A 141975-nucleotide genomic window follows, 5' to 3' on the forward strand; every position below is an offset into this window, starting at 1 on the left:
TCCTCATCGATCCCAATTCCGGCAATATACGATCCGTCACTCCGACTCAGTTCGAGTCGGCAACTCACAACACTGTGACATTATCGGAATCGGCACAGTAGAGCTCAACCTTGCAGGTGGCTCTACACTTGTACTCCACAATGTCCGACATGTACCCGAGCTCTCAAGGCCATTGATCTCAGTCGGACAACTAGATGAAGACGGCATTCGTGCCGGTTTTTCTTCGGGAGGGTGGACACTCCACAGGGGGAACCTCCTGCTTGCTAGAGGACCCAAGATACACTCCCTGTATCCGTTACATGTTACGCTCAGAGAGGGTAACCTGTTTTTGGTGGATATTCCTGTGTCATCACTATGGCACCGAAGATTAGGACACCTCAGCAAGGCCGGCATCACGCACCTATCTAGAGCCGGATACATCCCCAAACTCTCCTTCTCCGACCATCAATTTTGCGAGCATTGCCAGTATGGCAAACAAGCAGCCGCATCACACTCGACATCAGCACCAAGAGAAACGAGACCTCTCGATTTGGTCCACTCGGACGTCTGTGGCCCAATGCCGCATCAGTCTCTAGGCGGTGCCTCTTACTTCGTCACTTTTATTGACGATTCGACTCGAAAGGTGTGGGCTTATCCAATTCGCACCAAAGATCGGGTCTTCTCGATCTTCTCCGATTGGCTCGCTATGGTAGAAAATCAAACCGACCGAAAACTGAAATGCTTTCGGACCGACAATGGGGGAGAGTTCAAATCAGAAGAATTCGTCAAATTCTGCCGACAACGCGGCATCCGACGTGAATTTACGGCACCACACAGCCCGGAGCAAAACGGGATTGCCGAACGCATGAATCGGACAATCCAAGAACGGATAGTTTCCATGCTCCAACACTCCGGACTGTCGGATGGCTTCTGGGCAGAGGCTCTACTCACGGCAGTACACATAATCAATATGTCGCCAAGTAGACCTCTAGGACTTCAAATTCCTCAGGAACTCTGGAACGGCAGTAAGCCGAATTACGACAAGCTGAGGATCTTCGGATGCGAGGCGTACGCCCTTATTCCGAAAGATGATCGCCGAAAACTTGCACCTCGGTCCAGGAAATGCATTTTCCTTGGATATGGATCCGACGGCGAAATGGGATACCGACTCTGGGACCCCGAACGCAGGCAAATCGTTCGAAGTTCGGACGTTGTGTTCAACGAGTCGGCTATGAATCCATCAGTCGAAAAACCGATCGAAGTCCGAAGGGTAACGTTTTCCGATGTGCCGACCCTTCAAGAAGGCCCCGCTCTCAACACACGGTCAGCTTCACGGGTAGCTGAACCTTACACTACCGACTCGGACAACCCCGACTCGGCACAGCAGAACAATCCGCTTTCGGACCATCCGACCTTGATACCCGATGCGACCAGTCCAATCTTACCTCGCCGATCCGAGAGACTGTTGCAACCTCCGGAGAGGTATTCTCCTGGAATTTTCTTCACCGACGCCGGCGAACCGACGTCTTACGAAGAAGCATCGACATCTGTCGATTCAGCCACCTGGCATCTGGCGATGGAGTCGGAAATGCACTCCATTCGGGCAAACAAGACTTGGGATCTGGTCGAATTACCTAGGAACCGACGTGCTCTTCCTTGCAAGTGGGTTTATCGACTAAAAGAGACGTCTGATTCGACCACCCCAAAGTACAAGGCCAGATTAGTTGCGAAGGGCTTCCGACAAGAATATGGCGTCGACTTCGACGAGATTTTTTCACCAGTGGTGAAAATGACAACCCTTCGTTTTCTGCTCGGCGTCGTGGCAGCCGACAACTTGGAGCTGATTCAGCTAGATGTCAAAACAGCCTTCCTCCATGGTGATCTCGAGGAGGAAATTTATATGGAGCAGCCAAAAGGCTTCGTGGCAACTGGCCAAGAACATCTAGTCTGCCGACTCAGGAAGAGTCTATACGGCCTCAAACAGGCACCGCGACAATGGTACAAGAAGTTCGACGACTTCATCCAATCGATCGGCTTCTCAAAAAGCGATGAGGACCATTGTCTCTTTACCAACACAGCTCAAGATGGATCACCCATCTTCCTCATCATTTACGTGGACGACATGCTAATTTCTGGACGCCACGCGGGCGAACTTGCCGATCTCATTCGGCGACTGCGGTTGAAGTTTGCCATGAAGGACCTCGGTCCGGCACGACACATACTCGGCATGAAGATTAGTCGGCATCGCGATAAACGACATCTTTTTCTGTCTCAGACCGACTATATCCGACGTGTCTTAGAACGCTTCAACATGCAATCAGCCAAATCTGCTTCAACCCCGCTCCCCATGAATCTTCGGCTCTCTCAGCGAGACTGCCCGACATCCGGTCCGGAGGGGGAAGATATGAAGTCGGTACCGTATGCACCGGCAGTCGGCTCCCTTATGTACCTGATGGTCGCGACACGGCCTGATATCTCTCATGCCGTAGGAGTCGTTAGCAGATTTATGCACAATCCTGGCCGATCGCATTGGAACGCAGTCAAGCATGTGTTCAGATATCTGGCTGGCACAAAAGACCACGGCATTCTTTTCGGTCCGAACCGAACCTCAGGCGTAGTCGGTTACACCGACTCGGATTTCGCCGGCTGTATAGACAGTCGGAAATCAACAACCGGATATTGCTTCAAATTCGGCAATGGAGCAATCTCGTGGAAGTCGAAACTTCAGGAGTGCACAGCGACCTCAACGACCGAAGCAGAATATGTAGCTGCGTCCGACGCAGCAAAAGAAGCTTTGTGGCTCGGTCGGCTGGCGCACACGTTTCGACAAGTCGACCATGACTCGGCCCCAGTTGTCTACAGCGACAGTCAAGGTGATGTTGCCTTGTCAAAAAATCCGGTTCACCACAACGCCTCCAAACATATCGACGTTCGATATCACTTCGTTCGGGACTGCGTCATCTCAGGGAAAATCGGTCTAGAGAAAATATCCACAACCGACAATGTCGCAGATGGAATGACCAAGTGTCTCTCGGCAGACCGCTTTCGGTCTCTTCGGCATCAGATGGGCGTAACGACAAACCAGTCCGGTTAGAGCCGGACACAGAGCAGGATGGTTCCCGACAACCGACATCAGTTCCTTAATGATCGGCTTCAACTGTTCCGACCCGACCAGTTCGGTCTTCTGCCTTCGGACCCTGCCGACTCGAACAAAGCTGATATGTCCGAGAACCTAAGTCTATACCTGTAATCTTAGATAACCCATGTATACGCCCATTACGGGGGAGTGTCGAATACATGTGTATAATGGACGTATTCACACTATCCCGTTTTGGCCATTTATGTAATTAGCATAAAGGGTAGTTGCCCTAAGTCGGTCACTATATATAATGACCTTGTAACCTTTTTGTAAGGTTGGGTGTTGTATTATTGATATATGGAATAAGAATTATTTTTGTGCCTCTCTCTCTCTCTCTCTCTCTCTCTCTCTCTCTCTCTCTCTCTCTCTCTCTCTCTCTCTCTCTCTGTGCAACGACCTCCAAACTGTCATACGCAGGTATTCAGAACACAATCGAATGCTACTTGATCTTCCGCACAGACGACTTTGTCTCCAACAACTACATCCTCAACTTGTTATACAAGTTTGGGATGGCTGAGTGCAAATCTGCAACAACCCCGCTCGATCGCATTCTCAAACTAGATGCGAACTACGGCACCAAAGCGTGTGACTCGAGGGGTACACAGACGCCGATTGGGTCGGCTACAAAGCCGATAGAAGATCAACCTCCGGATTTGTTTTTTCCCTCGATAGCGAAGCAATATCCTGGAACAGCAAAAAGCAACCAACCGTCGCTCTTTCGAGCACAGAGGCGGAATACAGGGGCGCGGCAGTGGCCGCATGTGAAGCCATATGGCTCAAAAGGATACTCAAGGATCTGGGCGTACCCATCAAGGATCTGACTTCCCTTTACTGCGACAACATGAGCAATATCTATCTGGCTCGGAACCCGGTATTCCACGCGCGGACAAAGCACATCGAAGTGCACTATCACTTCATCCGAGAGCGCGTTCTAGTTGGCGATATCGACCTACAACACATTAGCACAAATCTTCAAACGACTGACATCTTCATTAAAGCCTTAGGAGCCGACAAGCTATGGCAATTCATGACCGATCTCGGATTGACGATCCCTGACTTGCCAAGCTTGAGGGGGAGTACTGAAGACACTACGCAATAACACGTGGATTCCGCAACCGCGCAACGAAACTGCGAAGAGCCGATGTACCGTGCAAAGCCGCGAAGAACGACGCAAGCTGAAGCACAGACTTCGCAATTACGCACAACGCAAGCTGGAGCACGGAATCCGCAACTCCGCATAAATGTGAGTCGACGCGTCAAGTTGTTGTTGTAAGTCAGCTTCTCGCTTTTGTGCTTGCTCACGGATGCGATCGATTTCCTCCTTGGCCTCCTTGGCCTCCTGATATCTTTTTCTGGCCTCTTGATATCTTTTTTGGCCTTCTTGGCAATCATTGTTTGGGCAACCAATTCTTCTTCATAGTGCGGTGGCGGGGCCGTTGTCGTGTCAGAGGGTAGGGGTGGGTTGTGTTCGGTGGCAGTGATCGGTTCAGGAGTTTCCTTGGCCTGGTGGATAGGTGGACGTGTGGAAGCATTTGCATGACTAGTGTTGAGAGTTGGGAGGGCGAGAAGGTCGTTTTGCCCTAAGTTTCCGTTCAAGCTCCATAAATTTGGCTTCGGAAGCCTGCCAAAGCTTCATTGTTGTCTTGGCTTTCTTGCGCGCTTCTTTGCTACATATAGCCATGTCCTTGACTGCACATGTCGTTCTGTCCAATTCCTGTAAGGCTTCTACCACGACCGTGTTTAGCTCGGGCAACTCGACGAGGAGGCGGTTGCTCTTGCTCTGTCACTTTCAGACGATTTTCTCCAGAGCCGGCTCTTGATCCGACTTGAGGTCTCCTATGAGAGCTCACTGAATCATTTGCTTTTCTGCTTGTTCTTCGGCCATGCGTGTTGCGGATGCTATCTGGAGTCGAGCAAGGAAATCTAGTAGCTTGTGGGAAGTCTCATGTCACAAAATCGCACCGAGCTCATAAGTGTCAGTTGGCAGGTCCTAAAAATTCAACACGACATCTTTTGAGGTCTTAGAGGCCTATCCCTTCTCTAAAGTCCTTAGTTGAGACAGAGTCGTGTCGGGGACAACGGTTATGGTCTTGGCTGGTGCGACGACCATTTGTAGATTGATCGCCGAGGAGTCCCCCTTTGCCTCTTCCTCGTTGTGTCTTTGTAACCGGTGTTGCTTTTTAGCGTGGCTCGGTTGAGCGGATGCCTTATGTACATTCACCGGATCCTCTCTTGGCCGTTTAGGTCGATCACAAGAGGGTTGTTTCTTGTTTTCAACAGAGGGTTTCCGGGTCTTCTCCCGGAGTTCTTGTCGAGGGCTTTGCAGGGTGGTTGGGGCTTCGTCACCGTGACTGATGGTTTGGGCTTTCGCACCCCGAGATGGTGATATCTTCAATTGTCTCTTGTGTCTTAGTGGCTTGTGTCGGTTGTGGTGATGTTTGGGAAGGAGTGGAATCCTGCCATTCGTCGTGGGCAAACTCCAGAGATCTTTGGCGTTTGGTCTGAGTGGGCTCGACAGGGTGGGCGGGGGTTCTCTGAAGTGCGACGGCAGAATGGGGTGGGAAAAACACAGGTAGGTAATGTGTTAGGGCAAGTATGAACTTCTTCACTTCCTGAAAAGCTAAAAGCCTTGCTTGGACCCCTTCCCCGGTGATGATCCCTCAGTCGAGTATGTCGCCGGTGTAGGCGATGATGATAATTCTTGCCCTATTTTTAGGCATGCCATAGGCGTTGGCGTGCACGCAAGCGATTTCTATGAGAACGCGGGCCAAGTCACCAAAAAACTCATTTGGCCCTCGCGTGTGATAGGCTTTTGTCGACACCGAGTAATCCTCAAAATGGGCCTCGAGGATGTATTGAGGTGGGACCTCGATCTCATGATGGCCGTCGTGTTTCAGACCCAACACATACCGAATCTGGTCATTGGTGATGGTGTCAGGATGCACGCGCGGGCCGATTTCTTGTGCTTAGGGTGGGGCGGTGCATCTACAACTTTCAGGTAACCACCCAGGCCGTCTCTACTCAATAGGGTTTGGGGTTTAGGGGTGTGGGGTTTATGTCGAGCTCCATGGTGACTTCGAGTGGCATGTTTAGCTCAGTTGATTGAGAGTAAGGCAGAGAGCGAGAGCTTATGTCCAGGGAGCGAGAGAGCGAAGAGTGTTCACATAAGGCTTGAGGATTGTGTGCTGACGAAATCCAACCCCCTAGATTGACCCATGCGTTGGCAAAGGTCGTATTGTCGGCAAAGTTAGTGAGCATCCTTCTGTGTTGTCGGCCACCATAAGCTGCTTTGCCAAACCTTTTCGCCCTCGGATCATCTGCGTAGTGTCCCCCCGCAATTCCATAAAGGGCATCTCGAAGAATGACATCTTTTTCGAAATTCGGAATTGCTCGCTGCCAAATTCCGTCTGAGCCTTTTGTGATATAATGTGTTGGTTATGAGGTAGAAGTTCCAACTTCGAATGACCAAACACTTCTTTGCGTCGAGGGGCAAGTATTCAGGTGGAAGACCCGTGCTGAGGAAGTATATAATTTCGTTTATCCCCCAACTTCAGATTCCGGATTCGATAGTGCGGGGGCAATTTCAAAAATGTCGGCATCAGGGAGATCGTCATAAACACTTTCACCTGGTTCTCCTTATTCGAGTCGACTGAGGTAGTCGGCCACCGAGTGTTGTACCCTAGGGCGATGATGTATATCAAATTCAAACTCTTGTAAGAACAACATCCATAGAGCCAATCTTCTGATCCGCGACTCCTTTGTTACCAAGTATAAAAGGGTTGAGTGATTGACATGGAACGTGAATTTTCGGCCAAGAAGATAGTGCCGAAACTTGGTAATGTTGTAGATCATGGCGAGCACTTCTCTCTTCGTAGTCGAATAATTTCTTTCGGCAACTGAGAGACGTTGGCTAGCATAGTATATTGGCCATTACCAATTTGGAGGCGTCGTCTGCATTAAAGCACTCCTGATGGCCACGTCGGAAACGTTGACGAAAACGCGGAAGGGTTGCGATCAATTGAGCGGATGTACAACCGGCCTGTGAGACATCATGATCTTTAGAGCCTTGTATGCTTCGTCTTCTGGTGCTATCCACCGAAAAGGTGTTTAAATGTGAACCGTTGCATGTAGTGGTGTCACGAAATGTAGGAGTGTTTTCGTCTTTTGGTGTTGTCCATCGAACATGTGTTTTTGCATGAGACATCGTGATCTTTAGAGCCTTGTATGCTTCGTCTTATGGTGCTTGCCCATCGGAAAGGTGTATTCGGCTATGCCATCAAAATTGCCCTAACAACCGGCTAAGGGCCTTTGCGGTGGTCGGAGCCATAACGGCCAAGATGGTATTTACTTTGTATGGGTCCATCCTTCTCGGCTCACGATATGCCCGAGTAGGGCACCGCTAGATACATTAAGTGCACATTTCGCCGGATTAAGGCTTAGCCGAGCTTGGCGACAGTGTTTCAAACAAAGGCATAACTGGTCGAGATGCTCTAGTTGGCGATCGTAAACATCAAAATCATCTAGAAAGACTTGCATGAAGGCTGGAATATATTCACCGAAACACTTGGTGATGATAATGTTGGAATGTGATCGACACCGTCTTCAACCCGAACATCATTACTACGGCCATGAAAACACCCCACTCGGTCACAAATGTTGTCTTTTCCTAGTCCTCGGGGTGCATTTGGATTTGATTGTATCCACTGAACCCATCCAGAAAGTTATACCTCTTGTGGCCTGCCACTGCATCTAATATGTCGTCCATAAAAGGAAGGGGAAATGTGTCAGTAATTGTTTCTGCATTTAGTTTTCGATAATCGATGCACACTTGGATTTTGCCGTTTTTCTTCAAAACGACGATAATTGGGCTAAGCCACGTGGCATGTTTTACGGGCTCAATGAACCCACAACTCAGAGGAGTTTATTGATTTCTTCTTTGACCTTCGCTGCGTAATTGGGGTTCATTCTAGATCGGCGTTGCTACACTGGTCGGGTGTCTCTATTTAAGATGAATTTGATTTTGGTAGTATCGAGGATCTAACCGTTTCATGTCGCTATACGACCAAGCAAAAACATCGTTGTAATCCGAGAGCAAGCTTACCAACGTCGATCCCTTGTCGTGTGCGAGTTCTTTTGCTATTTTCAACGACCGTGGGTCCGCGCTTGTGCCGAGGTTGATCTCTTCGAGTGTCGACGCTTTTACTCGTTGTGATATCGCCACTTCTCTTTCGAGAGCTTCTCGGGCATGTCGTAGCTCATCCATCGATTTCAGGTCAGGTTTCGACCGACGTCTTGATCCCCCAAGTTTGCTGGTTTGGAAACATACGGGCTAACAACTTCCACGATATTGATGTCGAATAGAGGTACGATCTTCGGGTGATCCTCAAGGAAGCTGTCGATTTTGTCATCGGTTAATCCATCCCCAATCCATCTAGCATATGGACACCTTCGGCATACAGAGGGGTGGTGTCCTTCGGCGTGGGAACTCGTTCTTATGTAGCGACGCGAACCTTGGTTTCCATTGTCGGAAAGAGATCATGTTGCGCTGCCAGTGTTGTTTGATGTTCATGGTGCGTAACCAGGGGCGCCAAGCAACATGGGTAGGCCCCGAGAGCGTCCAGCCGTAACACCACAGTTGAGATCATGAAGGTGTGGCTTTCAAGGACGAAATCGAGTTTCTGAATCAGACCGAGAGGTCACGAAACAGGTATCCGCTATGCGCAACCAAAATGGGCAAGGTTCCCATTGTGTAAGGCCGAGGGATCTGCAGGTTGCTTCGCTAATCACGTTGACTCCGGATCCGCCATCAATTATGCAACCACTTATCTCACACCCTTTGATTATTATTTTGACGACGGGGTTCTACGCATCCATTACCGGTGGACCTAACAATCGGCGATGGTTCGGTTCGAGAGGGTCCGAACTAAACCATAAAACCATTAAACTGAACGATTAAAAAAATTCCAAACCGTTACACCATTAAACCGATAAAACCACAGTTTCGTGGTTCAGTTTCGGTTTTCAGCTTAGGTCAAATTTCAAATTGTAAACTTTTAAAAAAAATAAAATATAAAAAACTATTAAATCGTTTAAACCATGGTTTCTAACTGTTGAAACTGAACCAAACCGTTAAAAAATCCCAAACCTGAACTGAACCGTTTAAACCGTTAAGCCGCGGTTTTGCGGTTCAGTTCGGTTCAAATAGAACCGTTGCATATTGTTAGTACTAAAATAAAAAGTAAATAAAGTTGGTGTTATGCAATATGCTCATTTCCAACATAAATAGTAGTGAAGTATTGGTTGAACTTAGTAAGGGGGTGTAGTTTATTTAAAAACAGAATATCTCGTTGGGTCTCTGGTTTTAAGGTGTAATAAGAGCTTAATTTAAGATCATTGCATAAGGCACTTTTGTCACTTCATGTATTCGAAATGGATCCTGTATTGCCTTTATCAATACAAGTAGCATGTCAAAAAGATATGGTTTAATAATTGAAGGGAGATGAGATGACATCAATACAAGTAGCATGTCAAAAAGACGTAAAAAATTATGACGCGGACAACAACAACGATGACTTGATGGATTTGTGTACACACGTGAACTTGGTTGGAAGTACCCACTCTAAACTTCCATTGTTATAAACTTTTGAGGGTTTATAGTGTATACAACCTATTGACTAACATATTTTTTAAACAAACAAAATTTTATTCGAATAATAAGCATCTAACTTAATAAACTCTAGTCAAACATTATGTTAGACGAAAAGCTTTTTCTTCTTGAATGGACAACTTAACAAAATTAGACATTGTAGCTAACAAAATACCTCCTATACATTACATATATATGTATTGAATCGATGAAGGAATAATGGTAGCAAACAATTGGTGGTTGGAAAGCAATAGCCTACACAGCAGGTATAAAGGAATCATGACAACAAAATGTTGCTGGTTTTGTAAATTGCAAAATCACTTTTATTTATCAAAATTCAAGGATAAAACATTTGCCCATGCAACACAACAACATGAGCTAAATTAACTCCAAAAGGTTTAAAATGTCTAGTTTTTAAAGGAGACACTAAAAGTATATTGTTTCTCAACAATATACTCAGTCGCTAAAAGGAAGCTAAAAACCGGAAACTAATAGACACATTATGAGGAATTTGTTGACAAAACCATACACATCCATTATAAGTAATGAGTTAGAAAATGATGCACTTTTCCGTTGTAAAGGGAAACATAATAGAATTCAAAAGTCAACAATGTTAAATGTGCTATGAAACTTTGTCAATCTACTTTGAAGCAATCTCTCCACTTAGAACCAACACATAATGTGCTTGAAAGATGTATGTGTGGTGGGAATGTGTGCACAAGGGAGTGAACAACAACATGAATGTTTGTATAAGATATTGTAAATAATGCAAGACTAGTTGGTCATGAATCATGGTGGTCTCTTGTCCAAGTAAAGAAATGTGTCCACTACCATGCAAATGCAAGGGCTTCACCTAGCTTGGACAAGCGATGATATACTTACATCCTCGGAAAGCCATAAACATGATAGGGGTGTGTGCATGAGAAGGAAAGAATGACATATTTAGGTCTAAGGCCTAACCCAAAAATACTTATATTTAACAGGTTTTGAGCCATTCTCCGCACAAAAGTGTGTTTCATATATGTATTTGGAATAAGTACATTTGTATTGACGATGTGATTGGTAAGGTTGCTTTGTGAATATGTTCGATTAGCTACATTTGAAAATGATGCATGTGTTTGAGAAAAAAACAAGTATGGCTTATCACTAAGGTACAAACTCCAGTAGACACTAGACAGGAAAAAAGAGAGGGAGAAAAGTGAGAATTGGGCCACATGGTCGGTGATTCGCAGAAGTTATTGCCCCCCCTAATATGGAGTGGAAGACGACCCACCAATCGAGATGACGGAGAGGCTCATTGAGGGATCAACAAGACATAATGTGTTCCGTGTTTTCATAAGGAAAACAAGCGAAAGCCCAAAGAGAGGCTCTTGTCAATGTATGGGGGCCAAGACAAGCAATTGATTTGACATACACATACACACACATACACATATTACATACACATACACATACACATACACATACACATACACATACACATACACATACACATACACATACACATACACATACACATACACATACATACATTCAGACGGGCAGAAACCGTGTGAATATACACAACACATTTGAAAGACACAGAAATCCTTTCTTCTTCCTCTTGACAGCGAAGAGAGAGAGAGAGAGAGAGAGAGAGAGAGAGAGAGAGAGAGAGAGAAAAAGAGACGCAGAGACTCCCGTCACGATTAACGGAACCCGCCGTCACCGTCAGTCTCCGACACACGCAAACGCACAGAGCGACGGTCTCTCTCTCTCTCTCTCTCTCTCTCTCTCTCTCTCTCTCTCTCTCAGACACAAAGACACAGACACAGTCTCAGTTTTTTCTGCTTTTCTCGCCATGGCTGCCCCTTCTTTGCCGTTTCTTAGACCCTGCCATCGTTTCCGTTCCATCTCCATAATCAACACAGTAGCGTAACTGCTCTCTCACTCTCTCTTTCTCTTTCTCCATCTTCTTCCATGCTTGCGCCTGTTTCTTTGGCCGAAGAATGTGTGAACTAGAGAATGCCATCGCTGTTCCTATCGACACTTTCCCCTGCAATGGCCAGGTACTTATGAATGAATATACATACGTGTGCAAGTATGTATATGGATACGCATATATACACATACATATCCTCGTCTTTTACAAAGAACTCCATCTCTTGTTTCTTCATAAGTTCAAATGTGTGTGTACACACACATTTGCCTTTCAAATTCACTTTGCATTGCTCAGGCATTTGCTCATTGTCTTCTACTTCTTGCAGGAGCACATAGTTAAGACCACATTTGGACCTATTTCTGTGTTAGTCTGTGGAGAAGAGGGGAAGCCACCACTGATCACGTACCCGGATGTGGCTCTCAATGGTAAGCATCTTTATTAACCGTCATGTGAATTTCTCTCATTTAAAGAGAGAAAACGTGTGTTACTCTCATTAATCTTCATAGGAAATATGCTATCACAAAGAGATAGCATATTCAGGCATGTCTCTAAACCGTAATTAGCTGCTCAATACTGTTCTTGTGAATTTGCACATGCCACGTGAGAATATATGGAAGGGAAGCTCTTCGTTACTCTTCATGAGAGTACAAGGAGATATAATATGCGGTGCTTTTCTTCAATCTTCATGGGACTTTGCTCATATACGAAAAAGACAGCATACCTGAATGTGACTTAAATGTTAAACCCTTTAGGAATCTGCATGATTTATGACCAAACTGACTATAATCTGAACTAAAAAATGGTTTGAATAAATTTGGTCATATTTGGATGTTACTTGAATGTTAAACTACATGATATCTGACATTACTGTCTATAATTTGGACAAAACACTGATGCATGTGTTGTCTCACAGTGCTATAATTCGATCCAAATGATCGTATGATTTCCAACTTTCTTTGTTTCCTAATGATATGCTTTATCCTTCTGCAGTAATGTCATGTTTCCAAGGTCTCTTTTTGTGCCCTGAGGCGGCATCTGTGCTTCTGGAACATTTTTGTATCTACCACATCAATGCCCCTGGCCACGAGGTAACTCTGCCAAAATCTTGAATAATTGTGATATATTACTTATAGAGAACCTTAAATATCTCTTCGATGTTTATTGATCAGTCTCAACGTATTTATATTAAGTGCGAACAAGTAACACATTCTTTAGAAATCTTGAGCACCTCTGGAATGTTTAGTTGCCATGAGTTGGTTCTATTAAAATCTTCAACTTTGCAATGATTCCTCCAAAAGCATTGCAATGAATGACTCTTCCAATGTTGATTGGTTTCTCAGGTAGGAGCAACTTCAGTATCCACAGCTCAACCCATCCTAACTGTTGATAACTTAGCTGACCAAGTTGCCGAAATCCTCGACTTCTTTAAGTAAGCACAGGAACTACATTTTTTGCTTGTTTTGTTATCTCTTGTCTAAATTAACCCAGTGCATCAATGCTTTGTGTATATAGCTTGGAGGAAGTCATATGTATGGGTGTCACAGCTGGAGCATACATCTTGACATTATTCGCAGTAAGTATCAGCTTCTGCTAACCTTTAATGAGGAATAAAAAAGAAGGTTAGAATTGGCCAATTTGCTTATGGATGACCATAATATGGAGTGAATAGTGTGGCAATTATATACACCATATTTGCACGTGGATGGCTTTGCCATGCAGTGTCTCTGGCTAGCGTGATAGCCCTTTATATATGTATAAAGTCTTGCTCTTGTTTTTACATATGTATATCGGCCAATCTCTAGCGTTGTGTATATAACATATCAATAGTTCTTCTTTCTGTTGAAGCTTAATGAAGAACATATATCTAAGATTCCTAATCAAAGATCCTGACCTAGTGATATCTACATCATGCAAAACATGGTGGCTTATAATTTGTTTTTCGTATGCTATTCTCTGTTGCTGAGATTCTGGTGGGTTTCTAGATGAAATACAGGGAACGAGCGATCGGATTGATACTGATTTCACCTCTATGTCAAGTGCCAAGTTGGACAGAATGGTTCTGCAACAAGGTCAGGATGACACTTGGTAACCTCCACTATTCTTCAGGTAGAAAATAACATTTTGCTAATCATGCACATGACTATTTGATACTCCGCACTTATTATTATTGCAGTTGATGATCAATTTGCTATACTTCTATGGGATGTGTAGTGTTGTTAAGGAGATCCTTTTGAGGCGCTATTTCAGTCCGGTACACCTTCAGACTCTATTCTCAGAATACTCTAATTGTTGAAGATGACATTTCGTAAAAAGTATAGCTCGAAGTGGTTGAAAATCACCATAGTATAAGAGAGAGAAAGAACTATGTTGATGTCCCCCTAGTATACGGACATACACTGAATAGTTTATGGAATAATTAGTTAGATCTTTGATATTTGGTCAAAGCTAGGATATTTATACGAAATCTAACGCGTGCAGGATTTACGGATGAGCAATAATGAAGAGTCTGATATTGTACAAACATGTAGTAGGGTAAGACTCGGATTGGCTTTCGATCTTACATGATTGAATTTATGAATTCAATTCTTGATTTGTTAACTGTAAATTCTTGATGGTGCATATGGTGATATTTAGATGCTGGATGAAAGGCATGGCCACAGTGTTCTAAGGTTTCTGCAAGCCATGCACTTGTAAGCCTTTTCCTTGGCTTAAATGTAACGAAAAGTAAATGTCATGCTTTTGTATACAACACACTTGACAAGAAGACCACACCATTCAGATTACTGATCTATTTTTTGAACTCTTTCAAGGAGGATGGATTTGACCAGCTCCCTTAAGAAGCTCAAGTGTCGGACTCTCATATTTGTCGGGGAACGTTCACCTTTTCACAATGATGCATTGCATATGAGTCGAGAAATGGACAGGAAATACAATGCTCTAGTGGAGGTAAGTCTCCATTTCCTTAATTTTAAGCCCCCCATCACTAATATATCATTCACTTACATAATTCCAACAATCTTATGTGATGCAAGGCTAGAGAATTTCGGTGTTCGACTAAGAATGCCCAAGATAACTTGTTGGAAATAAAAACACTGGAGATAGATAGATAGATAATTTTAGCATCCATACAGAAAGAGAGAGAGAGAGACCCAGGTATATATATATATATAGCTGACATTCCTGCTCAAATGAGGGTCCCTAGCTATGAGAGGAAACCCCTAATTTGTCTGCTGTAAAGACTTCATAGATACTGAAAGTTATGTTGTATGCTGTACCTACAGGTGCAAGCTTGTGGATCCCTCGTTACTGAGGAGATACCGCATTCGATGCTCATACCGCTCGAATATTTCTTGATGGGTTATGGTTTCTACCGGCCTAATCAACTCACAAGCTACCATTCTCCTTCAAGCTCGTTAAGCCCTCCTTGCATTTCAGCTGAGCTCTTATCTCCTCAAAGCCTCGGGCTCAAACTGAAACCGATCAAAACGAAATTCTATAGTAATCATGATTGACATTCATTCTTGCCTCCTTTGGAGCCCTACCTTGTTTGGCTTTGCTAGAGTCTAAAAGTTTTACTTAAAAAGGTCACACCAGCTTTTGTAAATTATACTTATGGCTTCTCTGATCACGCTGCATTCCCATTTTGTAAAATGCTTATTCTTTATTCTTCTCATAAGGACACTTTTCATGAAAAAAACATTGATTAATTGAAACTCGATATTAAATGGAACACCTTGCAGATTTCTACCTAAAAAAACCCTAATACACTCTTAGCCCATGTACATTTTTTTATGAGATTCCTTTTGCAATTAAGAGAAGCATTGTATGGAACTTCGTTACACTATTTATTATAGTCATGGATGGATATACCTACTACAAGATTGATGATAAAAATAAAAAGACTAACTTGAGGTGCATGTTTTCCTCTAATCCATTAGTTGTATAGTGAGGGAGCTCAAATTTATGACACACCAAATCAAGTAATTAAGAATGACATGATTGATTATAACGGAACTTGATTTGAAACTATGAACACACTAAAGTTGAAAGAAAATGGCCTTGGAGTTTTTGAACCAAGATGTCAATTACTGGTTAGTAGTCTCCATGTAAACTTGCTATAACTAGTTCATGTACCAAGGAGATTTTGATCCAGAAGGATGCCTTAACAATGAATCTTCTATAACTGAATAAATGAAAATTCTTTGTTAAGGCATCATTCCGAATCAAAGTCTCCTTGTTTATGGAAGATTCGGGGGAAGGATGTAGTAAATAATGATCATTTTGCTAATCTAACACCCTCTACATTACTTGTGTAGAAGAACCATATCCATTCATAGCCAATCCCTCTATTTTTGTGCTTATTTAAAAAACCAAGCCTATGAGTTCTCATGAGCTATATATGGATGTGGGGACAATAAGTAAAATAGTCTTATTAAACACATGTATAGAACTCAAACCCAACGTGCACATTTCTAGAAATATAGAATGTAACTTTTATAAAGCAAGGCTATCTTTTTCAACCTTGCGTTGGGTTTTGGAAAACAAAGTTTGTGTTAATATGCATGATTCTAGATAAGTAGAAAAAAGTGAGCAAATGCATGAGGGTTGCTTAGAATGAATATATTACTTAAAAGTTAGACCCATTACTTGAGGTTGAGACATACGGTGTGAGGCCTACAAAACATAAACTTCATCATGAAACCCTCATGTTCTCTTTTTAATTTTTGCAAATATTAAAAGTATATCTTTGTGTGTCAATTATATTAGTATATATTTATATATGTGCATGTTTGGTTTATATTAATAGCCAACAACCAAGGGTAGGAGAAATGTCTCATTGCGTAGAGTAGTTTGACTTTTTTTGGCTTTTCAACAATAATGGTCATGATTTGAATAGGTTCAAGAATTCCCCAACTCAACTTAATAAATGCAACTAATATATGATCAACAAATCATTTGACATACTTGCACGAGCAAATCTAACCAATATGTTCACAATTATGTTAAAAAACACCATTATAAGACCACCTTTTACATATTACACCATAGCTTTGTTACTATAAACTATAACTAGATCAGATTGACATATCACAACACAATTTTGTTACAATAAACTATAACTATACCACATCGACATATTACAACACAATTGTGTTACAATAAACTATAACTAGACTGCGTTGACATATTACATCATAATTTTGTTACAATAAACTATTGATAAACCACATTGCCATATTACAAGTCCAACATATACATATTACATCATCACGATACATAAATTTAGATGCACAAAAATAGATACACGACCCGTTTTAGCTTTGATCATGTTGAGACACATTTAAAGAAGAAATAGAAAATGCCATAAATAGCCCCCCAAAAATACAGCCATTTTACTTTTTGGTTATAAACTTGTTCATTATTGAGAAGTGCTAAAACCAATGTTGGAATGAAAATCCTATTAAAAATGCATTGCCTTTCATTATATACTTACTTTATATATTCGATATCCCCATTACCAAGATTAGCACGACTCATTTAGCATAAATATGAACATTGACATGCAAATGTGTAAAGATTCCATAACTTCTATGCTCTTTTCTTTCTTGCATAAAGAGGGGTATCATTGTTGTTATCAAAATAAAAGAAACCATAACACACCCTATGATTGGGGAAGACACGATTCTATAAGGAATACATCAAATAGTTGATTTAAATGCTACAATACCCATGCATCACTGAAAGAATAACAAAGAAAGAAGAATACCTCAATGTTTGATGTATGGACAATATATTGATGTGTCTTTCATCAAGAAAAAACGAGTCTATATGTATATATTTTTTCTTTTCCTTTTCTTTTTTTCCCAGAAAAAACTCCTTCCATTAGTTATAAAATTTTACACATGAGAAAGTTATATACAAATCCCCGTAGGGATGCAATAGTTCCATCTTATTTGGAGGCCCAATGACTCAAAAGACCCACCTACATCGTTGTTTCCAGAGAATCAAAAGTGTTATTGGGTTGACCAGTTCTAGCACAACTTGAGCTTTGGCATTACTAAGAGTTGAGTGGATATTGTCGGTGGTGGAAAACATGATCTCTTCTGCCATTGATACCAATGGCATCCCCTCCTCCTGATGTTCGTATCTGTCAACTGGGGTCTACCATGATAACCAACATACATTCCCCCACTTGATTGTGCCTTGCACTTGCGTGTTGGATTGATTATGTTCTATTTGGGCACACTACACAATTGGGAGAGCTAAGGATCCCACATTGCAACCGATAGTGCCTTATGTATTAATAGCCATTCGAACATGTTAATTCATCTAGTGTGTTGTTTCCACAATTGCTACCCAAACTTAGTTATAGTTGTATGGGGAATATGATATGTGTGCCACATCTTTGCAACAACTGAACCTCTAGCAATTTAAGCAATTAGGATGTGGTGACCCAATCTAGTTGTGAATTGGAGGAAAGGGATGTCTTTGCTTCTTTGGCCCGCATAAGGATCTTACCACATCCATTGCATAGGGTCCAAATTGTTGACCTCACGTAGCCATGTGTTTTCATGAGTACAAATGTGCATTTGGCTTCTCTTAATCAAGTCAAAAGCATGCGTTCAAAGATTCTATTTGCATCAAGTTCGTGTATGTTCTTCTCTTATATGTGGATTTTCAATCACCTTTTTACACAAAAGCTTCCCATCTTAGAGGGAAAGATATCGATATTCTTGTCTATGCAAGTGCAATCAACGCATAGCTATTGCGTAAGTTTGTTGCAATGCTAAATCAATCTTGTAATGATAACTCACTAGTTTTGATGGATTCTTCAAGAGCATTATTGGAAGCTCATATTCTCTCCAAAGAATCAGGAAACACTCCTTTTGTGACTTCATATCCCAAGGACAAATGGTTCCACACTTCCATGTGCAAAAGCTGTCACCTTTTCATGCTATTGAGTGTGAGACCAAAGCCCCTTGTAAAAATGATGCACACTTCTTTTTTTGTTTATTAGTCCAAATATACTCAGAGATGAGAGTTCCACAATTTTTCTTAAGAAAACGTAGTGTCAAAGTAGTTTCAAGTTATAAAATCATTCTAGAGTTCCAATTATAAACCATCCATTAAATAAGGACTTTCTCACATGACAAGATGGGAGGAAAAGAAATAACACACCCTAAATATTGTGGAAACGTTACATAAAAACCTTCCCACATTTTGATTTGAATTTTCGAACTCCTTAACAGGGAAAATAAAACAAGGCCCTTAGATTTCGTGAAGCAAAAATCACAAAAAATTTACCTTGAAAGGGTCCCAAAAGTCATTTAATCGAAGTATGTCTATTTGTTTATGTAAGAAATGCACATTCGACTATGAGTCCTGTACTGATATCTTGTTCTTGGATTCCATTGACTAGTTTCCTTGACAAAAGTTAACAAAGTTAAAAATTATCAACTAGGATCATAAAAGCAAAAGAAATGCCCTCCAATTCATATAACTAAGGTTCTGCTGCAGCTGCTGTTGTTATTGTAGGTGGAGGTGAAGTTTTATTGGTAAGAAGAAATTCAGGTGCTAGGTGTTGATATATAGGATGAATTCGTGGACCGTCAGCAGGGTCCACATGGACCCATTTCCGCCCATTTCTCCGCTTTTTCTCAAACCGAACAAATCCTGGGACTAATGCAAAAAGTGTATGGTCTCTACCAATACCCACATAGTTTCCTGGATGAAACCTTGTTCCACGCTGTCTGATTATAATGTTCCCTGGTATCACCTTCTGCATAAGTTCAAGACCAAACACACATATAAGAAAAGTAATCTACATGGAGAGCACTAAAAGGGAAATGACAGTAACCTACACACCAGCTAAACATGGAAAAAATTACAAGAAAAACAACAAATGCAGTAACCACATACATCTTACCTCACCACCGAACTTCTTTACCCCAAGATTTTTGGGCTTGGAATCCCGACCATTATTTGTCGAACCTCCAGCTTTTTTGGTTGCCCACCTCTTGAACATATTAAATGATCCACCCACATTTTCTTCGGCTATCTCTGGTAAAAGATAGTAAAAGATATTGTGTTATACCATATATAATACAAATGGATTAATGGTGCAAAGCACCAGGTTCCATGACCAATACAGAAAAGAAAAGAAAACAACTTATTTAGCAGAATACCTACAGTGTGTGTGTGGAAAGGGAACAATAAAATGATTGAAACAAATAGATAAAGTATAATAGGGCCACACAAGGAGCTTCCTAACCCAAAGAGGATTCTATCAGCAAAAGCAGTGAAATTACTTGCGACTGAGGCAAAGAAAACTAAAAGATTATGCAAAAGAAAAAATTACAAAGAGAAATTCTAATGTGTACAATTCCTCATTGGCAGATCAACTCTGAGAAAATATAACTATCAGGGGCTAACACTTCTCTTTCTTTCAAGTATCTCTCACAGTTTATCTGTTTGCCTCTGTAACTTCTGTCCTAAATACACGCACACCCTTCTTTGATCATGTTCCTACTGTACCATGGTTCTTCCATCAGTGCAATAGATTATGCATAGCTTTTCTTTCTTTTGGCAATGAGCATGCCATGTGCTGTATTGTTGTTCCAGAGATTTCAACAACATATGTTTCTCCTTATCTTGAGTTAATCTACTTTCTCATAAAGAACAAGAGAAACAGGGATATTCTTCTTATTGTATAAGGACCGTAGAAGCATGTTTTGAGATTACCATAACATAGTTACCAACAGAGGACATGATTAGTCATATACTTGATAATTCTTTTCCTCCTGCTTGCAGTGATGCCTCCCTGTTCTCCTTGAATTGATGGAAGCACGTGACAAAATAGAAGTATCGTAAGGTTCAAGAAAGTCTTTATTTCACTCCTGAATCTCCTTCATAACATAAATAAACTGGATGTACAAGCCTCAATCTTGATTCTCAGTGACATCAATCACGAGACTCCTACAAGAATACTTAAGATTGAGTTCCATTATTCTAATTCATGTCATGTATCCTGTCTTTCATCAAGCATTTTCTTATCTTGTATGAATCTCCATCTGTAATATCATTCTTATGAAATACACATTATATAATTGCACATAACTACAGCAGTTAGCATGTCAAAGGCATTGAAGAAGTCTTCACATCCATTTAAGAATACTCAAGAATTCCATGATTGGTCATTCTTGGGGTTGTGAATCCTGTCTTTCATCAAGCATTTTCTTATCTTGTATGAATCTCCATCTGTAATATCATTCTTATGAAATACACATTATATAATTGCACATAACTACAGCAGTTAGCATGTCAAAGGCATTGAAGAAGTCTTCACATCCATTTAAGAATACTCAAGAATTCCATGATTGGTCATTCTTGGGGTTGTGATTTGATGGCTTCCTCTAGGTCTAATGATGTAAATCCACCACAATGTATAACACTTTAGATATTGGATGAAGTTATGCAAATGTGTAGTTATCGAAAACAAATCAGCACAAATAAGGAGATACAACCATGTGTGGCTACAACCCATCAGATTATACCTCCCAATTCCTCTTTCTCTCTCTCAGTTGATCTTGATTGTTTCTAGATCAACTGTTATGGTTTTAATTGTTGCATACGTGAATCGCAGGTTTAAATTCTAATCCGACTTAAATAATACTAACCCTGAATTTTAATCCTTAATCTCTTATAATGGGTTTACTCCTAATATCTTATAATTACGGTTTGAACCCCAAAATACATTATAATGTACGCATCAATCCTTCGTCATTATGGGTGTCTCGCATAATGAGGTTTTAATCCCTAAGCATACGTTAACCTGGATCTCTAAATGAGAACTTTATCCCTAAATTCTCGACATGAACGTAATCCACCGTAGATTTGATTCCTAAACAAGGTTTCAAACCCTAACTTCTCAATCGAAATAAATCGAGTCAGATGGAGATAAATTAAGCTGAAAGACGAGGGCAGGAGTACCTGGTGCAAGGGAAGGAATCCGTCCGATGAGGCTGGCGATAGAGAACCTGCTCCGAGAAAACGCAGCCATCGATCCACAGGGGGTGAAGCCCTAACTAAAACACCTGTGACTGGTGTTTTTCCATGGTGAAACAGAGACGAAAAAAGAGAGTAGCCCTCTAGGGTTTGTGAAAATTACATTTGTGCCCTCCTTCCGGTGGTATAAACCCTTCTCCTTCTTCTTCTTCTTCTTCTTCTTCTACTACTACTGCTAGGGTTTGTGAAAATTACATTTGTGCCCTCCTTCCGGTGGTATAAATCCTTCTTCTTCTTCTTCTTCTTCTACTAGTACTAGTACTAGTACTACTGCTACTACTGTTGTTGCTACTCAAAGCTTCTTGGGTTCTTTGGGCCACACGTGTCGTTAGATCATTGGTTGGTCGGTCACTGGCTTTTCTTCTTCATTCCCTACTACGACAGCTACGAGCCCTGTTACGAGCCTTCGGCAATTGTCCATCACATATGCGTTTCAAATTAATTGGAGCGAGGTAACTGCCTATCACACATGTGTTTGGTTAACTTTGGAGACAGACAGAGACAGAGAGAAATATATATTAACGTCTTCTAAGACTAGAATTTGACCCATGAGGCAAATGATTATAATAACGGGATGTGTACCCAATCATCGAAAATAGAATTAAAATAGAAATAAAAGCGGCTTAAAGGCCCAATGATGGGATTAAAATGAGAAAAGGGAACAAACATAAAAAGAGTTATATCGCGGTAGAAAAAGTGTGATGGGGCGTTATGTTCTATAAAGGAATGGTTATGTGCTAAGACTAGTTTTATTTCCATCTAAGTCTCTCGAAAAGGAGCAAGGTGTCAAAGGGTTTCAATGTGGGTGCGGCCCATGATCTCGATGTAAATGGCATCCCCGACCATAGCTTCTAGGCGGGTTAACTCACATTCCCATATCTTTTTAATGTCCACTGCACGACAAGGAGTGACTTTGAGGCCTATTATTTGAGGCCATTTGATTGTTCTCTAGTTTTTTGCCCAGTGTTGCAAGTGTGTCCACGTTCATCGTTCCCATTGTCCCTGAATTTTGTATATGCTTATGTGTTGGCAAATATGAGAATGATTATGGTTAACATTTTGCACCTTACTCTCTCTATACATTTTTAGCTCCATGATACACCCGCCTGGTGTTTTCGTGTCAAAGGTAATCTATATTTGGGAAAGGGTCCAAGTATGTCTTGATATTTTTCTCTTAGCTCGACATAGTTGAATATTTGCATGTAAAATGGTACTCATCTTCTATCTCTGTTCGACATTATCTATATATCCTTTCATCTTTGGGAACTCCATTAGCATGACCATTCTCAATCTCAAGTTGGTGGGATGATGCTTAAAATATTTGTCCAATAGCAACTCTTAGTCTAAGCATGTGGTAAAAACATATCTAGATATTTTGGTCATTTAACAAAACCCAACTCAGAGAATGCATGAAATGTTCCTTATTAGTAAACCATTTTAGATGGGAGTGCATCTAGTGGGTCGATCCATCTCTGTTGAGTACAAATTTGCCATATTTCTTGGCATACCACTTTATTACGATCCCCACGAGAGATTAAAGTTTTATATATATCTTGGTTGTACCTAAGAGGGGGTAGGTTATTAATGTCTCAACCGTTTTCTAAAATCCAACTTACCATAGTACTATTGTAGGAGTTCGTATCCCATGACTCATCAAAGCGATCAAGATGCCTGGAAAATGTGCAAGAGATAACTGATCTTGTGATTGACCATGTTACATCTTATTAATAAAAACTACTAGTTGAGAAAGTGCTTCTACTAGCATAGAGGGTAAAAGTGAACTAGAGAGAGATAAGAAGAATCTTGTAAGACCTCCAATGGTGCACTCTCTGAAAACAAAATGAGTGACCCGAAATAAGCCCTCTTCTCCCTTTTTATAGAGAAAAGAGGTGCCTAATTTCGACATTTAATGCAAAATTTCCTAGTTTTCTTCCAAAAAGAACAAAGAATCATTAGTTCTTAATCCACATTATGCTGACAAAGAATCGAACTCTACAACCCCCTCGAGCCTAGTGAATAACTCTAACCAAATAGACAATTTGCTTTTATTACATATAAGTTTACCGTCCCTTTTAACCCCTTTCTATCTTTGGCCACGCCACATCACAATAGCGATTGAGGAAAACCCTTAGTGTTTGTTTATGATGTTTGATTTGATGGGCGGAGAGGTGGTGAGGCGAACTCACATGTAAAATCCTTGTCCAGATGAGGCATGGCCCCTCCCCCCTGTTGATCGGTTTAATTTTGGCAGCCAAGATTACCCAACACGTTAGAGATGGGTAAAGAGTGTGTGAGTAGAGAGAGCAGACCGAGCTGGGTTTCTAGAACAAACCCAGATAAAAACAGCCCTTTGTTATTATATGTATTTACAATTGTCATAGTACGTAATATACTCGAATGCGTATGTTAGCAAAACATTCTCATGTTTTTTTTTTTACACTTTTAACCACAACTTTCTTACCTTAAAAAAAATTTTACCGTATACATAATAACCAGTAATGAATACAAAAGTATGGTATTTACCATACTTCGAGGGTGTTCACCACTCCCGAATGATTGAAAACATTCTCGAATGCGAAGGAACGTATGGTACGTATGGTTCATACTATGAATTTGACATTAACAAAACATATACATAACAGTAACATATGTATATGGTTAAAACTTATTAAGTTATTATTAGCTTCTTTTCTGGTGTGAATAGAGAAGAGATGGCTAACTTATTAGCCTCTTCTCCTCTTCCTCTCCTCAGCACACTCAGAAGAAGCTTCTGCTCCATTGGGTCCAGAGTTCAAATCTCCCCATGCCCATCCCCATTCCCTGCAATAAAAATTTCTTCTTCTTCTTCTTCTTCTTCTTCTTCTGCATCTTCTTCTGCCATCAGATGCCATGTAAATGACTCGTCTGTCATTGAAGCGGCTTGGGAAATCTTGGAAGAATTCAACAAGAACGATGTGAAGGGCCTGCCCCAGCCCTCTCTGCAGAGCCCGGAGGGCAGGTTTGCACTGAAATCATCCCTGCTTGCTGCCGTTCATGCTTCCATGGCCACAGATGCTTGCTTGCCCATGCTGGGTATTTGTGCAGACGGCTATGAGGAGGGCCTCTCTGTCCTTCGTCAATGGACATCTGCACTGGGCTGCCATTTCTTCACCCCCCAGGTTCTTGAAAAGATAATTAGATAAAAATTAAAAAATTAAGTAAGCAGTCTAAAATAAATCAACTGAAAATAAACAGATAAAATAAGAATAAACTAGAGAAATGTATACTCTGTTTTTATTTTTTATTTTCATTTTCCAAAAAAATCGGTCTTTATTTTTGTTTCCAACAAACAGATAAATCTACTCTGTTCTCATTTAATTTTATGTCATTCTTGTTTCTGTTTTATTTTGAATAAATAGAAAAAAGATCCAGTCTATTATTGATTTATTTTATTTTAAATAACCTAAAGAAATTCTGCACTGTTTCTTGATTTATTTCTATTTTTCTCATTTTATTCTAAATAAGTGAAGCATTCTACTCTCTTATTAATGCATTTATTTTATTCTACTCTGTTTCTGCATTGCTATCATATTGCAAATTTTGTTTTATGTATTTTTCTATTTCTATTTTTTCCTTTTTATTCTTTTATTTCTATTTTTTTCATTTTATTATAAATAAGTGAAACATTCTACCCTCTTATTTATGCATTTAGTTTATTCTACTCTGTTTCTGCATTGCTATCACATTGCAAATTTTGTTTTATGTATTTTTCTATTTCTATTTTTTCCTTTTTATTCTTTTATTTCTAATTTTTTCCTTTTATTCTAAATAAGTGAAGCATTCTACTCTCTTATTTATGTATTTATTTTAATCTACTCTGTTTCTGCATTATGATCATACTGCAAAATTTGTTTTATCTTTATTTTTATTCCAAATATATTTCTATCTGTGTCTATCTATGCTTGTGTTTCGTGTCTGTCTCTCTTGAGCTCTTTCATCACACATACAAATGCATGACTTTTGATTTTCTCACTGTTTATTTGATGCAATGATTTAGATGCCTCTTTCTTTATCTTATTCCATCCATAAAAGTTAAGAATTTGTGCTAGGTTCTCGATTCCGGAAATCCCGATTCGAACAAACTGATGATTGGTCCGGTTTACATAAAATTCAACCCTCAAGCAAAGGTTAGAGTGCCAGCAATCAGTTGTCTGTGAAACTTTAATGCAATAGATTATGCAATGCCAATTTTTAGACTGAAATAACTGAAACTTTCGATTTTTTGTTTTCTTCTTTAAACCTTTCAGATGTCTTACATACAGTCTTACACCGGGAAATTTCGTGGAGTAATCGTACAGGTAACATGCTCCTCTTTGGAATGAAAGGAGTTCAGTGTTATTATAATTATAAATCTACAAGTCTAGTCTGCATTGGAAACTATAGGTTTATATTATGAGGTGGAAGCGATGATGGTTTTTTGTTTTGATTGTTTTCTTATTTAATAACTTTTTGTTAAATTTGTTCGTATAACAGATCGGTCAGAAGCAAGTGGGTCATTTGCCTCTATCGCTCTTTAACATTCAATAATACAATACGTAGTATTCATGTTCTTGCATCTAACTCCTATTTGATCATCACTGTTATGGGCTAATTCATTCACAACTATCCCCAAGGATTTACAGATTCTCTTATTCAATGCAATATGGAACCTAGCCATTAGATCTTGTTAGATATTTATCAGCCCCTCATCATGAAGACCATTGTAGCTTCATTCATTCGCTTTTTTGTAGTTATCAATCACCTTGGCATCATTGTTATTCATTATTTATTCGGCAAATCATAAGTAATCTTCTTTTTTTGTTTTGTGTTTTCTTTTGGTAATCAGTACTAACTAGCTTAATTCTAGTAAGGTTAAGGTTGACTTTTCAAAACTTAATATATTTTTCCTTTTGCCAATTATGGAATGCTTAATTTCTCTACCTTGGCTAATCACTTTTGTTTGCTTTCAATGAATACCTAGATTGGAAACTCAACCTTGTAAAAATAAATTGATTAGTTTTTAATGTGATCAAAATTGAAATGTCAATAAAGTAAATAATCTATTGCAGTGTGTCAAGAATGGTGGGAAATAGAGAGTTGGATTTTGCCCATTCATTAATCAGTGTAATAATGTTGTAATGATAATTATAGTCCCTTTCTCGAGGAGTATACCAATGTTTTCATAGAATTTTTTTCATAGTAAAAAATAATGCATTTGCCTTGTGCCCATGACAACATTGCAGTTTCGATCATTATTAGTACAATATACTAATTTGCCGAATTGTGAATTAATTAGTAACTGATCAGAGTGTTAAGATAATTAGCACAATTATGATAATATGAAGACATTATAGAGTATTACTAATCATAACATCAACCATATATCAATCAAAACTTCTATAATGAAGACAACTGGCAAGGTATATTAGTTTGGACTTATTGATTATTACAGTTTGGAGGATTCCTCTTGCAATTTGTGATTGAAAGATTTATAGTATTACTAATCATAACAGTAACCGTATATTAATCACAACTATAATGAAGACAAATGGGAAGGAATCATGTGTACATATATGTCAGCTAAAACATAAATGGGCTACTAGAACATAATTATTTATAGTTAGTGCATTTAATCAACATTGTAAATGGGTAACATTTTGGATCAAAGGTATGTTTTGAGTATTTCTTGAAGTACTAAGTTTTCTACCTTGTAAAAATCAAGATGTCTTTTGCACATAGAAATACGAATTCTAGATTTATTAATGTGGATGTCATTCGCAAAATACGCATATATAAACACAAACAACCACAAGAATGGAATTTCTTTTTAGCATGTTTATAAACATTTATAGAACCAAAACCTTTGTCTAATCATAATGATGAGCCACTTAAACCACATAGTGCTTCAAAGCTTGAAGTTCTCTCTAATCATTGATGAAGTGAATGTGTTCCTTCTTGCTTAGAAGCAAGAAATGGGCTTGGGGTAGATGCATTGGAGAACATATCAAGTGGTAATATTGGTGCTTCTCTATACAAATGTCCAAATGTGTTTTCTTATGAAGTTTCTTGAAGTCAAGCTATAGATATTTGTCTTTACCTAGTGTTCCATGAGTTCCATTTGGAGTCTTATGTCTCTAGTTGTATTCAAGATCACATTGTTCCTCTTCCACCTTTGCTTATACTTCATGATAGTCCAGAATATAAGGTTCAATCCATTTTGGCCTCCATGGTTATGTGCAACAAACAATATTAGTTGTGGATTAGTTGGATTAAACACACCTAGTGCTTGGACTTGGGAACCCACCAAAAATCATGCTTATACCTCAACTATTGCTGAAGATTTTTATCAATGATATCTTGATAAGCTAAGTCTAAGTTCATGCATTATAACTCATGGAACTTGTCATTGAATGAGTAAAAAGCTATCATGAGCAAACAGACGGTCAATAAGCTAACATTACATCTCTATGTTTCTATCGTAAATTTTTACATGACCAATACACTGATGATTGTTAGATGCTAAACATGCAAAATAGCCAAGTGGTGGGCATCCATTGATGCTAGGTTGTGACCATGCATAGGTCTAGGGCTACTATTTAAAGAGGTGATAAGCTTGTCAAACTATGATACAATTTATATGATCTTGCTTTGCTTTTCTTAATTTTGCTTTCCTAATTTAATATAGTTTTTCACTACAACGCTAGGCACTTCTAAGAACCATAAATCTATGAAAAACTTCAATCTCAATGTTCGTTTTTTCCTAATTTAATGATTAGTTTAAGTAACATGGATAATATTGCATAATTACCTAATACGTAGGATTTTGTGCACATTAGGTCGATCAATTTGTCCTTGGCAGGCGACAACATTTCCCACTTTCATGAACCAAAAATAATTAATCTTGCATCTCTAAAGCCCTAATAAAGGACAAATAAACATATTTATTAATAAATTAATTAAAAAGGGCACTAAATTAATATTCATGAATCTTATCTCAACCTTTCCAATCGCATTGCTTGAAAGAGTGAGAGCTCTTTTAAGAAGCCATGGTGAGCATGCCCCCAATGGACCAATTTGCCATCATTATCGTGCCTCGAGAAAGTTTACTATTCAAAGGTCAAGTTCAGAAACTTATCAAGGGGATGTGCCTAAAACAAGTAATTGTATACATGTAACATTTAAAGTCTAGAAGCTAAAGCATTAGATTGTGATATTGTACTTCAAAAGTTACCATGACGAGATATAAGCCAATAGTATGATAGTATCGTATGTGTGCCCATGTGCACTGGTGTCAATTCAACAAGAGGGCTCAGGGGACAAGGTATCTTCCCTCCATAAATGTTGTTATTCCATGAGGGTATCTAAGTAGTACATCCACACGCTTATTTAATTTACATCACTCACATCATGGAGAAGGGTTCTCCTATTTTCAACACTTGGCCTAATTTTGGGTACATTGCACCTTAAGACATTAATGATAAAGTCTTAGCACCACCCATGGATCATGATATCTTTTGAATGGGTGAATATCCACATCGATATATTAACAATGATGTATTAACACACTCGGTCCACGAGATCTCGTCAGGAAACCTACATCGAGATGTTATCAATCAAGTAATACATGCATTATTAGCATAACACATTCTGGTTAGGAGGACTTTGGAGAGCTTGGCACATTCAGATATTAACAATTGATTGCTAGCACAACAAATAACATGCATCAAGCCCATCCTTTCAACATAAGTAGGCATGCAAAGCAAGAGGGAGTTTTTCAGCTCTTTAATGTCCTCCTACCCTAAGCCCACTATAAAATTCAAATACTTTAAAAGTGTTCATGAGGATGGGTTTCATGTCCTTTGCGGGTGTATGCTAGTTATAACTAAAGCTATAAAGAATATTGCCACATCCTAGTACAAAAGTTTGGAGAGCTTCTCTTCATCTCATTTGAACATGTGTCCCATGTGCTTGTGTAATATTTTTGTATATCTTAACACCTTGATGACAAGAAATATGAATACTAATAACTTTTTATAGCCAGTGTTTCCATAGTGACTAGTTTCATCTTCTTTGTATCCCCTAACATCATTGTCGTGTATATGCAAATACCTAAAAGATCTCATCGGTTAGCTAGACTTCATTAAACTTCATCGTCCATCACATTTTAAGAATCATCTTTTGTTTCTTCTTATCCCAAGGGATGATATTTTATTTGTAACATGTTTTATTGCTTTGCCTTAAGACTTTCTGATGGTAAAACAATTTTGGATAATCTCCTATTTGATGCATGTTGCATGTTCTTTGTCTTATTGCTTCTAGATAATGATAGTCTTTGAATCCCTTTGTGTGATTGGAATATCCATATTCGCTCCACAATGGAAGTTGTTATTAACACTTGTGTACTTGATGGATGACCAAAATTTCATCAAGGAATCACCATCATTTAATTAAGTGTACCTATTGAATGATACACAATAATATGAATGAAACCATACCATTACAACTCCTTGTCACTTTAATGTCGATCAAACAAACTTTATTGCCCTCATTCTCTACTACAATATGCCATTTGGAGAAGATTTGCAATGGAAGTGACAAAAGCAACCAACTTTTTGTCATGCTTTGTCAAACTTCCTCGAATAAGAGTCATGATGTCTCCCATTTCATTTTACATGATTACAAAATTGCAATGAACATAAAAAGCATGAATTTTGATTAAAACTATCATCTTCAACATGCTCAATTAAGCAAATTCAAAGGTTTTGGGTTTCATAGCAAGTAGCCATGCAAATGCATTCTTCAATCAACCTCGCCGGAATGCATTGATCCCCCGTTAACAGGTCGCTAACAATATCTTTGCATGGTTGTGACTTGGACATTAGAGTTTTTTGAAAAGCACTATTTTATCCATGGGCATATATTAGAGTCTACATAAACAAACCTAGGCTTTCAATATATGGGCGGTTCACTTGATATCCTAGTTTTACTGTTAGTAATGCACATAGTTTCTCTAAAACAAAATACCTAATGAAATAGAAGCTCCAAATATAGGATAAGTAGTGAATCACCATGATGTGCGCTTAGTCATAGTGACACCATAGAAAGCTACAATTGGGCTTGATGAAGTTGCATTAATAATATCCAAACTTTATGTACACATTAAATTTGAAACTTACATGGAAAAGCTTAATGCAAGACAAGAAGTAACACACATCACTACATGAAATGTCATATTTCACTGAATTCAAATCAGCTAGATCAGTTTAGGGTTGAGGGAGGCAGAAGAGGGATATAGCATCCAAACATAATCCGATCAAAATGGAGGGGGCCTAATTTCACAAAACCTTGTTTTCCGGAGCACTTGCTTGTCGGTTTAGGGTTTAGGGTTTGGGGTTTGGGGTTTAGGGTTTAGGGTTTAGGGTTTAAGATTTAAGTTTGCCTTGTTAATATTTTAAACTTCGGGAGAGTTTCATGCTCCGCATCATTAACCTTCTCATGATCACATCGGCGAGGTCGATTTCAGAGCACGGGCTTTCTAGAATGTTCTTCTTGGTCTCCAGCTTGTTGAATTGCCTACAAATGTTCATGTGAGCTTCCAATGCATGGCTCATGTCCTGGTGACATCTCCGAGACTGAGATTGAGACCGAGACGGAGACCGCCCCAATTCCTCCTTCACCGCCTCTTCACAAAGGCCACACACCCACTTACCGCAGTGCAGGGTTCGGATCTGGTCGATATACTGCGGCGTGCAATCCTCGGCAAGACCACAACACTCGCATTGGACCACATGTAATTCTAGGGTTTCGGTGGTCGTGGTTGTGGTGTTTACTCCTCCTTTGTGACCTAATTCTTGCACATTACTATTGGAGATATGGGTCTTTAATTCTTCCATCAGTGGAGAAGGCAATCTGACTCTCTCCCTCAATCATACATACATACATATATGATATACATATATATGCATACATACATACATAGGCAGGAGGCAGGGATGATTTCTGGGCCTTTTGATGAGAAGATCACGTGTGAGAGAGAGAGAGAGAGAGAGAGAGAGAGAGATGGAACAGAGCACTGTTCTTTGACAAGGAAAAGGGTAAAAACAGAGCTTCCAAGTTCCTCTACAGTGCTCTCTCTCTCTCTCTCTCTCATCATCATATCATCTCCATATAATTGAGTTAACCACTTGATGGAAGGGAGGGGAAACTATTCTCTTTTGGATTCTGCAATGTGAATTATGCACCCTCTCTCATCACATTCTTATCACTTTTACACAAAGGGCATTTGGCCCTATTGTTGTGACTATTGCATCATCATAATATGCACACGCACACGCACACGCACGAGAGCGTATGATGGGACAACACAACAGATGCCGATCGCATGGCTTGTTGTGCAAAGCAATCGGAAACCAATAATATTGTCACCGATGTCAATGTCTTGCTAGACATTATGCCAATCACATTGGGTGCTGGGTCAGCAAAACCCTAAACCCTACACCCTATGAGCCAAACCAAAGCAAATCAACATTCTCCACTTCAATAGCAACTTGAAATTTTTCTAACTTACAAATGCATTGTGACCCCAAATTTTGCCTAGATAAAAGTAACCCGACTATGATGCCTTTGACTTGCACTCCCATAGTCCAATGCGGAAGGAATGCATTAACACCTTATGTGTTTTGTCTGGTGTAAATTGTAGCCCAAGGTGGATGTGGGCTACAATTTATGAGTTTTCTCCATGATTTGAGATAGTTACGTTTCCAAGTCATAAAGGAATCTACGTTTTGTGGAGTCATCAATTGCAATCAAGTACATAACACTTGCCGTGCACTATATTGTAAACTAGTTATGCCTATATTAATAGCACAAATGTACTTGGGAGTTCGTGAGAGAGGATCTTACCAATCAAGTTGAGGGAAGAGATCTAAGAAACAAAACAAATGTACAAAGGTATGTCAAGATTCATCATGACAATCAAACAAGCTTACGAATATAATTTTCCTGACACATGTATTTGTTACAATGAAGTAATCATCATTCATGATGTTGTGGCTTTATCAGCCAAATTTGAAAATAAAAAACTAATAAGCTCTTGAGATTAATATTCTTTGGCCTCAATTCCTTCAAAGAATCTCTTACCTATGAAGGAGTACCATAAAATATACTTGCACCATGAGTGATACAAGATCAAAGAAGGGCATAACAAAAAGGCAGCTATGATTCCCACCGCAAAAGATGATGCTTGTGCCTGCTTCAAGATCAAAGTAGAGCATATAACAAAATGGCAACTAATGTTTGTTACCAAGGGATTCCCACCACAAAAGATCATGTGGGGCAAAAAATTATTATAGAATTACTGTAACACTAGATCTATTTCCATGTACCATCAAGAGAGTATCATACAGTGGAAGCAAGAGAGACCAAAGAAAAAAATATTTCATGAAGGCACATTTTTGAGAGGCTATAGATATTTGAGACAGCAAATGGAGAGACAGTCTTCAAAGAAGAGGGCAAAAATAACATATCTAAACAGCAAAACTTTTCCGCCTCCATGATGGGAAGGAATTTACATTTTGCAAGTGATGTCAAAAGTATCATAAACAAGCAAAAGCTCTTTCTTAAATCTGTTCCCTAAAGGTTCAAAACTTAAATCTAAGTAGAGCATTGTCAATATCTCTACCTTCGACCTAAACATTTTGTTAGTTCACTGATTCCAATTAGTCTAATTTTTCATAACACCTCCAAATGGTGTGTAATCCCATCCCTCCCAAATCATTTTCTACTTTTTAGCAACATCCTCATAATCAGCTTCAGTTGCTTGCTCGTTGCTCTCTGAAGATTCCCCAGACTGTTTCGATAGAGCTTCGCCTATTTTCATAGCTGCCACTTGGAGAGCAGAAAGCTTCTCCTTTATTGCATCAGCATCTTCTGAATCCATTACTCCCCTCAAATCCTTTATTGCTGATTGTATACTCTGAACTGTATCGGAAGGCACCTTGTCCTTGTACTCATTCAGACTCTTCTCCGTCGAGTAGATAGTGCTATCAGCCTCATTTCTAGCATCAATCAAATTCTTCCTCTCTTTATCCTTTTGAGCATAGAGCTCAGCATCCCTCACCATTTTCTCAATATCGCTTTCCGACAAACCACCTGATGATTGAATTGTAATCTGTTGCTCCTTGGACGTGGCTTTGTCTTTGGCAGAAACATTAACAATACCATTGGCATCAATATCAAACGTAACTTCAATTTGTGGCACGCCGCGAGGTGCTGGTGGTATTCCAACTAGTTCAAACTGCCCAAGCAATTTGTTGTCTGATGCCATTTCACGCTCACCTTGCAGTACCTTGATACCTACTTGCGTTTGGCTATCAGCAGCAGTTGAGAAAACTTGACTCTTCTTGGTGGGAATAGTAGTATTCCTCGTGATCAGTCGTGTAAATACTCCTCCCAATGTCTCTATTCCAAGAGAGAGCGGGGTAACATCGAGAAGCAACAAATCTTTAACATCTCCACGTAACACACCGCCCTGGATAGCAGCCCCCATCGCAACACATTCATCTGGATTCACACCTTTGCTTGGTTCTTTACCAAAGATTTGAGATACAATCTCTTGAACTTTCGGCATTCTAGTCATTCCTCCCACTAGCAAAACCTCATGTACATCCCTCGCTGAAATTCCAGCATCTTTCAAGCAGTCTTTGCAAGGCTGCTTTGTTCTCTCTATGAGATCATTAACTAGTGATTCAAACTTGGACCGCGTCAAGGTAATGTTCAAATGCTTGGCTCCAGTAGCATCTGCAGTTATGAAGGGCAGATTGATATCAGTTTGTGTGGAAGAAGACAATTCCACCTTGGCTTTCTCAGCAGCTTCACGAAGCCTCTGGATAGCCATTCTGTCACTTGTCAAGTCAAGGCCCTGATCCTTTTTGAACTCCTGAACTAGATATTGAAGCAAGGCATTGTCAAAGTCTTCGCCACCCAAGAAGGTATCACCATTCGTAGCTTTGACCTTAAGAAGATCATGATCAAAAACAGATTAATACAGGATGCATCATAATGTAAACAAGTGTAAGGACAGAAAAGGAAAAAGACAAACTGTTGAGTATGAACAATGGAAAAGCGATGCAATTCTTCGCTTATAAATCAAATGACATGAGAAACAGACGGAAAATCAATTGGCTACTTAACAGATGAAAAACTCCATGCGAAGTACAGGCTACTTATCAAATGGATATGCATGAGCAGACAGGATAAGAAGCAGATGAAAACTTTTAAGTATCGGAAAATTAGCTCCATATCAATGCTGACATGCATGTATATGTAAAAAAAAAAAAACCATGTGATGCACAAAGCAAAACAACTCACCTCAAAGACACCACTAGAAATTTCCAGGATTGATACGTCAAAAGTTCCACCACCAAGATCGAAGACAGCAACAACACCTTCTTTCTTATCTGCACCATACGAAAGAGAAGCTGCAGTGGGCTCATTGATGATTCGGGCAACTTCAAGCCCAGCAATCCGTCCAGCATCTTTAGTAGCCTGGCGCTGAGCATCATTGAAGTAGGCTGGGACAGTAATCACTGCCTTGGATACAGGCCTACCTAAGTAGGCTTCAGCTGTCTCTTTCATCTTTGTGAGAACAAAAGCACCAATTTGGCTTGGTGAATATTGCTGACCCCCAGCCTCGACCCAGGCATCCCCATTCGGACCTCTCACTATCTTGTAGGAAACCATCTTCATTTCCTTTTGCACTTGTTGGTCCTCAAAAGCACGACCAATGAGCCTCTTCGAGCCATAGACTGTATTTGTGGGATTGGTCACCGCTTGTCTCTTGGCAGGGGTTCCTACTAGCCTCTCTCCTTTAGTTGTGAAGGCTACGACCGAAGGTGTTGTTCTTGCACCTTCGGAATTTTCAATGACACGAGCAGTCTGGTAATACAAAGAAACCAAAGACTCAATACCTCATTCAAAGAGTCCCTTGGACAGAAACAGTAGGATGGAAAGCAATAACTCACCTTTCCTTCCATGACAGAGACACAAGAGTTAGTAGTTCCGAGATCGATGCCAATGATATCACTTCCGGCAGACTTAGAGCTGCAATAGCATCAAAAATGTATGAATGTTTGCATTAAACTGCACTTATATGCAAAGATGTAACTGAGGACATATTCCAAGTATCCATGATTCTATGTGTGTATCTATTATTCTACGTATTCAAACAGTGAATAAGTGATGAATTTTCCAAGCATCCACGCACAGACAATAAAAATAATAAAAAGCAGCAAAATTTTCAACTACGCAGAAATTACGCGCCGCAATTCCAATGAGCTTACCTGAAGGCGCGAGCGATGCCAAAGGGGGTCCTGGAGGGGGCCGCGTGATGATCGCCATGGAAGGATCTGGAAGAGATTCGGTGCAGCAGAGACGCAGGAGAGGGTGAGGAGGAAGAAGCGCGCTTCAGAAGCCTAGAAGCGAGGAGGGAGCCAAGAGAGGCCATGGCGATGGAGGAAGAGATCGGTGCAGAGTGGGTCTCTGTGTATTATTCTATTCTTCGTTCGGTTCCTTAGCGAGACGATGAGGGAGGATGTTTGTGGTTAAACCCTAAACCCTAAACCCTCAGAGAGAGAGAGAGAGAGAGAGAGAGAGAGAGAGAGAGAGAGAGAAAGTCTTCTAGAATCTTCTACAGCTTTATGAAGAAAAAGGAAAATAAATATATATGGGCAATTTGGGCTGTGTCTTATTCTTGTGTGTCCCTTCTGTATTGTCTCTTGCTTTGTCTTAATGTGAATGTTTGCTGAGGCATGTCGGCCGGCCTGTGAAGCATACCGCTTGAGCCAAACTCCCGTGAGAAAGAGCTCAAATTGGCTTTTTCACAGAGTCCGTGTGTACAGTATCTGACAACCTCCCGAATAGGAAGGGTTTAGAGTTTAGGGTTTAGGGTTTAGGGGGTTTTTTTCCTACATCAGTTTCGCCTTAACTCTATGACATGCAAACTGCCCTCCTGAGTTGTTCCATATTGCGTCGCCTCTCAAGGGTTCATAACTAACTTTGCTTTTGATACATTATGTTCTCACACCTTTTAGGAAGGACGCATCCTCTACCTAGCACACTCTTTGGATCTGTAATACTTGGACATTCATTCTTAGAGTGGTTTATATATTGTTGGCATACTCGTTTCGTGGCATTCTTTAGTCGTGTAATGAAAAGGAAGCCGCTCTAATGTTAATTGTTTTTTTGCATCCTCTTTTGACTCACTCTCATTAAGTATACAGGTCCATATCCATCACCTAAGTTAACCATGTAGTACTCAAAGCCTTCAATTTCAAATCACAATGGTGATCATCAGTGTAACCTTTCCAAAAACCTTTATGGCATTGGTTGCATTGTAGTTTTGAATGTTGAAGAGATTGGTAATGTTCACTGTTACTTTTACTGTCAAATTATATTCGATGAATGACATTTTTGAAAGAAATAAGGCATTAGTGAAACTCGACATCCAAGATTGCTCTTCATATGTACACCAATCTGCTAAATGCCACACTAATTGTATACATAGGATAAGGAATATAACATCATCTAGTGCTAAAGGTATGAAAATGCCAATGTTCCCTAATCCATGTTTGTCAAATCCTTGACCAAAATCAAATTTATCATGCCCCTAGTTTAATGCATGCTCGTCACCTAACATTAATGTGTGCTCATGACTTGATTTGTATCCACGCACACCTCGTGGCTATCCTGTAGGAGGCTATTAGAACTATCGTATGAGGTGATATCACTAGTAGTATCCATTCATTTTTGTAAAGTGACTTGTTTGCCCATCTCATGCACACCTCCAATGTTTGCAAACCAAAATTCTAAGAAACACATGCAAAACTACAAGGCACATTGTACGTGCGAAATGCCACTTAGACATGGATGTCAATGGACTCCTTGACAAGATTCCTTTAACATGAATTCAATTAATTTGAGAAGGACTATCCAAATATAAAATTTGATCATATGGTAGCTTTACATAGAAGTGTAGCTTGTGGTGTAAGATTGCTTGAGGTTTGGAAAGGGCATGAAGGAGGTCATGAGTTCAAAGTTCTCCCAAACAATATCTTCATAAGACTCATTTAACACAAAATCTTCATAAATCAAGATGAACCACAAGACTTCAAAAATAACCAGCATGATTTGTATTTTAATTATAGCAAAACATCAAATGCAAATGAAGTATTTACAACAAACTTGATTTAAAGGCATGTAACATAACTAATATTTGTATGAATTTCTTCTATATTTATACATGATATTGATGATGAAATGGAGCATTGCTCAATGACGCAATCTAATGTCGGACCTATTGAACACCAGGCGCTTGGGAAGGAGTGCAGAGCTACGGAGGAGACGATTACTATAAGATAAATTCGCTGAAGTGTTGAGAAGAGTTTGGGAGGAGCCATAATTGTGGTTATTATTACTCATAGGTTTATTACATAGCAACATGGAAGATGGGTGGGATGATGACATGCGATGCGATTTCCCTTGCAATACATTCATGGTGTTCGAAAACCTCGACATGTCATTGCATATATCTGCCATGGGGACCCGTGGTAAAGGTGCGGTTGATGATGGTATGGACACATTTGGCATGGCTGCATTGGCCATGGCTGGTGGGTTGTTCTCCATTGTTTCTTGTAATGTCGGGGGCGGTGGTCGCAATGGCATAGAGGAGCATTGCCGCCATGGCACAGTTACAAGTAGGGTTTCTAGAAGCGGACCGGCTTTCATCACGGCTTGGAGTAACTTCCCTCGTTCGGGTAGTGACCTTAGCATCACTTCTGGATCAGCCTCCGGTGGTTCCGGTAAATGCTTCTTTGCTATATTCCCCACCGGCACCATCTCTTCCATAGATAGTGTATTCATCGAATTCACATTGAGGTGCTCATCACACGGAAATGTTGCCGATAATTCCCGCATGTAGTCATTCAAGAAGAGCTCAGAAAGCATAAGGTTCTGCTTACCCGAATGCAACTGATCCGAAGAAATTTGGATGTCATTTTGTGAATATAGTTGTTGTTGTTGTTGTGGCATTGTATCCTCAATTATACTAGGCCACCGAGGTGCAGGACACTGCGAATCAAAAGTTGTTTCATGCTCGCTCGATAATTCAATCATATTAAAGGAGTTGGGTATCAGCTCGAGCTCTGGTAAATCCTGAAGCTCCCAATGTAGATCAGACAGATGTGTCCTTGACACATCCATATTTAACATGAAGGAGCTAGAAATACATGAATCTAGCTGCATATTGTGTTGCTGGTCATGGTTTCCGGTGGGTGATGAAGAAGCTTTGGATGAATTGTTTTGTACGTGCAAATTATTATCAATATGATGATCCGTAAGGATGTCTGGATCGAGCCCATCCTCATTCAGTGGGCATGGTAGAGCTATTGTATGGTCAGATAGTGGTAAGCCTGATGACATAAAACATTCTCTCAGCTTCAAAGCTTCTTCTCTAGCTTCATCTCTTTCTTGCATTGTGGTTCTCAGAAGATGCTTCAAGCGGTGCAATTCGCACTCGTATTGCGCTCTGCTCGACTCCATATCCATGGTTGCTCTGAATAACAGATTCTTAAGCTCTTCAGGACTCTGCTTATCATAAAAACAAAAGAAAATAGATACAGTGAATAAGTGTATACAACACTCTTTTGCATCAATGGCTTGAATAAACCACATATTTTATAAACAACAGGTGTGCAACAACAGGTGGAAATGAACAACATTTCAGCATTGATAGAAATGCCACAACAATTTCTTGATTAGACCAACATTTGCATGCAGACATGTAAAAAAATTCATAGCTTACAATGAAGCGCCATCATTTATAGAGAATGAGAACTATGCATCAGAATAACAGTCTCTAGGTTCAATATGTGTGCATCAATACATTACAAGAACAACATTATTGTGTTTATACAACAAGTACGCATCAATAAGTTGCATGACCAACAGTTGATTCAAATGTTCATCAATATCATACATGAACAAAAATATGCCCCAAAATTTTGAATGAACAACCTTTTATATCGAAAACAAGCAAGCATCGATGGCGGAAAAGAGACACACGTTATACGCATGCATCAATGGCTAAAACTAGACACGTTACGTATGTATGACAATCATCCATTATAAATGGAAGATAGCACAACAAGCATCTATCAAACTATCTGAAATGATGCAGCATCATCATATAAATGCAGATAGCTATAGCAATGTTCATATAAGAATCCGAGAAATGCACCTCATCATCATCAGGGGGGAGTGGTAATCTGGGCTCGATGAAGAGAGCAGCAAGCGAAGCGTCCATGAGAGTGGAGGAGGGGGCATCCATGAAGCTCTGATTGCAAGTACTCATTAAAAGGAATCAGATATGCGAGTATAGGGAGGGTATCAGAAATAGGCCTCCCTCTGTATTTTATTGAGAGAGACAGAGACAGAGACAGAAAGAGAAACAGGGCATTTTGAAAATGGACCTACTTCCCGCAATCTGGGCGCTTTCACATTTGGGCGGACAGTGTGTGTTTTTTTTTCTTGTCCACCTTCCGTGCCTTTTTTTGTGTGTGTTTGGTGGGTCCCAACTACACTCTTTTTAGGTAATGTATGTTCTCTCAATAAACCAAGGAACCTACCACCATCATTCCATCTTTGCATTCTATACACTCTCATTGTTCACACCCACTATCCCGGTTTGGTTTCGGCTTAATTGTTTTGGCCTTGTCCAAACCAAACTGATTAAGCCTTTAACTGGTTTGGCCCAATTTGGTTCGGTTCGGTTTGAGCCATCCCGGATCGAGCTCAAACCGGTTAAGGAAGCTCGAGCCTAAATAGAACCGAACATAACTGCCAAACCATTTGAAAACGGTGTAACGGTTAGGTTCAAGCTTGAGTCGAGTCGTTGCCGATTCCTATTCGTATGTGCGAAGTTGACCGCGTGCTAAAGTAGTCATATATGGCAATTATCATCTTATGGACGTTAAAACTCTGTGTGTTTTGCCCTAACCAAGTTCATGATTAGTCAACAACCTCGAAAGCAGGTGTGATCTGCCCAGATATGGAAAACAATGACTACAATAACGTTATGGGCATTATGAAAATGTCGATGCAACTGACCTTATGATGTGACATATCAATGTCTCTCATATGCATTGGGTGAGATATGGGAGAACTTGGTGGTAGTAGTCTGCGGCCAGTATGACAGCATGCAAGGTTCACCAAAAACTGTGAACAAGAGAAAGAAGAAGCTCCTTCACTTAGGGAAAAAGTTACCCCTATTCTCTGAGTCAACTCAAGGGCCTCAATGGAACTATCAACTTCCTTGGACCCTTTCTTGATTAACAATGAAGCGTGGCAGAATGCAAAAAATAATAAAAAATAACCTTTTACAAAGTTCTAACTTTGGGTACATGAAAATTGTAAGCACATAAGCTAAAGTTGTAGCATTCACATGTTTTTCTTAGGGAAAAGTACCAGGATACCCCTGGAAGTTTGTCTATTTACCAGAATACCCCTGAAAGTTCTAAATTTACCAAACTACCCCTATATCCAAAAAAATACATTCTATAAAGTAAATATACACTCAAATGTACAAGCCATATTTACCAAACTACCCTTAAACCTAGACTTTTTTACCATAGGGCTAGTTTGGTAAATTTGGCTCATAAATCATATCCCCCTCAAACCCTCCACATCCCCATCATATCCCCCTCGAACCATATCCATCGTCCTCATCATCATCTTCACCATACTCATCTTCCTCTTCGACATCTGCCTCATCACCACCACCACCACCATCATCATTAGGAATTTCCTCCCCCAATTTACCATCTCTTCACACGACAGCAGCTCTCTGCTAACCTAGACATCTCCATCGACCTTTTCGAAGCTTCGTATCCATGGCGGTGCAGGATATTATTGCATCGGAGAAGAAGAAAATTGTGGTAAGGATAGCCAAAAAACATCGTGGCCACCACATCGTCTTTCTGAGGGAAGCTTTAACCCTAGCTCTAATTCCTTTGATCATCACCACGAGCACGAAGATACGGCCATCAAATGGGGTATCCCTTAGACCCTACGCATCAGAACCATCATGCCGCAGTAAAGGGGAAGCAACATGGTGATCTATCCAAAGTATCGACTTTGGATTACCTTTCTGATTCGGACCTGTCTTCCACTCGGATAAACTCTATCGGTGGGGTGGATCCTGATTTTACTCGGATTAAGGCTTCGACCAATGATCAAATCAAGTTAATGTGTAGCTTCGGTGGAAAGATCATGTCTCGGCCAATGGATGGGAAGCTCCCATATGTAGGAGGAGATACTCACATTTTGAATGTCATTAGCAAAGCCTCCTATTCTTCTCATCATGATCCACAATTCTATATGGCTGCAGAATCTCCCAAAAATACTCTAGGAAACAAAAATAGCTTGTAAATAGAAATCTGTAGTCATGGACCAAAAATAATTTAATCCAAGGGATAAGATTTAAGATTTTTTTTCCCAAAAATGTTCCATGTACTCCCTTCGGATCATGAAACAAATTTGTTGCGAACAACTCACAGTAAATATGTAACATAAAGTTTGAGACTGAGAAAGAAGGAAACAAACAGAAGGAAAGACAAACTTTGTGTAAGAAAACAAATTTTGTGATTTCACATAATGTTAACTCTCAGGATAAAGGGTTCAGAATTAAGATTTTTGAAGGTTTGAATAATCTATTTGAATTGCGTTGCACAGATTTTGCTGTAAAATTGCATTATTCATCTGAATCTGTGGGAAAATAGCAATTAGGATTTGGTTTCTACTGTAAGCAATTACATATAAATGTTTCACACACCCCATCTGGATATATAGAGAGAAATGCCAATTTTGCATTGCAATATTGAATCCATAGACGAAAAATGTTGTAGATTTTGCAATAATTAGTGATCATTAGAGATTATAGAGTTAGTGAACCAATTCGTTCTCTATGCTCTTTGAATCTACAAGAAGAAGAACTAGGGTGCCATTGCAATCATACACCCATAGTTCCAAATATTCCAGATATTTCCTCCAAATATTCATGGGTAAAAACTAGAGTTAGACGGTGTCCTCTGCATGATGCACCTGCCTACTTTTGTCAAACAACAATCATGAAGAGTGAAACAACAAAGATTCTGCATATATATTAGACGAATTATGAAGACGATTGATGATGAACAAGAAAGGAGAGAAAACTACCCAAATAATCACTAAGTAAAGAATTTTCTGTTTGAAGGGTAGTTTGGTAAATATGGCTTGTACATTTGAGTGTATATTTACTTTATAGAGTGTATTTTTTTAGACATAGGGGTAGTTTGGTAAATTTAGAACTTTCAGGGGCATTCTGGTAAATAGACAAACTTCCAGGGGTATCCTGGTACTTTTCCCTTTTTCTTAATACTAATGAGGAAAATCTTTGAAGAAAAAAAGAGAGTTCATGATTAGTCAACATTCATTAGTCAATTCCTAAACATAAGCGCGTCATTTTGCAACCAGCAAGCGCATACACCACCCAATATATATATTGCACGCTTGGTCCCATAAGTTGTAAATTAACCCCATATGACAATACTATCATATATCTTTCTCTTTGTTCTTTATCACACAACCATTCTCTTTTTTGCCTTGAAATTGCTTGCTTTCCCCCTTTGCTCCAAAGTTGTGATGTATGCCTTAATTGTGAGGGGCTTGATAATACTTATGGTTGTTGGATGTTAAAGACTTAATGAATGTGTGGCAAAATGCCAAGACATGTGTCAATGTAAGTTCCTTGCATACACATGGGTTAGAGTGAGGTTCAAAAGCCTGAGGTTAGTGATGAGAGCAAGGACCCACTCTAGGGGTATACCGTATATTCTACACAACATTTGGGATGGTTCTTCTATATAGCACATGCAAAAGAAAAACCAAGTGAAAAAATGGAATGTGCTCGCATGTTTGTTGAGGATGTAAAACGTTGAGCAATATGTAGATCGATTGGCAAAAAATAAAAACTTGCACTACCTTTGCTTTCTTTACATGTATTCAATAAACCTTTAGGATAATATATGAATGTCTTAGGAAGTCTAATAGTTGATGGCCTCATGTGGTATATACATTCAATATGTTTCATTCACTTAAGAATTCATGCCAACAACCATCAAAGTATGGAATGAAGGCCTTGGAATATTTTGAAAGAGGTTGATGGAGTGTTTGAGAAATGATTTGGAAAGTAACATTGAGACATTAGGCTAAGATCTAATATCAAGACAACGTTTGTTTTCACTTCAAGCACAAGTTTTATTTGACATAATTTGAGCATGCTAAGGTATAAGTTGTTGGCATAGCTTGTACAACAAATATCACTAGCTTTTAGAGGGTTAGAACTTGGAACAATGAAACATCACTATTGAGCCTTTGTGTTATTAGATGTTTAATTTAATATCTTGGTATATCCTCTTACCTTTTTTAGGAATATCGTTCAATATTGGAATAGTGTTAATGTTGGAAAGATTCAAAATAATGCCTAAATGATAATGATAATCTCAAAACTTTCTACTTTTGCATTTGAGGTGTTCATGTACAATGTTGGAAGCCCATGTAAATGGGAAAGCTAAATTGTAGGCTAAAAAACGTGATATATGATTCATTGATAATTATGTGTTAGAGCATGAGTACATAATTTGGTAGTTACTTTTCCTTCAATTGTGTTAAGCTATCATGGGCTTTCTTTATATGTCGACATCTATACTGAGTTGATCATGTAATGAAGACATTGAAACACATTATGTGAGACATCTACTTCTTACCACGATAAGGAGTAATACATTACATAATGAATTACTTGAGAATGCATAGAGATATGACTACATGTATGTTTGAGAAAACCAAAGTGATGGATGTGTAAGACTTTGGCCCAACTAGCAATGGGCGCGGTTTGGTTTCTTGGCCTTGAAACCAAACCAAACCATTTATTTATATTAAAAACCAAACCAAACAGTTTAAATATTTATGAAACCATTTAAACCAAACCATTTAGAGCCGAACTGTTTATGAAAAATTTAGAACCAAACCAAACCGATAAACCTATAAACCTTCAAAACTTTTAAACCTTTAAACCAAACCACATAAGCCGAAACCGCTAAACCGATAAGCCGCTAAACCATGAAATTCAAAACCGAACCGAACCGAAACCAAACTGGATCATAATATTTGAAACCAAACCGAACGATTTATTTATCTTTGAACCAATAAACCGTTAAGCCATGCGGTTTGGTTGATTCGAGCCGAAACAGTGCCCATTGCTAGGCCCAACTGAAACTGATGGTGGAATGAAGATGGCAACTTGCATTTTTATTTATAAGAGATGTCGAGATTGGTAATTATTTTTGGCACATTGCTAACATGGAACTACTACACATTATATTGTCTAATGAGAAACGAATGAAATTCTTTGTGACAAACATAGATACAAATATAAAATTTTCATATTCAAAATGGAATAGTGGGTGTCTAATCCAATGCCAAATGTGTCACACGGGGGCCCAATGCTATTATCTTGTTCAAATTTAGATTGACAAAATATTCACATATGTGGATTTTCAAAACACATGTATACGCGATGTAGCTAGTGGCCCTGGATTATGATTTTCATGGTATATAAGGCCATTATTTACTTTGGAATCTTTCTTTTTTGATTTGAAGCCAAAATTGTATTGCATGTAGAATGATTAAACCATAGATTTTGGCTATTCCACCATGAGCTTGTAGCTTACTTTTCTTGGTAATGGGCGATTTTAGTGCCATTGTAAAGAAAATAAGTGAATTAATAATATTGTTTGACTATTTCCTAGTTGAAGGTTGGTATCACAGTGCGCGGGTATGTATGTGATAAAAGTCAAGATACACCATCAAGTTATGTGAATTGTGCTTTAATATGATGCAAATTTGACAATGAGTCCTTTGTTTGTCACTGAAAGGAACCAAAATTCGTACTAACTATGAAATATGGGTGATTATGTTCCTTACCATCTACATTTGCATTTCACAAGAGTGGATATTTGCACTTCTTCCTTAAGAAATAGTATAATCACCCACAATATTAAAAAATAGATGGGTGGCACAATGAACTCTTAATGAAACAATTAATTTAAGCATCAATGACTCATAAGGATTGACATGCTCCTAGTTGCATCAAAATGACACTTAAATAAAAGCGAGTTTAAATCACTACTATGTGAAGATACTAATGTATTAAATTTTTATTGCTATAGAAATTTGTGCACACACACATCACATATACAAGACAGTTTGTCGGATGCATGATGGACATGTACTTCAAAATACATCACCACTAGTATATCAATGTCTAACTACAAGTGTAAATATGTTACATATAATTTGGCCATTTGTTCCGAAAACAACATTATCCTTGTGGAGGGAGCATGCAATCACGTCAAACAACTTTGTTACTATTTTTCTCGACTTATTGATGAACAATGCTATAAATACATCTATTGGCTATACATCACGAGGGAGAAGAATCCTTTCATGGGTAGGGACACACATATGCCTACACGTATGAATGTAGCATATGTGTGTGCTCGTGTATGGATAAGTAATCCCCAATTAAGCATTGGGCACTTATCATGCTATCTAGACAAATTACAATAAAATTTAACTAAAGCCCATTTAACCAATGACACGAAACAACCCATCTAACATGATCAAGTTAATTAATATGGTTGTCAACAATTTGATGAAGAGCTTTGTAATGAGGTAATTGAAACATTGCATTTGATTGTGCTACTACAAATATCAAGAAGAAAACGTTATTTTTTAATAGTGAAGAGTCTACTTCTAAGATTATTGGATAATGTTGGATATCAATAAATTTATTTAATCTTATTAGAAGATAGAGCACGTAGATATACTTCTAGACAAAAGAAACATGTAATTAAAAGGATACCCCATCCATAGATTTGCATGATTTATTGCCTAAATTTACTATACGTTAGTTCCAATCATGCCATTACTTTGAAAAACTCGCAAGGAACTCTTCCATCAAATGTGCTTGTAGGGCTCACTTCACAATTTGAAAGTTGTCATATGATTCAAGGGGACGCGGGCAAGGAGACTCTTCATATACACATAAACAAAACCTTGTTATTTGATGAAAGCATGATAGAGACATTACTCTTCACTAACATATACAAACACATGTTTGGGCAACCAAGGTAAAGAAATAATGTTTACCCTTACTAAAAAAAGTAAACGAAATAATGACGAAGAATCACCGACCCACATAATTACTCTGAAGTAGCATGATTCAATGAAATACAATTTGAGAAATGATGGTAGACAAGGGATTCTTTCCAAAAACATCTCCAGATAAAAGAAATGAATGTTCCTAGAGCGAAAGCAACTTGCACGACAACTACAGTTCGAGATCGGGGAGGTAGGTGACAATTCATTCTTACATAATATAAATGAATTGCCCCGAACAGTGAGAGACCCCGAGGGGCAAGAAGCGAGAAGGTATGGGGCCATAACAACTGCAAACTGATACAAGGTGGATTTAAAAGAACATATGAGCGTGAGTGCAGCCACGAGCAATCTGAAGCAAATACCTAGAAATAGTAGCAGTGATACTAGTAGCAACACTACTTCTACTACTGCTACTGCTACTACTAGTGTTACTACTTCTACTACTAGTGCTACTAGTACTACTACTAGTACATATGCTCTCTTAGATTCAACAAGAGGAGGCACAAGGGGAACACGGTGGGCGTTTGATTGCACGCGTTTTCTACGAGGGTAAATTAAAAGAGAAAAAGGGAAAGCTAGATTAATGACTTGGTGGTGGGGGGTGGTCACAATCAATACATTACGAAGGTGTTGGGGTCGGGCGGGAGGCAAGACTCGAGAGTAATCGAGACTAGGTTGGGATGTTGTCCCCTACCCTCTAGTGTGTGTGGGTTTGAGGGGGGACCAAAAGTAGGACAGTTAGTTGGTTGGGACATATAGAGACAAAGAGCTAAAGTAAGCCTGCACAAGGGGGGGGGGGGACATTTGTTTTTTGTTCTTCTTGGACCGGCTGCAGCCGGTCAGGACTGTCCCCCACCCATAAAAAAAGAAATGCATACATATATGTATTTTAAGTATGTACATATGTACGTGGATCACGATGTGGTTTTCTTCTCCCCCCTTCCCTGCCCACCGGAGAAAAACGGTCGCTAGATTTAGTGGCGACTATCCACATCTAGCAGCGCTAACACATTTAGAGACCTCGCCATTTCTTATTTTGAAAACCACAGATTTAACACATTTAGAGACCTCCTGACGGTTGATACATACATACATACATACACACACACATACATATGTACATACATGCATGCATACATACTGTACATACACACATACATCATGCATACATACATGCATATACATACATATACATACATACGTACAAACACACAGACATATGTATATAAGCAGAGAGGCAGCTTCACTCTCACAGCCGCGCAGAGCTTTCAGACTGTCAGTGTGCTCAGTGGCTATGGAAGCTTGAAAAAGAAACGCAACACAGCAGACTCTCTCTCTCTCTCTCTCTCTCTCTCTGTGTCTCTGTGTCTTTCTCTGTGTCGACATTTTCCTTGCCCCCCTCCTTCCTCCTGCTTCCTCGATTCACGCCGGCAAGCAATCTCCCCTTCGTCTCCATGAAAATCTCACCATAGCCTGCAGAGGGCGGCGGCCTTCGTTCTACTGTCTGTGTGTCTCTCTGAAGAGAGCCGTAAGTAGCACCCCCCTCCTACAGAGCTACAGCCATGACTGTGGACACTATTGCAGATCGCCGTCGCCGCCTGGGCTCTGGCCGCGGCCTCAAGAGACTGTCGGAGAGGGCACACAACACCAGAATGAAGACCAGTCCATCGATGATGAAGACGGTGGCACCATCTCTGCCTGATCGAGCAGAATGCTTCGATTGCTTCGATTTCTCCCCTCTGGTGGCCGCGGTGATGGAGCGCCTGAGGAAATGCAAGGTGAAGTTAGGGCAGGGCCTGCTGGAAGAGGAGATCGTGAGGATAGAGGCATGGCTCTCCTTCACCTTCCCGCCCGATTTGAAGGCCATACTGCGGACTGCTGTTCCCATGGGGCCTGGTTTCCCTGACTGGAGAGCAGGAAACGCGAGCCAGCTGAGAGCAATGGCGGAGCTTCCATTGGTCGGCATTTCGTATGAGGTAGCCCAGGGCCGCTTCTGGCTCAAGCAATGGGGCCCCATGCCGCCTGACGCAGAGAAGGCCGTCTGCGTCGCCTTGTCTGCCCTACGCAGAGCCCCCATCCTCGTGCCTGTCTTCCGCCATTGCTACATCCCTGCCTCCCCTTGCCTCTCCGGGAACCCCATCTTCTTCATCTGCCATGGACAGGCCTCAGTCTGCGCGGCAGACATCAGAGATTTCTTTGACAACAGGGATTTCTCACCCGAAAATGACTATGCCTCCATCAAATCTTGCCGCAGATCTCTCTCGCATTTAGACTGGCCTGCTAACCTAAACAGCCCTAATCATTCAAAACACCTCAGATTAGCTCCACCTAAAAGTGAAGAAGGCGATGATTCTAGCGATCATGACCATGACCATGACCATGACCTGTCGATCAGTAGCAGCTTCGATGAAACCAGCTTTGGGGAGTATTCAGATGAATCAGATGCAGCCTCAGCTCTGGTCAAGAGGATCTCTCAGTCTCAGTCTGGGCCCTTGGAGAGGAAGATGGATGGCCTGGCATCATGCAGGAAAATAGAGGTTTGGAGTGATCTAGCAGAGAAGAAGGGGGGATACATGCATAAGGATAACAGCAATGTGTTGATGATGAGGATCCATGGTGAGGAGCAGCACCATGTGACAGAATTCAAGAAGCAGAAGCAGAAGCAGAAGCAGAAGAAGAAGAACTCTGTTCCAATCCATGGCTCTACTACTACACCTCACTGGCTGCAGAGGTATTTCGATGACATGGCTGCCTTGCTCAGGAAGCAGGGATGGAAGGAGCAAGACCTGGCCGACATGTTCCTCTCGGTCTCCTCTGTGCCCGCCCATTCTTCGTGCCAAGAAGACTCCGAGGCTCCCGCGTCGGTGCCTAGCCATGGCCCCGAGAAACCATTCGGCCGGACATTGGTCTTGTCCGGCCGCCCCGGACATGGCCCTGGTGGACATGACCCCAACCCCGACCATGACCCGGACCTTGACCTTGACCTTGACCACCCGGCCAAAACATTGGCCATGGGCGGCCTCGTATTGTATGTCGATGTCCTATCGGACATCCTACGAAGCGCCGGGTGGAGCTCCACGGACGTGTCCGAGGCGTTCGATGTGGACATGTCCAATAGTTTCTGGCTCACGAGACCCCGGCCCCGGCGGCCCACGGCCTTCCCTTCTCACATTGCCGCGAGAATTGCGGATTTCGCGGCCGCTTATCTCTAAGAAAAAAGGGGGCCAGGCCAATCCCAATCTATATGGGAATATGCCCCAATTCCTCCTTTAAGTGGATCTTCTTCACTTTGCTTGAGAAGTCAGAGATAAGAAGAATACATACTCTTGTTGTGTAGATATTTAGGCACACACAAAAGGAATAAATGATTGATTATATATACCATATATATATATTTTTTGCAAACAGCAATTGTCTTCCATTAAGGTGTGTAAAGTCCTTATTTGATGATTTCTACAAGGTATCAAGAACCATGGTGGTCCAAATTCTGATGCATGTAAATGTATCTTTTTAGAGGAAACTATGTGGATCCATGTGGTGTTTGAGGTTAGAGTTTGTTATGGTATAATTTATGCAAACACATCATATAGATGGATTTTTTGCAACCTTGTGCGTGTTTAGCTTTGTTTTGCGACATGAATAGGCCCTTGATTGAGTGTATAAGAAAGATTTCTGTATATTTCGGACCCCTTTGAAACATATAAGTCATCATTGTGCGCTATCCCAAAATTTGTGTCTCCTTTTCCTCGAAATTGTTGTCGTGTATTAGCTCTTGTAAGAGGGGTGGGGGGGAAAGCTTTGCAAGTTTATTTATGTCCTTGCTTGAAAGTTGATACCTACCTATAAGGTGGGAACACAGAGCATAATGATTGGTAAGAATCATGGTGGCATGTTATTGATGATTGGAAACATGGCATTGTATTTGTATGTAATGACATATTATGTCACCTTTAAGCTACGTACCTAAGTGTGCATGGCATCTTCCTACATGGTATGCCATGAACCCTAGTCACGAAACCCTTCCTCATTACCCAACGCATGCTCGAAACATGGCATTTGATCTTGCAAGTTACAACTACCCTATTTAAATGAATTTTATGCTTAAACTTGGATGCCTGTGTTTTTGAGACGAGGAAGTAGTGTTGGAATAACTCTTGCCATGTTTAACAATGAATATGTCGAAGTATCTATTTCCCTGCATAAGCGTATGACTTTGCAATGGATGCAAAATTAATCATTACCCTTCTAATGGACTAGAGTATAGAATGGTTGTTTAAATCAGTAACAAGTTCTTGAGATATTCTTTTGAGGTTTCTTTGAGGTTTAATGTTCTATTATAAGTATGTGCCTCTCTCATCCTTCTATGCAAATGAAGCCGCATCTTTCATTGTCTAGTGTTTATATACAAAAACCAAGAAATGAATGTGCGTCTTTGAGTCTAAAGGGTAAAACCCCTTCCTCGACAACCCTATAGTATGAGGGCCACACACGTATTTGTCTCGCAAGATTCCATAGCCACTTTGTGAAGAGTAATCACATTTGAAATTTTTGAATGTTGTAATGAATTTTGGAAAAACCAAAAGATTTTATATTTAATCTCAATGTGTTTCCCAAAACAAGGACTTATACATTTCTTGAGTGCCTACTTTTTATTGCTCCATTTGTTCAAACTTTCTTTTAGAGCATATATAAGATTTGATTATGTATATTTCCTTTGCTCTAGTTCAAATTTATGATCTAATCCTATAGAGATAAAAGTTTCAAATAAATGATTATAGATTTATGTGCAACATGTTGAGTGTGCATTGATGTGGAATCTAAAGCTAAAAATAAAGAAATTAATCACAATCTTGATAGAAACTCAACAATGTTAGCTTCATTGCGAAAACAAGCAGCGCCATATGGAGCGAATGCCTATCTAGAATTTATTGTAAAATGTAAGATCCTAAATATTATGTAGGTTGGGGGCCCTATTCATGATGATTCCATGGCCCTTCTGGTCTTCCTTTCGTAGTGAAGATTGGCAAATAAGATTCACAAGACATGTGATATTCTCATCATGTCCTAATGGGACAAGTTACAACATCATGGCCCCAATGACAATTAAAGTGATCATCTAATAAGGTACTTTAAATGATTGAAAGAGAGAGATGGGACAAGTTGGTAACTTGTTTCGACTCGAAGAAGCTGTTAGCTTGACGAGGTATCATATGATAGAGAGATGTGAATCTTGTTTATGTTATGCAGATAGTTAGCAGTGAGCACATTGACCATACATGATTAATTGCAAGTGTAGGTGGAATGCCATTATTTTTTATTAATTGCAAGGATAGGTGGAACAACACTATTGTCGGATAATTATGAGTGTAGGAGGAATAATGCTATTCTTGGTTAATTGGAAGGACGGGGCCGGAATAGTGTGACAAAGTCGGGGAGGGGGAATAATGAGGCAATGTTTCCGTTTAACATAATAGCGCCTAAGAAAAGAAAAGGAACAAAAGATAGGCTACTAAGGTGTTAGTACAAAATTGATGTTGTGCCAACATGATCAGGATTGTTGTATTGGCCTACCTAACTAGTTGTCTCATTTAGATAGTGAAACCAATGAATGATCAAATGCATGGGTTGATGGTTATCAAGATGACAAGACCATTGGACACGGGTTAAGCTACTCGTACAAGGTAGTCTGGACCTTGTCTGGTAAAAAGTCCAAATACCATTATATATGTTTCGAATGCTTAGCAACAACAAAATACCAATGGGGCCTTAAATGGAGTACCAATTGTAAATAAATGTTAATAAAAATAAAATATAACCCATCGCCGTCTAAAGTGAATGAATGTTGGTCATGCCAATGCTCACTTTTGAACATGTTGTTGATTCTCTTGTATCTATTCTTAAATATCTACGAGTTAAAAGATGGTTTCTAGAAGCATGTAGTTTGACTAGAGCATTTATAGCTTCTGTAAAAAAAAAAACCCACGATTTCCTATTTTCTTTTTGTTATAGGCTATAGCATAGAAACATGTATTTGAGGTGGCACTTTTATCCTTTTGGTGTTAGCTTGTATCATTGAGCCAAGCGATGGATAAATTCAGTAATACTTGAGGGAAGGATTGAATTCTTACACTTGTTGTTTCGAGAAAACTCCTACTTTGAGCTAGCAACCACATATTTTCTAAGAGCCAAATCACTCAACTAGAGGTGTACAATTTTGAGAAAAATCTTTGTTGCAATCATGTCACCAACTTTAGCTATTGTTCTTACTTTTGTAAGGCCCCCCTTTTTGTCTTCATGTAAGCTTGTTGCAAAAACCTTTAGCCAAGACAATATGTATACGCAATACATTTGGAATGACTTGAAAGGTAGAATATATCTTGAGACAACATAAAACTTGAATGGTGTGACATCTTCAAAGCAGGCTTTGGTAGAATCCAAAACAGAAATGATATATATATATATACATATTAACGAGATTTGTAAAAAAACTTGAATGGTGTGCCATGTGACTTATCACCTCTAGTTCTTCCATGTATATTTGTGTTTCACAAGTGACATAGAAGAGAGAATAAGATCACATGTTCATATGGAAATTCATAAGTAAGGGGAAGTGGGAACATAGAAGCTTTAAAATAGCCTCACCCATTTCCCCTTATTGGATGTTCACATTTTTCATTCTCTTTAATGATCTACCATGACAGATCACTAGCACACCCAATATGAATTGTTAGCTCATTAATCCGCCCACATGAAACCAGGCATTTGCCTATTTGTGGCACTTTCAACACTTGGTAGTTAGTGGGATTACAACTTGGGGTTTCCATTGATCTTAGTGTAAGTCGTTGTCAAGAGATTCTCATGTTTGTTCCTTATATTGGTGTGCACATTTTGCGTTTTCTTTAGTTATCTACCATTGCAAATCATTACCACCTTGAACCGCTTTGTTGATTCAACTTGCAAAAGAATATGATTGCTTCTCAAATTTAGATAATTATGTTCTTTCGTGAATTACTTATTAAAGGCTTCTACTTTCACATGTGGGATTGACCTTATGTTTGCATTGATTGGCAACAAATATAAAATTTCTCATTTTTTCCTTATAAAAAGGAGTTGTAGATTGTAATTTTGAGTCCACTTAGCTCCTTGGAAAATAAGTGGACCTTGGCACCTTGCCATTTTTCAAGATTCCCAAGAAAATATAGCCCTTGGAAACACGTTTGTTTTGTTTTAAATGTCTTTGTATTTGAAAAAGTTCTCCTCTTTCCTTCCCTTTCCCTTTTTGGAAGTAGAGATGCACGTACGACAACCAAGGAAGTCATTCTCTAACCTTTTGGATTCTAACGTGTGGAAACCAATATTTTCATTAAAGGTTTTGGGTCGAAGTTTGGACGTAGTTGCACTTTTGTATGATATGTAGGATTTAGCATTTTATTTTAGTTGAAGAATACAACTTTGGATCGTCCCACTAGATTAGATCATTCAACCTCTCTCATTCTCAAGTCTCCCCCAATTGCTAGGAATGTAAGGGCTCAATGTAAATCCTGTTGCTCTTCTTTGGACAACTTTGTTGGCTAAGGTTTATTGGTACCACCGGTTTAACATGGTCTCACCAACTTGATTACATTCGTATCGTCGTTTTCATTGTAAAACTTGTATACATGTTAAAACAAAACAAAAATACAAAAAAACCTATTGTTGAGCCTCATACAATTGGAAGGATACGTATAAATTATATAAGGTGGTCTAAGACATGTTGGCATAATGATAAGGGGTCAATAGAGCTAAGTTGCGAAAAATGCCAAACTTCTCTCCTCTAAAATTTCTCCTTCCCCCTCCCCCCCCCCCATTCTCAGTTATTCTAAGAAACAATATTATTTTCCCCATTCTAGTTATATGATAAGATGAAATAAAATCCTTATCAATGTCACTTTGTGTGCTATAAATTATAATGAAAAAATACATCACATAATTAGTCTAATAAAGATTGAAGTGAGAGGGACTCATCATTGTGGTAACTATACACACTACGCCAAAGCAATCACAAGTCATACATTTGAGAGTGAGACATATGGAGCACAAGGAGAGGTGATGATCAAGAGGAGTGTGTTAAAAATTCATATAATAAACAAGGAGTGTTGGTCATGTGTAAGTGAGCTCGATATTCATATCAACTTATGTTGGATAGATCTGAAGTGCAAAAAAATGTTAGATAAATCAAATGCTTCCTAATAGCAAAAAATTGGGACACATCTTTTTCTCAGTCCTACATCTAGAGCAACCATTAAAACTCCATACGATAGGTATATAGAATTTGTGGTTTAAGTGATGGCATCGTCTCTGTTTTACATTAAGAATATTTGAAAAGGCTCCATTCAAAAGAAGTATAAGCGATAAATTCAACAAGAGTTAGACGCTCGCTACTATGTTGATCAAACCTTTTGAAATTTTCTTTTTCATTCTAGCACAATCTTTTTCCTAGCATGATACAAGGAATCTTATAAAACAACACAACATGAACATATACGTGCTAGCATTGTATTCCCACACCTCAAAATATTGTGAAAAGGTGGAACGTAACAACACTAAGGTAGCAAATAACATGACCTCACAGAAGTCCACTTTTGAGTTCCTCATCTCGCACAAATGTTTTGTTTGATGTCCTAATATGTGTAGGAAAAGGATGAAGGAGACCCAAAGACATAATCAAATCAAATATACCATGATGCAATAAACAGGAGATAAGAAAGCTGAACTACTTGTTTATGGATCAGGAGACCAAGACATGTTTCAATAAAGGATAAAAGTAACCTTAAACACGTGATAATATCATAGATCTATGGATGCAAATATGGATCACTTAACATCATGGTTAGCCCACCTTAATGCCTATTTGTGGATAGAAATAACTTATACACGTTTGAATGCATGAATACCCTTGTTATAATGATGTTTTTCACTCTACTTTTGGAATTTTGGTTCTATGGAGACGTATGTGACAAAGATGAGTTCCATGACAACAATAAAAAATTTGAAGAGGTGAGTGACTCAGTATATGACTAAGTCGTATAAATTTATGTATAGCGGCTTCTTTTCCAAGTACATACTTTTGTAATCCAACGAATTTCTAATTAATCCTCTATTCATAAAAGGTTTTCGTTAAAGTGCTTTGAAATATTGTTTCTAATGAATGTGCTCCACATACCGTCTCAACATATGCTTGCAATGAATCCATATATGACGCGTGTTGAAAATTTAAGCTTGGATTGGCTTGTAAAGCGACAAGCATTGTGAATTTTTATTAGTAGTCAATTGAATGCATAACTGACGCGTGTTAGAAATTAAAGCTTACATTGGAAAATGATAGACGTTGTGCATTTTTATTACTAGTGCGTACTTCCAAAATCTGATGCTTTCTCAAATGGTTTTGGATAATCATTGACAACTCTATACTAACATATGATAAACATATTCATTCTTACATGGGCAATAACTTTAGCCCCCATAAAAAACTAGTGTTCAAACAGAGTTCCACATGTTTTTATCAGTGACAAGTTACAACTTCCCTATTTTTCACTTGCCAAAAGATTCAAACTTTTTAATGTTTTTTCTACTGCCGAAAGAAATGTGACAACAAAAAAGTTTTTTTTTGTGCATTAATCAATTCACATGTTAAAGAGATATAATGACACGATCGTTATTATCGTCCTTCCTATATTGATTATTCTAAACATCTAGCATCTTCAATATTCATTTCTTTGTTAAGGTAGACGTTGTGAATCTTTATGTTTACTAAGAGCAAAAATAAAGAGCGAGTATTTTGAATTATGAGTGTTACAATTGGGGTGCAGTTCCATTTCTTGGGTTCAAATAACCTTACGAATGCCTCAAAAAACGGAAAATAATAGGTACTAAAAACCTCAAGCTCCACAATATTTTCTAAAAGTAAATATTCATGATTCATTTTAACATCTTGTTAAGGATTTGATTGTTAGGGATGTCAAATGACATCCAACATGCAAGACGTACGATGTATAAGAGAATAGAAAATTACAAAAAAAGAGAAGTAGGGGCAATGAAGAAGAAGATATGACTAGATTTAGAAAAATCAAGAACCAAGTACATCCAATAACTATGTTGGCATTTTGTAAGTCAATTGGGGTGAGAACCCCCATTATATACACTCATATATGCCACACAATAACTCTATCTATGCATACAAGTGACCTTGTCACCACACTTATGACATTTGGTGGAACCATAGAATATAATAAATGTTACATTTTAATGTCTAGCGTCACATTTGTTGTAAAGTTTCTTCTCCTTTGCCCCTAACTTTTTAGGTGGAGCGGGTGTGTGATTATGAAATTATGGCTTATGTCTAATAGGTTGTGGAGGTGGTTGCCCAATTCGCAAATGGCCTCAAACAAAGGGTAGCCTATCCATAACGCTAGATAATGAATTTGTTGGAGCACCCATGAGAATTTAGGATCTTGTCTACCTCAACTCATCACCATACTCAAGTTTGACAAAAGGGGGGACAACAAGTTGACGGTCTTGAAGAGAAGAGGGGTGGAAAGGCGCTATTAATGTTGTAGAAGGGTTGATGCTTGCAAATGAGAGTGATTAGTGGTTGGTCAATAATGGAAAATGTATGGATGTGCAATAGAGTACGCATCAAAGTTATTAATTGAGAAAAACGACATTGACTTGTAGATGAGGGTTTGGGATGGACAAAATGTAAGGGTGAACTTGATGAACCAAGCTAACGAGCCTATCATTGGTAATTTGAAGATAATAGGGTGTTGAGGAGAACCAACGAGATTGATAGTAATCTCTTTATGATTTTAGTTAACTCGAATAAGCCGTAGGTTCGTCTTCCAAGTGATCTTACTAGAGACAAGCGGTCACCCATCAACCACCTCAACCAAAATAGGAACAAAACTTTCTCACAATTGGATGTTGGCTTTGTCTACAGAAGAGAACTTAAAGAACCAAGATGTAGCACCTAAGTCAATAAACATGATGGTACGTAGAAATCTAAGTCATAATCTATGTGAACATGGATTGTAAAACTTTGCATTTTTGGAAAAAGAAAATCTTTTCGAAGGTCTAGATCTATTAGTAGTGCCTTGGCTAAGGTGCCATCTAGTGTTGTCCAACTAATATCCTATCAATATGACCTCTTTTTTTTATTTTAATGTTTAGCATCATGTTGATCATGAGTAATGACATTGATGAGTAATTGTCCTATGTAATCATTTGTTTCGAAATAAAATATCTTAAGAACCAAGCCCAAGGATACTTTTTGTAGTACCATATTTATTTGAAGGAACTTCAGATTTCTTCTTATGTTTCATATTACAATCTGTTGTGCTCATCAATTTAAATCAAAAGCTAGTGAACCCTATTTCAATATTGACAACTTGGTTCTATTGTATTTGGCTATCTTAGAACTTTTTGTTCTAAAGTGTTATTTAGTGTCATACAGAGGACACCATTGTCATAAACGTATGGGGTAAAATCATTTATTATAATTTTGAAGGTACAAAACAAAGATAACAAAGTTTGAGAATTTGTGTACATTAGATTAAAGTCTTTTGCCATCCCAACAATTGAAAAGTTGTTCAATATTTGCATTATTCAATTATTTATCAATGGCGGATGCAAGGTACCTCTTATCTTTCATGGAAACCGGGGGATGGATGGATACACATCAAATTCTTACCATTGCAGTAACACAAATCTAGGGGAAATTTTGAGTACATAAGATTAAAGGCTTTGTCATCCTTGCAATCAAAAAGTTAGTCAATATTTGCATCATTTAATTATTTATCAATGGGGGATGCAAGGTACCTATTATATTTCATGGAAACCGGGGGATGGATTGATAGAGATCATATTCTTACCATTGGAGTAAAAAACAAAGCTAGGGGAAATTGTTTTGATGAGCTTCATCAAGTAAGTTTTTCTTTTCCTTACTTTAAAGTGTAGCTAGATGTACTAAATATAAGAAGAAATCATTGATGGGTATATAGGTTGAGCCATACAAATTACTATTAGTATGAAGGAAAATCATTATCTTAGGCATCTACAAAATTATTGAGGGAAGGTTTCCACATAGTTGTGTTACTTTATCTTTGGTGTTTCAAAAAATGATTGATCATTGGAAAGGTGGGAAAGTTTAAAAATATAAAGAAATGGAGCCTCATGGATGTTCACTTTGAAAAAAGTTTACTTGAGTAGATTTGGAGAACATAATAAAAATTCTCACACTTAAATGGATTGTCATGATCATGTTGATTCTTCCCAAAAGTAAGCGGGGTTTAGGATTGATCAACCTTGGAGTACAAAGTCAATCATTGTTATGTAAGGTATTGGTAAGGAGCTTGCTGCCCGGAAATGAGTTATGGAAAACATTGATTTTTAATAGGAGCATCTTTTGGAGTCCATGACTTGATGGGCATTGGAAGCCACATAAATCATGGCTCTTTTGTATGGACTTAAAGCTTAGGAAATCTAATCGATTGGCTGACCACTTATGTTGCATCTTAGGTGTGGGATATGCTCCGTTGGCATCTTAGGCGTACAGGTCCAAGTACTAATGTTGATTGGATGCACCAACCCCTATTGTGGAACGAGACCTAAAGTCGACCGAGGGGAAGATGCTTGGCCAGCGCAAGGGTATGCCGTGGGCTATATTGCATGGTGTTGACATTCAGTCAATGGCAAATTGGATGTAGTTGTCCTCTAGTAATCGGGATAAATTGTATGAAGATGCGAGAAAGTTCAGAAATGGTAGGAAGATGCTTGATCTAGTCGATAAAGTTGTTTACTCTGTTCTTATTAGTAATGGGGACAAGGGTGAATGGTTCGGACAATGTGATGATGCCGGAAAAGTTATCAATGCCAAGGGTATAGGAAAGAATGGGAAGATCATCCACTTGAGATCTGTAGTTGTAGTTAGAATTGTGGCACAAGACGGTAAGAAATGGAAGGTGAATCCATCAATCGCTGAGGCTGAGGAGGATTAGATATTGTATGTAGTTGAAGGCAAGCCCCTTGAGTGTTTAGAATGGGATCCTGCAGAATATATGTGGAGGGATGAACAAGGTAAATCACATGGTTTCTTTGACTTCTCAACTCGCTTGGGGAGACATTTATGCTTGCATCGTGAGAAGTGTGTCAACAAATGGACCCATGTAGCTGTCGATTCGGTCTTTGTAGATAAAACCAGGAGCAGGATATGGAACTCTTCCCTCCCTGAGAGGGTCAAGGTGTTTTTTTGGCCAATCACCCATGGGGCTATTCCAACCGGAGAGTGGCTGGGGAAAAGGGGTGGCATGAGTAACTGCAAGGCTTGTGGAGCGAGTTTGGAGGACATTGCACATTGTTTATGGAGTTGCCCGCGAGCCCAAGAAGTTTGGATGAGGAGCTTAAGAATTCTGGCTCGATGCGGGGTTGAAGGTTAGGTATCAAGTGCAATCGTTGTTTGGTTAGCTACTGAATCGGCTGCATGGTTTCGTGGGTGGAATGGAAATAGCCCTTCTTTAAAGGTGGTGAATGGTACAATTCCGCCTGCAAGTCAAGGAGATTCATTCTTCATACAGGAATGGTACATAGATGTTTGGTTTTTAGTGGTTGGCCTTACTGTTTGGCCTTACTTGTAGTTGACCAAATGGCAATAGGTCATTTGACCCCATTGACCAAATGGCAATATGTTTACAAATGGCAATATGTGTTAGTTTTCCCAAAATTATATTGATAAAATCTATGGCAATATTTCAACACATATTATCATGACACATATCTATGGAGTTCCAAAAATTATTGTGATATTTTCCATCTTTCCAACATTCAAACACATGATCCCCTTGCATACCATGAATGTCTAGTTAGCCTTGTGATATTCTCCATCTTTCCAAAATTCGAACACACGTCTCCCTTGCATACCATGACTTTCTAGGGCATTTAATGATACTTGCATAAGATTATCTAGATGTTCTATGTTCAATCTGTTTAATTTTATCTCCTTAATGACATGTTTCCTAGACTATCCTCTCTCACAACCAATAACATCATATTGGTGCAATAAATTTGCTTGCACAATATCGTCAAATTGGGGGAACTATCATGCCAATTCTTCATTTTGCAAAACAAATGCAAAGGTGAAAGGTTCTTACCCTGACAAAGAAGACAAAGAGCAAAGGTACTTACCCTGAGAGAGTATAACAATGAAGTGAAATGTGAAAAGAGTTCAACAACAATTGGTTAGAGGGAGGAACAAATTATTTGCATGAGGGTGGGAGGGAAAACACGTAGTTTAATATAAAACTTACCTATCATTTTGACAATATTACAAAAACTTTGTATGTCAAGTTTGATAGTTTGTTTGTTTTTTGTTAGTAAAAAAAAGTAAAATCCTCTGAACTTGCATGATGACCATAAAAAAAATGCTTATTAGAGCTAGATATTTTTAAAAGATTTTAGAAATGTTGTCACTAGTTTTAAAAGTTGGTTCTGTGTTTACTATTATTTGAAAATCCAAGTAGTATTCCACTTGTAGAGAAAACTTAAAAGACTACTAAAAACAAACTATAACTTTATATAAGAAACAACTTGGCTATCCCAACATATTCCATGCTTCCATTTATCGTATGGTCAGTGTCTCAGTGTTTTGCAATCTTGAATATATTTTTGGCCCTTCACAAACAAGTTGTTCTACACCTTTTTTAATTTTGTGGCCTTTTGGCCAAGCTTTTGAACTCCATGTCCACAACATTCCAAAATACTTAAGTGGTAAGAGTTTATATGCACTCTATAATGAAACATATTAGTTTCAATTAAGTAATTATTTATGTTGACATCATATTAGTTAGCCCATACACTGGGGCAAGTTGAATATTACCCATTTTCCATGCCTCAAGAACCAAAGATCAATCCTTGTCATGATGGGCTTGACCCCCTCTCTCACGGTCTCCATTGGGTCTAAAAAAGATATCTATTGCAAAGTACAAATGCCAAATGAGAGCATTCTAGCTATTTAACTGGTCTCCATTGGGATTTCTAAATCTTGGTTATGGTGTCTTTATGTTTAGTGAACATTGTACTCTTTGAACCATGTTGGCTTATGTCTTGGCCTATCTTGAAAGCAAACTATCCTATAACTCCTTTCATGTAAGCATTAGGTTCCTCCTACTTTGATAGTGTTGCTCGCCTCTTCGATGAAATATTAGTTGGCTATGACAAGAATCGGAAAATCCATTAATGTAACAAGAATTGGTATTGAAGAAAGATTATTGGGATGGAAAGGTAACGTAGAGCATGGGAATTTTGCCATGATTTTACTATCTTGGACAACTTGCTCTTTCCATTTAACATGGTTGTTGGATATGATTTTATTTACAAAGTCTACATGAGCTTTATGATTGTGTGTTTAGTTAGAAGTTTTGGGCCATGTTTTGGTTTTTAGAACATGTGCTAACGAAGATTGCTTGAACATGTGTTCAAATGTTAGGAGGATGGTTGAAATTTCTGCTATTAAAGACAGTTTGTGTATGTGGTTTGAATGAGTGATCAAGTGTAAGGAGGGTGGTTTGAATCTTCTACTGAAAATTGTTCAAATGTGTGCTCAAATGTAAGGGGGGTGGTTCTAGAATTTGTTAAGTAGGTGGTTCAAATGTGTGTTCAAATGTTTGCTCCAAAAGGGGCTTTATGGATGTGATTTGCTGTGTTGGTGAATGGGTGAATTGCAATAAACATATCTTGTTGGAAATCTAATTTTAAGAAATAAATTGAGTAGTACTTAATGCAACTAACGAGAAAATAAAACATCTCTAGAAAAAAGGGATCAAATGTGATTAGAAAACGTATCTTTATAATTAAACTTAAATTACAGAAAAAACAACAATCAAATAAAAGAAATAATAATAAAACAAAACTTAAGCAATTTAACATGCTGTTTGATGAAATGTTTGAGAGTCTTACACCCCTCAATTTAAGATCTTGTGTATCATGTGTGGAAGCTCTCATCCTACCCTTTTTAAACACTTCATATTTATTTTAACACATTATTGCCATGGGAGCTATTCCATGGGACTTGAAGTGTCAATTGCTATTCCAATTTCCTCGGCAACCATGCCAAATGCCAATGGAATTATACCTCTAAACCAAAGTTTTGCCCGAAGGCCATATCAATATTTACTCTTTTAACATAAGTGACACAAGTAACAATCGACAACGGTTCAGTTTGAGAGGATCAAAACCGGACCGTTTAAAAATTTTGAAACTCGAACCAAACCATGAAACCGTTAAAAAAAATCAAACCCATTAAACCATAAAAACCACAGTTTCGTGGTTCGGCTTCAGTTTTCAACTTAGGTCAAATTTTAATTTTTAAATTTTTTTAAATTTAAATATTTCATTATTTTAAAATTTTAAAGATGTTCCTAAAATGTTAGAATAAGGCCTAAAAGCAAAAAGATTGTTTAAAAACAATTTTAAACTTTTTGAAAAAAACAATTTTATAAAATAAAAGAAAACAAATGTTAAACCGTTTAAACCGAACCAAACCATTTTTTAAAAACTTGAACCTGAATCGAACCGTTGAAACTGTTAAGCCACGGTTTCAAGGTTCGGTTCGGTTCAAACCAAACCATTGCCGATTGTTAGACACGAGTTGGCACATGGGCCAATTGTTTCCTAATCTCACTATCATTAGTGTTAATCATCAAAGAAAATGTTACCTTAACTAACCACTCACAAGACTAACCTAATCAAGAAATGTAATCAATCAATCATGCTTAAATAGAAAAATATTAAAGGCACAAAGTTACAAAAGATAAAATACAAAATACTCTTAAAATGAGCTTAAATTAACCACACTTGATACAAAGAATCCAAGTACCTGGATGTGAAGACTCAAGATTTAATCCTTTAGTTCAAAGTAATCACGTAATTATGAATATATATGTGGTAGAATATTCAAGGTCTCGCTTAAGTGAAAAAGATCAAGCATTGTGGAAAAGGATAATTTTGCATTGCTCTTAGGCCTTTTCACACATAACTACTTAATCCCATCTCTTTCGTTATCCTACCTCTTCTCCCTTTTCTTGTACCAAACCCTTCAATTGGGTATTGATGTTTGTCTATCATGTTGTTGGACGGTGTGCAAATGAAGTACATGCCAAGCACTTAACACTTGGCAAATGTACAAGTTGACAAACCCCTCCAACTAGGGAACTATCACATTATCATGATTGGCTACCACACACTTGCCAAACTCTATATACTAGTGCTTGAAACATAACCCAACAATTATGTCGAGAGTGAAGGGATAGGGCAAGCAAGATATTTAAACGTGCCTTAACTACATCAACCACGTCCTTATATTATTTTGCTTGGTGAACTGGAAAAAATACATCAAATAGAAAATTTGCATGACTTCTTTTTGGACTTTTGTCAAGCTTTTGATATTGTACCAAGGAAATTTCATGCATAAAGACACCATGCACTCAAAATTCCTTAGATCATAAGAAGGGTAAAATATGCAAGTATTCATATGAATTACACATTCAAAGCATCAGCAATATGAGCAAGGATGTGCACTCTCTTCTACACTCTACATTGGCTAGATATCATATATTGTCATAGAGAAATTTGAGTGCATTGCATGACACGCGGAGATGGACACAACAAATCAAGTACACCCATACAAACTCCTCCTTATGTTGATGACATGCTGCTCTTCATAATTGAATCTCATGAAGGTCCATAAATATTAACTCAATGCCCTAGTTGGGTTTTGTAGATGAGCTCATAGTGAGTTTGGGAGAAACAACCATGAAGTCATTTACATTGGATCACCGCCAAGTTGTCTTCACACTAGTAACACGTGAATGTCCATGACTATTTGGTAGTGACATTAGCAATTACCACTACGCACCACATTCTGTCCCAAGCTAACAACCTTGGACTCATTGGAGGATATGCAACCCTAGCTATGCTAGAACAACAATGTCACCAAGCACATCTCCTTCAATCTTGTATCATAGTATTGATTATTTCACCTCATGCCATGCCTGCCCTCATGTGTGGGCTAGCCACATGGCTACATAATCTTCCCCAACTACATGTGGATACAAATAGAGTATCCTCTATTCATGTTGTTGCGACATATGATGCATATAAAGCCAGCGCCTACATGAGATCATTTGTGTTGCAATATTCCAGCGAACCTCATCAATCATCTTTGAACCAAAGAAATACATGCAAGTGCAAAGAAAATGGTGATGATAGAAGAGGATTGTGTTACATAAGTAATAAATAAAGTCATTACAAAATAATATGCTTATCAAGAACTTCCCACTCTTCCTATACATCTCCAAGATTATGATAGGAGCAAGGTACTGCAACAATGTCTATCACACCATTATACCCAAAAAATGCTATCACACCCAAGGGAGTCTCTTCCCACAAAAGATGGATTGATGGAGCGATGGAAACATATGGACGTCTACAAGCCCCATAGTGCTTATAAAGCAGTAGGTTAGCTAAGAGTTTCTTCCCTCCAAATAGCGTTTGAACTAGAATGAGCACTTCATATATCTAGGGCTGATGAGTTTGCACAAGAGAGATCACGAGCGACGAACCCTTCGTGAGTAGATAACCATCATACAAGCGCACCAGAGATATATGTAGGTGATGCATATGCATGTTATACACACACATGTACATATATACTGGAGATATCCTATATTACATACATGTTGCATTAACACACATACATACAAACATACAAACATACATACATACATACATACACATATACATATATACATACATATATATAGAGAGAGAGGACATGCAGAGCCAGACCAGACCTGCCAAGTTAAAACCATACATATGTAAATCTATAACTAACGAGACAAGCAAAAAACAACAAAGGATGTGTAGGAGTGAATTACCCAACAAAGGAAAGAGGATACAAGCAAATTACCCAAGATTGGCAACTATATTAATCATTGCAGCTTTTTTCCTTCAGAACTATAAATGGAAACTTTTGAAAATCATTCTTTAACTGTCCAAATCCAGCATTTACATCCAGACCGTGGCTGGGATGAATGTTGGTAATCAACCCACGATCATTCAGGATCTTCCTAAAAGCCACAACCTGCAGTCGAGGCAAAATGTATCAATTGATTATTTCTGCAAGAATAACAACATCATGCAATCAACTTGAAAGAAATATCTAAGTTGCAAATCCATTTTATTGTACATTGATTGTCGAAATATGTTTTTTCATGGGAATAAAAGAAGAAAAATGTGTGTTTCCATGGGACACTAAATATTGGAACGGATTGATGTTCTCAAGCACACATGCACGGGTGCTTGGAAACTTCACACAAGGGGATTGAAATTTCTTATAGGCTTATTTATTTCCTTGAGTACAAAAGCCCTGCTACGAGATAAAAATCGTTTCATCCTTTATTTTCTCATTTCAGTGGTGTTAGCATGAACATCATCACCATCAAGAAAACCCACAAATTATTACCAATATTGAATAACGCATGAGCACTATTCACATATACCTGCTAGGATTAAATGCATTCAACTGATTTTCGGTGACAAAACTAGAGAGAAGAATAAGAAAATCAAAGACGATGAATGAATTGATGTAGAGGAAATGACTATCAAGTATTCATGTTTCATAAGAAACACCAATAAACTTACCGCAGACTTGAAAGGTCTTTTGAATTCAGAATCTGATATTGGATTGTACAGAGTTAAATTCACAATGCCTCCAAGACTCCATTCATGCAATAAATTAGCAAGCTCCATAGCATGATGTTCTCCATCGTTAATACCAGCTGAAGCAGCCACCATATTTCAATAGTTTCATCTAAACCAACTTAAAAGGAAAATATATATAACATGTATCTCATACCCAGTAGTGTATACTCAAAAGAGGGTTTCTTGTTTGTTATTGAGAAATACTTTTTGCAATCTGACATTAATGCATCTATTGGATATGATTTAGCACTTGGGACAATCTTCTCACGAAGCATCTGATTAGCAGCATGCAAACTAAGTTCCAAAAATAAAAAAAGTTTACATATGAGGATGTCTGTGGTAATTCTTCTTCATGTTTATATCAAATGGAGCTTAACAAATTTCAAAAGCATTCATACCTCACAGACAACGTGGACTTGAGCTTATTTTGGGCAAGTTTTACAATCTTATTTGGAATACCCACCGTGGCTATAGTCATCATTTGTTGGGGAATCCCAATATCCTATCAATGATTGATCCGATTACCCTCTGATAATCTTATACAGTTTCTCAATATTTATATTAAGAACTACGATGAATAAGTAGTAGACTTTACGATCACCTCATTCAAAGAACGATGAGCTGCCAAGACGGCAGGGAGATTAAGCAAAGGTTCGCCCATCCCCATAAAAACCACACTTGACACTTTGTGCTTGAATAGTTGTTCTATTGTTAACACCTGGATATAGGATTCACCATTTTCAATTCACAGACAGTTTTTAATCCTAAATGCACCCTGAAAAGAGGAAAGGTTAAGTGAATAGTCATTGTGAAAGAGATTTACCTGATCAATGATTTCATGAGCTTTAAGATTACGAGAATAACCTCCCTTTCCAGTTGCACAAAATCCACACATGAGTGGGCAGCCCACCTACAGTTTTGGCAATGACTTAGCAGACATTCGCTATGATGAATATTGTGAGTATTTTTATATATGTGGGAAGTCACCAAAATATCCCTAATACTTTGGATATTTCGCAGAAGATCTTTCCGGTAGTGAATTTTGTTTTACATGGGAAGTTTTGGTAAATACCCAACAAGTTAAGGGTATTTTGGTGCTTCTCCATGTATTACATTTGTAGTTCAACAACAGCAGCAATGATATACCAAGAAAAATTGTAGATGAAAGATTAACCAACACATATGACTGAAAAAGCAAAGCAAAAGATAGCATTCAAATTAAGCATGTTTTTAATTAGCTAGTTTTAAAGTAGAAATAAAACCTGCGTTGATACACAGACAGTGAGTTTATTGATACCACGTGCTTCTTCCACTGGAATTCCAACAGCCTCAATGATTTTAGAGTCCTCCAACTTCAGCAAAGCCTGAATCATGAAGAAATCATCTGTTATCTAATATGTAACAGAAGATTTTATTCATTTGTTTTCTCTTGAATTGCTATTCTATTAATTTTGTTAATTAATGGCTGCTGTGCCAATAACAATTTTTTTGCCACCTTCAGTGTCCCATCGGTAGATACAAACGTCTGGTGAATCTCTGATCGGCCAACTTTCCAATTCTCAGCTTCTAAACGCTCACGGAAACTTTGTGGTACTGGATTTATGTTGCCAATCCATCCCAGCTGTAAGCTATTATTCTATCCATATACAATCATATTTCAAAAGAAAACAAAAGATCAGGTTGAATGCATACACTGAAGAAATCTATTTATATCCTTCCCCTTTGCCTTGTATAACAGCTCATGTAGGTGCCGACCACGGTACCTTTTCTGTTCCAAAGCAAGCAATAGATATACAATGAATCTAATGTGGCCAAAACCGGCTACAAAACTTAAAAAGTTACAACATCATTTCAATTCACATTGCATTCAGCATATTCACAAAGTAGATTTAAGGGACGTATGGAACACTTCGAATCCAATTAAGACTAAACACTGGTCTAGCATGATGTTGTACTTGCATCTCTAGCAACTTCTCAATCTCCAGAATGTGAGAGGATACTCCACTCTAAAAAATATTAATCTCATAGTGTCAGGCATGTACCGATCCATGTAAACGAAAGGAGTACATAAGTTCAACCTCAGTCAAGTGCATCTAGATCATTACCAAATATAGGAGACTCCCACACCACACCTTCCGAAAAAACCAACTTAAAATGGCCTTCTCACAACCATTTTGCTGATCTTTTCTAAATGCACATGGATAGTTCAATGTACACAAAGATTCTATATCACATCATTTGACGAAATTAACTTCTGGAAATGGCTTCTTTACAACCTATTTTCTGATATTTCTAGATGCATATGCATCCATGGATAAAAATATATATACTGAAGGAACTTTTACCTTCTGAATAACATCAACTTTAGCAATAACCTTCTTACAACCAATAATTAAGATAGCATGAGGTGTGTCAATCTTATAATTTCCTACATACATATGCACATTTCAATGGATAATAAACGCTGATTTTAGAAGAAGAATAAAAAAACACATTCTCATAACCGATCTTCTGATCTCTCTACGTACACTTTCATATGAATTCGTGTGGCCAAAATGAGGAAAAAGGAAGAAAAATAAATAAATAAAGTTACCTGTTCAGAGCTTACAGCAATCTTCTCAAGTTGTTGCTTTGATCTTCCAAGAAGGTATCTGACACCTCTACTCTTGGGTTCATGTGAGTGATCCCTGTGAGTATGCTGGGATGGAGCAGCTTCATGAGGAGGAGGAGGGGGTAGGGATATGGGGAGAGGATCTTTCTGCTCTGAGACAGGCAACACGAGGCGGCCAGACAAAGCTAGCTGGAGTTGCAGAGCAGCTGGAGCTTCCATATCCAAACTCTCTGCGGTTCATGAAAATATTCCCGGAGATGCCCCTCTGCCGAAGGAGCTCCACTTTTTCCTTATTTCCCCAAATACCCTCCCGTGGTTCATGAAAATGTTCCCGGAGATGCCCCCTCCGCGGAAGGAGCTCCACTTTTTCCTTATTTCCCCAAATACCCTCCCCGCAGTTCATGAAAATATTCCCAAAGATGCCCCTCTGCCGAAGGAGCTCCACTTTTTCCTTATTTCCCCAAATACCCTCCCCGAGGGACCAATCGATCCATATGGGAAAGGAAACCAAGCAAGCCATGAAAACTCCTTACCCTCTCCTCTTTTCGGTGTTGCGGATCCGAGCAGAAAGGGCATTTGCCAAAAAATAACACTAGGTCTTTCGGAGCTCTTTTTCCCCCCTCTAGAATTATATCCTACTACGAATGTGGCGCAACAATGTTGGTATGAACCTGGCGTGATGTGTTTTTTGCATGTCAGCTCACTTATTACCTAATGTTAGGCTTTTCAGTTTGTACGATGATGGCAGTTTCTTAGGGTTTACGGTTATAAGAAACGTTCTTCACGAACTGTTTTTGGCTAAAAATAAGGATTGGCTAACGTAGACAATTGTTAATGGAAGTGAATAATCATCGTGTAAAGAATAAAGAGATGGATTATTGTGAAGCGGAAGAGATGTGAGTTATGTGTGTGTGTGTAAGAGAGAGAGAGAGAGAGAGAGAGAGAGTGAAACACAGAGAATACGCAAGGTAAAAGTATATTGACAAAGGAGAAAGACTCAACATTATACAATGTGGGAGGAGGGTGCTTTATGTAGTCACCCTATCTCTTCATTAACTACAAGCCTCATGGAGCATGGGGAATGTGAAAGCTCATAAGTTATGTGTCATAGAATATGATTCTATGACTTATACTAAATGCTAGAATACAAAGTGGTGACATAATGGTGACTCTTGACCGTTTGAGTGTCTCTTCACTCTCAAGGTGAGTTCACACACTAGACCAAGTTGAGCTTGATTCTCAACACGCCCCCTCAAGCTCAAGTCGGGTCGGTTTTAGACGGTATCTGAAATCCGCTTCAACTCGCATTCCGGAGTCCGCGTCGACTCGCGTCGGCTCGCTTTATGCAGAGTTGCGGAATCCGTGCTCCAGCTTGCATTGTGCGTAGTTATGAAGTCTGTGCTTCGACTTGTGTGCATAGTTGCGAAGTCTGTGCTTCGGCTTGCGTCTTTCTTCGCGGCTTTGCACGGTAGATCGGCTCTTCGCTGCTTCATTGCGTGGTTGCGGAATCCATGCGTTATTGCGTAGTGTCTTCAGTACTCCCCCTCAATCTTGGCAGGTCAGGGATCGTCAATCTGAGATCGGTCATGAATTGCCATAGCTTGTCGACTCCTAAGGCTTTAGTGAAGATGTCGGCCATTTGAAGATTGGTGCTAATGTGTTGTAGGTCGACATCGCCAGCCAGAACGCGCTCTCGGATGAAGTGATAGTGCACTTCGATGTGCTTTGTCCGCGCGTGGAACACCGGGTTCCGAGCCAAATAGATACTGCTCATGTTGTCGCAGTAAAGGGAAGTCGGATCCTTGATGGGTATGCCCATATCCTTCAAAATCCTCTTGAGCCATACAGCTTCACATGCAGCTACGGTTGCGCCCCTATATTCCGCCTCTGTACTCGAAAGAGCGACGGTAGGCTGCTTCTGGCTACTCCAGGATATTGCTCCGTTGCCGAGGGAGAAAACAAATACAGAGGTTGATCTTCTATCGACTTTGTAGCCGGCCCAATCGGTGTCTGTGTACCCCTCGAGTCGTATTGGCATTGCGGTCTTGTAAAGGATGTCGCAATCCATTGTGCCGCTCACGTATCGTAGAACTCGCTTAGCACAATCCAAGTGAGTATCACGCGGTGTTTGCAGGAATTGGCTAAGGAGACCGACCGGATAACTGAGATTGAGTCGAGTGATCGTGAGGTAGATTAGACTCCCGATGAGTTGCCGATACTGAGTCGGCTCACGCGCTTTGGTGCCAGAGTTCGCATCTAGTTTGAGATTACGATCGAGAGGGGTTGTCACGGATTTGCACTTAGCCATCCCGAACTTGTATAACAAGTTGAGGATGTAGTGCCGTCGAGAGATCATGGTTCCGGCCGGAGTCCGAATTACCTCAATGCCGAGGAAGTAGTGGAGCTCCTTCATGTCCGTCATCTCGAACTTGTCGGAAAGGAGGGATTTGACCTTAGTGATTTCGACGAGATGCTCACCTCCAATGACTAGGTCATTCACATATAAGATGATGACGATCAGACTTGCGGAATCGCTTCGTATGTAGAGGGAGTTGTCCGATTTTGACATACGGAAGCTGATTTGATGAAGATATTGCGTTATCTTCGAATGCCAAGCACGCGGTGCTTGCTTGAGGCCATAGAGTGGCTTCTTGAGTCGGCAAACAACCTTCGGATGGGTGCTCGAGTTGAAGCCGGGTGGTTGGATCATGTACACCTCCTCTTCTAATTCGCCTTGTAGAAAGGCGTTCTTGACGTCCATTTGATGGAGGTGCCACCCTTTCGCCACGACAATCGTAATTACGGTTCGCACCGTCGTCATCTTTGCCACCGGGGCAAAGGTCTCTTTGTAGTCGACGCCATGCGTCTGAGCGTATCCTTTCGCTACGAGTCGAGCTTTGTAGCGGTTTACGGAGCCATCGACGTTATACTTCACCTTGTAGATCCATCTGCATCCGATTGCCTTTTTGTGTGGTGAGGTGGGAACGAGATCCCACGTCTCGTTCTTCCGTAGTGCCTGCATCTCCTCGTTCATTACTTTGATCCATCGCGGGTCATTCGCGGCTTCCGAAAAGGTTTCCGGCACCCGTACTGTTGCTACCTTCATCATAAAGGCGTAATGGTACACCATATAATCGTTGTAGCCGAATCGGCTTATGGGGTTCTTTTCCCGAGTGGATCGGCGGAGCTTTTCATTTGCAGAGATGAGGGCTTTCTTAGCTCCGATTGGTAACTCGAAATCGCCGAACTCACTGTCGAGTGAGTGAATCGACTCATCGTCGTTGAAGCGATTATCTTCGTATTCCGACATTTTCTCCTTGCCTTTGTCCATCTTCGAGCTAGGCCGTGATGTGCTTTGATCACTCAAAGGCTCTTGTGGTCCGCTCAATCGAGTCGTGATCGGACTTTCTTCAAATATGCGCATAAGGCGATCTTCATCCTCGATCTCTTGTTCGACGAATTCCGGGTCGAGCGGAGTCGGAGTCGGAGTTGTCTCTGGTGCGTACCAGGATGTGGACTCGTCAAAAACGATGTCTCGACTTACTCGAGATTTTCAAGTTGAGGGGCTGTAGCACTTGTACCCCTTTTGCTCCAATGAGTATCCTATGAGGATACATTTCTCCGACTTCGGGTCAAGCTTTTGACGCTTCTTGTCGGGGATGTGCACGTACGCTATCGCGCCGAATATCCGGATGTGCGATAAGTCCGGCTTCTTTCCGAAGTATTTTTCGTGCGGAGTGACCTCGTGCACGCCGGATCTTGTGCACCGGTTCATTAGGTAGACAGCCGTATTTGCAGCTTTGGCCCAATATGACTTGGGCATATGCTTCTCGTTCATCATGGCCCGCGCTACTTCGAGGATGTGCCGATTTTTGCGCTCAGCTACCCCGTTTTGTTACGGAGTGTGTCGGCAAGTGAATTCTCGCCGAATTCCTTCCTTTCGGAGATACGCAATGAAATCGTCGGAGAAGTACTCCTTATCGCCATCCGATTGAAGACAACGTACATGTCGACCCGTGGCTTTCTTGACTTCATTCATGAATGTTTGGTAGTGTCTGAACACTTCGCTCTTTTGCCGCATCGGGTAGATCCAAGTGTACCTAGAGAAGTCGTCGATGAAGAGCATGTAATATCGGCATCCGCCGAATGTCGCCGTCTGTGTCGGTCCCCATACGTCGGAATGGACTACGTCGAGTAGACCTTTGCTCACGTTCCGCTCTTTCGAGAATGGGTGTCGGTGTTGCTTGCCGAATTGGCACGCTTCGCATACACTTTCAATCTCCTTCTCTTTGAATGTTGGGAGTCCGATGACGACTCCTTTCGATTTCATTGCTTTGAGTTTGTTGAGATTGATGTGGCTGATTCGCTTGTGTCATAGCTCTATGTCGGAGTCGACTATCGTGTTTTTCGCGAACATGGTGGATTTCATCTCGTGTGAATCGAGAATAAACATTCGGCCCTCTCTTCGTCCACGTGCGATGAGTCAGCCCTCTTTTTCGATGAAGCAACCGCCTTGATTAAATCGAACTTGCATCCCTTGCTCTACAATTTGGCCGACGGAGACCAAATTCTTTGTAATGGTCGGTACATGCAAGACATTTTTAATGTAATTTTGCTTACCTTCTTTTCCGAACGGAACATTCCCAATGTGCCGAAATCGGGTGCGTAGTGTCGTCTCCGGTTTCGACATAGCCGGGTCGGTCTGGCTCTCGAAGTTCTCGGAACCATTCTTGATGCGATGTCATATGGTTCAAGGCACCGGAATCGACGAACCATACGTCTTCCGGACTGGAGGCACTAGTTGAGGTAGTGGCCGACATAGAGTTTGCTCTATGTTTGATCATGAACATTCCGCCACGGTCGGAGTTGTGTGCATACATTCTGCCACGATCTTCGTAGTCGGAGTTGTGTGCGTAATTCGTGAGTTGTCGGCTTGTGGAAGCCGATTCATGCATCTTCTTTTGGCACTCTTCTTCGTGGTGGCCGAGCTTTCCGCAATATCCGCATTCGGTTGCGTTTTGACGGCTCGGGCCGGAGTGGAAGCTCCCCCTTCTTGCGAAGGTTCCTCGTTGGCCTCCATTTTGCGGCCGAATTTGGGAGTTGTTGTCGTAGGTCGGACCTCATTCGCCTTGTCCTTGGCCGAATCGGCCTCTCGCTCGTTCGCGTCCTCTTCCTCCATTAGAGTGTGTGTAGAGCATGTGGCCTTCTGACTCATTGCTCCTTGTATGCACGTGGTTTTGTTTGACCAATAGCATTGATTGGAGCTCGAAGAAGGAGGGAGATTTCTCCCGTGCTAGAACGGCGGTTCGCATCGCGCCGAAGCGTGGTGCGAGGCCACCGAGGCATATTATGCACGTGGTTTTGTTTGACCAATAGCATTGATTGGAGCTCGAAGAAGGAGGGAGATTTCTCCCGTGCTAGAACGGCGGTTCGCATCACGCCGAAGCGTGGTGCGAGGCCACCGAGGCATATTTGCACCATCTCGTCATCATCTATACTTACGCTTATTGAGCCGAGCGAGTCGCAAAGCTCCTTGATCTTCAAAGTGTATGTCGTGATGGACATGTCCCTTTGTTGAATGTTGTTCAACTCTTGGCGGAGTTGAAGCTTCCTCGCGGTCGTGTTGGCGGCGAAAATCTTTCGTAGATTTTCCCACGCTTCCTTCAACGTCTTGGCTTCTCGAATGTAACCGAGCATGTGGTCGTGAACACTTGTCGCCAAACAATACATCACGCGGCTTGCGGCTTGCTCCCATGTCGCGTATCCGGGAGCGCTTCGGCAAGTCGGTCTTCATGCGCTCCTTTGATGTAGCTCCAATAGCCTTGTCTGACAAGGTATTGGTGCATCTTGTACTCCCAAGATGCGAAGTTGTTTCAATCCAACTTCTCGGTAGGGAGAGCGCTTCCCATTTGAGTATTCATTATGTCGATTCTTCTTCTTCTTCTTCTCTCTTCGAATGCGAGCTATGTAGGGAAGCTACGATAGCTATGAGCCAGTTCTTGGTCATCGGCGTAGATGGTACGAGCATGACCATATAATATCCCGTGGTAAGAATTTACCGTAGTATTCTATACATGTGGATAAGTGTGAGGGTTAAACGAGAGTGTAAAGAAGGGGAGGATTACTTTTAATCCTCGGGATTGAGACAACCCATTAGGTCAAGTGTGAACTTGCCTGGGGGCCTTGGGTATCGCTATAAATAAGAGGCCTAGCTACCCTCATTGGATCATCTTTTGACTACATCGAGACTCTGCTCTTGTGGTGGGTCAACTCTTGTAGCGAGCGTGCCAGCACCAGGTACGACTCGACGCCACGGCGGTGGTATGGGACGCCGATCGAGGCTCGAGTCCGTCTCGATCCCTTCGCTCGGGGGTGGTCGGGTGGATCGGCACCCTTCTTTCTCTTTCTCCTTTCTATCTATCATTTCTTTATCCTTATCTTAAGCTTACGTTAGTATTTAGATCTATAATAGTAGAGCACAACACACGATCACGATGAGGCGAATGGGCTAGATCGAGCTACCAAATCGCTCTAATACCATGTAAAGAATCAAGAGATGGATTCTTGTGAAGCGGAAGAGATGTGAGTTATGTGTGTGTGTAAGAGAGAGAGTGAGTGAGTGAGTGAGTGAAACACAGAGAATACGCAAGGTAAAAGTATATTGACAAAGGAGAAAGACTCAACATTATACAATGTGGGAGGAGGGTGCTTTATGTAGTCACCCTCTCTCTTTATTAACTATAAGCCTCATGGAGCATGGGGAATGTGAAAGCTCATAAGTTATGTGTCATAGAATATGATTCTATGACTTATACTAAATGCTAGAATACAAAGTGGTGACATAATGGTGACTCTTGACCGTTTGAGTGTCTCTTCACTCTCAAGGTGAGTTCACACACTAGACCAAGTTGAGCTTGATTCTCAACACATCGCCCAATTTCTTGCCTCTTTCTCTAGAGGGAGGCCTTTCTCTCAAATAGACAATAGAAGCTTTTCTCTCGACCCGCTCGTACTTGAGGACATTAATTAGTCATTATGTGATATCAACGTAGTCATCCATCTCATATGGGTATATATGCTATTAAGAGAGGAACACACACACGAATAGCCTAAAACATTTGGGTAACTGGACATCTTACAAAGCAATTTTGAAACAATATTGCATGGGCTACAAATCTCTATAGCATCTCACAATGTGTAGTTGAGGTATCAAAATTTATCGTGCTTTCATCCTCCACTACACTTTGTAAGCCACATGAGTCTAAAGTAGAATACGAGGAAATTTTCTTTCAATGCTTTCACAACGCAACATCACGGGGATCAATTCTCTTTTAGATATGTCGTTATTGATTTGGGACTTTCTAAAACATTGTTCTTCTCGTTTTGACTTTGGATAACCATCATAAATTCATACTTTTGCATTTTCTAAATTGTACTTGTCCATTCATTATTTGATGTGCCATGAATGTCTTCATCTTTTATACACACATTGTTGTTGACAATGGGGGTTTCTAATGTACCCTTATTCATACTTTGATGTGGACAATTGATCACATTGCCTTATCCTTAGTAATGCCATCAATAAACAACAACTCATCTTGGACACAACACATTCATTAGCATGCATTGCCTTTTAATAGGGTAATGTTACTCATTTAATTCTTGACCTTAGCGAACCAAATCATTAGATAGCATGCATGACCTTGAACTAAAACAAGTGTCCAAACTCTTTGGGTTAACTAGAGGTAAACACAATGGAGACAATTTTTTTCATCGCCGAAACCCAAAGGCTTCAAGAGGTGTTGAGTTTGCTCACCCACTCGAGTTCACGTGCCTATGGTAAGTTATCACTGTTAGGTCAAGGGAAAATTACAAACAACAATGATCACCGAATAATGCTCCAAACCGAATGCAATGATTTGAAACATGCAAGATGATACTAGAGCTTTTGGAACTTGCACATTCACAATGAAGAAGGGCCTCGAGACATGCAAACATCTATGGTGACCATATGCATTCACTCAATGACCATATATACGACACAAAGAGAGATTAGATTAGATTATATATATATTTTTTGGCGTCCATAGTCTATAGAGAGACCGATATTGACCCACGGGACCTAAGTACACAAGTTTCCCAATGCGTGTCTCCTTCCTATGAAGGGATATTCATACTTCAAAGCACAAAGTAGAGAGAGAGAGAAAGATTACAAAAAGACCAAGGGAAAAAAATCCAAAACACTCTCGAAGGTTTTCTTTATTTATCAAAATGCCCATGAGGCTATACTTATTTACAAAAAGTGCCCCCGAGTTTTCCTTTATATCTTTAGGTAGCTCAAGCAAAAAAAGCTAGGATAAAATAAAGATCATGTAATGGCTCGACGAATATATCATATGATGGGTTGACTAAGGGGCCTACGGAAAAGGAAAGAAGAGAACTTTGAGCTAAGCTAAGCTAAGGCTCAATAGAGATAATGTGTTCATTTTTCTCATGACAACTCCATGCCGTGTAGTGTGCCATGGGTCCAAATCATAGTACGTAATATACTCGAATGCACTGGCAAAGCATTCTCGCTTCACACGAATGAAAAACGAATGCGTATGTTATAAAAACATATATATTTTTTATTACACTTTTTACCTTAACTTTCTTACCTTAATTCCTTTTTTTTTTTTAACCTTATAATAAATAATGAATACAGAAGTGTTTTTTTTTACACTTTTTACATTAAAATTTTTTACCTTATAATAAATAACGAATACAGAAGAATGGTAAATACATACTTCGAGGGTGTTTACCATACTCGAAATGCACGCATGGTACGTATGGTTCATAGTTCAAATATATTATGTAGATAGAAAAGAAGAAGAAGAAGAAGAAAGAAGAAAGGATTTGTGATTAGGTATATATTATGTATATATGTATGTGTGTATGTAAAGCCAATTATGAGCAAGCAGCCCTTCTCTCTGTTCTCTCTATATTTCTCAACAGAAACAGGGGACTCCGATTTCCATCAAATAGCGTGTTCCATTCCTCTGCGCACACATACACTCTTTCTCTCTGCCTCTCTGCTTCTCTGCTTCTTTTCTGTGTCTGTGTCTCAGAGCCATGGATGACGACTGGGGTAAGCTCATTCCTGCCTTTTCATCTTTATTCTTTTCTGCAGGTATATCTAATGATGCTTGCCTTCCTCTTCCTCTTTTTTTGTTTTAAAACCTCTTTATCTTTCCTCTTTGATGTGACTAATCTACGAAGAAGCTTGGAATTTGATTGGCATATTGAACTAGATGTGCTCTTCCTCTGCATAAATGGTCCACTTTTAGCTCTGCAGTTTGACCTTTGCCTTTATTAGACTGTGTGTAAATATGTACGTGTATGTAATGTGTGTTTATATACACACATATAAAACATTCTCTTTTCTTAGTTCATAAGAAATGATAACGTTCAGAATCAGAAGATTTTGTACCTCCTCCTCCAACAATTGCAAGAGAGCAGCCAAAAGGTCTATGGGATGATGAAGATGTTGGCGAAGATGAGGGCGTCAAGGAGTCTTGGGAAGATGAAGAAAAACTCGAGTTGGTATGCATTTACTCTTTTGAATCTTCTTTTGTCTGTGTATAGTGATGAAATTTAAGTAATTCATCCTTGAAGATTTTGGATCTTAAGATTTATGTCTTGTAAGATATTGAAGGTAGGTATATCCTACTCCTACATCTCCTTTTAAGGTTTTATTTGTTAATGTTTGTAAAAATGATCCACAATCTATTCTTGAAAGACCTGTATATATTATGCTAATATGTCTTGTAACTAGTAAGACTGTAAGGAAATGATTAATTATCAGGATCCAATTCTTAAGGAGCTTTTAGATATCAAGGTTTTATGCAATGTCCAACTGTAATGATCAAGCAGTTCTTAAAGGTCGTCAGATCTTAAGGTTTTATGTCATGTTAGTCTGTAACTAATTATGGACATGCTTTGATTCTTGCATATTTTAGATAATATAATTTATGTCTTGTAATGTCATAAGATAATTATGAAATTGAGAAAATAGATCCTTAAAAGATCTTGAGATTGACTACGCTACCTAAAAGACTGCTCATGAATGCATTGTTATTCTAACTTGTCCAATTCTAAGATAGTATTAGAACAATCATGAAGGTTTACTATGTTGTGTAGTGCTGTAAACTTAAAAATTGAAACAGTAGATTCTTAACGAGCTCCAGATATGGTTGTCTATGCAAGTTAATGCAATCTTCAACTCCATTTCTGCATGTTTTCGTGTCCTATCTTATGTGAATTTAAGATAGTTCAGGAGACTCTGATAATGTGTATTGTTCTCCAAAGATTGATAAACAATCTGTCTCTGTTAACTTTAATAATTTTCTATCACAAATGCTTCAATGAGATGCGTATGTTATCTACCGTTCTTTTTTCTAGATGATTGGCTTTCATCCAAATTCCAACACGTGAAGATCATAATAGAGATCTTTTGAATCCTTTTAGTTTAACTATAAAAGCTCAACAGTTAATATGTTTCCAGGTGGCCTGTTGACCAATTTACGAGGCTGCATAAAAGTTCTCATCTCCCCATTAGTTAAAGATTGGAAAAACTTCATTTGTTGCTAGAGCCATCCTTGCTGAGAAATCATCCAGTTAATTCAGGAATCAAATGGATCTTTCTCTACAACCAGTTAATGCAAGATTCTGGAATCATAGTATATTCTCATTGACGCAACTTTTGCACAAAATGCCTATTTTTTATTAACCCTAATTGCTGTTGAGTGCCTCAAACAAGAATTGACATTGATTGGGTTTTGAGGAACACTTTTCGAGAATTCTTTTATCAGTCAGAACCATGTAGAAAATTTGTAATATTGAGAATTTTGATAACGCATTACCTTATGCGATGGATGTGCCTTTGGTATTGGATGGAGTAAATCCATTGACCTTGGGACATTCTAGAAATATTGATAATGGAGCATGGGCAATTATTATCAAGATATCAAATATGGAATATGGTCTTTATGCGCTTCTTATGAGTGCTTTTGCAACCTCAGAAATGTTGTAGAGGTTTCTTACCAGCGGCAGGAAGTGGATTAGCCCAAAATTATGTGCTCTAGACTCTCTGTCTTTTATGGAAGCTGTCCAGGATTGTATTCATCTTGTGTTATAGTGTAGAGCTATGTTTTGTATCAACTGCAGAGCTGCAAAACTCCTACGTTCACTGCAATGTTGTTAGATTACTGGTGATTATATGATTCCATAGCATCAGGAAATAGTTTATATATTCTGCAAATGTATAACTACCTTCAAAATTCAAATAAGACCTGATGAGGACCATTTGGGCTTTCAATTTATACATGGGGAGAATGAGACATATTTTCACTTCTCTTATCTGTCTGCAAGAATGTTAATGTTGTGTCTTGAAGTGAAATTAAATAAAATGCTATGACACTTACATCTTTCTATTGGTTTTCAGGTGAAGGCCCCTGCTGCAGTTCCAGTAAAAGCAAAAGCTGAGAAGAAAAAGGCATTACAAACAAAAAAAGAGGCTGCAGTAGAAGGAAAGAAGAAACTTACTCCTCAAGAGGAAGCTGCTAACATACTGGAAGAGAAGCTTAGGCAACAAAGGTTATAACACTAGCTTAGTTGAACACCATGAATTATAATGGCAGTGATGATTCAAAATGTATTGCATTAATCCAGATTGGTGGAGGAATCTGATTATCAAGCTACAACAGAGCTTTTTGGTCAGAGTAGCACAGTTCAGTCATTGGACGATTTCATTCCAAAGTCAGAAAGTGATTTCCTTGAATATGCAGAGCTTGTGGCACAGAAAATAAGGTTATATGAGGTAAAATGTTAAGAAAATATTACTTTTTTGCCTTCATCACAAGCATTGGATTTCTTTGTAGTATGTTGGAAATTCTTGTTTTTCTTTGGACAGAAAAGCTTTCATTACCTTGCATTGCTCAAAACTACGATTCGACATTCCATGACATCCCTAAAAGCCGCAGATGCAAAAGATGTTGCCTCAAGTGTATCAGTGATTGCAAATGAGAAATTGAAAGCCGAGAAGGATGCCGCGGGAAAGAAGAAGACTGGTATGGAATGTATTCATGCAATTCGCATCACTATCTATATAGACATGAAAAATATGAATTATGCCCATATAGTAGGGATACTTTGGCCAGCAGTATATGATGATTTAATGGAAGTATGAAGGTAGGGTCAATATTACCCCTAATAGGAAGGGCAAATTCAATATTTTCCGTACTATAAACGATATATAACATGAATCATCATTCTAAAATTTGTTAATGCAGGACCTAAAAAGAAGCAGCTACACCTAGATAAACCAGATGAGGACACTGTCGTGAATGCATATGATGAATTTGATAATGATGATTTCATGTAGATATGCTTACATGGAAACTATCTTTATTCAATTGTTGAGAGAACTGAACTCCAATCTAGCTGGAGTTATTGAGAAGCACAGGAGTTCTTATTGCTGCTCTCATTGTATTGCCTAGAGTTTTTTGCTTTTGTTTTCGGAATCGTCGAGGTCAGGTTATAGTGGCTTATTGATTCAGGATGAGTCACTAGATCGATAATGCCAAGTGTAATGGAGCCGGGAGTTAAAGTGGATAGTTGGATTTAATCTTTGGATGTTGTATTCAACATTTAAACATTATAACTCTCTAATCACTGATTTTGGTAATGTCTATGCTCACTATTCAAAACATATTGACTTTTTTCTGAGAAATGTATGAGTTTCTTTATGATAGGCCTTTTTGTATCCTTTGTTTGACATTTGTCACTCGTTAATAATTGAATAATGGCCCTAATGTTGGAAGGTGCACAACTAACTGATTCAGTTTTGTAGGTGTCAATCACCCTTGAGTTTGTCTGACTAGCAAAGTCACTCACTCAGGAATCTTTCAATCTAATCTCACCAATACACTACCAAACAATTAGAAATATACTTATGAAAGAGAGTTGATCAATTTATTAAATGTGTGGTGATATAGAGAGAGAGATATGGAGTAGAATCTTTTGTTCTAATCTCACCAATACACTACCAAACAATTAAGAAATATACTTATGAAAGAGAATTAATCAATTTATTAAATGTGGTGATATAGAGAGATATATATGGAGTAATAGAGGTGAGAAAATTGGGTTTCAAACCCCCGAGACATAGTGTTAGTAGTGTGTAACAACTTACCACTAGGGTAAGCTAATTACTATGAGAGAATTTTTTTTGTAGATTCATGGTTTTATAATTTATGATGGACAAATAATGGTTAGCATGATATCATTAGTAGGCACATGGGGATGATAGAATAGAGTATTAGAGGTATGGGGTTTTCAAAGGCCTAATTTATAATGGCAAGATGTGGTTGAAAGAGGGTGGCATTTCCATCTTTCATTTAATGTGAAGGTTACTTAAATGGGGTTGGATGAAGAGGAATTGTGTTTATGTAACTTAGATGTACCCCTAGATGAAGTTCATATCAAGATTATGGTCTCGAGGTTGTGTTGAGGGTGATTTGTTTATCATGTAAACATACGTCATCAACGCCTCAACCTAGAAGGTCTTTGTCAGCTTGGCATGTGCTAGCATACTCCAAACTCTCTCCATGATGGTTCAATTCATCCTCTCAGCCAACCCATTCAACTCCGGCATCTTCGGCACGGTGTATTCTAGCCGGATACCCTCTGACTGAGAGTACCCTTGGTATTCACCGCCATTGTCCGCCTAGACCGCTTTTAGCTTCCGTCCGGTTTCTCTCTCGACTCTTGCTTGGAACTCCTTGAAAACCGACAACACCTGGTCCTTGGTCTTTAGCACAGAACTCCACAACTTTTGGCTATAATCATTGATGAAGGTCACCAAATATTGTGAACTGGCATGTGACTTTGTGTCCACATAGGATACATTTGTATGCACGAGTTCTAGTGTCATCTTCTTCCTCATCAAGGGCTTGGGACCGAAGGAGGCCATATTCTACTTACCAGCCAAGCAATCAGTGCACTTGTCAAGATGCATAGTCTTTATCTCCGGAATGAGATTATCTATGGCAAGTCTTCGCATCCCCTTCTCACTCATGTGGCACAACCTCTTATGCTAGAGCCCATGTCTCTTCATTGAAGTTGTTATATAAACTCACGTCTAGAAACACCTAATGTACACCTAATGTACGTTGTGGTCTTCATATGCATAACTTCTAGGGTCGATACATCGATCTTGTCTAGTTTTTCATCTCCAAACTGCACCGGTAGCCAGAGGTCTCTGCATACCAGCATATCTCTCATCTTCGACTTCCAGATATAATAGTTGGTGCCGGTTCCCTTGAACATTCCTTCGAGATGTTCATGCATCGCTCTGATACCAAATTGTTAGAATATGAGACCAACCACAACCAATTCACAATCAACAATGAGGAATGACAAGAACACGAAGAACATAAAACAGAAGACAAACACCACCGAGACACAATATCTTTTAACGTGGAAACCTTGAAGAGGAAAAACCACGGGAGTCCCCAAACTCCGAAACAAGTAACTAAAGTAGGAGGAAATATACAATAAGAAACTCCAAGACAAACTACCTTGAGTTCTTCTTCATCCACAAGCGGCTATAGAGTTACAACTCTCACGCTCTCTCCTACACTCAAGTTGCACTCACTCTCAGGATGCAATAGTTACAAAACAACATCATATATATAACTAATTGCCCTAACTATAGTTATACTCATATACATATATGACAATTTACAAATATAGTCGGCTGTCAGATTCGGTCGATTTGGCTATTAGCCGAATTGGTTATCGATTGATTATCGGCCAGTCGATTTTTTCGGCCTCGACCGAGTTAGTTATCGACTGATTCGGCTTAACTCTCCATCCCATCCGACTTGTGTTCCTCCCATTCGGAGGGACTAGTTTTCCCAACAAAACTGTGTAACCGTATTATTCTCAAGAAGTTACAACGGCAACAACAACTAGGTTACAAAGTTCACTTTAAATACAAACGGAACTAAGGGAACCGCCCTTTCCAATATTTACAAATATGGCCTAGACCTAGTCTATCCAACGGGACAATGTGAATACGTCCATTATGTACCCATATTCGACATTTTCTCCATCTCTACTTCACCTTTGTGGGGTTTTCAATCTTCTTCTTCACCACGGAGAACTAGTGTGTTGGTGGTTTTTGAAGAAGCAAGTTTGGTTGTTGCTCTTTGGTCGTGGAAGGGAGCTTCCTTGGCCCAAGGACAATACTTCAACTCTAAGGCATCGTTGTCATTGACTTAGGTGAGGCCTCAATGACACCCCTTAGCTTGGATCCACTTCAAAGCTCAACCACCTCGTCTCTTTGTTCTCTTACTTGTTTAACCCCAAAAAAGGGGTCTTTGTAAAAACCTTGTGTTCATGGTAATTTTGGGTGAACCCATTTTGTAAAGAAACTCTTATTTTCTAACTAATTAGTGAATTTTGGGGCCCACTCTTATGCTTAAGTTGTTAATCCATTGTAGTTAGTGATATTCTCATGGGATTAGCAATAATTGCGTGTTAATCACCCCCCAATGTCGACGTCGTCGTGTGTGTGTGTGTGAGGGAGTGAGAAGTGTTAAATTGTGTCCATTGTTCAAACATTCGCCTCGTTCTAGTTTTTGTGTTGTCTATATATTCACCTCACTCGAGCTCTCACCTCGCTCGAGCATTTTGCGTCATTTGAATATTTGCCTCATTCAAACATTCGCCTCTCCTCGAGTATTTGCCTTGTCCGAATATTCGCCTCGCTCGAGCATTTGCCTCATCTAAATGTTTGCCTCGTTCTTGTGTGTTCGTCTCATCTCAAACAATCTCCTTGTAGTCTCGCTCGAGCAGCACACGCACACCCATTTACACGATAACTACATGTTAATTAAAGTCAACTACGTGAATGACGACAGGAGGCAAAACGTCGAATAGGTCTCAAATAGTGCGCCAACGTAAAGGCGACCCATTTTGTGTTGTATTTGGGTAGTGTATCGCATATTCCCGAGAGTTGGCCAATTAGAGTCTCGAGTCCCATAGTATGAACCATACGTGCATTTGCATTCGAGAATGTATCAATAAATTCAAGTATGGTAAATACCATACGTTTGTATCCATTATTTATTATAAGGTAAATAGTTTTTGAAAGCTAAGAAAATTAAGGTAGAAAGTGTAAAAGAAAACATTAGAAGGGTTTGATAGCATACGCATTCGTTTACATTCGTATGAAACGAATGTTGTCCAAGGCAATGGAGTATATTACGTATTATGGCCCGAGTCTCTGACTAGTGTGGTCTCCGGAGGACTCTTTTCTATTGTGAACCCGAAGAAAAGAGAATATATATGTATAATGTATGTTGTATGGGGAAGAAGATACGAAGCATTGTTGTTGCGTGCGTGCGTGCGTGGCCACGAGGAGGCACGACGCTTGGAAGGGTGCGAAAGAGAAGAAGCGGCAGGACAAAAGAAAGAGGCGGGAACAGACACAAGACACAGACACAGAGAGAGAGAGAGACACACACACACACAAAGAGAGGCAGCCAGAGATGGAGGAGGAGCAAAGGCAGGTTGGGGCGGTGGAGACAGAAGAGGAAGGCAGAGGGATGAGGAGAAGCGGAGGCAACAGCCGCCACGCAGATCGCATGGCGGCGATGCAGAAGAACAAGTCGGCGGATCCCGACCATAACAACAACAACAGCGATGGCGGCGGCGGCGGCGATTACAGTTACAGCACAGCGAGCGACATGGATCAGGGCGGCGGAGCCAACGAAGGCCATGGAGGAGGAGGAGGAGGAGGCGATCCGAGATATCATCATCATCATCATGAGAAGCAGCAGGGGAAGAGCAGCAGAAGCAGCATGAGGAATCGGTGGAGGAGGTGGGAGGAGCAGGAACAGGAGCAGGAACAGGAGGAGCAGGAGGAGGAGGAGGCAGAGATGGGGGGGACTATGGCGGGAGGTGTGCAGCTATGGCGGCCGTCTGCGAATCTGAGCATAGAGACAGTGAACGCGCTGCCTCACAAGGCGAAGCGATATTACCAGGATATATTGGGGTGGGGGGAGGCCCTACCGGGCTACGCGAGCGCGGCCCTAGCGATGGGCGGGCACGAGTACGAGCGCCTAGTGTCCAAGTATCGCGCCCACGAACAACACCACCACCACCACCACCACCACCACCGGCATACCAATGGTATCCTCTGGCAAGCCGCCTATGTCAAGGCCTTCTGTAATAACCTCCGGACTTTCTTGCGAGACTACAACCGTTGGATGCTCCAACATTGGCCCGTCGCCGTCAACCTCCTCTTCCTCCAACCTTCCTCTCAAGAGACGTTCCACCACCTCGCGCTCACCCTCCGTTATATGAACGATTTCTCCATACCCATCCGCGAGGCCCTCTACATCTTCAAGAAGATCCGCCGCTCCTGGTAGCACCCCCCACAACACACACACATACACATACACATGTCATACACATTACATACTCTACTAAGTTGTAACTTACACTACCCGAGTCTTCTTCTTCTTTTGTGAGATATTTAAATGTCCTCTTTCGTTGGTTTTGCGCGAATTTGCTACCCCGGAGTTTCTTCTAACCTCTCTCTCTCTCGAAGCTCAGCATTGTGTTCCATTTACATATTTCTAGTAGTGAAATACTTTGAAGCTCGGCATTGTGTTCCATTTACATATTTCTCCTAGTGAAATACTTCGAAGCTTGGCATTGTGTTCCATTTACATATTCCTACTAGTGAAAAACAAAAATGATTGTTTTATACGGTATTCTCAATGTATTTCCTCCTTACCAAAACTCTCTACCTATGGATTTCGAGCTTTAAACACAAGAAAGACGCCTCCAAACTGCAATACAAATTAATTTCACTAAAGTGGAGGTGAGCTAGAATATTTTATTTTAGACATCTATCTACTTCTCTTCTTCTTCCTTCATTAAAGTCGAAGTGAACTAGATGATTTTAGACATTTATCTACATGCTTCCAAGAGTGTTTTCTATGTATTGAAATTGTATTGTGGAAGTAAGGTAAGAGTCACTCTTGGTTTTCTTGATTCACGAGCGAAAAAACCAACTTCGCTCGGCACAAGTGATGATCCCAATATACATGAAGGCCCCACAATGGACGACCAACTTCTCCATGGAAATGACATGGTAAACTTTGAGATGATTGGTGTGTCGTACTCTTTGCACTAACAAAGGAGAAGACTCCCTTGTAATGCTTTCATCAACAAAAGTGATTCCCCTTGTGATGCTTTCAAATGCAAACTCATTAGGTCACGGTATTAACATTGAGAGAAACACATTGACATCGTCTCTACTTCTCATAATTTGTTTGCCCCATCCAACCATTACTAACTTAAAACCATACATGCATCCCTTGCGAATGTTGAATTGTTACATTGTAATATGGTTTGTGCAGTCAAGAGAATTTTGTCAAGCATATAAATTGTGCAAATCAAGAGAAAATTGCCAAGCATATTCTTCTAATAATGTTCATGAATTCCACATTGGAGGTTTATGGAGAGAAATGAGTTTCTTAAAACTTAGTTCACTACTAGAATGATGATAACATTTACTTATTTCATCATTGGGTGGATCACCACTTAGTTCATCGTGCTTGCATCACTCCAATCCATGATCACATAATAAACTATAATATTGCTCACTTCATCGTTTTTTTGCATCATCTCTTATGTTAACATGATCTGAATTTGTATAGACTTCCTTTGGCTTTGTATGTTGTTCTACTCTACTTTCTAAACCTACTCGCATACATCACACAATCTCCTCGGTCTTCTCAACAATAGTTATGACTAACCCTTCTTTTGCTGTAATTCTTAGTAACATCTAACTCAATCTTCTTCGCTACGACAATATTTTATTGTAATGTTTGGCTAAAAATTGAGTATTATGTTCGATATCACAAGGATAGTACTCTTGTAGTCTACTTCTTTTGATCGAGTTATTAGAATTAAGTTATTGGAATATCTCTTGCAATTTATATGTTAACATAATTACTAAGTTATGCATGTAATTCTCTAGTGCATCTAGAAAATCCTTGTTTGATTCATACCACTCTGGTCAAGGCTACTAATCATGCATCTTATATAGATGGCATGAAGTTTATTTTTGGCACCCTACAAAGCATCCAACATACGATGTAACAAATTGCAAGCAATGATTAGACAAGCAACAAGTTTCAAGCAATGATGAGATGAGTTCAATGCAATCATAGTGATATAAACGATGATGACATTAGCACTATAGAGCTTGTATCTACAAAGGTTGAAATTTTCATTACATCTCCATGAACCTCTCATGGACGTACTATCATGAATATTATACATAGTATTGGCTACCAACAAATCTTCAAGTCAGATAAAATAATAAGCGAGCTACCTATGCATGTCACCAAGATTGTGATGACCAAGATACTTGTTGATACCCAATGTGTGTATTTCTTTGTCAAAGAACGTGAGTTCTAATTACACATTAACACTACCTAGACATCATATTGCAACTATGAAAACATGCAGGACCACAAGTTTGGAAGAAAAGCATGCTTATGTGGAACTCTTAAGTCATAATAATTTGATTGTCAATGCTACTTAACATGGCTCATGAAAAACTTCTTTTAAGTTGGTGGAATACTTACCTGTTGAGATATTTGCTCTTATTTTTTAATATGCATATAAACTTCATACCAATACAAGTTTTTATTGCAGAGTTTTTAACACTTTGAGAAAAAGTTGGGCCCCAAATAGACTCATAGGTTAATCATTTGATTTGTATGCAATTGGATGTTAAATATGATCGGCTAGACCGGCTAAACGAATGATGATATTGGGTGTACATTTCTTGTGTGGTTAAGCTCATTATTGCTTCATCACATTGTTCATATATTGAAAAAAGGTAACTTATTTAAAGCATACGGTCGATCAACATAATGATAATAATTTGAACTAATGCATATATATTAACTTAGCGATCTAATAATATCGATTAATTCAACTCTTAATTGAAGCCACAACTAGAAAACTAAATCTCGATTCTTTGCATTGCACCAACATCCCACTTCCAAATAAAATTGTTAATTGATAATTAATGGCAATTGACATTCTAAGTCAAGAGAAATTAGTCATAAAGTATTGCAATTAGCAAAAACTCATTCCCAATCCATTGTAAATTAGTGTTTTAACCGAAAAAAAGTTTAGCTATAGAATTATTCTTAAATTTCATGCAAACATGAGCACAAGTTTGATTGTGAATACACAAAAGTAAGGAAGCATACTCCATTAAGTTCTTATGAATATAAGCGCATCATGTTGAGTTCTTAGAAAACCACGTGGAGATAATAAGGCTTATTTATATATAAGCTACGTTTTCTCTTGTGTTTTAAACACTCAAAAGTACTATATTCGTGAAGATGCCAAACATTTTTAAATGGATAAAGCAAAATAATGTTTAACAATCATTCATGCACTTATAAGTCAAATATTTAATATATGCATTTTTGCGCTTACACTAGAGGTTCCAAATCTACGAGTCATATTGTCGGCAATAGCTTCATATGAAAGGGGTGTACCATTTAGATTCCGTGCTTGTTTATTGACGTTACTTGGTGTGCACAAATATCCTATATTTTGTTCAAATTTGACTTTCTATTTTTATTCAATGTGTTAAGAAGCTATGGTATAACTTCTTCGTATCTTTTTTAGGGAGGTTGGCCAAAAGTTCATACCTTTTCTAAGACATTGGGGAGTAAAAATGTTAACGTTCTGGTGGTGCTACCACGAATTGCTATTATTACTTTTATTATGTAACATGATTTTAAGGTGGTGGTGGTGGGGATCTATGACCTTGACATTAGAGACAACCTAAAGACTATATGCACAATTATGATTTTGTGATTCTAAAATTGGTGGAAAGTTGCGAGAGATCAAATCCAGCTCATTGCTCGATTTTTTTTCTCTCGTAAACTTTCTTCTCACCATGAGAGGAGTTTGATATGATAATGTCAAGAGCCTCCCACTATGGAGCACAAGTGTTGTATGGCCCCATGATTCATATTTTTGGACCCTATACAAAGAGCACTAGTGTTGTATGGCCCCATGACTCATATTTTTGGACCCTAGAGAAAGCGCACTTAGAAAAACGAGAAGATTGTTTGTCTTTTCCGATTTAGCGATATCTATTAATTAAAATCATGTTGCTTGTGCTCCCCATCCCTTTCAAAACAAAAAACAAAGGCCATGTGACTGCCCCACCCAAGGTTCCTATTCTGTTGCAGGACGACAAATACTTTTACCTCCACTAGGGGGACATCAAAGTAGCCACATGTGAGTTGAGGGAGGTGATGAGGCCTACATGATCAGGACGCATGAACCATCACGAAACGGCACCCTTCGAACCGGCACCGACAAGTGGCAGGGCCACACCACGAGCACAACTACGTGGGTGTCATCAGAATCAGGGGAGGTGGAACATGTGTCGACATAATCGGAAGCTCGAGCCCTCGGGGAGCGGGCCACCGAAGGGGCCATGGAATGCAGGTACGATTGATTTACCCCACGACTCATTCCATCTTCTTTAATTTACTTCGTTCATGTTGGTCGTATCAAGCTCCTTGGGCGACATCTCATCGAAGGAAACAGAGCTAACGGGCGGGCAGAGACGTATGGAGACAAACAACTAGGCCCAAATCTACAAGCTTTCCATAGATTCTTCCTCTAGACATATATATATATATATTAAATATATGTATGTATGTATGTATGTATGTGTATAATGAAGAAATGGCTTCTTCGCTTCTTTGTGAAGAACGTAATAATAAGAATAATGCATAGGCAATAAATATATGATATGTTTTGGTTTCTGTTCATTTCATTGGAAGAAGGGGGGGTGGGGGGGAATTTTGACTTCCTATACATACATACATACATACATTTCATATCGATTCCCTTCTCTGCTCTGCTCTGTTCCCTGCAGAGCCCGGCATTCTCAATTATTCCATCGCCACCACGAATTTCTTCCTCCTCCTCCTCACACGAATAAAAAACCCTTCTGATCTCTGTGTTTTTCTTGGAAAAAGCCAGCGCCTATGAACGGCCAACCTCCCAAGAGGCAAAACTCCATCTCCGGGGCTCTTGCCAAACGTGGACCTTCTCTTGTCAGGAAGAAACCTCCACCAGAAAATGGCGGCGGCGGTAGCACGTCCGCTGGAGCTTCTGCACAACGCAAGAATACCCCTTTATCTGGTCAGCTGTAAGTAAGAAAAACAGAATCAAATCACAAATCCTCTCTCTCTCTCTCTCTCTCTCTCTCTCTATTGATCTCTGTCTTTGTTTTTGCGCATTTTCTTCCTCATATGATATTTATATGCTCTATACAGATGCACACATACACAAGCACTCTACATACATACGGTGACATCTACCAGTCCGTTTTGATTTTACATGAGACCTCATTTCCAAATCCCACCTTTCCTCTTGCTTTCTCAGAAATTATGGAAAAGAATGGTGCCTTGCTGCTTGATCTTGCCAGAATTTATGGATAACTCATTTCCCTGTGATTTTTTTTCGCAGAATTTGTGTGGGAATCATGTATTTATATACATCATGCATGTAGATTCCTTATTGAAGACAATATCCTTTTAGTGTTAAGACCATTCTCTCGGCTTCCTGTAAAGGCGCCTTGTACCATGCTGTTTGATTTTTTCAGAATTCATGGAAAACTCATACCTTACGATTTGTTTGATTTAGAATTTTCAGATTATTCGATAGGAATCCTGTATATATACAATATGCATAGCTTCCCTATTGAAAACAAGATGCTTTTATTGCTAAGAACAAGAACTTTTTACTGTTTGTTTGTTTGTTTGTGTGTATGTATGCGTGCATGCAAATGTAGTATGGTATCGCTTTCAGGAAAAACTGTATTCCATGTGTTTTCAGGCAGTGAATAATATCTGTGATATGATTGGTATCCTAGTTTTTCACCTATCAAGTCTCTTGTCTTGAATTAGAGTGCTGCCACTTCCACTGAGGATGGATACATGCTCAGTTGGCCGCGTATGACTGATGGATGGTTCTATTCACATGAGTCATCTTGATAGTGATGTTGATCAGATTTTCATGTTTTGATGGTTCAATGATTTTCCATGGTGTTTTTTCTTTCAGTTTCCATGGGGTTTCCTTGAGAATAATATCTAAGATATCATTGTTTGCTCTTCCCCTCTCATTTGATGAATGACCTGCCTCGTCTCACTGTTGATATGAAATAAAAAACAGAGATAATGCGTTCTTAGAAGCTTATCTAATAGTTGACTTCACACAAGCTACAAAATTCTACATGCTACAGCTTGCAAACTCATAGTGGATATCCTGCAATAAATGCTTTGAGAGATTAGATATAAACATCATCAGCTCTTTTAGATTTACCAGCAAATACTGTGTGATGAAAAACCTCGTCCATTCTCCGCACGAGCTCAATGATTGACCACACATATGCAAAGGTTTCATTGCCCCATGTTGCTTTTTGATTCACAGATAAACGCTTTTCCAAAGGAAAGTCAATTCTTCTTATAAGTTCAATGATGAATCACACCGGTGCATGTGTTGATTTCTGATGCTCAGATAAAGCCTTGTGCAAAGGAAAGTAAATAACACAATGTAAAAGAATCACTTGTCTACACTTGTAGATTTTGTCAGAGAGAACTCGATACATGAAATAGAAGAAGATGGTTGTTGTTTAATGAAGTTGCTGATCCAAATTATGGTCAATATAAATGAGAGGCTAAGGCTTCTATCGTTCTCTTTTAAAGATCACTATCTGGTGAGCGCACGGTTGGAAGGTTAAAGCTATCAAAGGCTTTGACCATTCCAGAGGGTACAACCGTGCTGGATGCCTGCCGCCGTATGGAAACACGCCGAGTAGATGCTGCACTTCTGACAGATGCAAGGGCATTGTTGAGTGGAATTATAACAGATAAGGTATTGATCACACCGATTCAACTATTGTGTTTTCTCTGACTACCTGCAGTAACCATGGTTGAGATGATGCAGGATTTGGTGACAAGGGTAATTGCAGAAGGGTTGAAGCCTGAAGAGACCATAGTTTCTAAAGTCATGACAAGGAATCCACTATTTGTCACAAGTGAGACATTGGCTGTGGACGCATTGCAGAAGATGGTTCAAGGTGATATGCAATTTCAAACAGCTCTCGTTTTCTGCAACATAAAGTACCTGTTGTAAATTTTCATTCTTTAACTTTCCAGGAAAATTCCGACACCTTCCTGTGGTCGAAAATGGTGAAGTTATTGCACTTCTAGATATTACCAAGTGTTTGTATGATGCTATTGCTAGAATGGAAAAAGCAGCTGAAAAAGGGGATGCCATAGCTGCAGCAGTGCAAGGTGTAGAAAGAGAATGGGGTAATACTGCTTCTGGTGAGTAAATAAGGTTACAAATTATCAGGGTACAGTGTAATTCCTGGGATACAATTGTCACTTTACATTTTTTTTCTGTAATGTATCCTAGCATCCACAAACTTCATAGGTGTACTTCGTGAGAAGATGTTCCGTCCTTCATTAGGATCAATAATAACCGAAAACACAAAGTAAGTAGATGCACTCTATGGAAATGGAAGGTAATGGTGCTGGATTTCTGGTAAAGGTTACACACTAATAGGAGTAGTTGGTGCAGAGTAGCAACTGTGCTTCCTTCTGAAACAGTTTATGCTGCTACGAAGAAAATGCAGGAACTTCGAGTCAGCTCAGTGATTATAACAAGTAACAACAAGCCTCAAGGAATCCTCACGTAATGTTTGAAATTTGTGTTTTCAAAATGTCAAATTTAGACCTCTTGTGCGACTCTTTACCCCAACCCTCAAACACTTTTGGCCTCAAATGTTAAATAAAATATAATATGGTCTCAGGCCCAAGGATGTTTTAATGCGGGTGATTGCTCAAAAAATTGCACCAGAGTCCACATCTGTTGAGAAGGTATGCATTTTTTATCAAGTTCTGCTTTCTTGGCAAGTATTTGTTAGAATTATGGCCATCCATTCTATATTTTGGAGAACTTTTCTTTCTATATTTTTCTGAGTTATTTACCTTGGTCTGTAATTAACATTAAAAAAAGAAGCCATAATACTAGCGTATTTACATTAACTTCAATTACTGAAAAACAAAATGTCCAACAATTTAAGAAAATAGCTATAAGTCTGTGTCTTTCAGTTGATCATAACAGTCACAATGCTCTTCTTGTTCCAGGTTATGACTGCAAATCCAGAGTGTGCCACAATTGATACCACCATTCTCGATGCTCTCCACATCATGCATGATGGGAAGTTCCTTCATTTACCTGTCACAGATCGAGGTCAAGTTCCTGGATAGTTTAACGCAAACAAGTGTTGTTTGGCTCTTTGCTCAACTTTCTTATCTGGTGTATGGCTACAGGAGGTTGCATCATAGCTTGTCTAGATGTTATACAATTGACGCACGCTGCAGTTGCTATGGTTATTCCAGTTTTCTATGACTTCTTATCTTACATCTTTCCACTTTTTGTAAATCTAGACACTGGCATGAGTGGACTTTCTGTGCATATCTGATGTAGGTTGGCAAAGTTGAGGGCAATACTGATCTGACAACCACAATGCAGAGATTTTGGGATTCCGCTTTTGCAGCAGACCCTGTTGAAGATGAGGATGACAGTCACAGGTTTGAGTTTTTCGCTCAAGTCATAAAAGGCAATAATTAGGAATTGAATATGGTTGTTCTAATGGTTTTATTTCGTTATTTGTGTGAACTATTTTAACAGTGATATCTCAGTATCAAGGTCAGTGGCTGAAAGTGTCATTCCTGATCACCTGAAATATCCAACATTAGGTTTGGTAAGCTCCTTTGTATTTAAACTTGAGGATTCGAAGGGTCGCGTTCATCGTTTCAATTGTGGTATGTCACATTTTGAGTGGCCTTTGCTTGCAATACCTTTTGACTTTGACTCAAAATTTAACATGGATGCCTGAAAATTCAGGAACAGAGAGCCTGACAGAATTATTGTCTACAATAGCACAGCGGCTTGGTGCTGATTTTGATATCAGTAAATTACCACAACAGATAAGGGTAATTTTCCATTCCCATGATTCATTTGCATGTTCTCTAAATTTATTAAGTGATGTATTGTCACACATTAACATTGGCATGCAGTATGAAGATGATGAAGGTGATCTCGTGATTTTAGCTACCGACAACGATCTTGTAAACGCTATAAATTGTGCAAAATCATCAGGCTTAAAGGTAAGACGTTTCCATGCTCCACTAGTTGTCATAGATTGGTGTGTTATAAATAATGCAAAATCGTCAAGCACAACGGTATGATGTTTCCATGCTCCATTAATCGCCATAGACCGGTGTCCTTTCAACCTGCCTAATGGCTGGACCTGATTATATGTTGAAATAGTTTTCATGAAATAATTTAAGGTGATTGATTACCTGCAAGAACACTTCTGAACCGTAAAGCATATTTATCAATTAGCTTAGGTTTCAGTAAAAGATCAGTGGTTCTTCCAATCCTAGTAGTTAATATATATGCACAAAAGGACTAGTCAGTTTCTCAAGTTTGGGGGCAATTTGAGCCTTTGAAAGCAGGATTATATTATTCCTTATTTGGCTAATTTGCAATGTCGTAACATAATGTGTTTAAAACTGATGCTGTGCAGGTTCTGAAGCTGCGTTTAGACTACCCACAAGCCGTGGCAATAAAGGATGCTCCTTTAGAACATGAAAGTGAGAAAAAGGTCACACATAGAGGTTCGCAGATGGACCTGGAAAGCCAACAGAACTGGGGATCATCCACCTACACAGCTGCCGTAGCTGGAGCTGCAGTAGTGGTTGGGATAAGCATGCTCATGTTCTTAAAACGGCCAAACACATAGACTTGTGTGGAATATAGATGTTAAGTGTGTTGATAGATGAAAAGCATGTAACACAGTGTGCTTTATGCGGAAACGGAGAGCGCTTTGATACAATGCAAAAGATCACAAAGTCAAACCCAGCCTTGGTAAAATCCAGTTCCGGACTTTTTACATGCCTAATTTATGGGGCTTTCATTAAGCCCCCTTGAGATTTTGATATATGTTGGAAATTACATTTGATTCATGAATGAATCCCCAAGAATGGCATTTACAAAAATGTCATCTGAAAGATAGTATTACGATTATGTGTATGTGTAGATACATATATATTTATCTATAGGAATATACATTCATACATGCACACACACACATGTGATCATCTGTACAGCATGGCTTGCATGCCAGCTTTGGAAATTATTATTTCCCTGTAGCACTTGGCTGTCTCATTGTCTGCTTTATAAGTAATTGACATATTAAAAAATAAATGAAGATCAAAATAATATATGTACATATATGGTCATCTGTATAGACAGGCTTGTATGCCTGCTTTGAAAACTATTTGCCTTGCAATTGGCCTTTTAAGAGTATTTTACATTTTAAGAAATAAATCAAGGTAAAAAAAGACAAATACATCTATTCTTCAATACTGGGCGTTTTATACATTTTTGTTCATGTTTAGAACCAGCCCTAGAATATGCCCATGGTGTTTGATCTATTGCTGGTAAGTTCTTGCATATTATTTTGTCATTGAAGTTTCAGTGATTCCCATGATCATCTTTATCAGCAAAACCAGTTGCTTTCTTCACTTAAAGATTTCTATATTATTTGTGAACTACTTTTTCCCAAAACTCGCCTTCTTAATATAGAGATTCTTCTACATTTTGCTTTTGAGTACCTTCCCCTAAAACATTTTGATATTTGTTAGTTGGGTGCTTTGATTTAGAAAAAGAAAATGGTAAAGCTGGTTTTTGTAACATATCATGTAAAAGTCAAAATGATGAGCTTCTTTGAATAATGAAAAGTGATATGATCGAACAACATAGGCACAAAGAAAGACTTATTTGAAACGCCTAGATAGAGTTATTTGAGTGAGGGATAGCTAATAATGAACACGAGTCTTTGATGTGGGTTGTATTATCACAAATTTGGATGACATTGACTCGGAAATTTGTCACATCTTCCGTGGACCTCAAAACAGTTTCTTTTATGTTGGATGGTCTTACGACATTTTAGAGGGTTCGCCTTGCTATAAGGACAACAGTGGTGTTTTTTGTTGTCATATTCTTTTCTTATATACACTACTTTGTGGGAAAATGGAGAGACGTCCAACTCAAGATGGCTATTGTAGATACTCCCAAGGTATTTAGTACACAACCAAAAAAGGGGTGGTAGGGACAAGTCTAATTAAGGCATGGATCTTGTCATAAGGATATGAATTAATGTGTAAGTAGAGTACCTTGAAAACAAAGGTCATAATTGTACTAAGAAAAAGATTTAACAGGGCTAGGAAGAAACCATTTTAGAGGTACATACTAAAAGAATGAAAAATGGTGTTTAAGTGAATGTGGGATCATTGGGGCATAAGAAGAAAACAAATGGGGGAATATTGAGGTGTAAGCATGGAAGTCAAAGCGGAATATAAAAGTGCATGAAGAGAACTTCAGGGAGGAAAATAGAGGTGTAAGTTCAAAACAAGTGAGTAAGAAGGTACATCCAAGTGGATATCTTCTTAAAGCAATACGGGATTCTAAAAGCAATTCAGGAGAAAAAGATGTGGATGGCCTCATGTTTGAAGCCCATTATAGAAGTGTTGTTAAAGATGAATGCCTCCCCTAAAAACACTTTCACCTAATATATAGAGGTTGAGCTCTCTATGAGATAACATTTCAAAATGCATCAATTTGTGCTCTACAAACATTAACTAAGTCACTAGAATCACTAGGGCGTTCGTGTAATTATAAATGGTTCTCTATGATTATTTGACAATATTGTATAAGACAAGACATTAAATGCATGCCATAATGTGATGCATTGCCCCTTATATAAGAAAAGAGAACACTAAAACCTATCATGTATGGAGTTGCTTTTTACATTTATCACCGACGTGCATTTTACATTTGTCACAGATGTGTGTTGTTATAGATCGACAAGTAGATTGGAAGCTATACTCTGAGAGTATGTGATATTATTTTGGCTTTACAAGCCAATGTTGTCACTACTAAAAAGCACATTGTTTCAACTTTTCCACTCTAGTGCTCGTGATCTAAACAATGCCCAAGTAGTAACCCCCAACATAACAACCATGTCCTTTTTTAAGAATGGACATATCCTAAGGGGAACTACCTCGATGCAACACATAGAAAGCCAAACTCAATGTAGGAAGTTGCATCAACCATCGGAGTTAAATGCAGGTTAGGGTGGGTACAAGTCCCATGGGACTTGCTTCGGTTCCATGCCAATGCGACATATGAGCAAGGGAATCCTAACCCTAACCCTAACCCCTTGTGCACAAAACTAATGAACACTTCGAGAGGAAATGCTCTCAAAACCACGGTGCAAGGAACAATAGTGGGCGGTTGACGGCCAAGCCACGTACCATTTCGAGGAAATGAAGAAAGGTTCTTTCTCTCTCTCATCTCTCTCTCTCTCTCTCTCTCTCTCTCTCTCACACACACACACACATGTATGCCTTTCTTCATTATTTCCTTCATCTTTTATTGCGATTGTTCGAATGAATCCCTCATAATACTACCCTCCCAAAACTTCATAGTTCATCCTTAATAATAAGAATAATATAGTTTTTAGAAAATAATAATATTATTATCCTAAATAACAATAATAATAGTCCTAAATAATAATAATAATCCTAAATAATAGTACTAATATCCTAAATATTTATTTTTATTTAATAACAATAATCCTAAATACTAGTATTAATACCCTAAAAAAATTATTTTTATTTTTATTTTTATTTTTTATTAGTATTATTTATTGTTACTACAGTGTGGTCTTTTTAGTTCATTTTTGAAGTTTTGTCTCAGCTTGTCTTTTTCTGTGCGCGGAAAGAAAGAACTGAAGAAGAATCCATCGCCATCGCCATCGCCATGGATTTCCCTACGGATCATCAGAACTCGATCACGTCTTCTTCGTCTTCTTCGCAGGCAAGGCGCGGCTTGACATACAGTCTTCCCTCCTTTATTTCCTTCCTCTCACTTCATCGAGTGAAAGAAAAAAAACCAAAGAAACAAAAACGCTGTGACCTTTACCCTCATCTTTCTTCCGTTCCCCCCATGGTTCTCTTGTCCAACTGCATCTCTGATCCTTTCTTGATGTTTTAGCTAGTGATGAACCGTTTCTAATTAATTTCACTGTTTTTACTGTTAGTTAATTCTCTCATTTCTCTGAGTCGAATTTCTCTTGCCCCTCCTATTAATTCACTCCCATATCCTCTTCTACTTTCTTGCATTTTCTTGATTACGATCCCTGGATCAATTCCCTCGTTGTGAACTCCTTTTCCATGAGTCTACTGTGTGAATGATTACTCCAACACGGACTTGTAACTTCTTGTAGACTGTCTTTTCATTTTCTTGTTTGCATAGCTGCATTGTTGAACTGCAAAAATGAATGATGAAGGGCATGGCGTTACTCGTGACTCCGTGAATGTTTTCTTGATCTTGTTTTACAATATGATGGTGATGATGAGGAATGTCGTTTTCTTTGTATGGCAGGATGCCGACTTTGGCAATGTGTGTATCACTAGATTACGATCTGTATCTGGCCCGCAGCCATCCACACTGGGTGCTGAATTCGTGCAAGAACGGCAGCATTGTGCGTTCCATCATGTCAACCTAAAGAAGAGATTTCCATTATTGAGGTCAGGAAGCTTTGATAAAGATAATGGTAATGACGACTCTACAAGAAGCAGCGATGCCATAGAATCCATGAAGCATAATTATTTGAAGACAACAATTAAAGACGCAACGCAACCAGCGCGTAGGGAGATCAGCTTTCCTCATTCCAAACGCACAGACTTTGGTCGAAGTAGAGGGATGAAACTGTCAGGAGTGACACATACAAATCGTGAAGAAGCGGAAAAGATGCTATTAGCGTCAATGGCAGATCCATCAAGAATCTCATCTGATTCCTCATGTCTACCTGTTAGCCAGAGCCAGACGGAGAACGGTTCTAAATGTAAAACTTACTCGCTAGACATAGCTGAAGAAAGAGAAAAACTAAAGAAAGATTTATTTATTACAAGCAAGAATCTGCAGAATAAAGAGGACCAACTTGTGAAGCTCGATCCAAAACTTGGGAGTCAATTTGAGCGTCTTGTAAGTGCAATCGATAGTGTGACAAATCAGATGAAGATAGAATTCGGTGGATTGAACGAAAGGATAGATTGCTTACAAAGAAGTCTTGAAGCAAACCATGGATCGGGATGGAAAAGCTTCATCGAGCGTCTACATCATCAAAGAATAGTTTCACCAAATGGATCGTGTCCATTAACAAACAAGTCGTTAACTCCAGCTCCATCCACATATTCACATCCGCTCCAGGGAGCGATAGAAACAGCAAGAGCAAATATTGGATTGTTATCAGGACTCTTGATTGTGGAGAAAGATGCGAATCTGATGCATGGGAGGGATTTTCAAGACAGGCATGCGATGCTGCTGAGGATGATGAAGCCGTATGTGGATAAACCCGTTTTTCTGCAGTTCTGGCATATGAAGCATGGTGTGGATCACTGCGTTGCTTCCGTGCTATTGAAGACCTCGCATATTTTAGCTCGAACTATCAATAACAGCTTAGAAGTTCCCACCAAAGCTTCCACTACAACACAAGGAGAGGCTGATCAGTTCAATAAGCTCTGCAAAAGAGGTGCAAAAGGATTGGAAGAGTTTGCAGAGTGGCCAGAGGCGAAGTGGTCCGAACACTTGAAGCGAGAATTTATACGGTCTTGCAAAGCTGTTTGGCAGCTTCAGAGAATGGTGGCTTCCTCAAAGCTCCTTCATGAGGTCGAGATTCTTCATCCTGGTCCTGGTTCAAAGATTGATGAGATCACCATGGATCCTTTGGAACGTTGTATGATCTCATCAAGCCGTGACCGTTTTCAGCCTGTGGTGCAGTTTACTGTGTTCCCTGGATTCAAGATAGACGGCTCTGTAGTCTATAAATCTCAGGTATATCTTCAGCCAAAGCGAGTTATACATTCGTAGCTTTGTCCTGCTACTTCCGGAGGCATGGTATTGATGTTTGAAGAAAAAGCGGTTGAGAAACATGTCGTGAGCTGATGAATCTTGTATACGTGATGAAGATCATTCAAATCACCTGCACATCAATCTCGCGTGAGTCTTCCTGGAGCGAGGAGGGAGAGAGATTGAGAGAGAGTCTCCGCGAGATCCAACCATTTTTTTGAACGTTCACCCAAAACCAAACCAGAATGCCCTTCTTTCTCTCACTCTCGCAGAAAGCCACGTTTCCTTAATTGAACATATCTTGATTCTCATATATCAAGTGAAAAGTAATGACAGATAACTGTAGTGATGTACATGTCAGAAAGCATGGAGGTTCTTCTTTAATTCAATAAATGCTAGGATATACTGTTATACATATGTGTGTCTCATTTGCAGAAAGCGTGTTTTTTTCTTGGAACGTTGTCCCAATGATGGCACTATGACTAACTGACCACTACCAGGAAAGCTTTTGTCACTGATCTTTTCGGTTTGAGATGAATGTAAAACACACAGACAAACAGACAGACAGAAAGGAAGGGGATTCAGAGACAGTGAAGGAAATAAAGACGAATGCGGGGGCCATTGGATTGGATCTCCATTTTCCAAACTCTTTGAAACTTGTCATGTAATTAATCACTAGGGCATTCTTGCATCCATACACATATTCCTTTTTTTTAATAGGGCTCCAAATGAAGCAACCCCATAGGTGTCCCATCATTTATTTGGTTAAAGAAGTTCCGTCATTTATTGTGTAGCATATAACGTCTTGATGTAAGCTGCTTTGTATGAAACCGCTTTTCTTTGAAGTTAAAGTCAGAAACTAATATGTACTTTCTCAAAACATTGAATTATGTTATGGCTGCCCTCTTGAACTCAACAATGATACATGTCGTTAAGGCAGCTCTAGAAAAAGTAGCCAATTATGAAGGAACCCCATTTAGCATTCACTATCAAGGCATTAGTCCTTCCATATGTGGAAGGTTCAGATGGACCCAATATTGTATTGCACTCTAAGCATAGAAGCAAAAATCTTCATTCAACCAACTATAAATTACAAATGTGTCATCATTTTTGTCTTCCTCATACCTTAACACCATAGATGTGTACAGAATAAATATGGAGTCCACAACTTTAAAAAGTTGTGGAACCTTGATGTCATAAATGAATGTTAACAAACATAAAATTTTGACCCACTAAGTTAAGCTTTCATTTTGTTTGTGGAATTGGAATGAGCACAAAGCAAGTTATAAAATAGAGTAAGACCAAGAGATTATAACAAATCTTGTGGAATGAGCTAGGCAAATAACATGTTTGTTTGGGTCCTAAAATTGGTAAATTGAAATTCAGTTGTCAACTGTTTTCAATGTGGGGCTTATTCATTTATACAAGGGAAATGCACCCTAATGCAATCTTGGAATAGATAACTGTATTGTTGTAATCATAAATTAGACATGTTTGCAAATTGTGTTTTTCCTATAATTCACAACAGAAAAGTTTTAATGTTAATAAACGACATCAAATGTACATGGTATTTGCCATTGTAATATAAGCTTCAACACATATGCATGATTGTCACATAATTTGACTTATAGTCTTCATTGTTAAGATATCTCAGTACCAAAATGCCTCAAAAAAGTTTGTGTCACTTGAAACTCACAAATATGACACCTGGTATTATGCTTTGGATGTTCTTAATGTTCTTAATGCCAAATATGCTTAACATCTCCAAATCTAAGTTTATCATGTTGAATGTCAGCCAACCATGTATTCATCTCCAGATCTAAGTTCAGGAAAAATATAACAGAATCTTTAGAGCATATCATTAATTTCTGCTGGCTTTGAGGAACCTGTAAACATTAGCATTGGAACGTATAAAGAATCTCCACATCTAGAAATTGTTGACAAATGGTATGTACAGAAATTCAACTCTAATGTTTTCCTCATCAAATAAATGAATTATCTACTCAAATCACCATGTTTTCTGAGCTAATTTTGCAGTCACTGCCGACCAAGTGGCAGCGATTTCCAACAAGTAAAAACGCTCCCGCAATAAAAAATTACACCTCAATACTGCTTCTTCCCTTGTTGTATTGCATTTTCCACATAAACCTTATAGCTAGGGGAATATGGAGTGTACGTATGATACCAAATAAGCATAGACAGAACAAAGATATTAGCAGCAAAAAAGCTAATGCTTGCTATCCACAGCCCAAAAAACACATTTTTTCCTTGGAATTCCAAAGCGTAAGCCCATAGTAACCAATGCAGTTGGGCAGTGGTCCACACCACCATGCATGTCAGGCCTTTCCACATCAACTTCATCCTGCTCCATGGTAGGATGAGAGGAAACAGACAAAAAAACCATACAAAATATTGTGCTGTAATGACCTGCATGTAAATTCCATAATATTAGTAATTGCAAACAGATTGAAAATAAAGAATTTCTTCTATAGACACGTTGAGGATAATATAACCTTATTAAAGGCCACAAAAGCCACCGTTTGAACAAAAAAGCAGAATGGGATATCCTTGGCATAGAATGCTGTCAGTGCACTCTGGACCAGGAATTGGGGCACAAATGAGAGAAGCCTTTCCAATAAAGTAAACTGGTGTTCATGGTGAAGATATATGTGGTAAAAGTAGATGGAAAAGTTGTGTCTTGGATCAGTTCTTGTGAGATGATATAGTAGAGCTTCATACAGGAATTTATCTCCATAAAACCAGTAGCAAATACCAGTTAACAGAAAAAAGACACCTCCAGAAACAACCCCAAAAACTATCCTGTTTCTATTCACAACTTTCACAAAATATGAGATGTTGAATTTTTGTACTTCTGTAGCTTTCCTATTCTTTTTCACTAACCCAGTATTTTTTGCCTCATCTAAGGTAGAGCAACTCATATAGCTGTTGTCAAGAACAATCAATATAGCTATGACATAAATAATTGGGTAGATACGAAAATGCACCACAAAACCATACCAAACGGCAGCTTCAACGAGTCGCCCTGTATCAAATTAGAAACCATGAGAAACAGATGTTGTAGGGCATAAAGCTTATTTCACATGAAATTTCTAATTTCTCCTATTGACATTACATTTAAAACAAACTCCTGCAACAATCTTGTATCAATATTATTTAATGTCTAAATATATATATGCAAAGCATTTCATAAAATCAAAGTTCCAGGTTGATAGAGTACCTTTTAGAAGGCAGAGTATTATCCTTAATATTATGCAGCAAACCATTGCCTCACAATTTCCTCGTGTGGCTATTGTAAAAGTGAAAGGGTTGAATAGCCATAAGGCTGTACATTTGATGCTTGTAAAATCATTAATGCCTCGCAAAACCAGAATCTGGTGAATCAAATGCCCAGCAAGCAAATCTGAGGTTCAAAATATGGATGTTAGGACTATGTGCTGAATGACCCATATATCTAAATTCTTTGCAAGTCCAAGAGAATACAGGTTTACAAAAGACCAGTAAAAATAGAGCAAGTATATTTAAGTTATACAAGAAAATGATTCACATGGCATGAAAATGTTTTTTGTTTATCTTGGGCCCGTTTTAAAACATTACACAATAAGGAGTTTAAGCTTACTCTCTGCAAACTACTGCTGCAGATACAACTAAATAAATCATGATTAAAAACAAACAAATAAAACAGGATGACTTTGGCATAAGTTCACTCACCTCATTACGAAGCAAAAACTAATTATATCATACCTTTACAACACCAGAAGTTCCTACCTCACAAATTAAAGATAATTGCAAATATATAGCTGTTGAAATACAAAACATGGGCAAAAATATACAAGCCGAGTTGTTTAACAAATGAATTCTTTAACAAAAAACCAGTACATCAGGTCAACGAAAATACACAATTAGAAAAAAGTATGGATAATTAATGGGTACAGCCGTAAAAGAAGTCTAATGATCATAAGCATACTGTGCCAAGTTAATAATTATTTTTAAAGCTTGCATAAATGTTATTTTCTGATCCCTAGATGATATTTTCTTATTGTTGATTCTGTCACGTTTTTGTATGCTGGTCAGCAGTTCCACACGTCACATTTCCTATGCAAAACAAAACGCCAATCATCTTCTATGTTCTGCAAATCCAATGACTTCATAGAGACTTAGAGACAATTTTGAAACGGTGTTTTTTAGGTTTTCCCTTGTAGGTTCCGCTGTGTCCATGTTTCCATTTATAATTTTTTTAATTTTCATAATGAATGCAAACGAATTTTCTATAAACCAATGCAATGCCCCAGTCAGATAATTACAAAAGAAAAAGTTTTGTTTCCCTTCCAAACAAGACAATTTCTTTATTTATATTAGCACTTACATTAATCATAAACATAGACTTGTAAGACTAGGAAAACAACTTCCACAAACAGTACTGTTGTTCACAATACAGAAGACTTTGCACACATTTCACTGAAAAGTTGGGAAAGTTACTTCTTGGAATAGGACTTTCGTACAGTTAGAATGCAAATGATGTACAAGAGGAAATAAAGTAGCCCTTGGCAATAAGTATATATAGTCGATAAAATCTAGCATGAATGATTAGAATGTGTTACATCTAATAACTTAGAACCAGAAACTCTCTCCATAAGGAAGAAGTAGAGAAAAAGAAAAGCCGTGTGGTCTTTCTTTTAGAATTTCATATATTTATCTTGTACTAATGAAAAGGGGATTTTGCTCTATGTGATAGCATACAATTACCAAGTTTCTTGATAAGAAAGGAATTAAGTATGATTAAATATTGAAATATTTGCATTTGTGAGGGCATTTTTCACGAGTGCCTCACGTATGAATTCAAGCACAACTATTTATAGAAATATTCGCTGCAATTTTTTGACATTGATCAGAGCATTGGTCTCATAGGTCGAAGGTCGGCTTAGAGCTCGGTTTGTTACAGCATTGGTCTTATAAGTCGAAGGTCATGAATTCAGGCCCAATCTTGAACTTATTTCTAGCATCCATTTATTGCACATCTACTCTAATTTGACTTATTTCACTATTTATTGCACATTCATTTCTCGTTTCTAGCATTCATTATTGCACTTCTACTCTAATAAGCTTACTTTACAATTTATCTTTATTTTTTTATTTAAAAAATATTTAACTAAACGAATGATTTTTTTCCATTCTTCATGAAATTTATTTTGCCGATATTTCAAATATTCTCTACCACGGAAATGGCAAGCTTTTTTGTTGTTTTCAGCATAGATTGAAATATTTTCATTCGTCAAAACATTCAAGAAGTACTCGGATCGTTCCAAGTAAAGAAATCTTCAAGAAAAAATGAATTGCTTTGACATACCTGCAGCAGAGAAGAAAAGCTTGCCCCAAGCTGGATGTAGAAGGACATTAGGAACCAAGAAGAGAGCCAGCAAGGGAGAATATCTGTACGTTTCTCTTTCGAACGGAGACCTTCCCTTGGCGAGAAGAGCGGCGGCGTCGGAGAAGACCTGGTAATCAATGTCCGTGTATCTCACCTCCATGTGAGCATCCTGCCATTCGCCGAAGGCGATGAAGAGAAGGCGGAGAGCGGCAGCGGCAAGAAGGAGCCAGGTTGTCTGTGTCATGGCCATGGCCATGGCCAAAAGAGAGAGAGAGAGAGAGAGAGAGAGAGAGAGAGAGAGAGAGCTTCAGACAGTTGGAACCAAAATTTGAGTGTTTGTTTGTTTTAAGTTTTAAGTGTTTTGAGTGAGATTCTGGACATAAGAGAAGAGATCATGCAATTGGTAAGGAGGAAGTGCCCGGACAACACAAGGAGGCGGACATCTTTTTTGTTCGGGGCTCGATGGCCCATGTGTGCTTCTGTGGTCCATTTGTCGGCCATTCGATATCTGCCTCCTACACATATACATGGCCGGGAACAATTCGGCCTCGCCCCACACGCACTGAACTGATCGGGTGCCACACATGATCTGTATCATTGTGTTGTTGTTGCTACTAATATTAATTGGAATCGGCAACGGTTCGGTTTCGGCTAAACCAATTTGGCCTTGTCCAACCCAAACCGGTTAAACCATAACCGGTTTGGGAGTGAGTTTTCAAACTAAAACTGAACCGATTTCTTAATCGAGCAAACTATTTAACCAGTTCGGTTCAACTTGAGCCTTAGCACTTGCCATGCCAAGCTCAAGCCTAAATCAAGCCGAACTGAACAGGCAAACTGTTTAAAATGGTTTAACAACTAGGTTTTAGGCTTGAGCTAAGTCATTGCAGACTCATAGCTACTATTATGCCTACAAATCGCAGTTTGGGCAAGAGAGATGGATTTCTTTACCGTGATAAATGTGACACTTTTTTACTATTAAGTTTGGATTATGCGTATTGTCTACGAGAAAACAAGGTGGACAATTTAAATACATCATGATAAACCAAGTTGGCCGTATAATCAGTCCATGATTAACCCATGGTGCATATATTCGCGCACACGTGCGGCACCAACGTACCTTGCTTTTCTATGAAATATTTATATTCGATCGTCTTATGTGTGAACAAGTCATCATATCCAAAAACAAAAGGTTCAAGTACATGTCTGCAAATGTGAATTTATTATCATGTGTTATTAGAAATGCATGCTAAAGGCGCACATCATCATTTAGAGGTTAAACTTGAAAGAAGCAAATGATCGTAGATTTCTTACTTAATGCATGTTCAAAGTAAAATATAGCATCGATCTTGACATTGAGAAGAATTAGAAATGCATGCTAAAGGCGCACATCATCATTTAGGGGTTAAACTTGAAAGAAGCAAATGATCATAGATTTCTTACTTAATGCATGTTTAGAGTAAAATATAGCATCAATCTTTACATTGAGAAGAAAGGAACTTCAAAGTCTCCCTTTGCATTAGGGTAACCCCAGCTTGATATCTATACATTTAAAACAATTGAAGTTGTGTTATATGCATCCCATATTGAAGTGTCATCCACTTAGTTCACCTCTAGTCAATGTTGTTCCCCATGTCCAAACTCCTAAACATTGATTTGTCTTGCATGACCTACTTATCAATACACTCAAATAATGCCTTTTGTGGCGTCTACTTTAATGTTTTAGGCTTAACCTCACATACCAATTCTACAACTAATTTAAATTGTATAAGATTAGCATAGCCACATAAATGTTTATCCTAGGAACTAAGACAAACCATAAGGACCTATGCCATGTGGCAACACATGCCGGTTTGGGGGCCTTATTCGTTGAGCTATAAAAAAAGGATTGTGTACTCTCTTCTTTAGATTCTTATTATTTATTTATTTTCCAAACAAAACTCCATCCATTAGTTATAAAATTTTATAGATAAAAGTGTTATAGACAAATCCCTATCGGGACGCGATAGTTCCATCTTATGTGGATGCCCACTGACTCAAGAAAGGGTGAGAGCAACCACTCTTGGATGAAGGCTAGTCGTTATCTTTCAACTCCATCGGAGACGCCCTTGAGGCCATCGTATTGGCTCTATAGAGTGGCTAGAACTTCACTCCATATCTCTTGCATTGACATTATTGGATGCGTTGTTTGGTTGGAGAAGAACCGTCTCTGTTTAGATTTATTCAATAACCAATGTACAACATACAATAATATTTTAGGTATAGGACACTAATTGTATTTACTGTTTTTCTCATGTCCTTTGCTCCATGTTAGTAGGTGTGGTTGAGCGCCCTTGATTCATTATTCCCATTAATTTATCATTATTTAGTTTGTCGTTAGTTTGATCAGTGATATTGTCATACACGTGCAATTGTTTTGTATTCCACGCAATAATCAGTAGTGAAATAACAACAACATGGAATGATGTCATTCATCATGCCACAGTTACATGTCGTCAATGTATTCTTGCATTGGAATTACATAACCACATGTAATGTGTCTAATGTGACATATTTTTTTGATATGCTCAATCATAGCAATTATTCCTTGTACTTTTTGTACCGCTTGAAATCCATAGTGCAAACATTATCACGCATTGTTTTAGTCATCATCACCACTTCACCTCCACGGAACTAAGGATGCACTTGGGTCCCTTACTCTTTTTATAAAGGCCTATACCATCTTTAAAATCTCCGTAATTTTATAGCCTAAGAATATTGCACGTATTTCTTATTGTTTAAGTTTATAGGTACATGCTTATTGCCATTATTGCCAGAAGATGCTACCGATAAGAAAACAATGGAAACATTGATGGGATGATTGGCTTAAGGGTGCTCAAACATAGTAACCAAGCATCCAATGTATAGAATTGTTCAATAAGGTTATGGTTGTAACAATGATATGACTAGTCATTCATATATGACAAATGACGTGGTCTTTGTAAATAACTATTTACAAACATGGGTCTTCACATACAGTTATCCTATAAACTTCCATCAAAACCAAACAATATATGACCATCCTTGTGCATGGGGCCTTTGTGTGTCTGCCATTTAGGCTTGTCGCTATTCGTGTTCGTCTAGCATAACATTCGGTTTCATACGTTGGAAAACGAATGTGAATGTTATTCAAACATTCTTGTGTTCCCCCCCCCCCCCTTTACTAAGGTTTTTTTCCCTTTTTAGGGTTTATTTACCTCATAATAAATAGTTAATCCAAAAGTATGTTATTCCATGCTCGAATGTTTCAATCATTCGCGAAGGCATGTATGGTACATACTATGCTCGAATGCATTGGCAAACTTTTCGTTTCATACGAATGCACATGTTATCAATACATTCTCATGTTTTTATTTTTACTCCTTTTACCTTAAAAAAACTTTATCTTATAATAAATAACGAATACAAAAGTAAGATATTTACCATACGTTGAGGGTGTTTACCATACTCAAATGTTTGAAACATACTCGAATGAGAATGCACGTATGTTTCATACATACATACATACATACATACATACATACATACATATTAGTAATTATTGATACATACATACTGATATAAGTTTATAACACATGGGGGGGCACATATACATACGTCTTGGTTAAGAGAGAGAGAGAGAGAGAGAGAAATGTTACAAATGTTCAATTGATTGATTGGATTGGTGGTAATTTGAGGGACAAATTTATGTATTGGAAGTCTCAATTATGGCCCTTTCATGTACGACTCAAAGTGGTGCAATGTATCTTGATACCCATGCTATTATATTTTTTGCATTTACTTCCTTAGACTAAGAAGGCATTACAATGCATGTTACAACCTATTTGGTTCATGTTGTGGCGGAAGGGAGAAATGATGGGAGTTATATGGATTTCATGGGACCATTTGGCTACTCCTAAAAGGCTGGGTGGTGCAAGAATATTGGATTTGGAAAGGCATTCGATGGCTCATAGATTTATGTCAACAAGAACAACCATGGATATCTATGATGCAATATTTTATTGAGCATGAAGGATTGGTGCATGGGAAAACAAAGATTCAAGCATCAGGGTGGTCACTACTGAATGGAAGTATTCCTCTAAAGATTCGACATTCTGTGTGTGGACAACATTTGGTAAGATCGTGGTAAGATGCATTATCTCTTTTTGAACAGGGACCATCAAGTGATCGAGAATATTGTAATTCATTACAAAATGAATTGGTTGTTTCTTCTCGAGTGTTGTTTTGGCATGGGAAAGAGAAGTTGAGATCTCAATTCGATCGTTTATTTCGATTGGGGATTGTACATTTGGAAGACGTGGTTGATAATGAATCTCAAAGGTTGTCAGATTTTGAAGATGCCAAGAGATGGTTATGTATTTCCCTAAATTATGTATTTATTTGGGAGAAATTACATGATATACCATTGTTGCAAGGATCAGTGCCATTGAAAACCAAATTTGCACCTTGGGTAGATTGGTGGTTACAAGATGGTACATGCTTGTTACATGTCACTACAAATATATCGTATCATCATGCGATGACATCATTATCTTGGTTATCTCCTAAAGCAACGAAGTTGTGGAATGTATATAAGTCAGAGGTGGTGGAAAATATTACAACGTGGTTGGCATTCCCATCTACCATTTCGTGCAAAGGTATTCATATGGAGAGTCATGATTGGTGGGCTCCCATTAGGTTCGGCCTTAAAGAGATGAGGACTAGGGCTAGACACTTGTTTCTTTTGTACCATTCCATTGGAGGAGAATACACATAGGTTCATTAAATGTCCTATAGCGTGTACCATTTGGAAGTACTTATCGGACATTTGGCAAGTTTTAAACTCGTTGTTGTTTGAGACCTCAACAATGGGGTTTTTCTCAATATGTTCAAAATGGATCAAATGATGAGATGGAGATATTGTTCCAATTTTTACGTTATTGGGGTCTACAACACAATTGGAATAATGCATAATGCTTTCATGTTTGATAATAGACATGGGATGAAAGCCTATATAAAGAAGCTTAAAGGTATTCTCACGTGGAATTTTTGGATGTTAGAGCATGTGGGGATCATTTTTTCAAATGCATATTGAGGTTTTTTAATAGCATTACAGAAAGTACCTCTCCCCCTACATAGGGATATGATAATAGGTAGAGGAGACTGAGAAGTGTTGTAACTAAGTGGATTTTACATACAATTGATATGTATAATTGTGTGCTTTTACCGAAAGAAGAAGAAGAAGAAGAAGAAGAAGAAGAAGAAGAGAGCTCTAAAGAAAAAGAGAAGGTAAAGTTAAAAGAATACAGAAATTCCTGCTTCCAATTTCCCGCTCTTTGTATGTGTGACACTGTTTTTCCTGCGTCTTCGTCTGCCTGCCCAGTGCAGTGCCTGTGTCGTCGAAGGGAGAAAGGAGAAAGGAAGGAAGGAAGGAAGGAAGGAGAGAGAGAGAGAGAGAGAGAGAGAGAGAGAGAGCTATGGCGATGGAGCAGAGCCCTTGGATCGCTGCATCCCAGCTTCCGGCCTCTTCCAGCTTCCCTCCTTCGCCATGGGAGCAACGCCACCGAGACGAAGTTGCCTTCCGGCATGGTGCCCCCCCCTCACTTTCACAGCCAGATGCCGCCGATCTCCCTCCTTTCTTACCTCAGATTCATCGACAGCAAACATTTCCGCTATTCTCTGTTCGGGTACACTTCTCTTCTTCTTCTTCTACCTCTTCATGTCGTGTTTTCTCATTTCTTAATCCAAATTGCGGCTAAATACGCCTCTTTGTTCTCTTTCCCCTGCCTTTGAACTATCCACATCAGATCTTTTTTCTCGATTGTCTCCTCTTTCTATCCCCCACGCATTTCTTAATCTAAATTGTGCTTAGGTATGTCCATATGTTTTATCTCTATCCATGCCATGCCCTCTCCGCATCGCCTTGTAAACTGCTGAAGTGCTGGAAAGCTCATCTTTCAAATGTCTACCTTTGTTTGTAAGCCGAATTTGGAGACAGTAAAGTGTACACATTTTATTTGCGTTTCTCCATACCCGCACCTCTCTATGCTCCACTTTGCCTCCTCTATTAATCTGTATTTCTAGACAGAAAATATGGCACTGTTTTCTCCATATTTACACTCCGCATTGATTCATCTGCAAGTTTATGCAATGCCGGAAAAACATATGCGTTCATCTGTCTTTTATTATTATTTCTTTGTAAGCTGAAAGCAGTGTAAGCGAAAGTGTGTTTAGGTATGTCTTAAATGCGTCATATTCAATTGTTTTTGCGAAGCTGAACAGCAGACAGCGATAAGGAAGTGCTTATAGTTGTGTTTCTCCATGTATAAACTGTTTAATTTTCAGATGTCTTGTGCGTAAACTGAAAAATTGAGGATAGTGAAATATCCTTATAATCCAAGTTTATCAACGTCTACAATTCTCATTATGCACATGGTCTGCCTGTTTCTAACATGATCCATGCTGAAGAGGTGAAGACCATGCCAACATTTTGCATAGTCTACATGTTTTCGGCTTGTTATATAAACATAGTGTGTGCTGAAATGGTGACTTTAAGTTAGTGCATTTCTCCATGTCTACACTTCATATGCTTCACAGTTCGTGTTTGTTATATAAAAAATAATGTACGCTGAAGTAGTGATAGTAGATGGTGTTTAGATCCATGCTTATGCTTGTCTATTGATTTGTAAAATCCACATGGCTGTTTTGTTTGTAAATTGAGCTGATGTCAGAAAAATGTACTTTTGATCTGTACTTCCTACATGGTGACGTTTGATGTAAAATTAACCAGTGATGAAACATCAGCTTGTATACTCAAGCACATGCTGGTCTCTCATTGTTTCATTGCTTGGACGTCAGTAAAAAGTGAGTTTAAATGTCATTTTTGTCGGAAAATAACAAAAACTAAATGCATGGAAAGTTAGATTGATAATATCAGTCTGGCTAATATAATTTGGTAATATTACAGGAAGCTGAGCTGGTTACAAAGAGCTTGTATGCTCTCCAGGGTAGTCCAGTGGCTGTTCGGGAGTTGCAACAACTGTCCAGGTTATTTTCTCATCAAGTTACCGATAGAAGCTCACATAGACTATCAAATCTATGGCAGAGATCAGCTAGCACAAAGGCTCTAGGAAAATTACTTGCAGACATGGCTCAAGCAGGTTGCATTCGCATGCAACTTGAAGAGTTTGTAGACTTTTTTCTGAAACCACAAAAGCAAAACATACATCTTGAATGCTTTGTTGCTGGTTATGAAATGCCATCTCTTCGTGATGCAAAGGTGAAAAGAAGAGGCAAAGTCAAGGTCAAAGAATTCCATGATGCTCGTGTCAACAATGAAGATCTGAATTCATCACCTCCGTATAGCCTTGTCAATCAGGCCTATGCAAGGGCTGTAAAAACTGTATTACAAGGTCATTCAGCTGCTCTGAACACTCTGACAACATCTGTCCTGTGTAGAAGATCAGCAGAATCTTGCAGTTATGTCAGTTTAGATGTCTTGGATGAGTGTGTGGGTGCGGTGATTTGTGACCCTTGTGAAATAACACTTTTAGAGCTCTTTTTGCACACAAACAAATTGAGAGAGCAACTTCACATATTAGCGGCTCTATGTTTGTATGATATCAATGCGAAAAACCCAGGAAAGGAAGATTCTGAGGAGCGTGGAGACTGGTCTATAGAAGTAGTATTTTCTGCTGATGACATTCCTTCTACAAGGGCATTTATGGATTTCAGCAGGTTCCCCAAGGGAGCAGATTTATTGACCTTCCTATACAAGCGATTACAAGTGAGGTTGTCTTTCCTTTACACACTCAAATTGCTGCGTATGTTTACAATCAACATAATATAGGGTAGTGCTACATGCCAAGAGATTGTATGCTTTTGTTAACCAAATGTAGGAAAGTATTTAGACGCATTTTTATCAAAACTTATTGTACAGATCCGTTATGAAAGTTAGATCGGAGATGGTAGCTATGCATAACAAAATCAACAATAATTAAAAACTTTTGAAAGCTTGATATGATTGAATTAATCAGTCTTTAATAAACCTCACATGTTTGCAAGAACCGTCCCAAATTACTACATTGAGAGTTGAGAAGTTTACACAGGACAATCATCACAACTAATAATTACAATATCCTATGCATTTGTAAGGAATGAGCATTGGCTTGATTTCCATAAATGAGTGATGTTCACAATTCCAATTCAAGTAATTTAAAGCTACTTTATTGGGCATATAAGTGTTTCCATACCTTGAGATCACTTTACAAGCCTGTGATCCTTTCTGATAATGGCAAATTTGAGGAATTTCAAGGAACAATCTCAACATGCAAAAGCTCTTCACAACGGTTTAAGCCATACAATGCTCATGCGAATATTTTTCAAACACTAAGACCAGTGCTTGCTGCTCTCAAAATAACTTAAGAATGGGTATGTATAATGAAATCCAATGTGTTCCCATGTTTTTCATTATTGTTTACCCTTGGTCAAACATGTGGCCGGCCTTGTGCATTGTACAAATAGATTCAGAGGTCGACAAAACCAATCATGTGCATCATGAATGACATTGGGACAACCACCACAATTACAGTAGACTATATTTGATCTCTTCCTAGGGTTGATTCTTTTGCTTGGATGAACTTACTTGTAATACCCTTAGCTGTGTTCTCAAAGTCTTTCTCATATATCAGTAAAGAGGTTTCTCTCTGATAAGGTGCAAAATGAGCTCTGTTTTTTGGCAGCATGAAATGTAAGAATTCGTTAGTAGTGAAATCGTAATTTTTTGATATCTGCAGGAAGCTGATACTGGCAATGTTGAGCTGCTACGGTTTTTGTTTTCTTCTGCTTGCCAACCATATTTGTCATTTATTCAGTCTTGGCTATACCGTGCCACTGTCAAAGATCCTTATAAAGAATTCATTGTGGTAGAAACTCTGGTCGCAGCAGATACACATACTTGGGGCATGAAGAAAGATAATCATTTGTTTTCCTTAAAGGTGAAACTCTTTATTAATAATCCAAAAGTACTCAGGACTTATAGATTTCATTCCATCTGAAAGGCTTATTTACCATTGCTATGATTGCAGATGCAAGCTTCAGTGTCTGCACCTTGCTTTTTGGAGAACATATGTAATCCTCTATTACGAGCTGGTCAGCAACTGCAAGTTTTGTTAGGGCTAGCTGAAACTGGCATTGCAGACATTAGTCATAATTTGGAGCACTGCACATCTGATGGATTTGGAATGCTGAAAAGCGCGCTGAAGTACTGGGCAGAATTTGCAAGTGAAGATTCTGTGTTCTTTCCTGGTTTAGTCTTTAGTAAAGGAAAGCTACTTGCACTAGCTAAGGAGCGTAGAAGTAAACGTCATGCATTAATGCAGAACTTTGATTCACTACTTTCAAGCCTCCGTTCCCATACTGAAGGATTTGGTTTATTCAGACATCTGAATGTAAGAAAGATTCCTGTTAACAGAAAGTGTGTGTCGTGTATGTATTTTCTTTAGATTTTAAATGATCTTTTCTTTTCACTAATTCTATACCACTACTCTTGTGATACATCACTGTTAGTCAATGGCCCCAGAAAATAATGTACAAATAATCCTTTAATGTAATATGTTTGACAGAATTAATAAAATTACATATGTATGGCAAGTGGCTTTCAGATACTAATGGAAATGGAATTCTGGTATCGAAGAAGAGTGATTAATAAAATCTGTAGATATATATTTACGAGATGTTTATTTGTTTCATGCTGATTTGAAGGATTTAATGATGCTACAGATTGAAAAAAGAAATGTTCATGATGTAAATCATGAAGTTTTGGAGATTTCTGTTCAGAATGAGAATGGCTTAAGACATCTTCTGACAGAGTAAGTAATGTTGTATCTGTCACATGATTGCATTGTTAATGTTTATGGTGCTCTCAAGCACGTGTATGATTGTGCCTTTGCAGGGAGTGTAAGAATGATGAGTCGAGAGACCTCATGACCACTGTACAGACACACGAAGTACCAACTTCTCCAGCTTCAGAATGGTCTTATGAGCAGCCTGGAAATGAAAGTGGTATAAATAGTTCCCAAGGTTGTAGTGAGAAGGATGATGACTTGATGCCTCAAAATGAACAAGAATCAACACAGGAGAGTTTCTCTCTGTTAAAACAAAGAAAAAGGTGGGAAAAACCTACGGAGGCAGTGGTAGTTCATAACAAAGCAGAAGTACTTTCAGAGAGAAAGGTGTCGAAATGTGTGCCATATCCGTCTGAGCATATGTCTGAAATTGGCACTATTTATGGAAGGCTTTCTCAGATTGATAATTCAAATTTATATACTTTGGGAAATTTAAAATATCATGGTTATAGTTTCCCTCCATTTGGAACTGCAGACTCTTTTTTGAAGCTCTTGCTGGAAGATCCAAGTGAAGATGAACTGTCATCAATGCTACAGTCATTGAAGAAAGATAGTGGTGCTTCTTTTTTCTTTCCAGATGTACATGTAGATAAGATTAATTCCGGAGAGTATTTTGGGCGTTCATTTATTCACAAACTAGCTCAGAATTATAACTTCTCTAGCTTGTCTCAAGATGGTGGTTACAGGAAAACTGTGCTCAATTTTGATATGATTTCTCGAGTATTTTGGAACTTCGAAGACTGTATAACCAGTGAGAATTTCAATTTCAAGGTTCCATTGCGTTTTTCTTCTACAAACACTTCAGATACTACACAGAAACCAATATCTTGTACAGATAATGTTCATGCAATACACACAGATATGAGTTACGATACAGTAAAACAAATGACAGTCCAGAAGTTATCAGAGAATTCAACAAGAAAAGGAAAATTGATTGTGGATAAATTTCCTGTTCTTGAAAATAGGGTTGAAACATTGGTAAAAAACACAAATGACATGGGTTTGAAAATGGTTATAGTAGATCATGCAGTAGAGACAGATGTAAAGTCATGGCAAAAGAAAGAGATTTCTTCTGGAGGGGCAACATGGGAAACATATTTGACTGGAAATAGAGGAAAAACAGAAATTGAGTCTCTTGTCATTTCAGAAGATATATTGGCTGATCTAGACATTCCATTAGAGGTTATTGTTGACAACTGTATCATTCAAGAAGTTCTTTGCCAGTATCCTATATCTGTGTTTCTATAGCAAACATGCATACAGTCTTAGCTGAGTTTCTGTGAGCATCAATTTGTTTACGGTTTATTAACTTGTTTCTGGTAGATGGAAGGCATCGATATTGTTGTTTTAAGCTAAAATGTCAATAAAACCCTTTGGGTTGATGGTATACTAGTTTCATTTGTTTGTTTTTGTTTTAAAATGAAGAAACTGTTTAGGTAAGAAGTTCGTTTTGCAAAGCTGACTCAATATTCTACATCAATACAGATACACCATCAAATGAGATATCTGCCAATATTAGCAACCATCTGATAGCTTATGTTTGAGTTTCCCAATGCAGCATCTATATAAAGCTGTTTAGAGGCAGATGACTCATCCAAATTCTTATGAGAATTTTCCCCCATTTATGGAGAATAGATTGGCTCAAACTGAACGTTCTATCATCTGCATTTTAGGTATCTTAAAGTTGATGCTTTTGTTTAAAGTTTTGAATTTGTAAAATCCATGTTAGTTTCAGATTTTACAATCATTGCTTTATGAGGCTTCCCCAATTTAGAGGTAGGAATCCATGCCATACAAGAGTCTGGTGGTGCAGATTTCGTTCACTATGAACCCTTTTTCTCCTGATCTCATTGTTAGGCATATCAATCTTTTTAGTATGTTTGGAGACTTGTTTTTCTAGGTGCAGCTTCTATATGGCTTTCAAGTGTATATTATCTGTAGAAATATGTGTGGCTGTTCATTTCCTTAAAAGATCAACAGATATCAATGTATAAGCTATTTAAGTGTACGGCTGCTTAATGAGGTATTTGGCTTGCAAGAACATTTTGCTGCCTTACGGCGGTATTTTTTGATGGAAAGAGGAGATTGGGCGGATTTGTTTATTACCATGCTTTACCATCACGTGAGGCCTTTCTCCGATGACTTTTTAGATTCAGAATTAATAGGTTTACTTTTTAGATTCAGAATAAATAGATTCTTTTTCAGGTTTGGCATGCAGCTGGAATTCAGCAAAGGCAGCTTGAAGTTCAGAAATTGCTAGAAGCTGCTATCCAGAATTCTTCTTGTGAACAGGACAAATATGCAGAACGGCTGCATATTTATATTGACATGCAATCAGAAGATGTGCATCTTCTGATGGATATCAATGAACAAGCTCACCTCAATGTTAACAAAACTTGTGAGTTTCTGGTTTATTATGTTTATTGAGAGCGATTAAATAATTTAAAGTTCCTTTTGAATAAAAATACAAAAATAAGAGAGAGAAGATCAATGCACATTTTCTGAATTGTTGATGCTTCTAAATTAAGGCAAGTTATATCATCAAAACACAAGAATAGGTTCTCAAAAGCTTTGAAAATGCATTTCTAATTCTTGACCTTCGTCATGGTATTGGTTTGAAATACATGAAAACTGCTAGCACAAAAATTGAAAAAGTATGGCTGGTTTTCTCAGATGTTGAACTAAAATTTTAATCAACAACATATCAGCATTAGATCATTGCTAATACTACTTGATTTTCTCTATGCTAAATCACACTATCCCCCTCCCCTCCCCCCACCAATATTTCTGTCTGTGTTTCTTGCTTAAGTTCTGCATCTAATAACCTCAATCCATTTGGCAGCTGTTTCAGCATTTGATTTCATAAAACTTGGATACAATGTCGAGTGGCCTGTTAATTTGATTATCACGCCAGAATCTTTCACGATATACAACTCAATATTCAGTTTCCTGATTCGTGCAAAACTGGCAGTTCATGCACTTCAGGATATATGGCAGTTAATGAAGGTGAATGCTTCAGAAATCTGGCATCTTAGTTTAGTAATGGAATTTGGAGTTAAAAGTTCTGGTTAGTATGTTTGGTTAATGCTGAAGAAATCATTGTTGATACTTGGGACAGTACAAAAGTCTACAGTCTTGTCATATGAAAAGTATCCAAGTAATAAATGTACAGTTGGATGGTTTCCAACTTCTATGTCTTTTGAGTCCTATTTCATGTTTAGCTCGTTATGCAGCCCTGACTAGTCTCTGAGAGTATCATTGTGAAGTGTACAATTGGCTTGTACCTCCGAAGCAGTAGGCTCTATGCTTGATAACCTTCTTTTGATTTTATCTCTTGCATTTTGTAATATAGCTCAGATTGTTTCCATTCTTGTATCCTGAAGTGATAGCCTCTGTGCTGATTTGCCTTTTTTCAACTTTCTCTTGAATTTTAGAACATATCTTGCTTTTTTTTGCCATCCACCATCACAGTTTGGATCATTATTTCTGCATAGTTCAACTATTTTATGCTACATCTCTTGCAAGTTTGATATATTGTATGGGTTGGATAATTTCTATGCTGATGGATTTTTATATTCTAAATAAACAGGGTATGTCTGGTATGTTTGGAAAAGAGAACATTCAAATAAATCAAACTTTGATCCTGTTGAGGTGAGGGTCTTGATGTGGAGATTGTTATGAAAGCTTGTACTTCTCGGAAGCAGGAACATTCTAGGCTTGTTTTAATCTGTCTTACTGTGTACAACATAGCTTCTTATGCATGCAAATGGATTACAAGTTGGAACTATTTTGATGTTAGAACAATTTATTTAACAGGCAAAATATGTCTCACTTCATGATGACTTTTCAAGGCTACATAGAATCGCAGCTGTTACACAATGTTTGGAGCAAGTTTCTCCAAGCACTGCGTGAAGAGGTTATTTCGTACTTACGAATTGCTTACATAATCTGAGGAAATTCATTAAATCTGTTATTGAAAGTGTAAACTGTAAGAAAACTGTTTCACAGTGAAAGCTTTTGTATGAAAACTGATTTAGAAAGAGTCCTTTGTATTTTAATGTTGTATCGAGACATGTGTGCATATAAAATATGAAGTGTAAATACACAGTTTGTAATGACAAGTAAATACCAAGTGTAAATGCATGTAAATACCAAATGAAGAAATTAGCTCAGTTTGTAATCTGGTCAAGACCAGAATGCCACCTAGTAAAGCAGTGAGGTTCATGGATGTTTTGTGAAAAGATAGCTTATCACGAGTGTATGTGTCTTAGTTCATTAAGTTCAATCAACTCGCACATTCAAGTTCTTAAGCTTTTTTTGCAGGGACAAGATCTACAAAAGATGGAGCTCATGCATAATGTGTATCTTCGAGATGCATTACATGTGTAAGTAAGAAATATTTTAATTTTTTTCATCTGAACATCGTTAGTCTTTCTGTTATATCTCCACCTTTTTTCAGATGCTTCCTGTCGGATGAGATGGAGTCAGTTAAATCATCCATTGATAACGTCATGCAGTGTCTGCTAGATTTACGCTCTTGCTTATATTATTTGGGTATCCGAGGGGATGATGGGAGATCAGATACGCATGCTATGAAAGTGAAAGCAGCTGTATGTAATGCTCATTTGTGTTGAATGCCATTTATTCAAACAGCCATGGTTTCTCACTATTTATATTTTCAGGTCATCGAAGCTAAGAATCACTACGATTCATCAATTCAACAGCTTCATCATATTATTAAGAATAGTTGCAACCAACTGCCCTTCAGTTACTTGTGGACGCGGCTTGATTTCAATGGCTTTCTTGGAGATAACACAAAATTTCGTTGAAAGAATTCTGTGGGATAAATGGATATATATATGGTGCTAGAAGAGTGTCACAATCACCATTTTTTGTCAGTAAATGCGGGTTGATTTCAATGGCTTTCTTGGAGATAACAACGAAATTTCGTTGAAAGAATTCTGTGGGATAAATGGATATATATATTTTTTGCCAGAAGAGTGTCACAATCACCATTTTTGTCAACCAAAATTCCCCATTTCACCTCATTAATTATAAATTGTAAAATATTGTACAAAGACAGGCCAGAGTCTGAGCAAGATTTGATTTTTAAAGTTAATGTAAAGTCTATTGTTGCAGATCTATGTCCACCCTCCATTTTGCGTTACTTATTTCTTCCTCTCGGAGTCGCTCCTAAAGTATATATGCTCATGGTAACTTTTTTTGTGCCATTGATTTTTATAAACTGTCACTAGAGAGTATTCTCATATTATACCTGTGCTTAAGAAAATAGAAACTTCATAAAAAATTTAGAGATGAAGCTTGTTTCCTTCGCTTCTATTAGAAAGTCGTAATTAAATTCTGTAAAACTTTTAAACCTTATCAGATTAAATTGAGAATTCTAAAGGTACTTTTGCAACCATTTCTTTCATTGAGATAATTGTCAATTAACACACGTCAATTGGTGAGTGACAAGTAAATGTTAGACGTGTGTGCTTATGGCTTCAGTGTTTCACGTAAACAGATGATGGTAGGTCAAGTTCAGCCAGAATGTAAATACTTTTGAATGGAGGAATGGAAAAAGACAGTTAGCACTGCAGTAAAAGGGAACCGTTAGTGACTCAAAGGAAAATATATCAATTTCAAATTATTATCTTATATAAATCCTTCCATCTTAACGAAGTCATCACATCTAGTCAAACAGTATTAACACAGATTTTTATTTAACCATGCAATACAGATACAACTGACATTGCAAACAATGTCAACCATCCACAAAAAGAGCACAATGAGAACTTTCAAGCAATTGACTAATGCTCCAGCAAAGGAACGAAGTAATCGTCAGTTGCATCATGAGCAGTACATCCAAGTAATCATCAGTAAGACATCAACGCCTCCATAAAGAATTTGAAAATTGAAGGCCATGTCATGGAATGATGTCGCATATAGCTTATTCGCAAGCAGTTTAAAGTTTGTCCTTTGTAACTAAAAAGTGAAGCCACGATATTCCTACAAAAATAACCCCCCATGTCTACAGGAGAGGTTCCTTCCATCTATGGAATCTTAAAAGGTCAATCAGAAATCCGGAATTCGACTCCCAACAGATCCTTCATCACTTCATAAGTCACAAATGCCAAGGCAATTGAAGGAACCACCTGTAGATACAACATAGCATTTGCATATCAATAATATGGAAAACATCTTAAAACATATACATTAGAGAGGATACTGTCACAAGGATATTATATCTAACCTTGACAGAGTTTGGCAGCAAGCCTTTGTATAAAGCACCAAAACCTTCATTTCTAACTGTCTGTCTGAAAGCATCAATCATCCCAGAGTACTGAACTGGTGCCTGATACTGACCATCAGCAGTTATAACAGAAGATGCACCCTTCCATCCTCCCATCTGCATCCTTCTGCGGATTACATCCAATGGATATGCCACAGTTTGACCAACGGTACCTGCTGCAGCTCCACACCCTAGCTTAGTCAGGACGCTCAAGTCAGAGTTTTCTTCAGGCCTGGCAACCAAATTTTTCTTAACCAACCAGTCTTTGAGAGACTCATACACTGCAAAGTTTAAACCAACATATGGGATCTGTGCAAAATCACAAATTAGTCGCAATGCTTGGCAGTTAATCAATTCTCAAGAAGTTGAGACCAAAACCAAAATCAAAACCAAGTTACTACTTTCAACTCAACTGCAATTAATAAACTGTACAGATAGTGAGATCAAACTTGAAAACCAAGGTACTACTTTCAACTTAGTTTCACATTATGTATGGAGTTCAGTGGATACTAAAAACCGCAAATAGAGTGACGATACTTTGAATCAGTTAACTTACTATCTCCAGAATGTATTAGACCCAAACAAACTCACCACTCCAATAACAGAAGGAAGCCAGCCTTTATATACAGCTCTAGGTCCTTCCTCCTTGATGATGGTTGCTCCTGCATGAAACATGCCACGGTAGCGCATAGGTGTATCTTCCGTCTGTAAAACAATCAAGTTGGTTAAGCAACAAAGACAATTGCATATATATTATGTTCCACACACAACTCCTACCTGTACAGTAATCCTTCCCCGCACCATGTCCATAGGGTAAGTAGCAGACATTGCAATTATCCCAGCACATGCACCAGCACCAAGTCGGAGTAAAGGAGTAAGCTCAGCATCCTCTGCATTCAGCACAAGAATAATAGAAACCCTTTGAGATGCACGAAGATTGATAAAGTTCAAACTGAAAAATGTATGCAATGAATTAAGCATCCTGATCAATCCATGTGATGAATACCTTGTCCAGTTTGCTTTTTGTAGAACCATAGTATTGCACTGCAAGAAAGTAGAAACAAGAAAAAAAGTTCAACTATGGAATCCAAAACCAATAATCTATCATCTGCCATGAACTGGACATGCTAAACACATCTGAATAATCACCAAGCAATTCATCTACTCCTGTCATATATCTTTTCAACAACTCTCTCCAATGCAGAATAAACTTGAACACAGCTAATTAACTGACAGATGATCCTTACTCATCAAATCATCAGACAACAGATGTTTACACGAATAGTACATACAATATTTAGCCATAAATAACGAGAATTTCTTTAGTGAAATGCAAACATGTTAAAAAGCACCTTGAGGCCTGTTCGTAGCTGTAGAACTTTACAGCAGAATTGGGAACAATACGAGCACAATTTGCACCATTGCCTTTGAAGAAACCGGCTATGCCTTCATTTGCCCAGATATATTTCAAACCTTGAGCCATTCCATTATATTTAGGTTTCAAGGGATTTTGAACCTGCAAGAAGAGTAAAGTCAGAGGAAGCAAACATATATGTTTGTCACTCGGCATTCTCAAAGTGGTGGTGAATTAGGCAAAACGTGGGAGTCATTCTTTAACCTATCATTTCAAACCATTACCACTGCCAATTGAAATGAATTAAGAAGAGGTAATTTACTTGAAGTAGGATCTTCAAACGTTCAAGTGGAGCAACAGCAGTACGAGACCTGAATTGCATCATCAACCAACATCAGAAACACTGATGATGGAGCAGTGTTATTTGCAAAAATTATGGAGTCTGGATATGAACAGATTTGTTTGCAAAGAGAAGTACCAACTCCATACCAATAGCACAGAAGGCTCACTACACTTTATCAAGATTCTGTGGATCATTTTCTCTCATGTATTAACAGGTTCAATTCATCTGATTTATCAGGTCAATATCTGAATTCATTCGAACCTACAGTCCTGCTTATAAAAGCTCTTTCGACATTTACAATCCACCAGAAAACCTACAAACTTTCGTCGGGAAGGCTAAGTAATTTCACTCTACCAAAGTGAGGCAGTAGATGCATGATGAATATATATGTTGAAGTATGGCAATTTAATCTAATGACTGTGTGTGTTTTGAAAACCAAAATACATCAATACAGCTGACTTCCGTATGTATTTTCCTATCACTCTATGCAATCCAACATACATATGTACAACAGTTAGGGAATCCATTAACAACATGATGCATATGCATATACGCATGTTTTTAGGAAAACGGAAAGGAAAATTTGAGCACTTACACTCCTCCGGCTACACCTCCAGCGATGAGAGACTTGCAGACAGACAACGCATTGTTGCTTGGTGCCTTGACTTCTGCTGTGGCAAGCTTCGCCTCCTCAGCAAGGGAGGCCAGAGGAGAAACCTCGCCATTCACATACAGAGGTGATCTTTGACAAAAAGCAACGTTTCCATGGCCCACCGAGTCCCCTGCTTTCTCGTTCTGCACCCTGGATGGAGTAGCTTCTTCGTCGTTTCGAGAAACCATGGAGTGGAGATAAGGGAAAGGGAGAGGGGTGGGTGGACAGATAAATAGATAGATAGATACGCCTGCAAAACAAGATATTACCGTAACAAAGAGCGAGAACGAGAATTTAGCCGAGAGAATGAGAAGAGAGAGAAATATATATATAAAAACAAAACCAGCGGATTCGCTGCAGAAAAGAAAAGTACCGAGGCAAGGGAAGCGAGCGCAGGTAGCCGAAGGTGCTGAGATGATAAGGTCAAAGGAGAAGGAGATGGAGATGGAGATGGAGAAGGCGATGGGGAGAACTGTCAAGCATCCATGGATGGAGAGAAGATGGAAGAAGATGGAATGAGAGAGATGGAGAGAGAAGGGCGCCGCTTCTTCTGCAGCCTTTCTCCTCACTCGCTCGCTCTCTCTCCCTCTCTCTCTCTCTCTCTGTGTTCTGTGTAATTCGTTCTGTCTCTGTGTATATATGTCTTTTCCTTCTCTATTTCCTTTTCCTTTTGTTCTCTTTCCTCTCGATCACTCCTACTACTACTACTACTGTAACTAGGGTTTTATTAACAGACCATTTATTATATTGTTATTGTTTTATGTTGTTAGAGAGGAGGGGGCGTCGATTGATTGGGAAGAAGAAGACTCTCTCCTCTCCATAACAATTCTGATGAATGGAATGAATGACTCGCGACTATTGGCCACCCACCCATCCATTCATCCCATATGACTTTTTCGCCCATGCCACGCCATCTCACGTATATGTATGCCATGCCACGTATATACATATGTATATGCATGCCATGCCATGCTACATGTATATATATGTATGTCCTGCCATGCCACGCATATGTCTATATGCCATGCCATCCTACATGTATATATATAATAATATATATATATATATGCACATCATGCCATGCCATGCCATCCTACATGTATATATATAATAATATATATATATATATGCACATCATGCCATGCCATGCCATCCTACATGTATATATATAATAATATGTATATGTATGTCATGACATGCCATGCTACATGTATATATATATGCCATCACATGCTACACGTATATATATACATATATATATGCCATGTCGTTCTATGCATGTATCCCATCCCATGTTAAGTGTATATGTATGTAATGCCATGTATGTGTCTTTGTGTGTATGTGTAAGTGTAAGTGTAGGTGTGTGTTTACATGTACATGTATGTATATGTGTATGTGTATGCCATGTACGTGTACTTGTATATCTATGTCTATGTGTACGTGGATGTGTATGTGTATTTGTATGCCATGTATGTGTATGTATACGTGTAACATGTGTATTTGTATGCCATAGATGTGTATGTGTAAGTGTAGGTGTATGTTTACATGTACATGTATGTGTATGTGTACGTGTAACATGTGTATTTGTATTTGTATTTGTATTTGTATGGCATAGATGTGCATGTGTAAGTGTAAGTGTAGGTGTATGTTTACATGTACATGTATGTGTATGTGTACGTGTAACATGTGTATTTGTATTTGTATTTGTATGCCATAGATGTGTACGTGTACGTGTAAGTGTAGGTGTATGTTTACATGTACATGTATGTGTATGTGTATGTGTATGTATGTGTGCATGCACATGTACATGTGTGTATATGTGTATGTGTACATGTACATGTACGTGTATATGCGTGTCTATGTCTAAGTCTCACGCATGTTTGTGTAACTATATGTATTTACACATGCATGCACACACATATATGTTTTTTGTATGCATGCATGTTGTGTTATGTGTGTTACGTATTATGCATAGTACGTATGTAGGTATTGTATTATGTATGTACGTGTCTATGCATACCGTTGGGTCACTAATTGTATCGTATGCATGCCTCCTTTGTCCTACATCTTTCTATTAGTGATCACATCGATGACCTTTTGTATGCCATGGCCCCACACACATGTATGTACGTACATATGTATAGTATGTACAATGTGTTCCCTTTTTTTCATAGTGTTCTTATTAGTTCATATTACCACAACTCCCACCCATTAGAATGTTGGTCTCTTTTATTATAAATAAGAACTTTAGTGAGAGTGATTCGCCAATAACTGCTTGGATTGGGCTTTCGCTGTACGCATGTAATTGTTCTTCCGTCACTTGGATTCACATGCAATTAATTCACCTCGAGGTAATAATTAACTATCCATCTTCACTACATCCAAATTGGTGGCCCTTCCAATTTGCTACATATGCATCCATTGTATCGTATTGTATCATATGCCATGCATGTATCATTGCCCTCCGTCTCTTCCTTTTCATGCTAAATACTTACTTATGACTTGCAACAATTCTCACCCTTGCTAGTGACCTCTTTGAATATCACATATACATAGACTTGCATCATTGGCCTTCCACATTGTGCTTTGACTAGTGTTCATTAGTTCATCATACTGACAAAAGTACTTTTCCAAAAAGACTTTCCACTTATTCTTCTTCCATTTCTATATTTCCTTTTTATGCCTTTTTATAGAAATTTAGGCTAAGTTTTTAATTGTTGTGTAAAATGGATTTGCATTTGCAATCAACATAGCTAACTTGCAAGCTACAAGGCATCAATACATGATCTTGGGTTCAAAACATGAATTTCACATACATCACAATCTCCAAACAGTTCACACTACCAAATGGATTATGGCATGAGACATTTTTCCTCTCTCAATTCTTTTGACGTCAACCTTCCATTAAGTTATGTTCAGTCTATCTTCATCATTGGTTCACTTCAATCTTTGACATTGGTTACTTCCAATTTGAACTTTTCATGCCCTACGTAATTACAGTCAATTTGACATTATCTTTGTTGATATAGATGATTTACATGTAAGTCAAGCATATCTAATATTTTTAAATATATCAACACTTTCATTATCAAAGTTTTGTCATCATTATCATCATGTTGATGTCTTCCATCATAACGATCTTCCGTTTCTTCAAATTATCATATAAAGATTTTCATTGCCATTCCCATCAATTTCATCAAGTTTTTTTTTTGTGGTTGTCTTATTTTTCTTATAATAATTGTATTTCTATATCTTTACCAAATTTTTGTGGTCTTTGACAGAATTGGCCCCAATAAATTCATGAGCAATCAATTGAGCCTACTCCCCAATATCCTCTAAAAAGTCCCTCGTAAATAATGTTTAAAAGGTTAGGCTCTCTCTGAGGCTTGGTAGCATTACTAGTTACTTAGGTTCTCTCTCTCACCCACCCAATCTAGTATTCTTTTTGGACCTGATTACCAAAGCATTGGTTTTTTTATTTTATTGATGGAGCTTTGATACGCATCTTCGGGTCAAGAGCCGATGGGAACATCAAACTACCAATATGTATGAAAGCCTTCACACCCTAGGTGAAACAACACAATTATCAAGGGCCAAACACTCTGAAGCTACATAAACTGTTACAAGATCATTGGCGTTACGTAGAAGCATTCCTCCTGCATAAGGACCTAGGACACATGTCTTTATGTACCAATCCCCGTTCCCACACAACTTGTGTTGTTTGTCCATACTTACACCTACGAACATCTCAAGGTCGTGTCAACATATTCTTGTGATGGGCACAACATTAAGGATCAATTTCTAGATCTATTTTTTATGGTTTAAGGGTAGTGGGAAACTAGTTATCCTAGGACTTGGGACACTCCTTACAATTGCCTATAACACACTCCCCATTTCCAAAACATTGCAAGAGAATTCTACTTCTACCAATTGGCATCACCCAAAATTAGATCCAACCATTTAATTTTGGATCCTTGGATTTGTTTAGATATCAAATGTTTGGTTTGAAGATTGTTTTTGTTTTCTAGAAAATGAGGTTATTGTGTTTTCATAAGAACGAATAAGTCCTTTAGGTGACTAACATGAAAAACAAGATGAATTTTGACACCATCGGTCCATCTTGAAGATCGAGAAGATAGTCGGATAAACCAATATGCTTCAAGATTTTGAAATGTGGATGTACATGCTAGAAGACTTTTGTACTAGAGTTAAGAACACAAGGATACCTAATATGATTGCCACAAAATATGCTCTATCTTAAACTATCTTAATATTATCTTGTGCAACATGCAACATTTCTTGCATATTCATGAGAAAATTGTGTACTCTTTAATTCTACGAGGAAGGCCTAGATCCCAATGCAGCAAAACAAGTCAAATAAGAATATTCTGAGACATGTTACAATTGACAGCAATAACTGATCAGTTTTGAACTTTGATTTGTGCATACAACTTCACATATAAAGGGGTTAAGATTGGAGTACTTTTGCAGCAGCACGTATCATTGCTGGTCCACCAATATCAATATTCTCCACACCATCCTCGAAAGATACCATGCTTGATGCAGTGACAGATTCGTAAAATGGATATAGAATCGAGATTCACCTCCACAATGTCAATTGCACCTAGGTTAAGAGGAAGAGTCAAAAAAAGATGAAATTTAATTGTAGATGGAAACAATACATTAAACATTCATACATATTTGAATTGTCCTCATGGTGACATATTAAATCTTTGCCAGCATTCCTTGACAGAATTATATCTAGAGATGATTTAAAATCGAATTTGGTTAGCTCATTCAGGCTCACCTATATTCCATTTCTTTAAAGCTTCCACATGTTCATCAATATCTCTTCTTGCAAGGATGCCTCCATGCACATTAGGATGCAATGTCTTCACACGACCATCAAGCTGATAATAAGAGTTGAAAACAAGAATGGTTACCTCATATTGTGGGTTCAGGAAATGATCTTTAAAACTACGTGATTTATGTATGTTTCTTGAAATGAGAACCAACAGATAACATTGCAATAGAAACGGTTAATGACTGCAAATACTTTAAAGAATGAAAAAACATTAGCTAGCAGTTTGTGGCCATTTGAAAAAGAGTTGCATGACATATAAATACAGTGGGAAGTGCAAACTTCTCATATTATTACAGTTATTCGATGCCATAAAATGAGGTGCTTGGTGTGCTAGATTCCTGATTTGTTGCATAGTGTGTAGTACATACATTAATAATCCATTACTTCTTTTCTTACACATCATTTCAGGAAATGCCATAAGCTCCTCCACTTTCTTTTACAGAAATGCCAGCTTTTTCTAGAGCAACTGCTGTACCTCCAGTGGACACAATGGTATAACTGTGAAATGATCCACATTAATAGGAAACTTTTTAGGGTTTTTTGAGATTCATCTCCTTTGCTTACCCGAGCTCAACCAAACTCCTTCCCAGAAATTCAATATTAGTTTTGTTTGACAGTGAAAACAGTGCTTGCTTCGATGCTGTTACAGTAAGGATAGGGTTTAGACTATATACATTGCATGCCATTCCACCTAGAGAAGAGAAGCTTTGAATACAACGTTATGACTTCAGACCAAGATTAATAGAACAATCTTGCATTCTATCTCTGCAGATAATGCATATAAAAGTTCTACCTAGAGGAAAAGTGAGGAATTTAATCAATCTGCTGAGTACTCATTTGCAACCTGGAAAAGGTGGTTACATTATCAAAACAAACTGTGCCTCAAGGCTAATGTTTCTACGTAGACAATACTCTGAACATCAATTTGACATGAATGGAAACGGGCATTGTGTTTTATCTCTGTGTACAATGGTATTGGATGGTACATCATCAAATACCAACCTAAGAAAAGTTGCCTACCAAATGGAAAATTTTTAAGGACACTCTCAAATGAAATTTGTGAATTAGATATGCACTCAGCATCACATTAAGATATATCAAAGGTTTCATTGCCCTTTCATCTATGTGAAGAATGGTATGCCAAAGTTCCAGCTAGAACCAGAACCAACAACAATAGGTATGCAAACGAGCCAAATCATTGAACTTTCAAGCTTGGTGCTGGTGAATTCCACCATTCTATAGAAAATTAAAAAAATCAAGCAAGAAGAAACACAGAAATAGCAAGAAATTGAAAACAAATTTTGAACTTTGAAATGTGATAAAGTCAAACATTTGAGGACTATTTGTGAGAAAATGAACCATTCTGTTGAGTAATGGAAAGAAACTTTTTTTCATGAGGAACTGGAAAGAGAAAATGAACGAAATGAACCTTAAAGCTTGATATTCAAAGAAAATGTAATGATTCTAAGAAGCATAGACCAGAGAAAGGAGAAAGGGAGAGAACGGTTGTAAATTTATAGAAAAAATGGAGCTGTAGGTTGTGGTACAGGCGGATGCAAAGAAAGCAACTGGGAGAGAATGCAGAAAATGAAGTAAATGTCAATTGTTAGGAAGTTGAGACCTGGAAGAGACGATTCCTCCCATTGCAAAGAAGATGGGGTTTGTGCTGTGTTGGAGGAAGTCATGGCAAGGTGGAGAGGCCTAGATGTAGAGAAGTGAAGATAGAATGACAGTTTTCTGAAATATCTGAAGGCAGAGATATAGAAACTAAAAACGATTATGGGGTCTAACACATAGGAGACATCAAAGAAAACAGATGCAGTTCTGCAAAACAAAAGCCCACTGCTTAACAAAATGTACAAGGTATTAGCGCACACAAGAGAATGCACAAGGTAGGATTTAGATAATTAGAATTAGAATTAGAATTTTTATCGTCCATAAAGAGGCCAATTTTGACCTATGGGACCAGAGTATACATGTGTTCTTGATATGTGTCTCCTTCCTAAGAAGGGGTATTCATACATTGAAGCACAAAGTCTCTATGTGTGAATAAAGCATACACATATGAGCTCAACCTTCTCGGTGGTGCCTTAAGTATGGCACTTAAGTTATCACTCCCTCTTAGTATGTCAGCATATCTTGAACGAATTGCACTATATGTCGAGCATGTGAAGAACAAGTGACATTCATCCTCTACCATGCCTTCTTTGCATACTTTGCATGTCTTCAAATTAGTTACATTTTGATACCATGATGCAACTTCAATACCTAATTTGTGAGATCGAGTGCGAAGTAGTGTAAGGGCTCTACGAGCATTACTACTCATATTGATAATGAGATAAGGTTGGATACGATCAATGGGCATTCTTGCTTTATATTGAGACCAACATTGAGGGTTGACATTTGCAATATAGTATTCTAGCTTTGTCCTCTTAGCATCTTCCCACTTCATCCTTAATGATTCCACCAACCTTTCCTCAATCATTACATACTGCATAGCATTGCCCAAAAGCTCTAAAAGATCATCCAAACCCCATCTTCTAAACCATTTCCTTATGTCAACAATCCAACCGGATGAGAGAATCTTACTTTTATGATTCTTTTGTAGCTTACATCCAACATTGCAAGCAATATGTGGTAATCGATGATTCTGCATATTCTTGACTTTTGTAATGTATTTATATACTTTTTGGAGTGCCAATAGTTCTATGGGTCAAACACCTGTTTCCAAGAGCATAACCTGGTAAGAGGTAGTGCATTTAACTCCTAATTGCCTCCTGATTTGACACAAGAGAATACACATACAAAGAAAGTCTATGATTTACATCTTGAACCAAATAAATGGAAGAGATTCACTGTTGATATAATTCCAGGTACTCCATTTGTGTACTAGGTTCTTTGGGAATCCTTAGTAAATGTCTTATTAGAAAAATAGAAAGGTGATTCACAGACGGATGGGAACTTCAACTACAAGCTTGGAACTCTCTCACACTCTCGTTGGCTAAAGCTATTTACAGCTACATCAACACTCTAATGCTTCCATTAACTATTTGCAGGTGACAGTGGCAAGCTGGAATGTTTTGGAAACAAAATAATCCAAGTTGACCCAGCCCTCTGGGTGAGTTGTTTCTTATTGATGTCCATGTTAGGTCCAGATGACATGATACATTTATATATATACGGAGGAGCTGAAATTCAGCATTATAAAGTCTTCTCCATTGCCCATTATTTGGTCACCACGGACCCCTCCTCCAATGGAGATATCATTTGTGGAGCTTTTTACTACTAGAATGGTGCCTTTGAAAAAGGACAATAATGGATTAAAAATGTTGCCAGGTGTATTAATTATACCTGCCATGTCATCAGAGAGTAGCTTTTTGACAAAGATATACATGAGGTGGAAGAAGCCAAATCAATAAATTTGTATGTGTGGTTCAGTTATCAGTTGAAAAAAGTAGTGACATCTGTTGATAATCCAGGAACGTTACAAAGAACTTTACAATTGCAATGTGGAGAACCATTTTCACATCAGTTTATGCCTCCTTTTCAAAGAGATGCATTCCTCAGAGGCTTGAAGAAGACACATGGAAAAACATCAGGAAATGCCAGCATTGCTGCAAATGAGACTAGTACTCTCATGCTCGCCATAAAGAACACTAGTGCTGTGAAGCTGGAATTGATAAGCATAATTGTAGATGTAGCTAACAACAAGATTTGTTCGATTAGACTGGAAAATACTTCCAGTGCAGGAAGTGTTCGCTCATTTACAAGGAATCTTCATAAAAACAATGATTCAACTTTTATAGAAGAGCAAGATCATCCTGGAAAATCCATGTCAAGCGTGTTCCACATACATCCATTCGAAGCTAGTCCATCTCTATCCATTGGTATTGTGAATGAAAAGTGGAGAAGGTTCTATACAGAGGTAGCAGACTAGAAGGAGCTGAAAACAATCGTTTAGAAGATGGTTTTCTTACCTGAAGTTCTTGTGGAGAAACCTTCATTATTAACCACACGTTCAACTACCCATTTAATGTGTCTTTATGCATTGAGAATCACACAGCACTCGTACAAGAAGTGAAACTTTCAGTGTTAGACTCTCCAGCCTTTATATTCTTGGGAGCTCAGAGTGACATTATACATATTCTCCTATATGCAAGGTATGTCATTTCTGCCTAAGGTGCTAGAGAATCTTGTTATCTAAGCATTGAAACACTCTAAACCTTAGACGGATTAAACTTTTGCCTTCAAAAGATCTCAAACATGGACTGATCCAAGATGCAGAAGTCTTTGAAGTGAAGGAAACGTCTTTCAAGTCATGTGATAATGACTTGTATTAGTTTATAAGGGTGATAGGTGCTCGGTCCAAATGGATGTGGCCTATGAGCACAACAAATTACTATTACCCAACCTATTGTTAATCTCTGAATATGTTTTGGTTAAAGATACATGCAATACATAGGTAATACCTTTCACATGATGAAATTACCTTATTGACCCTAAATGTTGTGACAAAGTTGGAATAACTTGGAATAACCATCTGCTACAGCATGGTGAATATAGGTCAGTAGACCAATTCATTCCCCAAATGGAACAATCTTTGCATTTGAATGCAACACAAAGAAGTAGTAAACAGAGAAGAATGGCTTAAGTATGCCAAAGTTAAAGCAGGTGTGAGACCAACAGTATCAACTAGTGCATGTGACTTATATATGCATTAATGACCTAATAATGGGCAACTAGAAAACACAAAAAGAAGTATGGACAAGAAGTTGAAGGGTTGACCAATGAGGAAAATAAGAGCATTAACCACCCCAAAGGATTTAGGATGTACAATCTAGGGTTTTGCCAAGTGGTATGCTGTAAAGCAGCTCGATGTGCTAGATGTTTTGGAATTGGTTTCAATGGACTTGCTCAAGGTAAAGATATTAGCCTAGGTGACAATGGAAACCCCAAACTAGTCTGCATCACTATAATATGCAAAACCAAAAGAAGAAGGACGGACTTGGTTGCAGTCCTTTGATGATTTGAAGAGGTGTCTGTGTGGAACTATGATGACATGAAATGCATACCACCAAAGGGGGTCCTGTACATAATACCTAAACAAGGAAAAATATGTGGCCGGTTTGTCAGCAATGTGCCCTTGCAATGCTCAAAAAGTCTGTGAAACGATAGAAAAAAATGCACAAAGCTGGATCATATACCCCATCCAACATACCATGTTGGTCTCCCCCATCATAATAGTGCCTAAAAAGATGGCAAGATTCCGATATGCATTAATTCCCCCATCATTCAAAAGCATCTTGAGCACACTTATCAATGTGTGGCAAATCATATATGTGCATCTGACCTGGAAGAGAAGATTTCTCCAGTTGCAAAGAAGGCGAGGTTTGTGCTGCGTTGGAGGAAGCCATGGTGATGCCTAGTATGAATGGCCACATATAATTGTCCACCCTCTGTCCCCATGATTTCTTCGTCTTCTTGGGGTTGTTGTTAGATCCTCTCATCCAGGCAGCTTGAATCCTCGTCTCAACACGCTGTTATACATCAGGTTTCTTGAAACAGATTAGGGTTATTGAAATGGAGAAGTTTTAAGGTTGCGTTAGAAACAAAAGACACAGCGAACAAAATAAACAGGGAAAGATGAAGTTTAGGGTTGAAGCAAGAGAGGAAATGGAAAAGTTTAGGGTTAAAAGCAAAGCAAAAAGTTATGACATGAGCGTTTAGTTAGAGATAGTATATTACTTGATATTTTAGGGGTTTAACACACAGGAAGAAGCTTGGAATTAAAATTGGAGACCGTTGCAGGAGTCCGTGACAGATTGAAAAATACAGAACTGTGAAAATGAGGGCTAGACACCAGGAATAAAATTAGAAAAATAGTGTTAAACGATGGAAAAGATCGAAATTGTTGGGGTTAGACAACCGCAAGAACTTGAAAACTTAGGTTTCAATGAGAGAGAAGACATTACATCATGCGAACTCAGCAGATGGATATGGGAAATGGTAGAAGAGGAGGAGAAGCTGTGAGGAAGCCCAGGACCTTGGCTTACATTCAGATGAATCTCTGCAGCTTAGGAAGGAGAAGATGGAAGGGTGAATCTGGCATCTCCTCTTCCGAATGCAACCAGTCGAAGAAGATGTGGAAGCAGCCATAGCTTCAGAAAAGACCAGCAAGTCCTAGCTAGTACAACAATGTCTTCACAAAGTCTTCTTATGAGGTTTTAAACTTCTTCTTCTTCTTCTTCTTATGAGGTTTTAATCTTCTTCTTATGAGGTTTCTATCTTCTTCTTCTTCTTCTTCTTCTTATGAGGTTTCAATCTTCTTCTTCTTCTTCTTCTTATGAGGTTTCAATCTTCTTCTTCTTCTTCTTCTTCTTCTGAGGTTTTAATCTTCTTCTTCTTCTTCTTCTTCTTCTTCTTCTTCTTCTTATGAGGTTTCAATCTTCTTCTGAAGTTTCAATCTTCTTCTTCTTCTTCTTCTTCTGAGGTTTCAATCTTCTTCTTCTTCTTCTTCTTCTTGCCTGCATTTGCTTACCCACCCAACAAACTTTGCTCTCCATTGGTGCTTCCTAGCATGCAGGGTCAAGACCATCAGTATAAGAGTTTACCTTGATGAGCATTTCCATCTGCACACATGGTCCACTTCAATTTGATCAGAATCATTCATCCACATGTCATCATACAAATGATGTAACTACATATGATTAATTATTAAAAATTAAAACTAGATGGGGCATGCATGATACATGGATGTGCCACACACAGCATTGAGATATAATAAAGTGGCATGACATATTAAATGTACCGCAAACTTTGATCGAGATATAGTGAAATCACATGACACAGGGAACATGTATCAATAAATGATGGAATGACATGATCAATATTGATGTGCATTCTTATCAGAAATCTCTAGATATGAGTATGTTTGCAGTCTAGAATTTAGAGTACAAGTTTGCAGAGAAAAAGTCTTAAACCAACCAGCAAACTTGTTCTCTAAAGTCTAGACTGCAAACATACTCATATCTCGAGGGTAATTCTGTCGGTCTCTTTCCTGAGATCATCTCAATCAACAATACACCATAGCTGTATACATCTGTCTTTTCAGTTGCTATACCACTTTGTATGTTCTCTGAATATGGCATAGTTAGTTACTCTAAGATACATCATAACAGAATGCAAGACAGAAGATAAGAACAGCATAACATATAACATGAAAATGCATATATGGTTATGTATGTATTTAGAAAAAGGAATGAAGAAGGTTACCTGGAGCTAGGTATTCCAAAGTACCAGAGGCAGCAAGGTTTGTTGTGGCAAGGGTTTCTTCCAATGGTTTGGCAAGTCCAAAGTCCTGTCCTTACAATCCAATGACATGCTTCCTTGGATTGCAAGAAACAGCCTTCCAATGACATGAGTCTTCATCAGAAACCTTCCAATTGTTGACAGTGCCAAGTGAATCATGAAAACCATCAGATTTGAAAGCAAGTAAATCTTCCCCCACATGATTAAAACAAAACACATCTTAATGTTCAGATCAAACCTTACAACTAGAGCATAGGTTCATGTTCCATTCATTTTCAAAGGAAAAACCAACTAATTTCTCACTGCAAAACCAATTCTTGTAAGAATTGACAACATAATATATCGGGTTGGACTTAGATCGCCCCCTCTGCTTTCATACACTTTGCACTCCTTCAAATATAGACATGATAGTGATCAATTCTAATAGATATGTAATGGTGTCCAGTCCTAAACATATATGTTCGATAAACAAATTCACAACAATGGAAATACGTGCATTACCTTCTTGGGTTAAGGCAGAAGCAGGCAATTTGTATGTTGTGAAGCTATGCATGGATAAGAAGAAGAAGAAGACACAGAAAAGTGGCATATTGGGCATCATCACTGCACATGGGGCAACAATTTATATCACCGTAAATGGGCTGTTACAGGGTGATAGTTCGATTGGATGGGAATTTCGTTCATCTCGCAAATGCAGAAGTTTCTACAGGACCCATTTTCAAACTATGTGGTTCAATCGGCCTTAGTAGCATCATACTGCGTTTAGGGTTTTAGGTCAAAGCTAAAAACCAAATTTCATTTTGAGTATGTGATTGCTTTTCAACCTTTTTTGTGGGCGATTCAATCCACGTCTGTTAGTAGTTACAGCTTAATTGATGAAATTGAAGTGTCAAAATGAAGAATCAATTAGTTTCCTATTGTGATGAGTAATGCATAATATGGCATCCATTACTTCACTATAGTGATATTAATGACCAATAAGATTGTGCTCATCTATCTTGGAATGTAGATGTTGCTAGCGATGTAGAATTATTATTATTATTATCTGTTTTCTCGAATCTTTGATGTCTTCTTCCTTTGGCCTTTTTCTTGCTATATTTTGTGAAGGTTTCTGAAAGCAATTGAATTTCCACTTTTGGAAAAAGAAGAAGAAGAAGAAGAAGACAAGTGATTATAATCAATGGCTTCTTTGTTGTTTATGCATAATTGAGGGTGAGGGGAGGTAATATGTGTTTTTGAAGGCCTCTGGGAAAAAAGTGTACTTGTCTTCAATTGTTTCAAAAACTTCTAGTCCAACCAATTCATTTGCTTTGCAAACATGAAGTATTGCTTATGGAATGTGTTTGTTTTGCACAGTTACAAGGGCGGAACATACCTGACACTAATTCTCGGTTGTCCAATGACAAGTGTTATTTTGGATGTTTATAACCTAAAGTGTGGGTGTCTATAATCGGAGTGTTAAAACCCATGTATCAATGTGTATGTTTGGTCATGTGGAATTGAGAATTGCCTTCGCCACACTTTGAGGTAGCCTTTTTAGTGTCTAAGATATTGTGGATTGTGGCATATTTAGTGTATTGGTATGATTGTTCTCCTAAGTTGTTGAAGACTTCACGAAGGCGGACTCTAGCGGAATGAGGGATTTGTAGATTGGCAATGCATCATGAACTTCATTTGCATTTGCCTCAATCATATGGGATTATGTAGGTCATGCAAACCTTGATCAATTGATTTTGTGGCGATCCAATAGGATATCTCATTCTATTGATTGTAATTCAACTTTCATAATTAACACATTACTATTTAAGAGAGAGACAGAGAAAGATTTAATTATCATCATCACAGGTCAAACATGACCTATGAAACAAAAAATATAACATTTTCATGTAATATATATATGTGTAAGTGAGTAGTGACTCCCGATTTTGAAGAACGAATGTCGCAATCAAGAGTGCACACTATGATTATAGAGAAATTTGTGCACGATTGGTTTGGTTGAAGATGTGTGGAAATCATAGATGGATGTGAACAAAGGTAGAACATTGTATCAAAGTGTGATACTCGTGTCTTGGGTTACATCCACCCATGCTTTCCACACATCTTGCATCCAATTAGAATAGACTTGCAAAGTCATTTATTCACATCCCTTGTGCCCTAATGCCTTGTCTTGCATCATACTGAGTGTGAGCTAAGTTGCATGGAAACAATGGTTGGGATGGTCTCCAACATGTATTAATATGTGCAATTTTCCTATTTACTGAAGACCTTGGTTTTCTAGTTAGGTGCAACACATATAATAGAATGTGTGAAGCCCAAGCCTCCACATTTTCCCCATGTCATGATGCAATGGTGTTGCAAAAAAGCTTCATTCACAAAGGAATCCATTTGTCTTCATGAAACGAGTGTGGTGCATCCCATCTTCCAAACAATTTTATCATATCTTATATCCAACCGGAACACAAAACTTTGTTTTTATGTGTCTTTTGGATTTTTTTGTTTGCTTCCCATATTATGAGTCTTGGAAGTCAATGTGAGGGACTTTTTTGAACCTTACGGTTGTATTTGACTATCCTTTCCATGGTTATAATCGCAATGAGAAGTAATCTATTTCATGAATTAGGAGGGTGTAAAACATTTGTTTCTCGACTTAGAGAAACTTTGTGAGAAAACATTTTAGGAGATTTTTAAACTCTTCCCAATCAGACTTAGGGATGTTATCACTGACAAAGAAGCATTGGTGTCACCAAAGTGTCGAAAATGTATTTCTTAAGGACCCAGCACTTAATTTCTCAATGATTGCATATGTTGTCAAATGCATAATGTGCTCTCTTTCCCGCCTCTAAGAGACATGCAACACACTCATTCCATTTAAAATTTGAAGGAACTTTAAGACCAAGGTATTTAAGGTTTTTGATAGTGCCAAGTCGTTCATTATTGTATATAATGTGGTTTATCCTTATTTTGGCTCTTCACAAGCATAATGTTTGTTTTAGAGCTATTGATACTCAACTTTACATGCGTGTAGAATTCTTCTAATGCCCTCTAAAAAACTTATGTGCATCTCCTAAAGTATTTGCAAAAGATACCAATCTCATATGCATACAACAAAAGCATGATGATTACATTCCTAATGGTAACTTCTTCAATGCCTCCTTAACGAAACTTGGCAACAGTTTCTTCTAATTCATAATGCATAGATCAAATCAAGTTGGTGAAAGTGGGCATCCTTGTTGAACACCAATAGTGTCATTGAAAAAATTTGAAATTCCATTGCCAATACACACAACATATATCATTCTTATAGATTTGGGAAATTGCACGCATATATTCACTTGGCAACCCGAGTTCTTCTTTGATATTTTTCATACTTCCATGTCCTATCAAAAATTATATGCTTTGTTTTAGAGATTTCTTTATCGTCTTGGACAACACCTACGACTATGAAGAAGTTTATTGTTGATTGGAAAACTTCCCATATTATTCCCTTTCTTGAATAAGCCTTTTGTACTTATGCAAATGTTTTTGATAATTTTCTTTATCCGTGACCATTCATTCAATATTTCTATTGCTAGAGCCTAGAAGATAGATTGCCAAAATCCAACAATATTTTAGGTATTAGAATACCACAATATGTTCATCCAGAAAGTTTGATTCGATTGTTTCGGAGAAGTGTGTAGGATGCTCCATTTCTATATATTTTGAGATTGGCTTTACATAAATATAAAAAAGTATCTGTTAACTTTGTTTATCTTTCAAGAAACAAGGGGATAAAAAATATTGCTAGTGTATCTTGGAATTTCTACATCTCCGAGATTGATTCAACAATATTGTACCTAAAGAACGAGGTTCATGAACCACAATGAAGACCTTTTAGATCTATCGATTGGAATAGCATTACTCAGAAGGGGGGGGCGATGTAGTTGGTATGAATACCCATCATATGGGGCAAACATGCATTTTTGCAACAATCGATTTTTTTTTCATTATGGAAGGTATAGAAATCATAGTATCTTGGCTATCGGGGGGACTAAATACTTTGTAAGAAAATGGATCTATTTTATTTCGACACTCCTGGAATCTTATTCTAATTCTAGTGTCAAATACAATCGAGTTTTTTTTTGAAAGGCTATCCAAAGATTCTTGTTTATTCTTGAGTTATAACCTAGGTTTTCGGTCAATAGGAAGGAGAGTTTGCGTCACCAATGC

The 141975-nt window shown here is 38.6% G+C and overlaps 16 protein-coding genes and 1 long non-coding RNA gene across 19 annotated transcripts; 8 read left to right on the forward strand and 9 right to left on the reverse strand.

Annotated features, from left to right (window-relative positions):
- The first annotated feature begins 11534 nt into the window (after positions 1-11534).
- Positions 11535-15415, forward strand: LOC147854241 (protein NDL1-like). The gene is made up of 11 exons (XM_087331256.1): positions 11535-11812; positions 12011-12110; positions 12676-12773; positions 13026-13114; positions 13198-13258; positions 13668-13754; positions 13859-13936; positions 14164-14217; positions 14320-14375; positions 14496-14631; positions 14967-15415. The coding sequence occupies exons 1-11, from the start codon at positions 11753-11755 to the stop codon at positions 15195-15197; spliced, it is 1050 nt and encodes a 349-aa protein (XP_087187382.1). The 5' UTR covers positions 11535-11752; the 3' UTR covers positions 15198-15415.
- A 3519-nt stretch (positions 15416-18934) lies between these two features.
- Positions 18935-21811, reverse strand: LOC147854242 (uncharacterized). Its single transcript, XM_087331682.1, has 3 exons — positions 21676-21811; positions 19613-19746; positions 18935-19465 (listed from the first exon to the last, which is right to left on the reverse strand). The coding sequence occupies exons 1-3, from the start codon at positions 21743-21745 to the stop codon at positions 19187-19189; spliced, it is 483 nt and encodes a 160-aa protein (XP_087187808.1). The 5' UTR covers positions 21746-21811; the 3' UTR covers positions 18935-19186.
- Positions 21812-24461: 2650 nt separating this feature from the next.
- LOC147854243 (uncharacterized) lies at positions 24462-26592 on the forward strand. Its single transcript, XM_087331510.1, has 4 exons — positions 24462-24908; positions 25839-25916; positions 26037-26087; positions 26263-26592. The coding sequence occupies exons 1-4, from the start codon at positions 24462-24464 to the stop codon at positions 26314-26316; spliced, it is 630 nt and encodes a 209-aa protein (XP_087187636.1). The 3' UTR covers positions 26317-26592.
- Positions 26593-30879: 4287 nt separating this feature from the next.
- On the reverse strand, positions 30880-31889 carry LOC147854244 (uncharacterized). The gene has a single exon (XM_087331295.1). It carries the CDS (start codon positions 31659-31661, stop codon positions 31212-31214), a length of 450 nt encoding a protein of 149 aa, XP_087187421.1. The 5' UTR covers positions 31662-31889; the 3' UTR covers positions 30880-31211.
- A 1376-nt stretch (positions 31890-33265) lies between these two features.
- On the reverse strand, positions 33266-36286 carry LOC147854245 (heat shock 70 kDa protein, mitochondrial-like). Its single transcript, XM_087331194.1, has 4 exons — positions 36108-36286; positions 35790-35868; positions 35137-35703; positions 33266-34780 (listed from the first exon to the last, which is right to left on the reverse strand). Exons 1-4 carry the CDS (start codon positions 36269-36271, stop codon positions 33548-33550), a joined length of 2043 nt encoding a protein of 680 aa, XP_087187320.1. The 5' UTR covers positions 36272-36286; the 3' UTR covers positions 33266-33547.
- Positions 36287-38023: 1737 nt separating this feature from the next.
- Positions 38024-40208, reverse strand: LOC147854246 (uncharacterized). Its single transcript, XM_087331325.1, has 2 exons — positions 40061-40208; positions 38024-39408 (listed from the first exon to the last, which is right to left on the reverse strand). Exons 1-2 carry the CDS (start codon positions 40172-40174, stop codon positions 38095-38097), a joined length of 1428 nt encoding a protein of 475 aa, XP_087187451.1. The 5' UTR covers positions 40175-40208; the 3' UTR covers positions 38024-38094.
- Positions 40209-48485: 8277 nt separating this feature from the next.
- LOC147854247 (uncharacterized) lies at positions 48486-50681 on the forward strand. Its single transcript, XM_087331086.1, has one exon. The coding sequence runs from the start codon at positions 48645-48647 to the stop codon at positions 50292-50294; it is 1650 nt and encodes a 549-aa protein (XP_087187212.1). The 5' UTR covers positions 48486-48644; the 3' UTR covers positions 50295-50681.
- Positions 50682-65353: 14672 nt separating this feature from the next.
- LOC147854248 (uncharacterized) lies at positions 65354-69737 on the reverse strand. Of its 2 annotated transcripts, XM_087331745.1 has the most exons (11): positions 69464-69737; positions 68563-68638; positions 68366-68463; positions 68133-68234; positions 67694-67780; positions 67472-67588; positions 67269-67372; positions 67025-67164; positions 66811-66947; positions 66077-66250; positions 65354-65960 (listed from the first exon to the last, which is right to left on the reverse strand). In XM_087331745.1, exons 1-10 carry the CDS (start codon positions 69698-69700, stop codon positions 66095-66097), a joined length of 1254 nt encoding a protein of 417 aa, XP_087187871.1. In that variant the 5' UTR covers positions 69701-69737; the 3' UTR covers positions 65354-65960; positions 66077-66094. The 2 variants fall into 2 exon arrangements, with proteins under 2 accessions (XP_087187871.1, XP_087187870.1); XM_087331744.1 differs by lacking the exon at positions 65354-65960 and having other exon boundaries at positions 66063-66250.
- Positions 69738-78434: 8697 nt separating this feature from the next.
- Positions 78435-82205, forward strand: LOC147854249 (uncharacterized). Of its 2 annotated transcripts, none has more exons than XM_087331515.1 (6): positions 78435-78608; positions 78933-79063; positions 80964-81115; positions 81191-81338; positions 81432-81588; positions 81811-82205. In XM_087331515.1, the coding sequence occupies exons 1-6, from the start codon at positions 78593-78595 to the stop codon at positions 81900-81902; spliced, it is 696 nt and encodes a 231-aa protein (XP_087187641.1). In that variant the 5' UTR covers positions 78435-78592; the 3' UTR covers positions 81903-82205. The 2 variants fall into 2 exon arrangements, with proteins under 2 accessions (XP_087187641.1, XP_087187642.1); XM_087331516.1 differs by having other exon boundaries at positions 80970-81115.
- A 3843-nt stretch (positions 82206-86048) lies between these two features.
- Positions 86049-87102, forward strand: LOC147854250 (uncharacterized). Its single transcript, XM_087331133.1, has one exon. The coding sequence runs from the start codon at positions 86077-86079 to the stop codon at positions 86956-86958; it is 882 nt and encodes a 293-aa protein (XP_087187259.1). The 5' UTR covers positions 86049-86076; the 3' UTR covers positions 86959-87102.
- A 4500-nt stretch (positions 87103-91602) lies between these two features.
- On the forward strand, positions 91603-96966 carry LOC147854251 (CBS domain-containing protein CBSCBSPB3-like). Its single transcript, XM_087331131.1, has 14 exons — positions 91603-91802; positions 93361-93529; positions 93602-93734; positions 93814-93984; positions 94076-94154; positions 94241-94354; positions 94473-94539; positions 94810-94915; positions 94996-95054; positions 95153-95256; positions 95357-95490; positions 95573-95661; positions 95746-95835; positions 96258-96966. Exons 1-14 carry the CDS (start codon positions 91639-91641, stop codon positions 96471-96473), a joined length of 1695 nt encoding a protein of 564 aa, XP_087187257.1. The 5' UTR covers positions 91603-91638; the 3' UTR covers positions 96474-96966.
- Positions 96967-99514: 2548 nt separating this feature from the next.
- LOC147854252 (uncharacterized) lies at positions 99515-102035 on the forward strand. The gene has a single exon (XM_087330877.1). It carries the CDS (start codon positions 100073-100075, stop codon positions 101666-101668), a length of 1596 nt encoding a protein of 531 aa, XP_087187003.1. The 5' UTR covers positions 99515-100072; the 3' UTR covers positions 101669-102035.
- Positions 102036-103431: 1396 nt separating this feature from the next.
- On the reverse strand, positions 103432-107371 carry PNT1 (mannosyltransferase family protein). The gene is made up of 4 exons (XM_087331779.1): positions 107013-107371; positions 104886-105068; positions 104161-104690; positions 103432-104074 (listed from the first exon to the last, which is right to left on the reverse strand). Exons 1-4 carry the CDS (start codon positions 107287-107289, stop codon positions 103751-103753), a joined length of 1314 nt encoding a protein of 437 aa, XP_087187905.1. The 5' UTR covers positions 107290-107371; the 3' UTR covers positions 103432-103750.
- A 5099-nt stretch (positions 107372-112470) lies between these two features.
- LOC147854254 (Spc97 / Spc98 family of spindle pole body (SBP) component) lies at positions 112471-122099 on the forward strand. Its single transcript, XM_087331504.1, has 14 exons — positions 112471-112738; positions 114019-114837; positions 115847-116047; positions 116138-116500; positions 116832-116920; positions 117004-118179; positions 118937-119078; positions 119162-119354; positions 119799-119962; positions 120546-120607; positions 120773-120872; positions 121280-121341; positions 121416-121566; positions 121639-122099. Exons 1-14 carry the CDS (start codon positions 112529-112531, stop codon positions 121783-121785), a joined length of 3879 nt encoding a protein of 1292 aa, XP_087187630.1. The 5' UTR covers positions 112471-112528; the 3' UTR covers positions 121786-122099.
- Positions 122100-122649: 550 nt separating this feature from the next.
- ADNT1 (adenine nucleotide transporter 1) lies at positions 122650-125847 on the reverse strand. The gene is made up of 8 exons (XM_087331505.1): positions 125541-125847; positions 124925-124973; positions 124601-124764; positions 124255-124292; positions 124026-124138; positions 123840-123953; positions 123210-123557; positions 122650-123111 (listed from the first exon to the last, which is right to left on the reverse strand). Exons 1-8 carry the CDS (start codon positions 125783-125785, stop codon positions 123028-123030), a joined length of 1155 nt encoding a protein of 384 aa, XP_087187631.1. The 5' UTR covers positions 125786-125847; the 3' UTR covers positions 122650-123027.
- A 4082-nt stretch (positions 125848-129929) lies between these two features.
- On the reverse strand, positions 129930-132666 carry LOC147854256 (uncharacterized). The gene is made up of 6 exons (XM_087330847.1): positions 132083-132666; positions 131026-131101; positions 130862-130959; positions 130405-130507; positions 130081-130221; positions 129930-129985 (listed from the first exon to the last, which is right to left on the reverse strand). Exons 1-3 carry the CDS (start codon positions 132144-132146, stop codon positions 130866-130868), a joined length of 234 nt encoding a protein of 77 aa, XP_087186973.1. The 5' UTR covers positions 132147-132666; the 3' UTR covers positions 129930-129985; positions 130081-130221; positions 130405-130507; positions 130862-130865.
- Positions 132667-135066: 2400 nt separating this feature from the next.
- Positions 135067-136281, reverse strand: LOC147854257 (uncharacterized). Its single transcript, XR_015530992.1, has 2 exons — positions 135812-136281; positions 135067-135708 (listed from the first exon to the last, which is right to left on the reverse strand). It is a non-coding gene; the product is annotated as an uncharacterized LOC147854257 (long non-coding RNA).
- Between the last annotated feature and the right edge of the window lie 5694 nt (positions 136282-141975).

The sequence above is a fragment of the Azolla caroliniana genome, unplaced genomic scaffold (genome assembly GCF_043228905.1).
Source record: "Azolla caroliniana isolate FFs.n. ecotype wild unplaced genomic scaffold, voAzoCaro1.0.p SCAF_15, whole genome shotgun sequence".
NCBI classification, from domain to species: Eukaryota; Viridiplantae; Streptophyta; class Polypodiopsida; order Salviniales; family Salviniaceae; genus Azolla; species Azolla caroliniana.

What these genes read in the sequence shown, in the direction of transcription:
- LOC147854241 (XM_087331256.1), top strand. Translation starts at nt 11,753, where the DNA reads ATGTGTGAACTAGAGAATGCCATCGCTGTTCCTATCGACACTTTCCCC. An exon ending in CTTTCCCCTGCAATGGCCAG is followed by an intron (nt 11,813 to 12,010) that starts GTACTTATGAAT and finishes TACTTCTTGCAG; the next exon opens with GAGCACATAGTTAAGACCAC. An exon ending in CAGAATGGTTCTGCAACAAG is followed by an intron (nt 13,755 to 13,858) that starts GTCAGGATGACA and finishes TTATTATTGCAG; the next exon opens with TTGATGATCAATTTGCTATA.
- LOC147854242 (XM_087331682.1), bottom strand. Translation starts at nt 21,745, where the DNA reads ATGGCTGCGTTTTCTCGGAGCAGGTTCTCTATCGCCAGCCTCATCGGA. An exon ending in GATTCCTTCCCTTGCACCAG is followed by an intron (nt 19,747 to 21,675) that starts GTACTCCTGCCC and finishes ATCTTTTACCAG; the next exon opens with AGATAGCCGAAGAAAATGTG. An exon ending in TAAAGAAGTTCGGTGGTGAG is followed by an intron (nt 19,466 to 19,612) that starts GTAAGATGTATG and finishes GAACTTATGCAG; the next exon opens with AAGGTGATACCAGGGAACAT.
- LOC147854243 (XM_087331510.1), top strand. Translation starts at nt 24,462, where the DNA reads ATGGCTAACTTATTAGCCTCTTCTCCTCTTCCTCTCCTCAGCACACTC. An exon ending in GCCATTTCTTCACCCCCCAG is followed by an intron (nt 24,909 to 25,838) that starts GTTCTTGAAAAG and finishes AATTTGTGCTAG; the next exon opens with GTTCTCGATTCCGGAAATCC. An exon ending in AATTCAACCCTCAAGCAAAG is followed by an intron (nt 25,917 to 26,036) that starts GTTAGAGTGCCA and finishes TAAACCTTTCAG; the next exon opens with ATGTCTTACATACAGTCTTA.
- LOC147854244 (XM_087331295.1), bottom strand. Translation starts at nt 31,661, where the DNA reads ATGGAAGAATTAAAGACCCATATCTCCAATAGTAATGTGCAAGAATTA.
- LOC147854245 (XM_087331194.1), bottom strand. Translation starts at nt 36,271, where the DNA reads ATGGCCTCTCTTGGCTCCCTCCTCGCTTCTAGGCTTCTGAAGCGCGCT. An exon ending in GGCATCGCTCGCGCCTTCAG is followed by an intron (nt 35,869 to 36,107) that starts GTAAGCTCATTG and finishes ATGCTATTGCAG; the next exon opens with CTCTAAGTCTGCCGGAAGTG. An exon ending in TCTCTGTCATGGAAGGAAAG is followed by an intron (nt 35,704 to 35,789) that starts GTGAGTTATTGC and finishes TTGTATTACCAG; the next exon opens with ACTGCTCGTGTCATTGAAAA.
- LOC147854246 (XM_087331325.1), bottom strand. Translation starts at nt 40,174, where the DNA reads ATGAGTACTTGCAATCAGAGCTTCATGGATGCCCCCTCCTCCACTCTC. An exon ending in TCCCCCCTGATGATGATGAG is followed by an intron (nt 39,409 to 40,060) that starts GTGCATTTCTCG and finishes TATGATAAGCAG; the next exon opens with AGTCCTGAAGAGCTTAAGAA.
- LOC147854247 (XM_087331086.1), top strand. Translation starts at nt 48,645, where the DNA reads ATGACTGTGGACACTATTGCAGATCGCCGTCGCCGCCTGGGCTCTGGC.
- LOC147854248 (XM_087331745.1), bottom strand. Translation starts at nt 69,700, where the DNA reads ATGGAAGCTCCAGCTGCTCTGCAACTCCAGCTAGCTTTGTCTGGCCGC. An exon ending in CTGTCTGTGTATCAACGCAG is followed by an intron (nt 67,781 to 68,132) that starts GTTTTATTTCTA and finishes CCAAAACTGTAG; the next exon opens with GTGGGCTGCCCACTCATGTG. An exon ending in AAGTCCACGTTGTCTGTGAG is followed by an intron (nt 67,165 to 67,268) that starts GTATGAATGCTT and finishes TTTGGAACTTAG; the next exon opens with TTTGCATGCTGCTAATCAGA.
- LOC147854249 (XM_087331515.1), top strand. An exon ending in ATGAAGAAAAACTCGAGTTG is followed by an intron (nt 79,064 to 80,963) that starts GTATGCATTTAC and finishes ATTGGTTTTCAG; the next exon opens with GTGAAGGCCCCTGCTGCAGT. An exon ending in CGCGGGAAAGAAGAAGACTG is followed by an intron (nt 81,589 to 81,810) that starts GTATGGAATGTA and finishes TTGTTAATGCAG; the next exon opens with GACCTAAAAAGAAGCAGCTA.
- LOC147854250 (XM_087331133.1), top strand. Translation starts at nt 86,077, where the DNA reads ATGGAGGAGGAGCAAAGGCAGGTTGGGGCGGTGGAGACAGAAGAGGAA.
- LOC147854251 (XM_087331131.1), top strand. Translation starts at nt 91,639, where the DNA reads ATGAACGGCCAACCTCCCAAGAGGCAAAACTCCATCTCCGGGGCTCTT. An exon ending in ATAATAACCGAAAACACAAA is followed by an intron (nt 94,155 to 94,240) that starts GTAAGTAGATGC and finishes TAGTTGGTGCAG; the next exon opens with AGTAGCAACTGTGCTTCCTT. An exon ending in AATTACCACAACAGATAAGG is followed by an intron (nt 95,662 to 95,745) that starts GTAATTTTCCAT and finishes ATTGGCATGCAG; the next exon opens with TATGAAGATGATGAAGGTGA.
- LOC147854252 (XM_087330877.1), top strand. Translation starts at nt 100,073, where the DNA reads ATGAATGATGAAGGGCATGGCGTTACTCGTGACTCCGTGAATGTTTTC.
- PNT1 (XM_087331779.1), bottom strand. Translation starts at nt 107,289, where the DNA reads ATGGCCATGGCCATGACACAGACAACCTGGCTCCTTCTTGCCGCTGCC. An exon ending in GCTTTTCTTCTCTGCTGCAG is followed by an intron (nt 105,069 to 107,012) that starts GTATGTCAAAGC and finishes TTTGAACCTCAG; the next exon opens with ATTTGCTTGCTGGGCATTTG. An exon ending in AATACTCTGCCTTCTAAAAG is followed by an intron (nt 104,691 to 104,885) that starts GTACTCTATCAA and finishes AATTTGATACAG; the next exon opens with GGCGACTCGTTGAAGCTGCC.
- LOC147854254 (XM_087331504.1), top strand. Translation starts at nt 112,529, where the DNA reads ATGGCGATGGAGCAGAGCCCTTGGATCGCTGCATCCCAGCTTCCGGCC. An exon ending in TTAAGACATCTTCTGACAGA is followed by an intron (nt 116,921 to 117,003) that starts GTAAGTAATGTT and finishes GTGCCTTTGCAG; the next exon opens with GGAGTGTAAGAATGATGAGT. An exon ending in ATTCAAGAAGTTCTTTGCCA is followed by an intron (nt 118,180 to 118,936) that starts GTATCCTATATC and finishes AAAGATCAACAG; the next exon opens with ATATCAATGTATAAGCTATT.
- ADNT1 (XM_087331505.1), bottom strand. Translation starts at nt 125,785, where the DNA reads ATGGTTTCTCGAAACGACGAAGAAGCTACTCCATCCAGGGTGCAGAAC. An exon ending in GTTTGAAGATCCTACTTCAA is followed by an intron (nt 124,765 to 124,924) that starts GTAAATTACCTC and finishes CTCTTCTTGCAG; the next exon opens with GTTCAAAATCCCTTGAAACC. An exon ending in GGGGAAGGATTACTGTACAG is followed by an intron (nt 123,954 to 124,025) that starts GTAGGAGTTGTG and finishes ATTGTTTTACAG; the next exon opens with ACGGAAGATACACCTATGCG.
- LOC147854256 (XM_087330847.1), bottom strand. Translation starts at nt 132,146, where the DNA reads ATGACTTCCTCCAACACAGCACAAACCCCATCTTCTTTGCAATGGGAG. An exon ending in GGAGGAATCGTCTCTTCCAG is followed by an intron (nt 131,102 to 132,082) that starts GTCTCAACTTCC and finishes TTACTGTAACAG; the next exon opens with CATCGAAGCAAGCACTGTTT. An exon ending in AGGAGTTTGGTTGAGCTCGG is followed by an intron (nt 130,960 to 131,025) that starts GTAAGCAAAGGA and finishes ATCATTTCACAG; the next exon opens with TTATACCATTGTGTCCACTG.